Source organism: Lolium perenne, chromosome 1 (genome assembly GCF_019359855.2).
Source record: "Lolium perenne isolate Kyuss_39 chromosome 1, Kyuss_2.0, whole genome shotgun sequence".
NCBI classification, from domain to species: Eukaryota; Viridiplantae; Streptophyta; class Magnoliopsida; order Poales; family Poaceae; genus Lolium; species Lolium perenne.
In genome coordinates this window covers 33,837,161-33,944,777 of record NC_067244.2, presented here as the reverse complement: position 1 = coordinate 33,944,777, position 107,617 = coordinate 33,837,161, and the positions used below count along the sequence as shown (strand labels likewise).

Below are 107,617 nucleotides of genomic sequence, written 5' to 3'. Positions count from 1 at the left end.
ATAATAATTGTTGCCACATGCTTATGCATTAAAGATGAGTCCATTATCTGTTGTCCATGTTGTCCCGGTATGGATGTCTAAGTTGAGAATAATCAAAAGCGAGAAATCCAAAATGCGAGCTTTCTCCTTAGACCTTTGTACAGGCGGCATGGAGGTACCCCATTGTGACACTTGGTTAAAACATATGTATTGCAATGATCCGGTAGTCCAAGCTAATTAGGACAAGGTGCGGGCACTATTAGTATACTATGCATGAGGCTTGCAACTTGTAAGATATAATTTTCATAACTCATATGCTTTATTACTACCGTTGACAAAATTGTTTCATGTTTTCAAAATAAAAGCTCTAGCACAAATATAGCAATCGATGCTTTCCTCTTTGAAGGACCATTCTTTTTACCTTTTATGTTGAGTCAGTTCACCTATTTCTCTCCACCTCAAGAAGCAAACACTTGTGTGAACTGTGCATTGATTCCTACATACTTGCATATTGCACTTATTATATTACTCTATGTTGACAATTATCCATGAGATACACATGTTATAAGTTGAAAGCAACCGCTGAAACTTAATCTTCCTTTGTGTTGCTTCAATACCTTTACTTTGATTTATTGCTTTATGAGTTAACTCTTATGCAAGACTTATTGATGCTTGTCTTGAAGTACTATTCATGAAAAGTCTTTGCTTTTTGATTCACTTGTTTACTCATGTCATTACCATTGTTTTGATCGCTGCATTCATTACATATGTTTACAAATAGTATGATCAAGGTTATGATGGCATGTCACTTCAGAAATTATCTTTGTTATCGTTTTACCTGCTCGGGACGAGCAGAACTAAGCTTGGGGATGCTGATACGTCTCCGACGTATCGATAATTTCTTATGTTCCATGCCATATTATTGATGATACCTACATGTTTTATGCACACTTTATGTCATATTCGTGCATTTTCTGGAACTAACCTATTAACAAGATGCCGAAGAGCCAGTTGCTGTTTTCTACTGTTTTTGGTTTCAGTAATCCTAGTAACGAAATATTCTCGGAATTGGACGAAATCAATGCCCAGGGTCCTATTTTGCCACGAAGCTTCCGGAAGACCGAAGAGGAGTCGAAGTGGGGCCACGAGGCGCCGCCACCATAGGGCGGCGCGGCCCAGGCCCTAGCCGCGCCGACCTATGGTGTGGGGCCCTCGTGTGGCCCCCCACGTTGCCCTTCCGCCTACTTAAAGCCTCCGTCGCGAAACCCCCAGTACCGAGAGCCACGATACGGAAAACCTTACTGAGACGCCGCCGCCGCCAATCCCATCTCGGGGGATTCTGGAGATCTCCTCCGGCACCCTGCCGGAGAGGGGATTCATCTCCCGGAGGACTCTTGACTGCCATGGTCGTCTCCGGAGTGATGAGTGAGTAGTTCACCCCTGGACTATGGGTCCATAGCAGTAGCTAGATGGTTGTCTTCTCCTCATTGTGCTTCATTGTTGGATCTTGTGAGCTGCCTAACATGATCAAGATCATCTATCTGTAATACTATATGTTGTGTTTGTCGGGATCCGATGGATAGAGAATACCATGTTATGTTAATTATCAAGTTATTACCTATGTGTTGTTTATGATCTTGCATGCTCTCCGTTATTAGTAGAGGCTCTGGCCAAGTTTTTGCTCTTAACTCCAAGAGGGAGTATTTATGCTCGATAGTGGGTTCATGCCTCCATTGATACAGGACAATGTGAGAAAGTTCTAAGGTTGTGTTGTCTTGTTGCCACTAGGGATAAAACATTGATGCTATGTCTAAGGATGTAGTTGTTGATTACATTACGCACCATACTTAATGCAATTGTCTGTTGCTTTGCAACTTAATACTGGAAGGGGTTCGGATGATAACCTGAAGGTGGACTTTTTAGGCATAGATGCAGTTGGATGGCGGTCTATGTACTTTGTCGTAATGCCCAATTAAATCTCACTATACTTATCATGACATGTATGTGCATTGTTATGCTCTCTCTATTTGTCAATTGCCCGACTGTAATTTGTTCACCCAACATGCTTTTATCTTATGGGAGAGACACCTCTAGTGAACTGTGGACCCCGGTCCATTATTTTATACTGAAATACAAATCTGCTGCAATACTTATTTTTACTGTTTTCTTGCAAACAATCATCTTCCACACAATACGGTTAATCCTTTGTTACAGCAAGCCGGTGAGATTGACAACCTCACTGTTTCGTTGGGGCAAAGTACTTTGGTTGTGTTGTGCAGGTTCCACGTTGGCGCCGGAATCTCTGGTGTTGCGCTGCACTACATCCCGCCGCCATCAACCTTCAACGTGCTTCTTGGCTCCTCCTGGTTCGATAAACCTTGGTTTCTTTCTGAGGGAAAACTTGCTGCTGTGCGCATCATACCTTCCTCTTGGGGTTCCCAACGAACGTGTGAGTTACACGCCATCATTATGCAAGGCAATTCATGAGATCATTGTATTGGGGTACAGAGAGAGAGATTAACCACATAGCTACCGGTACAGCCCTTAGCCTCGATGGAGAACTACTCCCTCCTCATGGGAGACAGCAGCGTTGATGAAGATGGCGGTGGTGTCGATGGAGGAGCCTTCCTTGGAGTTATTTTTGACCCCTAGTTTCTGGCTATTTGCCTTTTTCTTTTGATCTCCTGCCCCCTTTGAAACGATGAGGACGCTGTTGGCAGGTCGGTCCCACATGTCATCCTCTATGAACAATAAAAGTTTCTGATGTCTACGGGTGCTTCTATTCTTGTAGACAGTGTTGGGCCTCCAAGAGCAGAGGTTTGTAGAACAGCAGCAAGTTTCCCTTAAGTGGATCACCCAAGGTTTATCGAACTCAGGGAGGAAGAGGTCAAAGATATCCCTCTCAAGCAACCCTGCAATCACGATACAAGAAGTCTCTTGTGTCCCCAACACACCTAATACACTTGTCAGATGTATAGGTGCACTAGTTCGGCGAAGAGATAGTGAAATACAAGTAGTATGGATGAATATGAGCAGTAGTAACGGCGCCAGAAAAGTGCTTGCTGGCGTGCAGTTGATGGTAGTAATATTGCAGGAAGTAAAGATGCAGTAAAACAGTAAACAAGCGATGATTGCAGTATTTGGAAACAAGGCCTAGGGATCATACTTTCACTAGTGGACACTCTCAACATTGATCACATAAATAAATAAGTTCTCTTCCTTTGTGCTACATATACTCTTGTTGGATGATGAACACCACTAATTGCGTAGGGCTACAAGAGCACCTCAATGCCGGAGTTAACAAGCTCCACAACATTCGATATTCATGTTTAAGTAACCTTAAAGCATAATAGATCTTTGCAATTTAAACCGAGTACTAACATAGCATACACACTGTCACCTTTACACTATGAACGGGGGATAAATCACATCAAAACTATCATAGTAATAATTAACTCCATAACCTACAAGAGATTATGATCATAACCTACGCCAAGAACTACACGATGCACACACTGTCACCATTACACCATGAAGGAGGAATAGACTACTTTAATAACATCACAAGAGTAGCAAATAGACTAATAGTGATACAAAGCTCATCATATGGATCTCAATCATGCAAAGCAATTCATGAGATCATTGTATTGGGGTACAGAGAGAGAGATTAACCACATAGCTACCGGTAGAGCCCTCAGCCCCGGTGGAGAACTACTCCCTCCTCATCATAGGAGACAGCAGCGGCGATGAAGATGGCGGTGGTGTCGATGGAGATGCCTTGGGGCACTTCCCCGTCCCGGCGGCGTGCCGGAACAGAGACTTCTGTCCCCCGAATCTTGGCTTCGCGACGGCGGCGGCTCTGGAACTTTTCTCGTATCGTGGCTTATCGGTCTCGAAGATTTAGGTCAGGGGGCTTCTTATAGGCGAAGAGGCGGAGTCGGAAGGGTTACGGGGGCGCCACACAATAGGGGGCGCCCCCCCTCTGGCCGCGCCGCCTTGTTGTGTGGAGGCCCTGGGCCTCCCCTCTGGTGCCTCTCCGGTGTTCTGGAAGCTTCGTGGAAATATAAGATGCTGGGCGTTGATTTCGTCCAATTCCGAGAATATTTCCTTACTAGGATTTCCGAAACCAAAAACAGCAGAAAACAGGAACCGGCACTTCGGCATCTCGTTAATAGGTTAGTTCCGGAAAATGCATAAAAACGATATAAAGTGTGAACAAAACATGTAGGTATTTTCATAAAACTAGCATGGAACATAAGAAATTATAGATACGTTTGAGACGTATCAAGCATCCCCAAGCTTAGTTCCTACTCGCCCTCGAGTAGGTAAACGATAACAAGGATAATTTCTGAAGTGACATGCTACCAACATAATCTTGATCCAATAATGATGTAAAGCATGTGAACTGAGATCAAGTCACTCAAAGCAAATGTCTATATTGATATAAGAGATGATAATGCAAGAGTTAAACAAGCTAGAACTTTTCATGAACTATTGCTTCAAAGACATGAAACCGTACAAAGTTCATTAAAGATGTGTTAAGTATTCAGCGTGGAATTTCTATCCTTCATTCCAAGCATCAAGTAAATTTTCACAACATAAGAAGGATTCAGTCAAGTAAACATAAACATGAACGTCATGAATCAACTGTTTCGAAGTCTACTCAACCGGTGAGCGCAAGCATTTGGTATTAGCACCAGGATGTTATGGCATAAAGAACGTTAATGGGGGTTTGGAAGGCCAAATGGAAGAAAGTTTTACAAAGCTATAAGTGATTATTAGACAAGAGGAAGTCTTATAATCGAAGCTATGCAAGGAGTAGTGATTGCCATGCAACGGATGCACATAGAGCTATATGTGTATGAAAGCTCTCCAATGGAACTAGTGGGGGTGCATCCAACTTGGTTGCTCACGAAGACCTAGAGCACTTTTGAGGAGGCTCATCATTGGAATATACAACCCAAGTTCTATAGTGTAAATTTCCCCACATAGTTATACTAGTAAAACATGAAAACTCTCTCATATGGAGTGTAGGTGCTAAACATGAGCACAAATGATGACTATGAATATGCAGGTGCTAAAACATGAGCACAAGTGTGAATAAAAGATAGTAATGTTGCCCCCTTTTTCTTTATTCCTTTTCTTTTCTTTTTCTTTTCTATTTTTTTCTCTTTCTTTTCTTTTTCTGTTTCTCTTTTTGATGGCCTCCACGGCTCTTTTCACTTTTAGGGGCAACATCCTAATATGACAACACACTTTTTGGTACAAATAACTCATAACGAATGAAACATGGTGTATAAAACTGTATGCCTCTGCCAGTGTAGCAGGATGTGCAATGATCTAGCGTAACATGGGTAAACCACACATCAGCTGTATAGAATCATGCAAAGCAATATGTAAATGATAAATGACAACATGGCATGTAATGTAAAATGGAAGTTGCATGGCAATATATCTCGGAACAGCTATGGAAATGCTGTGGTAGGTAGGTATGGTGGCTGTTTTGAGGAGATGTATGGGCTTATGTGTAGGAGAACAAGAGAAAGTCCTCCCACAGGTTTGGATGTACTGGCGAAGTATGCACAATTCTCAATGTGAGCAAAAGGCAATGCACAATACCGAAGAGGCTAGCAAATTTGGATGGTGGAAGTGCTAAAAACCGTAGCTTAACATTAGTCAAAAAGAACTCACAAGCTTATTGCAAACAACTAGCAGGTTCAACATTAAGAGCATGATTAAAATTTACTCCAACCTTCAGCACAACTTAGTTACTACGATGAACTCTTAGACATGGAAAACTATCAAGTCCAACTACACCTTCAACTATCTTTACTATTATATTGGAGTTGGGGATGGTGTGCCACTTTGACATCAAACATTCGAAAGATCCCAGCCGTCCATAACCCTCAAAGACACCCATCAAGCATGCGAATCATTCCTTCTCACGTTTCATGAAAAATAGAAAAACTTCCTGAGATCTGATCTAATTGCCACTATAACAGAAAGCAATCACGTCCCGTAGCAAACATTAACTTCCAGCATCAATCGCGTTCACAATCAAGTAAACAATCATGTTCAGCATCAAGTAAACGATAGGAAACAATCATGTCCAGCATCACGAATCACGGTAAATCTGTACTTTATCTATGAAAAGAGCTCTCACGTTCCGTTCATCATTCGTCACAAATCCTTCAACGATTCGGTAAATCTGTACTTTATCTATGAAAAGAGCATGCAGTCTCCCAATTCCCTGGCACTACTACACGGTAAGGATTTAGGGGCACTTTGCCCTGGGGCACTTTTCAAAGTGCCCCTAAATACCCCCTTTTAGAGGCATTTTTGCCAAAATGCCTCTAATGCCCTACCTATTGGGGCAGTTTTGAGAAGTGCCCCAATAGGTGATACCTATTGGGGCAGTTTTGAGAAGTGCCCCAATTGGTATACACCTATTGGGGCAGTTTGGACAAGTGCCCCAATAGGTATACACCTATTGGGGCAGTTTGGAGAAGTGCCCCAATTGGTATACACCTATTGAGGCAGTTTCAAAAAGTGCCCCAATTGCTATATACCTATTGGGGCAGTTTCAGAAATGCCCCAAATTCTGTAGATGGAAACAACACCAAATTCAAGTGCTTAGTTACAAATTCAAACAAAGTTAAAAACAACAAATTATGTGTAAACAACAGACATAAACATCTGGTAATAAAAATAGATAATTTAAACACTTAAATTCCTACAAACCATCACATAGAACTTGAAAGCTAAACTAGGTGATAATCCAAACTACTTGATAATTTAAAGCTAAACTAGGTGATAATCCAAACTACTTGATAATTTAGAACAAGTTTACTGTAGAACATTCCACTAGAACAAGTTTAACCTGAAATAATTTACTTGATAATCTGAACTAGCTAGTTGCCTCCATTAGTTGATGATCTCAACAAAGTTGAGACCTATGTACTCCTGCATTGTATATATCTTGATCAAAACAGTTGAATCAACTCTAATGTGAGCAATATTTTGAAACATTCAAGGATTCACAATCCATGCATCTAATTAATGTCCATGACCAACAGTGTTCATCGCCACATCATGAACAACATGGTTTGACACCATTAGATAAAATACACAACAAGGTTCATCTAACATGGTTCATCTAACTGGCTTCCATCTTACTTGTCTGACCAACAAGGCTCTTTGTTCCCGATTCGCTTGCTTGTTCCTCCAATATCAGCATCCTACCATCACATCTAGAATAAACAGACTAACCATAGAAGTAGTTATGTTCCTTATATCAGGGAAGTAGATATATTACCCATTGCGAAAATAAAATCCAATTGCAGCAATAATGTGAAGAAAATCGTCTAATATTCGCACTTACAAATTCAGTAGGTCAAAAGCTTTCTGGAGCCTATTACAGGAAAGATATTAGAGTACAAAATAAAATCATTTGTAGCAACTAAATATTAGTTGGTTCTACATAGGTAATAGGCCAAAACTGAATATGAAGGCTTAAAGAAGAATTACTTTTATCCTGTAACAATACCTCGTATCGAAATGTATATAGAGAGCAAAAGCTCAACAGAGATGTGTTATTAGACAATTAAGGCTCTGAGCACATGAATAAGAATTAGGGGGGTTAGCTTAACCATGCTCGTTGAAGAGATTAACCCATGCATGTTTAAAGTGGCTAAAAAGTAGGCCGTGCATTACAGAAAACTGGGTTCTATAGGAAAAAGTATATAGTAGTAGACTTTAAACAACGAAGCATCATTTATACCTTGCCTTCAATCTTGTAGCTCCTACAAATAAGGACTTTTCTTCTCAATCCTACCTTTCGGTTTGAGAAGATCCGTCTGTAAACAGAAACACACTAGATATGTTACTGTCTACACAACTCTAAACACACTATATGTTATATCATACAAAAATTAAAAACAAGCAAATAGCACTCCTGCGGAAACTTAGTATTATTTCACCAATTGAAACGGATTCAAGAGAACCCTAAGAAGAAGAAAAGGTGGTATGGTGTGATTAGATGAAAAAGGAAGAAGGAATCAGCCAAAGGAATAGCAGACTCATTCATCTAACCTGTGATGTGAATATGGTTGAGGGATGCAGGAGTTCTAGCCTGGGTGGAAAACAGACTGCCAATCCCAGCCCCAGCAGTTCTAGTAGTTTATCGTGATAGAAAACAAGAAGGGAGACAGGGGAACGGAGGTGTAGGACAGTAGGATAGCATACCTTGAAGGATTTGAGAACTGGAGATGGTGGCCGGCCTGGGAGGAAGGAGATGACAATCGAAATCAAATTAGAGATCATGTGACAGTACCATGGCAGTAAGAGTGTGGATGGCAACTAGAAATGGCAATTATTTGATCAAAATAATTCTGGATATAGAGAAATAATCTACTAGAAATGGCAACAAATCCAAAAAGCTATGTAGAATGTGGGACAGTGTTAAGCATTATTATAACTTAAATTTCACATTATAAAGTACTGATAAGTTGTATTCATTTTCTCTACTCTGAAACCTATAGAACAATCTCTCGAACTAGAATTACATGGTGAGATTAATTCACTAGGTTTAGTGAGATTATCCAGCTAGTTAGTCCACTAGGTATGTTTTGTATATAGCTGTAACATTTAAGCGCTCTCTGAATAAATTTCAGAGGGGAAAATGATAAATCCTCAGACAGAAAGATCCAGCTTCACCGCCTTGTTCAGGAACTGGACGGTTGCCACCACTGCAGCCTCAACCTCCATCTTGTTGCTCATCCTGCAGTTTCAAAACGCAGTTCCGTTCATCAGATGACATGCAAATCAAGAGTTAAAACAGCGTATTGTACTTATTACTAGAAAAGTTGGAAAATATATGTTGAATTATCCAATATAATGTGTTTTCGCAACCAGTGTTTGGCTACACTTCGATACCGAATATTGAAACATTCTAGGTTTTTTTATGACATGGTTCTGTTGTGACGAGCAACTATGTGCAGGTTCAGTTGTGCATCCCCATTACACTACTTCTGAAAAGCACTCTCATACTCCTTTATTTTCCTTAGAAAGTATTATCATAGTGAAAGGCAGAATGCACTTGCATAGATAGACATGCTTACATGAAAACACATTAATGCATGTATACTCCCACGCTTGTGATCTGCAACCATTGGCATCAGGAAGTTATTTGAATTTGGATCAGTTATTTGAATTTGCAATACTCCAGTAATTGTTTGACTGAAATCTTATTGTATTTTAAGTAAGCAGGCAGCAAGCAATAAAATAAACAGAACATTCAGAGGTATTTGAATGGTGAACTGGTAAAGAACTGTCAGTATTACTGTACCCAGCTGATGGGACTGCAATAACATCCATGTTGGAACAGATGTAATAAAAAATTCACTCGTAGCTACAAGATAGCACAACAATACACACAAACACCTAGCTTGTTCCTTAATACCTTTGATTCATTACTAGAACAAACATGATACAGAAGAAAGTGAATCAAAGGAAAGCATAGATTTAGTTAGGGATGAAGTAACAACAATACCCAGTAGTGGAAGGAAACCTGATGTATTTGAAATGAAGCAGAGGGTAATCAGCTAATTTAAAAAGCAAAGACTATCATAGTCACCTTCCATAAGAAAAAGAAAAAAGGAAATTTTAGACAACATTAGCTTTCCTGGAGAGCTATTAGCTTTCTACTGTAAGGAATAACTTGTTGTCGCCTAGCTAGAGGTGGTCGTTACATTCAGCAACTTTTAAGATTGGCCTATTGTAGTGAGTAAGAACTCTAAGAATTTGTCCACAGGCCAAAGCCCGCTGCTCTGAAAACTCTTTCTGCAGACGAAAATGACGTTCTTTGAGCAACCGCATTTGAACCAGTATCGAGCAAGAGAATTTAAAATAACCAGGAAAGTAAGGGCCTCAACTCAGCAGTTTGGGTGAATAAAGAGAAGAAAGAATTGAATGGAGAACCATGTCTATCATAACTCAATGACCCATCTATTGAATGGAGAACCATGTCAGTCATAACTCAATGACCCATCTATGATGCGTGAAAGAAGTGGATGTACAACTGCATGACCATGCTCGGGGTGATGGAGAACAAAGGTTGCCGGTAACGTAGAAAATGTGTGTCAATTTCTTTCTTCAGATTCTCTTAGTGTAACATATAGCTATTGGAAGTTCATGTATTACCTAATACTTCATCTACCATGTTTTTCTTTCAATGGATAGCATCTATGGATGAGCTGCACACGAGCAACAAAAAGGATCTAATAGTTAGCATATATATCCATGGAAGCGGTGAGGACTTTGTCCCATATATATCCATCCCTCTCGAAATAAAACGAAAATCCATGGATGGTTGAAATATATAGAAATTTTGGTCATACGCTGTACTAGGAAGGTTTTAGTCAAAATTAATGCAGCTTAGATTGTTTTCGTAGTTCTATAGAGAGGAAATAGCGGATCACACCATTTGTTGGTGCTTCTTTTGCAAAGAACCACAACAGTGGTTTGTTGTTGCAAAGAACACCACATTTTGTTTTAATTCTTTGCACAGAACACATAAAAGTAATTAAGCAGCTTGATGTTCAATCTGCGGGCAATTCCTCTCGGTCTAGCACATCGTTTGGATCGGCCCAACTGCCATTTTTTGTTTCGTTTTAGATTTTCCTTTTTATGTTTATTTTTTCTAATTTTCAAAATCTGAATATTTTTAAAAATTACATATTTTGAAAATCCAACCATTTTTTAAACACAAATTTTGTAATTGTCAACTATTTTATAAAAAACTATGAACTACATATGCATTTTATCAACACATACTACCTCCATCCCAAGGCTTATGCCACCCTTTCTCATTAGATGCATAGTGATAAAGTACCTCGGGCAGTCTTCGGGGTCGTCGCTGCCGACGATGAGGCACTGCCATCCAAGGTACTCCAATACCTTCGCGGTCTCCTCATCGTCCTCCTCCTCCTTCACCTCCGGCTTCGGGACCATGAGGGTCATGTCGCCGGAACCCGCGCGTCTCTGCTGTTGCCGCGCCGGTTCGCGGATTGTGATTCCGCTGTCGCTGCCGCGTCTCCGATTTGGGGGCGGTGTCGTGTACTCCTTCACCTCGCGCTTCGGCACGGTTTAAACTTCCGTGTCAATGCAAGTTTCCGCACCAAAAATAGCCATTGTTCGAGTGTCAACTTCCTGTCAGAGATAGGCAAGCCCAGATAGGTGGAGGGGTAAAACCGTCCGCAGCCAAAATCCTAGCGCGCCACATCGTTTTGCATCGGGCGTTACCTTTTTCCTGCCTAGGCATCCATAATTGACCCCGATGCTCCAAGGCAATGTACCCGGCCGGCTGACGAGATGATCCGTCTCTCTCTCGCGATGCTTTTTACCTCGTGATTTGACCAATGTCACAAGGGCTGGTCAGTGCTACCGGCTGCTGTTCAGACTTCGGAGTCTTGGGTGGCATAAGCCTTGGGATGGAGGTAGTATGTGTTGATAATGTGCATGGGTAGTTCATAGCGTTTTATAAAATAGTTGACTATTACAAAAAAAAATTGTTTAAAAATTGGCTGGCTTTTAAAAATATGCAATTTTTTTTTTATTTTGGAAATTAGAATAAATAAACAAAAAAAGGTAAATTGGAAACGAAACAAAAAAAATGGCAGTTGGGCCCATCCAAACTGACGATGCGGCAGACCGAGACGAATTACCGGCGTCCTGACTAATGGATTGGCCATCAAATTGCTTAATTACTTTTATGTGTTCTTTGCAAACAATTAAGGCAAAATGTGGTGTTCCTTGCAACAACAAACCATTGTTGTGGTTCTTTGCAAAAAAAGCACCAACAATTGGTGTGATATGCTATTTCCTCTTCTATAGAGGAAGAATTATTATTGTCACTCCATGACTGATTAGCTCATAAGAATAAAAGGCTTCAAGAGAAAAAAAAACCTCACGTGCATAACAGCTCGTGTATGTTTTACCCGGAAGACACAAATTGTGAAGCGTAGATGGCTGACATGCTTGTCATATATAGTAATTCGCGAGAGCAGAATCACAATTAAGTAATGCGATGGAGGGTTGAACCATGGGGGAACGTACGCTAAGAGGGATGTTGGTAATGTGGGGCTAACCAGCGATGGCACTGTCGGCGTTTCTAAACACAACAGGGCTGTTGGAAATAATAGAAACGTTGCACATCATGGCTCTTGGCAGGCTATACAGTTGTTGGCAAAAATTGCATCTGGTGTAGTGACGCAGTCACGCAACCCAACAAGTACCAAAGGCAGCTACATGTATAATGATGCACTCATCCACTGAAACATATATCTAGTCTTCAGCTTCCATACTACCAGCATCGAGAGAGGATGAGAAGCGGCATGGTGTTTTGGCAATGGAGCAAATTGTTTAGCTCCAATTCCGCACCACTAGGGGCACTAAATTATCAAGCAGTAACTTTGCAACACACGATTCCGTGACCGCAAACAGAGAAGGAAGTTTAGCTCACAGTGTTGTAGACATAGTAGACGAAGAAGTCAACGCTGGGTTGTATCCGCAGCACCGTCCCGCCGACATCAAGGTAGATGACACGCCAACATCAGCAGCACAGCATTGATGTGAGCTCTTACTCAGCTACCTATTTCGTTGAACACCTTCAGTGCATGCTGCAAATATCAATGCTAGCGCATCAAATTAGGATAGGGTTCATATGGGTCAGGGAAAGCCCTCCAAAACTCACCGAGTATAGTTTCACCGACGATCCAAGCAGCGAGATGCTGGAGTCCGCCACGGGAGATAGCACGTTGACGAGCGCGTTGGAGTGGCGGTGCAGAGCGACCGACGCTGACGACATGAGCAGCTCGCAGTTGATGGTGCTGAGAAGGACCTGGACGCGGGTCCAAGAGGTGGCCGAGGCAGCGTAGTCAAACCGGGGAGTCAAAGAGTAGATCGACGTGGAGCTACTTGCAGAGTTTGAAGTGCAAGGTTCAAGAAGACAATGCTACGGAAACAAGAATGATTACACTATCAGACAACACAGATGAGTCCGTCTCATAATTCTTATCCAACCCCATTATGTAATAGCACATAAGAAATTTTTGATATGAACGAAACATATTAGCTATAAACCCATGAACCTAGACTTGCATTTATGGAGGTAAATAAAAATCCTTCTAGTCCAATAGTTCCAGTCCCAGGCAACGTCCTAGGTTTGTCACCTAATTGTCGAAATTTGCGAAGCTAGGAAAATTGCAGAGATCTAGCCACCCAAAATTCATCAAAATTAACCTTCAAATTGCCAGCAGAGCAAACAAACGACCCAGACATAAGAGCGCTTGTAGCTTTGTACCATTCAAGAGTCTTAAATCGTCCAATTAACTAAGTGTTTAGGCAAAGTGTGAGTGGAACGAGTTTTTCCTATATGAGCATGGTGTAGACATCATAAAAAGCTATGCCATGTATTACACTCCTCTATTTTTTCTGTAGTGCTCGAATCATGAATAGTAAGCTGTTGTTTGTAGGCAATTAGGCTATCATCCCATTGATCAATTTAATTTTTAATTGAAACCACATGGTTCATGATGAAGTAAACTGCACACATCTGAATACAAGATGAAGTGAGCTGACCTGCAGATGGAGATCATAGTCCTTGTCGATGCCATCAAGAAGGGCCAATTTTGTACGACCGATGTGGTTTGGGCATTGAGTCGAACATGTGGAAGGTGTATACGCCTGCAGTTCAGTTTGTAATTTTCTCTTCATCTACGGCCACCTCCGCATCGGATCGTACATGTCATCTCCCATGGTGTCAGGACCTGGAGGTCACCGACGCCAATCTGAAGGATACAGAGAAGGATACATAGAAGAGAAGGAGCCCGGCGGCTCAGAGGATACACGAAGGGGAAAAACAGAGACAGGAATTATAGGTTTTTTATTAGCATGCCGCCCATCCACCCTCTCCTGCCCTCTTATAACACTAAGAGCAGGACCATGCTTAGTTTAGAGATAGTCATTACAAGTCTGAAAACACGCTTAAGGCGTTAAGTAAAACAGGAGATAAAAGCCACAGGAACTAACTGGTTACAGAGATAACTGACGGAAAACACAGGTCCTGACAATGCTCCCTCCTTCAGACAAGACCTCAGGGCTTGAAGGCAGGGAACGTCTTCATTACGAATTCAGCATCCTCCCAGGTTGCCTCGTCTGCAGTCATGCCGTCCCAGTGAATCAACCATTGAGGCACTGCTACATCATATGCACCATTGCTCCGAGGTACTTGACGACGCTGCAAAATAGCGACTGGGTGAAATTTGACCTTACCTTCTGGAGTTACCAGGGGTAGGCCTTGTGAAGGAACAGCTTTGTTGCCCACATGCTTCTTTAGGTGGCTGACATGGAAGACGTCGTGAAGTAATGTGCCAGGAGGGAGCTGTAGCCTGTAAGCTCTTTTGCCAACTGCTTGGATGATCTTAAAAGGGCCGTACCATTTAGAAGCCAACTTCAATGGATTTCCCTGACCTAAAGCTTTCTCTCGCTGTGGCATCATTTTCAAATAGACCATCTCGCCCAATTCAAAGGACCTTGGTGTCCTGTTTTGATCAGCATATTTCTTCATATTATTTTGTGCTTTAGTCAGGTTCTGCTGTAGCAATGTTACCATTTTCTGCTTATCAGCCAAGGTATCCTGGGCTTCCTGTGAGAGGGATGCTACTCCCACCAGCTCATTCAACACTGGAGGTGAATATTCATAGAGAGCTTCAAAGGGACTCATCTGAATAGCTGTATGGAAGTTGCTGTTATACCAGAATTCTGCCGCTGGAAGGTATTTGCACCACTTAGTTGGTTCTTGGAAAGCCATGCATCGTAGATATTGTTCCATGCATTGGTTGACCCGTTCTGTTTGCCCATCTGATTCTGGATGGTATGAAGTGGAGAAATGCAATGATATTTTCATTGCAGTGAATATTTCAGTCCACAGTTTGCTAAGAAATAAGCTGTCTCTGTCCGTTGTAATGACAGTGGGAGGTCCATGGAGCTTGATGATATTGTTGATAAACAGATCAGCCACTTTGTGCACAGTATATGGATGGGATAGCGGTAAAAAGTGAGCATATTTGGTGAGTCGATCCACTACCACCAATACAACATCCTTGCCATCCGATTTAGGTAAGCCCTCCACGAAATCCATGCTAATTTCCGACCATTTAGACTTTGGTATGGGAAGTGGATCAAGAAGTCCAGGATACTGAACCTTTTCAGTTTTGGATATTTGACAGATAGGGCAAGCTGCCACTTGTTCGGTCACATATTGCTTGAGCTTTGGCCAATAAAACATGTGTTTCAGCTTATGGTAAGTGACTCGGATCCCAGAATGGCCTCCAAAGGCAGATGAATGGAAGGAGTCAAACACTTTTTGTTTGAGGTCAGTAGTAGAACCGACATACAGTCGTCCCTTGTATCTGATTATTCCTGACTGAGCAGTGTAGTTTGAATGGCTGGTTGGATCTACTGTTAGATCTTATAGCAGTTTGGTACTGTGCTGATCGCCAACATAAGACTTGGTGATCTCTGTCATCCAGGTTGGAACAGCCACCGAAATTGTTGTGCAAATGAGCTGTTCAGAAGTACAGCTATGTTGTTGCTCAGATTCTTGATACTTTCTTGACAATGCATCTGCTGCCAAGTTCTCACTTCCTTTCTTGTATTGTATGGAGAAATCAAATTCAAGAAGTTTGAGCATTAGCTTGTGTTGAATGCCCTCAAGCAGTCTCTGACTGGCCAAGTACTTGAGACTAGATTGATCCGTTTTAATGATGAGCTTGTTGCCCAGGAAGTAGTGTCTCCATTTGCGTAAAGCTTCCAAGATGGCCATGGCTTCCTTTTCATACACTGATTTTGCACAGTTTTTGGGACCCAAAGCTTTACTGAAGAATGCCAGTGGCCTGGACTGTTGCATCAATACTGCTCCTAGTCCTGAATCACACGCATCAGTTTCCAGAGTGAAAGGTATATCAAAATTGGGCAGGGCTAGCAAGGGAGGATGAGACATGACTGATTTCAGTTGCTCAAAGGCAGTTTGCTGTTCTGTTCCCCACTGGTAGCTATTTTTCTTCAAGGCAGTGTGCAAGGGTTGGCAAATGAGAGCATATTTTGGAATGAAACGCCTGTAATACCCAGTTAGCCCCAAGAATCCTCTAAGTTGCTTCACTGATTGTGGGGTTTTCCAGTTGACAATGTCCATTATTTTTGATGGATCAGTTGCAACACCGTTGCCAGAAATAATATGCCCGAGGTATTCCACTTGAGGTTGCTCGAATTGACACTTGGACATTTTGGCTTTGAGTTGGTGCTGTCGAAAGACACTGAGAACAATCTCCAAGTGTTGCACATGTTCTTCTCTGCTTTTACTGTAAACAAGTATGTCGTCGAAGAAAACCAGAACAAACTTGCGCAAGTATGGAGAGAAGATAGTATTCATGAGTTGTTGGAAGGTCGCAGGTGCATTGCATAACCCAAAAGGCATTACCATGTACTCATAATGTCCCAAGTGAGTGGAGAAGGCCGTTTTGTGAATATCCGCTTCATTCATTCGTATTTGATGGTAGCCAGATCTGAGGTCGAATTTGGAGAAAATAACAGCACCTTGCAATTCATCCAAAAGATCCTCTATAACTGGTATGGGAAACTTGTTTTTAACTGTTTGCTCATTTAGCCCTCTGAAGTCAGTACATAACCTCCATGACTTGTCTTTCTTTTTGACCAAGATGATAGGAGATGAGTATGGGCTTGTACTGATTCTGATTTCTTTGTTCCTCAACATTTCCTGAATAATTTGCTCCACTGTATCTTTTTGACTGTGAGACATTCTGTACGGTCTGATGTTAGGTGGCTTTGCACCAGGTAGTAGTGGTATTTGATGATCGCCGGCACGTTGTGGAGGTAGCCCAGTTGGTGCTTCAAATATATCTTGAAATTGTTGTAAGAGCTTGTTCACTGGGTTGGACACCGGTGTGTTTTTGTTAGTTACATCTTGATCCTTCTCATCTGCTGCATACCATAACATATACCCTGTAGCACCATTTGCAATTAACTTGTTGCATTGATCAGAAGATATGATCAGTTTGTCTTGTGGAAATAGATGATCCTTGAAGGTCAACAATTTTCCTTGCACTCCTATGGTCAGTTGCCTGCCAATGAAATCAAAAGTCACTGGATTATGTTCCTTGAACCAATTGACTCCTAGGATGATGTCAGATCCCTGGAGTTCCAGTATTCTGAAGTTTGTGACAAACTGGTGTCCTTGAATACTGAACTTGCAGTTATAAGCCACTGAATCAGAAGTTAGAATGCCACCTCCAGCTACTTTCACTGTTCTTTCTTTAGTTGTTGTCAATGGTATCTTGTGTCGCTTTGCAAAGGCCACATCCATGAAGGTGCTAGTACTGCCAGTATCTGCCAATGCTATGGCTTGAGCTTTGTTGACATTGAGCAATAAGGATATAGTGGATTCACCGGTACATCCCTTGTATGCTGCTGCTGATATGCACATTGCGGCTTCCTCATGCTGAGCTGCTTGTTGCACCACTTCTGGTTGATGCACAGGTTGAAGCACAGGTGCTGGGATATTTTGCGGAGGGACTTGTTGGATCAGTGGTGGTGGAGGGTCTATCAACAATGGCAGTGGTTGTTCATCCTCCTCTTCATAACCTTGTAGCTCGATGGCATTAAGAGCACGCTGCATTTGTGGGCACCTGTGGCCCAGGAAGAATCTTTCATTGCAGTACCAACATTGTCGATGTTCTCTGTTCTGCAATGGTGGTCTGTTGCGGTTGTCTCGAGCTGGTGGTCTTTGATTTTGTTGTTGAGGGTATGCTCTAGGCGCCGGAGCTGCTGGTGCTGCCTTTTTCACATTTAACAGGTAAGCTTGTTCATACTTTCTCGCGTACCAGTAAGCAGAGAGCAAGGTATCCGGCTTCTGGCATTGCACCATATGCTTGATGCTGTCCTTCAACCCACTAACAAACCTGTCCACAAAGAAATCTAGCGGCAAGTAACTGCGCTCTCGCTTCATTTGTGTCATCCAAGACTCGTACAAATCAATATAGGAGTTGACAGTATTGACTTGCTTCAAGAGCTGGAGCTGATCCATTGGATCATTGAGTGTGTTGTCTGGGAATCTCTCAATTAGTACTCGGCTCAATTCCTGCCAGGACAAAGTCTGCAGTGAAATTCCCGAGCTACTTATCCATGTCTTAGCCTGCCCTCTAATATGTGCTAGTCCCCATTTTACTCTGTTTGCAGGGGGAATCTCCACCAGATTAAATACATCTTCACATTCCAGTAGCCAAGCCCGAGGTGCTTCTCCCGTGAAAACAGGCAATTCTACATGTGGTGTTCTAAGATGCACTTCACTATTGTTATGATGGTGGTACTGCTGAGAACCATTGGGTGTCGGTGGAGGAGGAAAGCGGTTTTGGGAAGGTGTGTGGTGTTGGTAGTGTGGCTGGCTATATGTTGGGTGTTGGGGCATGTTGGATGGGGGAAGTTGTTGGTTCTGGAGTGGCTGTGGTGGGTGTTGGGAATTTGGGGTTTGTGGCTGGTATAGGGTGGAGGCGGGGTTTGGTGGCGGTGTAGGGTTTTGGTTGATGCTTGTGGATGGTGGTTGCTGTTGGTAGTAGTGTGGCTGAGTGGTGGGATTGGTGCGCTGCACCAAGCTTGGTTGCGATGACGATGTCACTGTCGTAGACACAATTGGCTCACTTTCCGACACTACGGACTTCAGTCGAACATCTGATGTGCTAGGCGGAAGTGGTAATTGGGCTGGGGTTAGGCGGCCTAAATTCGGTGGAAAAGGTGGGGGATTTGGGGTGGATGTCGTGGTTTTGGGCGTCTGAACTTCGGGAATAGGCGAAAGCTGGGTGTTTGCTCGTGGTGGGGGAGTGACAAAGCTTGGAACTTGACCAGTGTCAGGGGTGTTCGTACCTTCCTGTGGCGCAAGCCGGTCGATGCTGGTCTGCATCCTTGCCATCATCACCGTCATGTTCTCCATCTGACTGGTGAGGAGGTTGATGGCCGCGGACGACTCTGCCTGATAGTTGCGGAGGCGGCGTCCGACTGAGCGCGCATCACGCTCTGACCGCTGCTGAGCCCGCAAGGCGGCGAGTTCGGCGTCCGTAGTTGAAGCCGAGCCAAGGATCGGCCCGTCGAGATTCCTTTCGCGAGACGAGGTACGGGACCTGGACGAGGCCCGTGATTTGATGCCGTCGGACATCGATGAACTGGGGAAGTGGCCGCCGTGGGTGGGAGGATAGGGAAGAACTTCGCTGGTGCGAGCTTGGGAGGGAGGGAGGGTAAAACGCCGCCGGTGCGGCTTGGGGTCCGAGGGCCGTCGGCTCTGGTACCAACTTGTCAGGACCTGGAGGTCACCGACGCCAATCTGAAGGATACAGAGAAGGATACATAGAAGAGAAGGAGCCCGGCGGCTCAGAGGATACACGAAGGGGAAAAACAGAGACAGGAATTATAGGTTTTTTATTAGCATGCCGCCCATCCACCCTCTCCTGCCCTCTTATAACACTAAGAGCAGGACCATGCTTAGTTTAGAGATAGTCATTACAAGTCTGAAAACACGCTTAAGGCGTTAAGTAAAACAGGAGATAAAAGCCACAGGAACTAACTGGTTACAGAGATAACTGACGGAAAACACAGGTCCCGACACATGGACATGGGGCTAAAGCTATCCCCTCCCCACCCCTGCAACTCACCAGCAGCACTGCTACTCCTCCCTTCTTCACACCCCCTCCCTCCGCCCTTCTCTCTGCCCGGCGCAAGCGTGGACCCGCTGGGTGGGGGCGAATCGGGGAGTAATGTTACCCCCTTGCCTCCTCTCCCTATGTGGCAGCAGCGGATGCATCTGGGGGAACGACCCCTCGTCGGCGAGGTGGAGCGACGAACGTGGGGGACGGAGCGGTCGTGGGGATGTGCTGGTTCGTGTCAGCTGGGGAGAGGGATGGGGGTTAATTTCTCCGAATTTGAGGGGTTACTAGTACAAATGCCCGTGCGTTGCTACGGGTCCTCAAATTATATTTTTCAATACACATATATAATTCAAATATCATATATGAAATTTTGAAAATAGATTTCTAGGTGGGTACATAGAGTAGCAAAGTATAGACAATAAAAAAGAGGACCGAATGTTGGTTGAACTGTATCATAGAAGAACTTAATACATAGTCACAACAATGCCCACAACAATGCCCGTACTTACAATTTTCAGGTTTTTGGTGTTGAGTTTATTTAATTATTTTTTTGTATTGCAGAATATCACTGTCAGAGTACAACGAAGGGATATACTGCGCATTGTTGCAAGCTGCATAAATAAGGGAGGCACTGTGTTGACTGTTGCCTGTTGTTCATTTGATATTTTGTGTAAACAAATTGTTATCTGAAAACTAAATTTAGTCACTTGCAAATTTATTCAGTGTGTTAGTCTCAGTTTAATGCAGTTTGAGCTTCAGAAAAATATGTTGTTTTTCTCTAAGGATGAGCATGGTGAAGCATTGAGGGTTTTTTGATTTGGCATACGTCAAATACCTCATTTGCTATGGAGGTTTGGTTTTCCTATGGAGGGATAACCATTTGACATTTTGTTTTACTGTTGAAGTGGGTTTGAAATTTCTGCATGGGGTAAGAGCATCTCCAACAAACGCTCAAAAATTCGGCGCGCTAAACCTCTCTTCCGTCACGCTGTAAACGGTTGGCGGGCGTTTGGCCGAACTTTGCCCCGCCGGACGCACCAAAAAGTAGCACGTGCGCGGGCGGTAAAATTGGCCCTCCGGCGGATGCGGCAAAATACAGCGCGCGACCACACGAACGGCTAGTTTGATTGTATATCATTCAAAACGAATCAAATAAATTATGAAAATTTAACTAAAAATTACGAAATATATTAAACTAAACTAATCTACTCCAAGTCCTCCCAGTCGTAGTCCGACGATCCGCTAGCCGGAGTCGTGTCGGAGACCGGAGTGGTCGTCCACTCGAAGGAGGAGGAGGAGGTGGGCATGTTCGTGGACGGTCCGGCGCCTCTCTTCTTCTCCTCCGCCCTCCTCGCCCTCCGCGCCGCCTTGTCCACCCTCTCGGCCTTCCTCGCCGCTGACTCAGCGCGGCACTTCTCGTGGTCGGCCTTCTTCTTCGCCGCCGCTTTCGCCTTCTCCTCTTTCTTCTGAGCGTAGAAAGCTTCCATGGCGGCGACGTCCTCCGGGAACACGCGCGCCCACTCGAGGCGGAGGCGCTCATCCTGCTCCGCGACGCGCAGGCGTTGCTCGAGCTCGCGAGCGCGCCTCCGCTGCTCGGTCGTGACGGCCGGCGATGGCGGCGCGAGCATCTCCGCCTGCTCGCACGTCCAAACGTCGTTGAAGTTCATTTGCCGGCGCGGGTGGCTGAGGCGCCAGGCGACGGCGTCGTAGGCCCGCGCTGCCTCGTGCGTGGTGTAGAACGTTCCGAGGCGGATACGCTCCTCGCCGGAGCGATCTCCGCGTCGAAGCGGACGCCGCGGTAGCCGGAGGCGGAGCGCCGGCGCGGAGGCATCTTGCCGGAGTCGGAGGCGGAGCGTCAGCGTGGGAGGCAGAGCGGTGGAGAGAGGGAGAGGGAGAGACGGAGGCGCGGACACGCGGAATGTTCAGTAGTATAACTCAGAAGATATGAAAGTAATCTTTTTTTTAGGGGAAGGAAAGTAATCTTCTAGAAAAAAAAAGAAACGAACCGAGCCCCAGGCCGAAAGCCGACCCAGCTCGGCACCTTCCGTCCACGAGCCCATATACCAAACTGACGTCGTCCCAGTCTCTCCCACTCCCGACCTATGCTAAAAAGAATTGTATACATATACAAATAAAAATACATAGATCTCATGTTAATCAACATGAGTTTCCCTTAAAATACCATTGGAAGTTCTACTGTAAGTATAAATGAAAACACCTGAGTTTTTTCATAAATACCACTGTATATAGCACTATAAAATCACTGTAAATACATGATTTTTCCCTTAAATACACTGTAAATACATGATTTTTTCCGCAAATCTCAGTAAATCCACTATAGATTATGAGTTTTTTTTTTGTAAAATACCACTATAAATACATCAGTTTTTTCGTAAATTGCATGTAAATCCAGTGTAAATACATTAAAGTTTAGGGGAGTAAGGACTAATTTCAGTCTTCATTTTGATTTGTTTTTGCAGGTACAGTACATGTTTTTGTTTTCTCATGCGAGAAGAAGTTCACGTTCATCTAACAATAAAAGTACTCCCTCCGGTTCATATTAATTGACTCTAATATAGATGTATCTAGAACAAATAAAGGGAATCACGGTAGTGTAGGGGTATAATATAATAGGAAATGCTTTGTAAATTCGCATGGAAGTGGTGAACGGAAACAATCTCAGTGGTCTAATTTTTTCGACTGTTGGCAAAAAAAACAACAACCACTCTCTCCCACTCCCAGTCTCTCCCTCTCCCACTCAATTCCCCATTCCCCACCGCGTTTCCACCAACCACCAGGGGCGGCGAGGGCAAGCTCCGACGTGGCCGGCGTGGGTGACCACGGCCAGGTGCCAGACGAGCTCCGCGACGGGGCATCGCGGGCAAGCTCCTCGAGGGGCTGCGAGGGCGAGCTCGGCCATGGCACGGAGCAGGCGAGCCAGCTAGGGGCGGCGCGGGAGAGATCCTCCAGGGACGGCACGGGTGAGGTACGCCATAGCCGGCGCGGGCGACCACGGCGAGATGCCGGCGCCGACGAGCTCCGCGATGGGGCGGCGCGGGCGAGCTCCTCGAGGGGCGGCGAAGGCGAGCTCGGCCATGGCGCGGCTGGGCAACCTCTAGCCAGGGGCGGCCGCGGGCGTGCGCAGGTACGGACATTTCGCGTCTCCAACCCGTGTCCTCTGTACCTCTGGCAGCCTAGAAACCAGCGGTAATCTATTTGGAATTGCCCCTTCAGCACCTCCTGCTGGCAAGCTGTCGGTGTTCAGCTAGACATCAGCAATCACATGATCAGCATGGCCTAAATCGCCTTCAGCAAAAACCTTTCTTCCTGGGACATTTGGAAAAAAAAAAGGAACGCCAAGGTTTCTCATTTTCCCTTTCATTTGGAATGATAGAGGGTCTTGTGTATCCTTGACAGATTTGGTTTGACTCCCTTGGTTAGACATCTTCCCCGTTGTGCATCCCTCCTCTCTTGTAAATATCTGTTTGTATTTTAATAAAATTTACCTGCCAGTGCCTTTCATACAGTTTACAGTTTATAGTTTAGAAAGCAAAATTAAATATGTTGATGTACTACTTTGTAACAGAACAATGCTGGGCTGCATAATACTTTATGACAAGATAATAATTTTTTTTAAACAAACGGTTGTATTCAAGGGCAAGATGGAGTAATGGATCTTGGTGAATTATTGTTGGTATATTTCTTGTTTCTCTGATGTGTTCATAAAATATTTCAGGGAACTTGGTTTGGAAACATCGAGTATAGTAGACAACGTGTTAGAAGAACTGTTTGAGTTATCTCTTAGAATGTTTGATACAAGATTACCACCTAGAGTAACCGTTCTCTCGCCCTTTGCTGAAGATTCTTCACCGACTAAAGTTGGAGTAGAGGTATGCGACTGCATTATCTGTATTTGTCCAAAGTCCAAACATGAAAGACCAATGTCATCTGCTATTGTTCCTCTATTTATTACTTGAAAACTCTTAGGCATTCAAACGATCTGTGCCTTGGTACAGTTTAACTTTGAGAATTGCCTCCTAAAATATCCTCTTTAAGATATTATTGCAAGAAGTCTGAGTTTTGATATTAAAGATATGGTCTGATCCAAGTAGTGATCTACATCTGAAATTATGCTTTCATCAATGTCATGCTCTTTAACTTATGATGTATTTTGCAAATTAGCGTGGTGGATGCACCCGATTCTTAGAACAACCTTTGTGTGCAGGGTCATTATAATGAAAAAGTAACATAGTATAGTATATGCTTCACTGGTATAATGTTTTGCATGCCTTAGTTTCCCCTTGATATTACTTTTTCTTGTATCACGTTATTTTGATAGATTCTTGTAACAGTGCCATACCTATATGTAAGCTCTATAATTTTTTTTACATTCCTTTGAATTTCTCTATGCAGGCAATTACTGCTACCAGTACAAAGAAGGGTGATCTGATACTCGGTGAGATCCAATCATAGATCAAGAACAAGGGAATCACTGTAGATGTGAAGGCCAACTCAGCCTCAAATGTACATCCCTCTCTCAGTCTCTCTCTATATATACTTGTATCTGATATGTTGTATTGTGCAAACAATTCCTCCAATATCCATACTTATGGTGAGATAACTGTGACCAGTTTGCTGTCTGGCTGACTAACATTGTAATCATTTTGCCGTGACTTCAAAGTCTTGGTACTGACTCTGCTGATCTATTTGGCAGGTCATTACTACAATTACCGCTGATGAGTATGCGGCGCCAGGGCTGAAGACCATCTTCAGCTTTGTTGTTCCTGATCAGAAATCTGGAAAGGTAGTGTTCTGACCCTCGATGTATTCGTATCGTACTGGAAATTTATTGCTTAGTTTGATTTTTTACCCTTTCTTTGCAGGTCGAGCTCCAGTACTTGCATGATTACGCTGGTATTAATGCAAGCATTTGTTTGACTGCTAATCCTGTTGTCAACCTCTCTGCTGCATTTGGAAATAGCGCTCTAGCTGTTGGTGCTGATGTCTCACTTGATACTGCCACCAAGAATCTGACCAAATACAATGCTGGGCTTAGCTACACCAATAAAGATCTTATTGCATCCCTGAACTTGTGAGTTTTCAAAATCTAGCTATGTAATTGTTATTTCTAAGTTTTACTTTACAATTCTTTGCTTATTCGATGTATGTGACATCTTCATACGTAGGTATTAGTCAAGTAACTAAAATACCCTTAAAATCAGTCAAGAATATGTTTATCTTGTTTGTAGTCCATTATGTTGCTAAACTCATACTTTGTTTTGAAGTGTGTAGGGTGTAGTATTTGTCTGGCAGCCAACTCATACTACTTTGTTTTAAAATGTTGGGCATATTTTGGCTCTCCATATTTGGACTTTGACCATGAAGCTTTTGTACAATATTTGTTAATCGTTCAAAATTCCCAATCATAACCGAGTGCTTTTGGTTCAATTATTGGCCAAAGCATTGATTTGAGCAGTGAAACTACGCCTTATGTTTTGAACGAAGTGAGTATGCACGGGCATTAGTACTCCCTCTATGCCAAAATACATAGCGTATTTTGTATTTTGAAAGTCAATGCAGGTCAACTTTCATCAAGTTTATATGAAAAAATATCAACATCTAGAACATCCAATGAATATCACTCTAGATTCATCAAGAAGTAGGTATAGATGTATTTTAATATGATATATGTTGGGTATTGTAGGTATAGATAGTTTTCTCAACAAACTTGGTCAAAGTTAGTTTTGTTTGACTTTCACGCAATTTAATGCGCTCTATATTATTGCAAGGAGGGAGTAGCTGTTAGGATACATTAACTTATTTTGCCATTCATTAGTAAAAAAGGACCTTCATGTTCCTGGTGCAGAGGCCCCAGTTGAAGAGGAACCAAAGTTCACCCCCTTCACAGGTCCTGGAAGGCGCCTGGATGGGAAGGCCCCTAAAGATCTGGAAGGTTCATCCTCTTCGCCTGCAACGCGGCAAGCCAATGCGACCAACAGTGTGCAGTCCTCAACAACCTCAGCCTCCACATCACAGAGCACCGCACCACGTAAAACCACGGGAAAACTGGTGTTTGGCCCCGGTGGAAGCCAGTCATGAAAAGCAAAAGAAAAGGTTGGTATTTTTCTAGGCGTTTGTCCAAAAGTCATCGGGATACACTACCTTCCAGGCTTCCAGCGTTAAACGCATGTGTCATCGTAACATTTTGTTCACCAATGCTAGGTACCTAAGAAGGATGCGAAGGAGAAGGAGGACCCGAAGAAACACGAGCGGAAGTTTTCAGCGTTTACAGGAGCAGCTCAGGCAGGTTAATAAGTTTACAAGAGTAGCTTTGGTTAATCTACTTTCCTATGTTTGCCCAGTTATGATACCTGACATTTGTAATTGATTTTAGGCATGCCTTACTGGCTGATTTAGAGGCTCGGAGCGGTCACTCCATCTGAATTGGTGAGGATTATCTTCCATGTAAATCTATGTTACTTTATACTGCCTGTGTCATGAGTGTCAAGCAGGAGTTACCTTGTAGTTCTGAATATTTGTTTTACTGTAGGACATATTGACTGAAGGAATATAGCTTTCTAGGGACTGTCATATACAATGAGATTATCAAGCATTGCAATCCTTATGTCAGGTACACAATCACTCTTGGTCCCATCATTCTTCTTCTTTTATCTTATTTTGCTTCATTTTAAGAATATATATACTGTCAACAGTGAAACACACATCAACCAAACAGCTTCTGTTATTTTAAGAATATATTTACTGTCAACAGTGAAACACAGATCAACCAAACAGCTTCTGTTATTTTAAGAATATATTCTAGGCCGAGTGGGGTGTTTAATATCTATGAAGAAAGCATATGCTTTTGAAACAAACAAACAAACAAACAAACACATTCCCCGGTTATTGTTAGCTCATAGCTTAACATCAGTATAATGCTCAAGGTGCAAATAAGTGTTCAGGTGTACTTGTCCGTTTGCGCCCCATTCTTTCTGGAGCTTTTTTCTTCTGAAACAATCAAGTCTTAGTTTTGTTGATATAAATCGCTTGTATGCTAGAACACCTTTTTGCCATATAGAGTTTAGATACTATGATGATTTACTCTAATAAAGGTGCCCCTCCATATGAATAAATCTTCGCGTTGAAATAATTAGGAATTCCATGCCGCGCGGATACATTGTCCTGTCATGTGCAAATATGTTATTTTCTGTTTGTCTTATTGTCTTATAGTTCTATGTTGGTATCTTTTATATTGCTGGGAAAATACCTTGAGGTGGTGGCAAAGGGGAAGACATCAGACGCTTTGTCAAAGTTGACAGAACTTGCACCTGAAACAGCTGTACTTTTCACTTTCGACAAGGATGGAAGTATCATCTCAGAAATGGAGATCAGCACCCAGTTACTTCAGAGGCCAAAGCTATGTTAATGAAAGTATGATAGCTGGGGAAGAAAAGCTATTCTTTTTGTTCCCCTGGTTCAGTTTTATAGACTGAAAAAATTGTTTATCTGTAGATGAGCAGAAGTAGTAGTACCGCCGATACATCAGCTTCTCCGGACAGGAGTCGACCACATCTGTTGGGAGCTACCTTGGGAGGGGCAGCAGTTTTCAGGTACGGGATGCTCTTATAGTGTTGGTTCAGGACACTCTTATTCGTGGGCTTGGATAGCTGTATAGTATACTGGTGCCAGGGACGAGCATATACTCCTGTTTGATGAACTTGTGAGCATCAAATTTATTTATTTGATTTGGTAAAATAGTTTGTTTAACACTGTTCCTTACTGATCTTATTAGTTTTCCAGCAGTAAAAATTAGGTTCGTTTTGGGAAATCATACCCTGCTTGATACCTGCAAATATTCCAGTGTGTTCTTGCTGTCAGGGTAGCTCTATTGGAAAAACCTTTTCCACCTCACATTGTTTCATTTTATTTCAAGGTTGTGGTGGTTGCATTTGTACATGGTTTGGCTGGTTCATACCTGGGCAACTTCACCTCTACCATCAGCAGATGAGCAGCAGCAGTAGTACTGCCGATACATCAGCTTCTCCGGACAGGAGTCGACCACATCTGCTGGGAGCTACCTGAAGGAGATATACCCTAGAGGCAATAATAAAGTGGTTATTATTTATATCTTTATGTTTATGATAAATGTTTATATATCATGCTAGAATTGTATTAACCGAAACATTAGTACATGTGTGATATGTAGACAAACAAGAAGTCCCTAGTATGCCTCTTAAACTAACTTGTTGATTAATGGATGATTAGTTTCATAATCATGAACATTGGATGTTATTAATAACAAGGTTATGTCATTGTGTGAATGATATAATGGACACACCCAATTAAGCGTAGCATAAGATCTCGTCATTAAGTTATTTGCTATAAGCTTTCGATACATAGTTACCTAGTCCTTATGACCATGAGATCATGTAAATCACTTATACCGGAAAGGTACTTTGATTACACCAAACACCACTGCGTAAATGGGTGGCTATAAAGGTGGGATTAAGTATCCGGAAAGTATGAGTTGAGGCATATGGATCAACAGTGGGATTTGTCCATCCCGATGACGGATAGATATACTCTGGGCCCTCTCGGTGGAATGTCGTCTAATGTCTTGCAAGCATATGAAAGAGTTCATAAGAGACCACATACCACGATTTAGTAAAGAGTACTTGTCAGGAGACGAGGTTGAACAAGGTATAGAGTGATACCGAAGATCAAACCTCGGACAAGTAAAATATCGTGAGACAAAGGGAATTGGTAATGTATGTGAATGGTTCATTCGATCACTAAAGTCATCGTTGAATATGTGGGAGCCATTATGGATCTCCAGATCCCGCTATTGGTTATTGGTCGGAGTAAGTACTCAACCATGTCCGCATAGTTCTCGAACCGTAGGGTGACACACTTAAAGTTGGATGTTGAAATGGTAGTTCTTGAATATGGAATGGAGTTGGAATATTTGTTCGGAGTCCGGATGAGATCCCGGACATCACGAGGAGTTAGGAATGGTCCTAGAATAAGATTCATATATAGGATGTCATTTTATGTGAAATAAAATGTCGCGGAAGGTTCTATGGAAGGTTCTAGAAGGTTCTAGAAAAGTCCGAAGAAACCACCAAGGAAGGTGGAGTCCACAAGGGACTCCACCTCCATGGCCGGCCGACCCTAGTGGGGGTGGAGTCCCAAGTGGACTCCACCATAGGGGGCCGACCACCCCACATGGGAGGTGGGAATCCCACCTTTGGGTGGGAGTCCTAGTTGGGCTAGGTTTGCCCCCTCCTATGGAAGGTTTTGGTTTCGGGTCTTATTCGAAGACTTGGACACCAATACTTGGGATCCACCTATATAATGAGGGGCCAAGGGAGGGGCCGGCCACCCCAAGACCATAAGGCGGCCGCCCCATAGAGTGGCCGGCCACCCTCCCAAACCCTAGCCAAGCTCCTCTCCTCCATATTGCCCGCATAGCTTAGCGAAGCTCCGTGGACTTCTACACCGCCACCGACACCACGCCCTCGTGTTGTCGGATTCAAGAAGGAGCTACTACTTCCGCTGCCCGCCGGAACGGGGAGGTGGACGTCGTCTTCATCAACAACCGAACGTGTGACCGAGTACGGAGGTGCCGCCGTTCGTGGCGCCGGAAGCGATCGTGATCAAGATCTTCTACGCGCTTTTGCAAGCGGCAAGTGAACGTCTACCGCGGCAACAAGAGCCTCATCTTGTAGGCTTTGGAATCTCTTCAAGGGTGAGACTCGATACCCCCTCGTTGCTACCGTCTTCTAGATTGCATCTTGGCTTGGATTGCGTGTTCGCGGTAGGAAAATTTTTGTTTTCTATGCAACGTTATCCTACGGTGGTATCGAGCCGTATCTATGCATAGATGGTTGCACGAGTAGAACACAATGGTTTGTGGGCGTTGATGCTCTTGTTATCTTTAGTTTGAGTACTTTGCATCTTTGTGGCATAGTGGGATGAAGCGGCTCGGACTAACTTTACATGACCGCGTTCATGAGACTTGTTCCTCGTTTGACATGCAACTTGTATTGCATAAGAGGCTTTGCGGGTGTCTGTCTCTCCTACTATAGTGAAGATTCAATTTACTCTTCTATTGAAAACATTAGTATCAACGTTGTGGTTCATGTTCGTAGGTAGATTAGATCTCTCTCGAAAACCCTAAACCACGTAAAATATGCAAACCAAATTAGAGACGTCTAACTTGTTTTTGCGGGGTTTGGTGATGTGATATGGCCATGATATGATGATGAATATGTATGAGATGATCATTATTGTGTTGTGGCAACCGGGGAGCCTTATGGTTGTCTTTAATTTTCATGTTGAGTAGTATTTCAAAGTAGTTGTTATAGTTGCTACATGAGGTGAACAACCATGAAGACGGCGCCATGAACCTTGACGCTACACCGACGATGATGGAGATCATGCCCGAAGATGATGGAGATCATATCCGTGCTTTGGAGATGAAGATCAAAGGCGCAAAGACAAAAGGGCCATATCATATCACATATGAACTGCATGTGATGTTAATCCTTTTATGCATCTTATTTTGCTTAGATCGCGACGGTAGCATTATAAGATGATCCCTCACATTAATATCAAGATAATAAAGTGTTCTTCCCTCGTATGCACCGTTGCATTGTTCGACGTTTTGAAGCATCTCGTGATGATCGGGTGTGATAAACTTGACATACAACGGGTGTAAGCCATGTTGCACACGCGGAATACTTGGGTTTGCTTGACGAGCCTAGCATGTACGTGACATGGCCTCGGGACAACGGAAACCGAAAGGTTGAACACGAGTCATATGGATGATATGATCAACATGTTGATGTTCACCATTGAAGCTACATCATCTCACGTGATGATCGGTTTTGGTGTAGTGGATTTGGATCGTGTACCACTTAACAACTATGAGGGATGTTGTATTAAGTGGGAGTTCATTAGTAATTAGATTAAAACATGAACTAATTATCATAAACATAGTCTGAGTAGTATTTTGAATTAATTTTGTAGTATTGGCATCCGTTTACTACTATGCGCTAGTCTTGTTATTGAGATAGAAATCTTGTTAAAATCGACAAGAAACTTTACGGATTGGTACCGTATTGTTAAAGAATCAAGAATTGATTAAGTCCTATTGCAAACTTTTAGTAAACCTCACATTGTTGATTCAAAGAGCTATGGTTTCAATTAGTACCTAAAGTTATCTTGTCTCCATGAAACTTGAAAGTTCAAATATGTTTGAAAAATAAGGAGCTGAAAATTTAGTTTTCAAATAATCAAGGTATGAGATATATGTGATATCTAAGACCTTATTGCAAGATGATAGAATATAATTTGGTGAGACTACATAAACTCATAAGTTTTATGGGAATGTATGAAGGTTGAAGACGCAAGACGTCACAATCCTCCGACTATTGGGGCACTAATGATATTCGCATATCCATGAAGTTATCATCCTTAGTATGCACCGCTTGCTAAGACTCGTCGTTTGAAGCATCACGTGATGATCGGGTGTTATAGATTCTATGTGTGCTTACAATGGGTGCAAGCCTGATTTGCACATGCGAATACTAAGGTTAAACTTTATGAGCCTAGCATGTCTGAGACATGGTCTCAAAAAGTTGTCATGAATTGATGGATAAAATTATGAGTGAAATTGTTCATCATAGTTACTAATATGTGAAATCTAGAACACTTGTCATATGATGATCAACTTCAAAGTAAGAACCTCAAGGTTATTGGTATTTGACCAACAAACCTAGAAGTTATTGATGTTGAAATGTTTTTACGAATAATGAGGAAAGCTAAAAGAGAAAGCGCAAAAGATATTTTGGCAACGAGAAAAGAAAAGACTAGAAAGTCTAGCTCGGTGTATATAAATGATATACATGTTATGGTTGTATTCCTAGTTAAGTCACACAATGAAATTCTTTGGTATTAATACCATATTGGTTGGTATGAAGTGTCATACAAAACAACGCAATTCAAGAATACAATGGCCTAAGTGATCGACAAGGAATATGATAAGAATGTTCGCACTGGAACAAAAATAAAGTGTTATTATATTCGTCGTTGGCATTCTATCTAGCCCTTAGAATTTATAATAAAGAGCTTAATAAATTGTTATTTTGCTCTGGTCAAATGAAAACAATGAGTTGTTCAAATTATGACATTACTCCATGTATGATGGATAAGTTATTATAAATCTTAAATGGTGAAACACACATACATAACAACGACGCTAAAAATGCCATAAGTCAAATGATTTGAATTCCACTTATTTGTGGAACCGCAATTTAGGTCATGTTAGAAAGGATCGCATGAAGGAACTCCATGCAAATGGATTTTTGGAGTCATTCGATTTGTTGAATCGTTTGGCACTTGCAAAATCTTTTCTAAAAGGTAATGACTGAAATACCGTTCATAGGCCGAAGAGTTGAGCAGGCAACTAACTTAGTGAAAACATACATAATGATATATGTGGTTCATGGGCATAGTTGTGTGCGGAAGATTCTTCTACTTCATGAAAACTTTCAAACAATGAATTGAGTATATATGTGGATATATTCAATAAGGAAAAGTTTGAAACATTTGAATAGGATTCAAATAAATTTCAGCATGAAGTGGAAATCATCGTAATAGAAATCAAATATCTATGATTGGATCATGGTGGAAATATTTGAATTACGAGTTTTAGCGAACATCTAAGAGAGTTATGAAATTGTTCTACAACTTACGTTTCTTGGAGTATCATAGTGATGATGAAGTATCCAAGAGATATATCCAAACTTTGTTGGATCAATGATGAGATAAAATATTGATGCCATTATATTTTTGTGGATTATGCTTTAGTGACTACCGCTTTTACACTGAATAGAGCATCATCATGATCCGTTGAAATGACACCATACAAGTTATGGCATGGGTATAAACCCTAATAGTCAACCAAAATCGGATGAATGTCTTTGTTGGTTATCCCGAGAGATTTGATTGGGAATTCTTCCCACGAGACAAAGAAAAAAGTGTTTGTCAATGTTTCTTATTTCCGAGAAATTGTTTCTAGTGAAGTATTTGAGTGGGAGGACAATATATTTTGATAAGGTTTATGAACTTTGAGCATAATGATCGAGTAGCGCAAAGCATCGGAATTGGTTTCGAAAGCGGCCACAACGATCATGGCTCCCATGACTACAAAGTGTTTTAGCCATGGAGATCGAAGTACATATTGAACCTTGTAGGTATGGTTTACTTTGTGATCAAATAAATGATTTGTGGACAAAGGATTGATTTTGAACAATGATAAACCAACTACAAAACAAAGAAGTTATGATGGGCCACGACTCAGTTAAAATGGCCATACGCCATGAAATCCAAGATAGATGAATACTTTTTGAAAGAAAATAGATCTATAAAATTGATGGACTTGGATGAAATATCCTTGAAGAAGCTTAACTTGTCGAAAAGTTGTTTACGACAAAGTTCAAAAGAGTTGACTACGACAAGATTAGATCTTCCGTAGCAATGCTTAAAGTCTATATGGATTATTCTAGTAATCACTACATATTTCCTTTATGAGATATGTTAGTAGGATGGCAAAATACATTACTTATCGAAGTGTGTATTAAAGGTGTATACAAGATACAACCAAGAGTTTTCTTGATCCGTGGAATACTAGATAGGTATACAAACTTCAATTTGATGAAGTAAGTATAGCGGAGTTTGAATCTTCACTAGATGAAATAGTCAAAGAGTTTTTGATTTCATCGAAACAATGAAGAGGCTTGCATTTGCAAGAAATTAAGTGGGAGCGCTAAGACACATTTATAATACTTTATGTAGGTGACATATAGTTGGTTATAAATGATGTAATTATATACTTGATTAAAAGGTTTCATTGAGAATTAACTTCAATGAAAGGATATGGACTGAAACAAATTTAGTGTCAAGATCTATGAAGATAGATTGAAACACATAAATAAGTTTAAGTCAAAGTGCATATGATGGATATTGAAGTAGTTCAATATAGAAATATTAAGAAAATGTTCTTGTCATGTGAAGGTTTAACAAGACTTGAGTGTATCGACACTCAATGATTAAAAACACATGAGTGATTATAGATCACGAATAATATGTACACAATCGAGATATCATGTGCTATAAAGTGTTATGAGCATATACCGAGAATGATTCATATGATGATCATTGGACGACAGTAAGAATATCCTTGAGTACTTTAGAAGAACTAAGGATATATATATATATTTTTGTATGAAGAAATGACAAACAAATCGATGTAAGGTGTTACACCGATATTGGTTTTATCACATATAAAATATAAATTAAATCTCAAATTAGACGAAGTGTTGTTTAAAAGGTAGCACAATGAGCTAGAAGTTGTCTATGCTAGATTTAGAAGGGTTCTAAATATGGTGACGGATTCTACAAAAGAAGGCAGAGTATGTCATTGTTTTGACAATGACAAAGGATGTTAAGTCAAGAGGTTCTTTGAGAACTTGGTGTAGTTAAACAGTCGAGAACTTTGAAGCTATATTGTGTGTGACAATATTAGTGACATATTTCAGACAATGGAATTAAGGTTCCACCAGAAGATCAAACATATTTAATGCCAGCTCATTTGGAAATGAGTGATGCGTTGAGACGCAAATGAATTACAAAATACATACGTTTCTGAGCGTGTCAGATCCGATGACTAAAAACCTCTCCCGTGAGCAATATATGATAAAGCACCAGAAGGCCAAGGTGTTATATCTTTACAAATGTAAACTAGATTATTGACTCTAGTGCAAGTGGGAGACTGAAGGAGATATACCCTAGAGGCAATAATAAAGTGGTTATTATTTATATCTTTATGTTTATGATAAATGTTTATATATCATGCTAGAATTGTATTAACCGAAACATTAGTACATGTGTGATATGTAGACAAACAAGAAGTCCCTAGTATGCCTCTTAAACTAGCTTGTTGATTAATGGATGATTAGTTTCATAATCATGAACATTGGATGTTATTAATAACAAGGTTATGTCATTGTGTGAATGATATAATGGACACACCCAATTAAGCGTAGCATAAGATCTCGTCATTAAGTTATTTGCTATAAGCTTTCGATACATAGTTACCTAGTCCTTATGACCATGAGATCATGTAAATCACTTATACCGGAAAGGTACTTTGATTACACCAAACACCACTGCGTAAATGGGTGGCTATAAAGGTGGGATTAAGTATCCGGAAAGTATGAGTTGAGGCATATGGATCAACAGTGGGATTTGTCCATCCCGATGACGGATAGATATACTCTGGGCCCTCTCGGTGGAATGTCGTCTAATGTCTTGCAAGCATATGAAAGAGTTCATAAGAGACCACATACCACGGTACGAGTAAAGAGTACTTGTCAGGAGACGAGGTTGAACAAGGTATAGAGTGATACCGAAGATCAAACCTCGGACAAGTAAAATATCGTGAGACAAAGGGAATTGGTAATGTATGTGAATGGTTCATTCGATCACTAAAGTCATCGTTGAATATGTGGGAGCCATTATGGATCTCCAGATCCCGCTATTGGTTATTGGTCGGAGTAAGTACTCAACCATGTCCGCATAGTTCTCGAACCGTAGGGTGACACACTTAAAGTTGGATGTTGAAATGGTAGTTCTTGAATATGGAATGGAGTTGGAATATTTGTTCGGAGTCCCGGATGAGATCCCGGACATCACGAGGAGTTCCGGAATGGTCCGGAGAATAAGATTCATATATAGGATGTCATTTTATGTGAAATAAAATGTCGCGGAAGGTTCTATGGAAGGTTCTAGAAGGTTCTAGAAAAGTCCGGAAGAAACCACCAAGGAAGGTGGAGTCCACAAGGGACTCCACCTCCATGGCCGGCCAGCCCTAGTGGGGGTGGAGTCCCAAGTGGACTCCACCATAGGGGGCCGGCCACCCCCCACATGGGAGGTGGGAATCCCACCTTTGGGTGGGAGTCCTAGTTGGGCTAGGTTTGCCCCCTCCTATGGAAGGTTTTGGTTTCGGGTCTTATTCGAAGACTTGGACACCAATACTTGGGATCCACCTATATAATGAGGGGCCAAGGGAGGGGGCCGGCCACCCCAAGACCATAAGCTGGCCGCCCCCCATAGAGTGGCCGGCCACCCCTCCCAAACCCTAGCCAAGCTCCTCTCCTCCATATTGCCCGCATAGCTTAGCGAAGCTCCGCTGGACTTCTACACCGCCACCGACACCACGCCCTCGTGCTGTCGGATTCAAGAGGAGCTACTACTTCCGCTGCCCGCTGGAACGGGGAGGTGGACGTCGTCTTCATCAACAACCGAACGTGTGACCGAGTACGGAGGTGCTGCCCGTTCGTGGCGCCGGAAGCGATCGTGATCAAGATCTTCTACGCGCTTTTGCAAGCGGCAAGTGAACGTCTACCGCAGCAACAAGAGCCTCATCTTGTAGGCTTTGGAATCTCTTCAAGGGTGAGACTCGATACCCCCTCGTTGCTACCGTCTTCTAGATTGCATCTTGGCTTGGATTGCGTGTTCGCGGTAGGAAAATTTTTGTTTTCTATGCAACGTTATCCTACACTACCTTGGGAGGGGCAGCATTTTTCAGGTACGGGATGCTCTTATAGTGTTGGTTCAGGACACTCTTATTCGTGGGCTTGGATAGTTGTATAGTATACTGGTGCCAGGGACGAGCATATACTCCTGTTTGATGAACTTGTGAGCATCAAATTTATTTATTTGATTTTGGTAAAATAGTTTGTTTAACACTGTTCCTTACTGATCTTATTAGTTTTCCAGCAGTAAAAAATAGGTTCGTTCTGGGAAATCATACCCTGCTTGATACCTGCAAATATTCCAGTGTGTTCTTGCTGTCAGGGTAGCTCTATTGGAAAAACCTTTTCCACCTCACATTGTTTCATTTTATTTCAAGGTTGTGGTGGCTGCATTTGTTACATGGTTTGGCTGGTTCATACCTGGGCAACTTCACCTCTACCATCAGCAGATGAGCAGCAGCAGTAGTACTGCCGATACATCAGCTTCTCCGGACAGGAGTCGACCACATCTGCTGGGAGCTACCTTGGGAGGGGCAGCATTTTTCAGGTACGGGATGCTCTTATAGTGTTGGTTCAGGACACTCTTATTCGTGGGCTTGGATAGTTGTATAGTATACTGGTGCCAGGGACGAGCATATACTCCTGTTTGATGAACTTGTGAGCATCAAATTTATTTATTTGATTTTGGTAAAATAGTTTGTTTAACACTGTTCCTTACTGATCTTATTAGTTTTCCAGCAGTAAAAAATAGGTTCGTTCTGGGAAATCATACCCTGCTTGATACCTGCAAATATTCCAGTGTGTTCTTGCTGTCAGGGTAGCTCTATTGGAAAAACCTTTTCCACCTCACATTGTTTCATTTTATTTCAAGGTTGTGGTGGCTGCATTTGTTACATGGTTTGGCTGGTTCATACCTGGGCAACTTCACCTCTACCCTCAGCAATGGATTCCGGAGGCAATGGATAGTTTTGAGCTTGCTCTGCAGTTTGGAATATCTGTTCTAGTCGTTGCATGCCCATGCGCTCTGGGCTTAGCCACTCCAACTGCTGTTATGGCAATGCACTTCAGAAAGCTCACAAGGTAATCTTCTGAGCCTTTGTATGCTAGTCTCTGTGTGTGCACATATGCATGCCCATGTAATACAGAGTTAGAGATACCACTTCTTAAGTTATGTGATTTAAGTGCCAGTGCCGAGGTTTGTTTGTTAGTCACTCATGTCTTCCCACATTTGTGTTGCAAGGCATTTGATGCAAGACAGTCCAGGTAAACAAGCTTATGATGTTGAGTAAAAATAAAAATAACCAGCATCATAAGATTGTTGTTCATTATGCACTCAGTCCAGTATTACTGTGACATAATGGATTGTTGTTCATGGGATTTTTGATTCATTATGCACACATATCATAATTGTTGGAATACTTACATTTTCGTCGGCGAGGATAACATGGTAGATTAGATCACCTCCTCTGTTGTTTCTTATTCGACCAGAAATAAGTTTCGCAGTTGCCTCCCAGGATCTGTTGTAGATATGCAATTGTTCCACATTGCAGAATGTAACATGACTGCAGTATAAACGGAGAAACATGAGTAAAGCGTGAAGCTAAGAACATGAGTAAAACGTGTTGCTAAGAACATGAGTAAAACGTGATGCTGGAACTTACCTTGGTGCCATTACCCTCTTGGAGGCGTGGCGACTGAGAAGGTATTGACTCAGCATGGTGGTAGATTGAAGATGGATCGGCTGTACTGAGATGAAGATGGATGAACTCGACTGAGATGAAGATGACCTTAGCCTGGAGTTTTGTAGACGTTTTGGAAAAGAACTGAGCTATGGTAAGATGGTAATTCTAGATTTTAATGTAATTAATATCGTTCAGGTTTCATTCCTTTTTGTAATTCTAGATTTTAATGTAATTAATATCGTTCAGGTTTCATTCCTTTTTGATGGTCTGGGGTCGTGAGTCTGGGGCCGTGTGATGGCATGGAACGCGGCGGCGACATCGGGCAGGCTCGCGGTCGTCGTGAGTTTGGGGCCGTGTGATGGCATGGAACGCGGCGGCGACATCGGGCAGGCTCGCGGTGTGTCGGCAGAGATGCGGCGGCGGCAAGAAGGCCTAGCCCTCGGCGTGACGAAGAGACCAAGTCGTGGCTCGGCAGCGGGATTTCTGGAGATGCAGTTTTAACCTCTACCGTGATTTGTGGAGATGCAGTTTGGAACGACGTGAGCTAGCGATACAGGTGCATGTTTATCTCTAGCGATACAGGTTCGTTGGGCCTGGCCCATGTGGGGACGACGGAGACGACGAAAGGAACGGGGAACGACCAAACGTATTGGCAGAATACGGAAACAGTTTAGACTTTTTAAGTAGTAGAGATAGTGCGAGTACCGACGTATACTGTATACGTACATGCGTATACCGATGGAGTAGTAGAGATTGAAGGGCCTAAAAGCAAAACAGATCGAACCGACCCGTACGTTCTCTCCTCTCCCCAGCGTATACGGTCGCATCTACCTCCGATCCCCGATGCGCCACCGCCGCTCGTCGTCCCTCGGATCCCCGATGTGCCACCGCCGCTCGTCGTCGTGCCGGCCAACGCCGACCACATCCGCCACAACCACGCACTGAGTAAGCTGCGCCTTGGCCCCCTACACCGGATCCTCACCCGCGCCCCGCCGTTCCGCCCCTGATGCAAATGCTGCGGCTAACCCTAGCTGTGGGCTCGGTCGCCGCCGCGGTTCCCGTGCCGCCGCGCCTCCTGGTGGTTCCCTACGTCGTGTCGAAGCCACGCCGCGCCCACGGATCGGAGGAAGCCTCTCCCAAAGGTATGAATCATCGTTCCCACCCTCTTCCGATTTTGGGACTGCGTGAGGGGAATTGGAGGGCGCTCATTGTGGTGGTTGCTTGATTGCAGCTGGGAGCAGCGATTTTGGGCCTGCGGGAGGGGAATCAGAGGGAGCTCGCCATGGTGGTTGGTCGTTTGGAGCAGGGGACTTAGTGTTGGCACAGGCCCAATCCGGGGATTTGCTACATCTTTTGCATAAGAGAGTTGGTAATTGGTCACACATGCAATTAAATTTTGCTATCTTCTGGTCTAGAATAATTTGCATCCTTACCAAGTAGTAAGAACAGTGTAACTATGGTTTCCGTTTGGCAGTTTAGGGAGTTACCATGCTTCCAAATGTGAATGCTCATGCGGTGTAGATAATAGCTGTGAGTTAAATGCGTTTCTCAACATCTATCAGAAGCTCTATGAATCCCCCGACCCATATCCAGCTCTTTCTTCTATGGCAGTATGTTATTCAAACTTATTTTGTAACGCGGTTACTTTAATCCGGAATTGTTGGATGTATTCATAGTGTAAACCGTCTCTTGGCTGTCTTGACTTTTCTAATAGTGCAAATTGTCACCAATATTTGGTATCTCGTTAACTCTTATCTGTCCTATGTAATCACTTGCCATCTTATTGCTAGTCGTTCTTGGCACCTGCAGATATAATTGTAGACGTGTAGTTCATATTATCATTTGTTCTTATAATAACAGGTATTTGTGGACAAATTACTTTTACGATTCAATCGTCACTCTGAGTACAAGGATAACTTTTGCAATAGTAGGTGCCAGCTTGCACTAAATTAAACTATAGGAGGAAGCTCTCAAACTACAAACATAGACGCAAGTTAGTTTGCTCTGACTTAACATTAGCGCAGATCAGATTTAGCAGCTGTGGAAAAATATGTTACTGTATGCAGTATCCTCTAACAAATCCTGGTGTGTTCGATTTTGTTTGTTGTTTTGCTTAAATGTATCTCTTAACTAGTATCTGGTTTGAATATGCTGGATGGGGTCAGCCATTACCTAGTAGTTTTAGTTTTCACCAAAGTTTGTTGCTAATGTTCTCAATGCATTCAGGATCAAGACCTAAACTATCTGAATTGGAGATAGAAAAACATAAGATGACACTTGTGCTTGAACAATATCGGGTGGAAACTAAAGAACCAACATGTGACGATTAAGCGGCTTGAGGAGCAAAACTGCCAACTGGAACAATAGGTTTGTTCCAAGGTCACTCGATTTCCTGCTCTATTTTTTAATCGTTTTTGTTGCTTGCTCAAATGGTGTCACTGTGTCACAATTAAAAATGCCAGCGGTTGAAACGAGAGTTCTTTGTAATGTGATCTCGAGCACACTACATGGAGTTATAGACTAGTTATATCTTATATTTGCTATCTGCATACTTGGTCGAGTATCATTGTGATTGTTCACTATCATCACTTCATCATATTAATCCTCCTTTTTGAAATCTGACTATTCACTATCACCACACTTTTAGTTACCATGCTTCTGCATGGCAGATCCACGATGCTACTGCAGTGCCCTAGAGATTACTATCACTATCATTCATTCCTGCCATGTAATACCAAGCAAATAGCCGTAACTGAAATTGCTGGATTGAATAAATTGAGTACTATAATGGCAGGAATGGTTGGATGAGGTTCATTAGATGCTCTACGTAGTCAAATAGCTAGGTAGTGGATTACTTCGTTTCTGCAGTTGGTGCTAGGTGAAAAGTGGATTTTATCAAGTTGTTTGTCTGCAATTTGTTGTAGAGCTAATAGTTTCTAGTGTGACATGAGATACCTATGCATACATCTGTATGTCAGGTTGTAGAGCTGTTAGAGCTTAGGGGACCTGCCTCTGAATCTATCTTAATATTTTCATGGAAGTGAGGAAATGTTCAACGTTAAGTGTGAATGCTGTAAGATCAGTCTGTCACCCTCCCCTTCCTGTTATTTTCGCATTTCGTTTCGTGCACAATTGTTCTAGGAGATCAGTCGATTACGTAGTTGTATCCTCAATATATGATCTTTGCACAATCAAGATATATAAATGCACTCCTCCGCTGGATCCATGCCTCAGCGCCACCCTACAGCACTCATTTCAAGAGCATAGCTGGACATATTTAGCTTTTGGCCACTGCTGCATTATTCACTTGTGCGTTGAATAATGAGGAAAGAGAATGGAGAGTTGGAGACGAATGGTGTGGCCAAACAAAATTTATAACAATAGGTATTTCTTGCCTGTCACCATAATCTTTTTATTTTGAATGTTTACTTTAAAGTTTCAGGTTGAGTTAATTCTTATCATCACTGTGGTTATTTCTAACTTATTTCAGGTTGAGTTATTTGGCTCATTTGTAGTGAATTTCGTATTGTTCCTTGTGCACTTGTATCCGTTATATATTCCTTTCAACTTCAGGTTTAACATGGTTCATGCCTCATTTACAATGGGTCCATGCTTGCTTAGTTGATTTCTCATTGTCAGTGGACTTCAGAAAAAACTAGATTTTGCAGTTGCATGAGGCAAGCCATTTTCTTTGTCGTGTGGGTATCAGCCTACGGGTAGCTGTGCCTGGCGCTGTTGTCACCGTATCATCTACTTACGTGTTGCTTCAGTAATGAAGTAACTAGTGTGTTTATTATTCTGGGTTTGAAGATAAATCTCTATTTAGAGATAGACGATGGGCTTCTATGTATAGCACCTGCCCATGGTTGAACCCTGAGCCTAACTGTTGCAAGTATACTATACCGAACTATTTACCAGTGTTTTTTTGAAACATTGATCAATGTCTTTGTTGGTTTCTTGTTATGCCGCTAACAATGCTAAATATAACCAACAATGAATTAATACTCGGTGAACTTGTTACTTGTGGGATTGATGATTTTTGTACATGGAGAAATATTTTGTGGGGTCTCACCACCCCCAACTAGATTCGATACCTGTGTTTAGTTAATACTTGAAAATGTGACAAGCAATTTAAAATGGCGATCATAATCCTACACCATCTTGAATTTAGAGTGATTGACAAGCAATTTGTCATCCTTAGTGATTACTAATATATTTTGACAAGATTTTAGCCATGATGGCTGATATTTTTGCATAATAATATTAAGATTTAGACTTGGAATGCTAATTCTAGGACAGGATAAGCAACACGATCATGTTTTCCAAGAATTGGTTGTATTTCACCCTTTCATGGTTCAAATGCCACTCTGATCATATATATTGTAAATATTCATCTTTGATTAAGCTTTACAATTTAGAGTTTTCATTTATTCTGAATAGACAATATTTGATGCAAATTACATTGGTCACGTGCAAGTCTCATTTGATTAAGACTTGCAGTGTTACATGACTGGTAAATATTTGTGTATCTCAAAATGAACTTTTTTGTTGTTACTTATGATATAACTGTAAGCTGCTAATATTTCTGTTATCCTGTTATCTGTCAATAATTTATGGTATGTTCCAGACTGTTTATTCTTTCTAGCATATCTTAAGATATTTATCATGGTTTACTTGTGCTTCTAGGGCCTTGAGATATGTTACGACAAAGCTAATCCGGTATTTGCTTTGGTCCCGGAAGATGTGAGATTTCATGAAGAACTATTTGAGAAGGTGTCTTTGCTACAGCAGCTTGTACGTCCTGAAAACTTGGATATAAAACCAGAATATCAGAATTAAGCGTCATGGTTGGTATGAAACTAACTTCCCTCTTTATCTCAGAATTTTGTATTTCTATAGAGATTACTTTTTTTAGTTATTTTAGGGATTTCTCACCAACTGTTGTAACTCATGAAGGTGGAATTTAAGTTGACTTTGCTTGGATAAATGTGGCTAGGCCAAGTATTTCTTTGGTATTAGGAATGATTCTAGTACTCATCATGCCATGCTGCTGTTTTTTTAGCGCGGCATCAAATCTTAGTATGATGCACCAAGCAAATGGACACTCTCCTTTTTGTTTGATTTATGATTGTATTTTTTCCTTTTCAGTATTAAAAAATGGCTCATCCACCGAAACATATGGCAGACATAAATAAAAAAGATAATAACATTCATTGTGTCTCCTGTAGCTCCTGATGGTGATAGTGTGATTGACGGGTGCACTTGCTATCTTGTATGAACGTAAAGTGAATCTTGCTAGTTCTGACTTTCTGTGTTCGTTTCTGCAGCCAGTTGAAATTGTCACACCCTGATCACATGCTAGTTTAATCAACCAGACCAGCGGAATATAACTTTGACATGGCTCTCCAAACTAAAGGGCACTTATTGTTAGATGGTGCATCTCATCTATGCTCTTGCACTTGATTCACAGTAAGTGTCGTCATTGTAATCCTTATTTCTCTTGAGCCTATATCAGGGATAGGGTCTTCTTATCCCACAAAGTTTTGTATTTCTTAGTTGGGAAATTGATTGGGATGTTTGGTAGCTGCCTTTTATATAATCATCAACATTTTCATCAATTGTTGTAACAAAAATAAACCAAATATTTGCAATTTATCTCTTCTCCTCGGCCCTGTGGTGTACCTGTTAACCTCCCTCTATTGCACTGTCATGTGTTAGGCCCAAGCCCCAGACTGGTAGCTCTATCCATGCGGCGGAATTGGTGTTTCGTGCTGAGAATTTTTCGTTTCGTTTCGGGGGAATGCTTCTCTCACTCACTCTCTGTGTGTGGGCGGGTGTCTGCAGATGCTCGGAGATGAGATTGGGAAGGGGGCGTACGGGCGCGTCTACAAGGGGCTCGACCTGGAGAACGGCGACTTCGTGGCCATCAAGCAGGTCTCGCTCGAGAACATCCCGCAGGAGGGTCTCAACATCATGGTGAGGATTCCCTTCTTGCTTCTTCTGCCTTCTCAGCTGATGTGTAGCGCCCCGCCCGAGTCACAGTTACATGAAATGCGGTTTCTAGTAGATCTTAGTTAAATTTAGTGAATACAAGGCTGTCTAGTAGCACAAATGCTGCAAGGTGGGTTGCCTGCTACTTAACTGCTTCCGTTAAGCACACTGGGTTCCTAGAAGCTGCATGTCTCACATTCTTCTTATTGGTGTGAACATTGTAAAATATTTGCATCAACTGTTTTGGATCTGCATATCAAATATTTGCAATTTATTTGTTGAAACTGTGATTATGAGGTCAATGAACTGAATTATGCTAGTGTGGCAGATGGGTTGAGCGATTTACACTACTATTTCCTTTTCTATGGCGTTAATTTTGACACAGAACCAGCAATTGTATGGTGCGAAAGTAAGACTTCATCCACTAGATCTGCTTTAGGAGACCAGGACAAAAAAAAGCTTACTCCATCCGATCCATGATTAGTTTATTACAACTTTGTACTAAATTGGTGACCCATATGATGGATCGAGGGAGTAATAAATTGGACATTTTTTAGTACTTAACTAGTCTGGTCAGCACGCTAGACTTGTACTTGTCAATTTTTCTTCAAGTATTGGTAAAATCATGGTAGTTTGTTATTTGTTAGTGATCTGGTGTGAACAATTGTCTATAGGTTAGGTTGCAGGACTAGTTAATTTGATTTAGTTTTGAACGCAGCTTTCGCCAGAGATGTTCTGGATTGTTTTTATTGCTTTAACTTATATATTTCAAACTTTTGCCTGCTGTTGACATTTTTCATAGTTAAATTCTTCTTTTTAACATATTTAGATATATGAATAATTTATTTATTTATTACTCATGTCAGTTCAAAGCTATTGATTCACTAAAAGGCATTGCCAATTGCACCCTTTAACTGTTTTTTTTTGTTTGAGAGTAGGTTATCACGTGTACCACACTATTTAACTGTTCTTTTCTTTCTAACAAGCATGTATGGTACTCTTGCTACATATTGAGTATGTTTGTTCCATGCTCACTCCAACTGTTCTTCCTCATGCAATTTCTCATACTTTGTAATATTGGATATTAACAAGTATAGCAATGTGAGTATGTGACAATCAAATCTACAAATGTTTAATTTTAAATCTCAACAAAACTATTTGTCCACATAACTGCTACCAACAGTCCAACATTGCTTTTATTATCTTTCAAAAGTAACTTGGATTGATAGACTACTAAGCATAAAATGTCCACGATTTGTTCTTACAATAAGGCATGTTGACGAGGATGATCCAGTCCCAATTGGCTCACCAGGAGATACACAATCGGTCGTGGCTTCTGACATTGAACATGTAAGCTCAGGGTTCTTTTCCTAATACACAAATAAGTGCATCAGGAAGTGCACTTGAGAAGAAGTTGAAAGCAGTTGCATCTACTGCTAAGAAGAGGAAGGGTGGAAGTCAGAAAGTTACTGCTTAGATACTGTCATCAAATTACTGCATAGTTACATCAAAACTGCTTAGATACTGTCTTATGCATCTGTGGAGGACAATGCCTCCAAAACTGCAAAGTTATGCATCTGTGCATGTTAGTACTGTAATGTGACCACTGTGATTTGTTATTAGTACTGTAATATGACTTATACCTTAACTTTGACCAAATATGTGCATGTTAGTACTGTAATGTTATTAGTACTGTAATATGACCACTGTCATGCTTGTAGTTTTATGAGCATTTTGTTTACTAGCTTGTAAAGACATTTAGAGGCACATCTCAAACTGCCTCTAAAGACATTTAGAGGCAAATTTCAATGTGCCCCTGAAAACCTTTAGAGGCAAAACACTAAGTGCCCCTGAAAACCTTTAGAGGCACTTTTCAAAGTGCCTATAAAAACCTTTAGAGGCACTTTTTAAACTGCCTCTAAAAACATTTAGAGGCACTTTTCAAACTGCCCCTAAAAACCTTTAGAGGCACTTTTCAAACTGCCACTAAAAACATTTAGAGGCACTTTCCAAACTGCCCCTAAAAACTTTTAGAGGCACTTTTCAAACTGCCCCAAAAAACATTTAGAGGCACTTTCCAAACTGCCCCTAAAAACATTTAGAGGCACTTTCCAAACTGCCCCTAAAAATCTTTAGAGGCACTTTCCAAACTGCCCCTAAAAACCTTTAGAGGCACTTTTCAAACTGCCCCTAAATGTATTTGGGACATTTCATTCAAAGTGCCCCAAATATATTTAGGGACACAAGCATCCGGGGCACTTTTCATAGTGCCCCTAAAAGTAATTAGGGGCACTTTGGCTACCTATTGGGGCACTTTGAAGTGCCCCTAAATATGGACCGTACAGTAGTGTGGATCGGTTCTCGGGCCACCACTCCTGCCATCGCCTACGCCCACGAGCTTGAACCCCGCCGCCGTTTGCCCTTGCCTACACACGGGAGCTTGATCCCCTGCCGTCGCCGCCGTTGTCTCCCACCCAGCGTGACGTTCACCGCGTGCCACTGTGTATCCCCCGCAATCCACAACACTCCGCCGCCACACTCCACGATGATGACAAGGACGGATACAAGGCGGCAGAATCATATCCAGTGTCGAGGCCATCACGCCTCTACCGGCCGGCGAGGAGGAGAAATTGTAGCAGGTGGTGGACAACGCGGAGATACGCGACGAGGTGAACAACATGTAGAAGTCATGTGTGCTGGAGCCTGGAGGGCGCGTTTTCGAAGGCAGACATGGTGGTCAGCACGTTCTCGGAGGCAGACGTGTACCGGAAGGTGCACGCCAACATCCCTGTCTAGGTACACCGACTACTCCTCATGGCTCGATTCGTTCGGCTACGACCGCACCGCTCAACGCTACCATCAGATCACTGTGCTGCCAAGATCAGGCGGTGATTGCAGGCACCTGGCCGTGAGACGCGAATTCAGAGCAAAGCGGGTGGATGAAAAAGACCAGCTGCCGCCAGGAACAACATGCCGCCTCTGTCGTGCGAGCAACCACCTCTCTATTTTTCCCTCTTACTCGAAGCCCTCTATTTTTCTCCTTCATCTCCCGTCTCGTAGTGCTAGGAAGGATCAAGGATACAAAATAACTCTCTACTTGATCCATGTTTCTACAGTGACAGTTTTTTAGCTTAGAGTTGGCATAATGAGTAGAAAGAAAGGTAATGCGAGTAGAAAGAAAAGGCACAGATGGTGCTTGGAGCATTTGTTTCGCTTGCCAGCTTTTTTTTTAATCATATTGCATTCATGATATAACAGGAACATTACAAGTCCAGCACCTTTTGCAAATTGGGGTAATATAGCTTTTCACATTGCTGAAGATAAAAGCATCTTGAGTTTGTGCTACTTTTTGACTGCTCCGAGGAAGAGATGGGAAGGCATAGGACGTGATCAGGTTTAATGCTCTTGTTTATTTGCTGGATTTTGTTTCAAACAAACTTTTAATTGCTTCTAACATTGTTTTGTTTTCTCAATCTACTTTAGGGAATAACTGACGATAACATTGAGGGCTATCAGGAAAAGATTCAGTCTATGTAGAATCGTGTTTGCTTGTATTCAGTACTACGAATTAAAGGGCAAGGTTCCGAAGTTATATCCATTTTTATATAAACGGATATAACATGCTTATGCACAACATTTTATATTTCACAGCCTCACATGAGCTCGGCTGATCGATAAGAACATGAGCGTTCAGCTTTTAGCAAGGGTGATATTGAAATGTGTCTGATTCTAATTTGGACGATGATGATGAATTCACTGAGTCAAAATCATTTGACATACCGTATCCTTCTAAGAAAGGGAATAAAACCTGGACATGGATCTAATTAAGAGGCTCTTTCTATTTTTCCAAGCTAATTAAACAGCGATAGAACAAGTGTGTCACGTGTGTGGATAGGCTCATGAAGATTCCAGCAATAAAAATCTCTATAACTGGTCGACTTATGAAGGTTTGCATCTTTCCATGCTTTTAAAATTATTTTGCTATTTTATGTTCCATTCAACAAATATATCCTAATTTCTCCGTTTTCATTATATAGACAGTCGATAAATAGAGGTTCTGACATTATATGCATTTTCATGATACTTATCCATCTTTAAAACCAAGAAATTATGTAGAGGGAGATAATGATTGAATTAATTGAATCCAGTCTCGTTCGATGAACCGCATAGCCATAGTCCGGTATTAAGTGTGCTTTTGTATGACATAATTTACTAGATGATGATTTTTCTTACTCTACAGTGCTACGAGCTATCCAAGTTGGATCTTAACTAATTATGTTCTTGCTGGGTTCAGTCATTCTATCTGTCCTTCAATTGGTTGACTACTTATTTTATCATCTCATGTGTTACACCGTGTTCTCCTTATTTCTTGGCCGCGGTAAGCAGTATTGTTTGCTAATGTGGCACCAAAAGAGAATAAGCCATGAGATGTTTTTTGAAGTGTCCCCTTGTGGCACCAATTAGATTTCATCCTTTAACGTGTTTTTTTTAGAAACCTTTTAACGTGTTTTTTACAGGTCGTTAGAGGCCTCTGTTTGGCTTGTTAGATAATACCCTCAATATGGTATCTTTGTTGTCTGTTATGACCCATCTTTTTCTACATTGATTGTTCTTGCACAAATCTGGTTGAGCTAAGAGAGTTGATGCAAGGAAGTTGCTAGGAGTGTTTTTTTTGGGGTAGATTCCTCAAAAGGCGTAATGCTATTTCCGTTTTTAGCTATTTTGATATCTTTTGTTTGTTGGTTACTCATCTATTCTTCCATCTGTAGCATCACTAAAAAATTGTACGACTCAATCAAGATGAAAAATTGTAGTAGAGATTTGGTTGGTCGTAACCTTTTTTCTAATAAAATGTTGTTTTTACTGGTATAATCATTGAATCAATTGCCAGTTTAATGGTCCATTAAAATGATGACTACATGTTGCTGCATAATTAGATATATATGTATATATATTAGATAGAAGATTTCATAAAAAAAACCAAGTTTCATGTCAAACATACATGATCATATTTATTTTGAGGGATCTTGCATAGCACTGATGAGCCTAATGAATAAGCATTAGGGTGAACAGGATACCAGAGGCCAGCACACGCCAGATGCAAAGGGCGATGAGGACACCAGAGGCGAGCAACACGCCAAATGCAGAAGACGATTAGGACACCAAAGGCGAGGAACGCACCAGCTAGAGAGGGCATAGCGAATGGTCTCTTGACGATTGATATCACATTTCATCTTCATTTAGAAAAGATGAAATACTAGGCTAGATTTAAAATTTACGGCTAGGAATACTGGACAATCACAATTTATCAATATCACGGTCCATGGGTGGGTGGGAAGGGGAAGGAGATTATGTTAGTAGAAAGTACACATGTAATGAAAATTTTGATCGATGTTGTTTTTATATTATTGTCGTATGCGTGGCAATACAATTCGGGTGAGATGACTACACTAATGGAGAAGAAGAAAAGCGGTGAATCGTAGCAACGCACGGGCATTCAACTAGTTTAAGTAGAGTTTGTAGTACGGTACAAGCTTAAAGACAACAATCCACTACTAATTTTAACTTATTCAAACAGCAAGCTTTACCACCTAAATACCTCAAAACGTTTGCAAAGAATCAGGTTATCAAAGCTCAATGATCTACAAGATTATGCAAGTGTTTCATTATACCTCTACCATATGCAACATTTCCTTGACCAACCGAATAACAATGAACGAAGCAGTTTTCAATCTTCGCCATGAACATTAAAAGCTAAGAACACATGTGTTCATACGAACCAGCGGAGCGTGTCTCTCTCCCACACAAGGATGAACTTATTCAAACATAAACTAAAACAAAAACGAACAGACGCTCCAAGTAAAGCACATAAGATGTGACGGAATAAAAATATAGTTTCACTAGAAGTGACCTGATAAGTTGTCGATGAAGAAGGGGATGCCTTGGGCATCCCCAAGCTTAGATGCTTGAGTCTTCTTGAAATATGCAGGGATGAACCACGGGGGCATCCCCAAGCTTAGACTTTTCACTCTTCTTGATCATAGTATATCATCCTCCTCTCTTGACCCTTGAAAACTTCCTCCACACTAAACTCAAAACAAACTCATTAGAGGGTTAGTGCATAATCAAAAATTCACATGTTCAGAGGTAACACAATCATTCTTAACACTTCTGGACATTGCCCAAAGCTACTGGAAGTTAATGGAACAAAGAAATCCATTCAACATAGCAAAAGAGGCAATGCGAAATAAAAGGCAGAATCTGTCAAAACAGAACAGTCCGTAAAGACGAATTTTCCAGAGGCACTTAACTTGCTCAGATGAAAAAGCTCAAATTAAATGAAAGTTGCGTACATATCTGAGGATCACGCACGTAAATTGGCAGATTTTTCTGAGTTACCTACAAAGAACCCTGCCCAAATTCGTGACAGACAGAAATCTGTTTCTGCGCAGAAATCCAAATCTAGTATCAACCTTGCTATCAAAGATTTTACTTGGCACAACAATGCAATAAAATAAAGATAAGGAGAGGTTGCTACAGTAGTAACAACTTCCAAGACTCAAATATAAAACAAAAGTGCTGTAGTAAAATAAAGACATGGGTTATCTCCCAAGAAGTGCTTTCTTTATAGCCATTAAGATGGGCTCAGTAATTTCAATGATGCACTCGCAAGAAATAAGAGTTGAAGCAAAAGAGAGCATCAAGAAGCAAATTCAAAACACATTTAAGCCTAACCCACTTCCTATGAAAAGGAATCTTGTAAATAAACAAGTTATTGAAGCATAATGCAACAAGCATAGAAGGGCAACACAAGCGCAACTTCAAGATTCTCAACATAAAGAGGGGAAACTTAATATTATTAAGATGCATATAACCATGTTTCCCTCTCTCATAATAACTTTCAGTGGCATCATGAACAAACTCAACAATATAAGTATCAAATGAAACATTCTTGTCATGAGCTATATGCATAAAATTATTACTCTCCACATAAGCATAATCAATTTTATTAGTTGTAGTGGGAGCAAATTCAACAAAGTAGCTATCATTATTATTCTCATCATCAAATATAGGAGGCATATTGTAATCATAACTAAACTTATCCTCCATAGTAGGCGGCACCAAAAGACCACTATCATTATAATCATCATAAATAGGAGGCATATCATAATCAACATAAACTTTCTCCTCAATACCCGGAGGACTAAAGAGATCATTTTCATCAAAACCGACCTCCCCAAGCTTAAATTCTTCCATAGCATTAGCAACAATGGTGTTCAAAGCATTCATACTAATAACATTCCCATTAGCATGCATAAGTTCCATGGGTTTTTTAATTTTCTCTTCAAACACATCATGTCCTAATTCAAGATAAAGTTCATAAAGATCTCTCATTTTGTTGTTGTCTTCCATTAAGCCTTACTAGTGTAAAACAAGAGACAAAAAGATGCAATTGCAGGATCTAAAGGAAATAGCTTCGAGCACTTACAACGGCAACAGAAAATAACTTAGTTACCTGGGACCGGAGTGTGAGTGCCTTTTACCTTTCCTCCCCGGCAACGGCGCCAGAAAAGTGTTTGCTGTCCACAACTGGCGCGTGGTTGACGTGGGAGGTTTGATGGCAGTTGACGGGCTTGATGGAGTGTCTTGATTCGTCCCCGGCAATGGCGCCAGAAAAGTGCTTGATGTCTACGGGTGCTTCTATTCTTGTAGACAGTGTTGGGCCTCCAAGAGCAGAGGTTTGTAGAACAGCAGCAAGTTTCCCTTAAGTGGATCACCCAAGGTTTATCGAACTCAGGGAGGAAGAGGTCAAAGATATCCCTCTCAAGCAACCCTGCAATCACGATACAAGAAGTCTCTTGTGTCCCCAACACACCTAATACACTTGTCAGATGTATAGGTGCACTAGTTCGGCGAAGAGATAGTGAAATACAAGTAGTATGGATGTATATGAGTGGTAATAGCAATCTGAAATAAAGATGGCAGCGAGTAAACATGCAACCGAACAGTAAATAAGCGGTGTTTGCAGTACTGGAAACAAGGCCTAGGGATCCTACTTTCACTAGTGGACACTCTCAACATTGATAAGTTCTCTTCCTTTGTGCTACATATACTCTTGTTTGATAACAAACACCATTCGTTGTGTAGGGCTACAAGAGCACCTCAATGCCGGAGTTAACAAGCGCCACAACATTCGGTATTCATGTTTAAGTAACCTTTAGAGCATAATAGATCTTTGCAATTTAAACCAAGTACTAACATAGCATACACACTGTCACCATTACACTATGAAAGGAGGAATATATCACATCAATACTATCATAGTAATAATTAACTCCATAACCTACAAGAGATTATGATCATAACCTACGCCAAGAACTACACGATGCACACACTGTCACCATTACACCATGAAGGAGGAATAGACTACTTTAATAACAACACAAGAGTAGCACATAGACTAATAGTGATACAAAGCTCATCATATGGATCTCAATCATGCAAAGCAATTCATGAGATCATTGTATTGGGGTACAGAGAGAGAGATTAACCACATAGCTACCGGTAGAGCCCTCAGCCCCGGTGGAGAACTACTCCCTCCTCATCATAGGAGACAGCAGCGACGATGAAAGATGGCGGTGGTGTCGATGGAGATGCCTTCCGGGGGCACTTCCCCGTCCTGGCGGCGTGCCAGAACAGAGACTTCTGTCCCCCGAATCTTGGCTTCGCGACGGCGGCGGCTCAGGAACTTTTCTCGTATCGTGGCTTATCGGTCTCGAAGATTTAGGTCAGGGGGCTTCTTATAGGCGAAGAGGCGGAGTCGGAAGGGTTACGGGGGCGCCACACAATAGGGGGGCGCCCCCCCCCCCTCTGGCCGCGTCGCCTTGTTGTGTGGAGGCCCTGGGCCTCCCCTCTGGTGCCTCTCCGGTGTTCTGGAAGCTTCGTGGAAATATAAGATGTTGGGCGTTGATTTCGTCCAATTCCGAGAATATTTCCTTACTAGGATTTCTGAAACCAAAAACAGCAGAAAACAGGAACTGGCACTTCGGCATCTCGTTAATAGGTTAGTTCCGGAAAATGCATAAAAACGATATAAAGTGTGAACAAAACATGTAGGTATTGTCATAAAACTAGCATGGAACATAAGAAATTATAGATACGTTTGAGACGTATCAACCGCCCCCCTCCAAGCCCCCGTTGATGCTTCCAACGTAGCCGCCGACGCATCAGCCGCCGGTGCATCGGCCGCGCCCCCATCCAGGCCCCCGTCGCTTGGGACCCGTACGAACCAGTGTCGTACGTCGCGCTGGAGAACCCCTACGACACCAGCATCATCGACGACGAGCCGGTGGTAACCCTTTGTTCCCTTGTTCTTATCCCATTTCAACCCTTTTGTGTTAGATTTAGCGTTATTAGGGTTCATCTGTTCCTAGTTCAACCCTTTTGTGTTAGATCTTGCGTTATTAGGGTTCTTCTGTTCCTAGTTCAGTCCTTTTGTGTTAGATCTTGTGTTATTAGGGTTCGTCTGTTCCTAGTTCTAGATCTTGCGTTATTAGTGTTTGTGATTTGCTTTTGTTTAAGATTCGGTTAACTTATGTGAGTAATCAATCCCACCCGGTTAATTTTTGCCGATGATGATGAATATTTGGGCACAAATTGATTCAGGGTTTGGTCAGTGAACAATTGGTGTGTACAAATTTGTTGTGCATGATCTTTGGTTCACTGACTCAAATTCTGGATATAAGTGTGTCCAATGTAACTGAGGCTACCTCCTTTTTTTGTGCCCATATTATCATGCATGATCTTTTGTTCACTCAATGTTCCGTTATCGTTGCAATTGACTCCGTGTTTTTTGCACGATCTTTCGTTCTACGTGACAGGTGTAGAGCAGCGACGTCGACAACGACGATGATTCCTTCCACACCAAGACTCGCCACGTCCTCAGGAGGCTGCAGTCCGGCCATTACGATGGCCACTTTTCTCGAGGCGTTTACAGATGCGCCTTCTGCAACTGGAACCTCCGCGCCACCGACTTCAACTGCCTGGTGAACCATGATGAATCCATTGGCAGATGTGGTGCTAGAGTTGGAACGGCCTTGAATGTGCATGCGTTCATGGCCCAACACAAAGCACTTGGGATTCACCTGCGCAACCTCCAAGCGAGTCACAGGCGCTACCTGGAGGCGTTGAACGTGCCTACTGCACTCTCTGTATGTGACTGCTCTTTCTGTAGAGCAGCTTAAATTCATGTAAAATGTAGCTTATGTTGGATCTATCGGTAGTACTGTTGGATATGTCATGAATATATCTATGCTATGTTGGTTGCTGTATGTAGCTTATCTTATATTTTCTCTGGATTTGTGCCCTAGATTTCCTACCTGATTGGGTAAAAACGAAGGCATAAAGAAATTAATGGCGTTAAAAAAAGAAGGAGAAGCTGCTCTAGATTTGCTACCAATTTGGGAAATCAAGAATGAATGAGATCGAGCGAGAGAGAGGAAAAAGGTGCATTCAAAACTGCTAATCTGGGCGAAAGAGACATAAACCACTCGTGCCCACATCCCGGACCCACATGGCTCCACACGCTACGGTCCCACACGCTACGGCCACCGCTCCGCTCGTATGACCAAACACGGTCTCATCCTGTCCCACGCGGTCCCTTTCTACCAGCCCCACATGACGCGGCCCCACTCGTCAGCACGGAATGCTCAACTTAACGGGATTCCTCCCGTCCGAGCTCCTTGTGAGGGTTTCAGACAAGGGCTTGGGGAAAACTGAGGAAAAACTAAGGAGCTGGGGAAAACTGAGTACAACTAAGGACCCGAGGGCACGGAAATAGAAATCCCTATGTTTTAATTTCCAAATGAATCTCATAGTAATCATCTTGTCATGTATGGTCTTTATTATGTTAATTGCCCAGCAATAATTTGTTCACCCAGCATGTTATTTATATTTATGGAGAGACACCTCTAGTGAACTATGGACCCCTGTGCTTTCTTTTACACTGATAAAATCACCCTGTTCTGTTTACTTACTGCAAGCACTATTCTCTTTAATTCCGCTGCAAACAAACATCTCTTTCCACACTATACGGTTAGTCCTTTGTTTTCAGCAAAACCGGTGAGATTGACAACCTCACTGGAAGTTGGGGCAAAGTATTTTGGTTGTGTTGTGTGCAGGTTCCACATTGTTGCTGACGCCGGTAGTGGGCCCTGCCAAAAGTCAGCTAGCAACACCTTCGGAAGTCATTCCTTTCTCCTACTGGTCGATTAAACCTTGGTTTCTTACAGAGGGAAAACTTGCTACTGTGCTCATCATACCTTCCTCTTGAGGTTCCCCAACGGTGTGCAATTGCGCAACATCAAGGACCTCCACGTAAGAAGAGCGGTGAAGAGATCGATACATTACTGAAAGGTTGGAAGGAGTGCCCTGTGCCGGGAAAGATTCGTCAAAAGCCCGGAGAGAAGAAGAAAAAGGCAACAACGCCGCTCATGGGTGTATGGAAAAGGAGGTCCGTGTTTTGGGACTCGCCATACTGGAAAGTTCTCGATACACCTCACTGCCTTGATGTCATGCATATCACAAAGAACGTGTGCGAGAGCTTGCTTGGCACTCTTCTCATTATGCTGGACTGGACCTGACGAGGGTGCTCCTCGGCAATGCCACCTTTTGGGGCTTAGGGTTGATGGAATCCTGCAGGCTGACACGAGACATCGGATACCAAACAGACAGGGAGAGAGATTTACCCAGGTTTGGAGCCCTCGATGAGGTAAAACCCTTACTTATTGCTTGTTTGATCTTGATTATCGAGTAAATTGGGTTACAATGGGGTAGACGAAGGCTATGACTAAGATCTCGTCGAGAAGCTAAGATTTCTAATGACCTAGCTCTAGACTTGCGGTGAATATGGCTACGGTGATTGTGTGTTCCTCGGCAGACCCTCTCCTGGCCCTTATATTGCAGGCCAGGTCCCAAGAGTTCTGTCCGGGTTCGACTAGTTTACAAAGAGTTCTATGTATAAACTTTCCTTGTCCTTTGTCTTCTTGCCTTGTTCATCAAGAATCTTTCTTCTGAATCGGCATATCGGCCCACCTTGGTCGGTGGATGATCTTCATGGGCCCCTGGTTGGGCCGTAGGAGGTAACATAATATTGGTTACCCGAAGGGTAATGCCCACATCAGTAGCCCCCGAGTGACTGGACGAAGTAAAGCTTTGGGCAGGGACTAAAGTTGTCTTCTGTCGTATGTCCGTAATTGCCGGAAGGTCCTGATCTCTTATCAACATTCTGAAACCAAGAGCTCATTTTTATCGGGTGCGCATCCAGCGCTCCTGATGGGAGTAGCCCCCGAGTCTAGGCACGGATGCTTGCAACCGTGTGTAGACCCAAGTTGTACTACTCGAATGTTTTTGGCTGTCGATGTTTTGCGCAAACTGTTTGTAATCATCCGATATCTTTTTTATATCGGGTCCTCCATAACTTCGAGTAAAGTCATGCCAATTGATAGTACGTAAGGGACTGGAGTAACGTGCCCAGTTTTACTCCATAAATCGATGCTGGTTAACTGCCGATGGCAAAACAACGTTACTCTACTCAGAATCAAGTCCCCGGGCATGATCCTGGATCTCTGAAAATCTTCAAGTCCACGTCTTCAATAACTTTCTAACGGGTGCGCGTCCAGCGCTCCCGATGGGAGTAGCCCCCGAGTCTAGGGACGGATGCTTGCAACCGTGCGTAGACTTAAGTCAAGCAGCTCAATGTTATAGATTTCTTCGAATGCTTCATGAGGAGACGATACTTTTGATGACGTCATCAGTGACGTGGCCACTGCGGCGGCTCGATTGACACGATGTGACTTGATGGGCCCACCCTACTTCTGCGCAGTCAGTTGACTAGTCCATACGCGTTGACCATGGTGCCTCCTCGATTTCCGCACGTAGTGGGAGTAATGGGCCGCCGGTTTCTCTCTCTTCTTGACACGTGTATGACTGGATCTTTGTCCATCTCCCCACGATGCAGAAATAATGGCCACGATCCTTAGTCAATTCTTGTTATAAATAGAGGAACTCTTACGTTTTCACTTTTTACGCCTCCCATACTGCTCATCTTCTTCCTTTGTCTCCTTCTCACCATTGCCTCTACCTCCACGAGCTTCCCAACAACCATGGGCAGGAAGAAGGGTACAACTAGCTCCGGTGCTACCCACTAGTAACATATGGGTCTTCAATGACGGGATGATACTGACGGTTTGGAAATCCGTCAACGATTGTCCTTTTCTATGACGATAGGGCGTTTTCGCGTCACAGATGGCGATTTGGGCCGCTCGGCCCAAAAAATAGTGACGGGCGAAGTCTAAACGTCAGCGATCGTGCATAAATGAGCGTCGCGAGTGGTTGGCGGCCCGAATTGCTGAGTCAGCAGTGGGCGGGCGTCACAACAAGTGGGCTTCGGGCCGGTGGACACACCTGACCCACACTCTGCACGCTCCTGTTCACGTACTTTTGTGTCTGCCCGCACAACAGTCCAAGGCCTGCAGCACCGGGACCCATATTTTTAAGGGGAGACAACCACTGTCTGCACACATGTACCTGGCCTGCACAACTCGGGCCCGCATGTCAGGTGCCGACACGATCCACCTACGTGGGGCCGCCCGTTCTGACAGCTTCCCAGCATGCGAAGTGGACCAGAACTGTCAGTACCACCAACATGGGTTCCACATGTCAGTTGACATGCCATTTTTTTTTCCGCACGTGCCAGCACAAGTGTCTACCTGCCGTCAATTCTGGACGCATGGCCTCGCAGGTCAGAGCCTGCTGGGACCCTTATCTGAGAGTTTTGGTGGGTCCGGCTTGCCAGAGATGTGTGGGGGCGCATGTCAGAGCCTGCTGGGACCCCTCTCTGAGATTTTTGGTGGGTCCGGCATGCCAGAGATCGGTGGGGGCCGCATGTCAGAGCCTGCTGGGACCATTCTCTGAGAGTTTTGGTGGGTCCGGCATGACAGAGATCTGTGGGGGCCGCATGTCAGAGCCTGTTGGGACCCTTCTCTGACATGTTTGGTGGGTCCGGCATGAAAGAGATTTGTGGGGGGCGCATGTCAGAGCCTGCTGGGACCCTTCTCTGAGAGTTTTGGTGGGTCCGGCATGCCAAAGATCTATGGTGGCCGCATGTCAGAGCCTGGTGGGACCCTTCTCTGAGAGCGTTGGTGGGTCCGGCATGCCAGAGAACTGTGGGGGGGCGCATGTCAGAGGCTTGTGGGACCCATAGATGACACTTTTAGTGGGTCCAGCATGCCAGAGATCTGTGGGGTTCGCATGTCAGAGCCTTGTGGGACCCACGTTTGCCAGTTTTAGTGGGTCCAGCATGCCAGAGATCTGTGGGGTCCGCATGTCAGAGCATGGTGGGTCCCAGCAAGCCCGAGCTTGGTGGGCCAAACATGCCAGAGTATGGACCCAATATGTCAGAACTTGTGGGGCCCGTATGTCAGAGCTTGGTGGGTTCCTGGTCCCAACCCCGTCGGGCCCACATGTAGCCGTGGGACCTACTGGATTCACTATGTGTCCCACCTGTCAGCTACGCGTCGTGGTGTCCTTGGGCCAGATTGGCTGACTAAAGGCCCAAGGCCAATTTATTCAGGTCGAAACAAGACATGCAGAGGAAATTAATCGGCCTATGGTGGCCCGTCTAACGTGCGACTGTCATTTATTCGTGAAATTATTGTGGGCTTATGCTGCCCTGTCTAGCATGCACACAGCGCTGGTCCTCTAGTTGGCTATCCTCAGCGGCCTGGGAGCCACACCCACTACGCGGTAACAATCATGCGCCCAAAGAGGAAATTACCTTGCTGGCTTACTGTTTGGCCGACGAGTGACCTACAATGTACATTGATGGCCGCCTGCCACTGTGTGGATCTCGGGGTAACATATTTACAAATTGAATTTGGAAATCTGTTGGGGAGAACAATTACGTTGCCCTTCCCAAAGACTCTCAAGCAGGTCTGCAGGAGACGAACTAGGATTGCTTATCAATACTAACGTCCGGGTTCAAGTACATTCCGTGTAGAAACAAAATATAAAACAATATAACAAAAACAACAAAAAATAGGAAATGAAACAGAAACAGAAACCAAAACAACTACATCGTCTAACTGGGCCGACCCATACCAGGCCCGGGTTATTCTACATCCCTATCGTGCATTCAGGATTTACGCGCAGCTAGGCAACAACTGTTGTGGATCAAATCCTAGTACTCCTAAGGCCTTCAGCTTGTTTTCTGTTCCGTGCCATAATAACATCGAGCAAGTTGTGGAAGGTCTAGACTCCAGAAAACTTGATCGCTCTAACAGCCGATATCAATGCGTAAGATGAAAAGGAACCAAATCTCTGAATAAATACAGTAAGTACAAATATAACTAAATGCCAACTTTCATGGATTTCAGTTGTGATCTATTCATCCTGGCATTCATGTCAAATATGAGTACATCATTCTAGTGTTTGTCTGGGCGGGAAAAGGAGTTCATATATTGGCGTAGCCAACACAACGGGATGTTGGAAATTCATCATTTGAGTCAAAACCACCTCCTACTATGCCTGTGTGAAATACATGATAAACTTCCGAGGATAGCATCAACCAATAGATGTAGCGGAAAAACAAACACAAGCACACTGCTTAAGTGACAAAAGGATTTACGTGGAAAACCACCTTAACTTGAGGGCAAAACAACAGGTGTGGATGCAAGCTTCACTATGAGCAACCTGGGTACAGAGTTTCGCAACCTGCTTTGCTGTAACGACCCGGAAAAACCCCAATATTAGATTTTTCACCGCTGCTTGTTTTTTTTTTCGTGTCGTTCCAAGTTCATCATGCATCATGCATCATCACATCCATGTTTTGCCAAATAAAATTATTTTATAAACCCCCTTGTCTTTTCTTTTAAATAAAACCATAATCCCTCTCTTTCTCATATTACTTATTTTATAATTAATATTTTCCAACAAAGAAGTTTTTGAATATAATGTGTTTTGTTTTGGTTACAACAAAATAAATATTTTGCAACTATTTTTAAATCTCATTCTCACCTTTGTTTCAAATTCAAAACAGAAAAGGTTTTGAATTCAAATGTTTCAATAAAAAGAAAACAGAAAAACCGTATCCACCTCTAATCCTACCCGGGCCTCCCTCCTCTCTCTCTCTTTTCTGGCCTGGTTCATCTCACCCTGGCGGCCCACCATCTTCCTCCCCTTCTGGCCCATCTCTTTCTCTTCCCCCGCAGGCCCGACCCAACCCACCGACACGAATCGGTACGCTCCTCCTCCCTTCTGTCGGCTTCCTCGTCACGCAGAGAGCATGAGCCCTCTCACGTCACCATCGCCATGGCCTAGACCACGCCGCGCCCCACCTCTACCTGCTCCCTCCCTTCCCCCTTTTAATCCCCCTGGAAACCCTAGCCTCCCCCTCATCCTCCCTCCGCGCCGCCACCTTCTTTTCCCTCCCTTTTTCTTCTTACCTGTGAAGCACCGAGCGCCACCGCCACTTCCTCGTCGTCGCCTGCTCGTCTCCGGCCACCCCGAGCCCATCCAAGACCACCGTTCGACGCGCCTTGATCTCCTCTACCTCCTCGTGCAAGGAATCGCCCCAGGAGGCCACAAATCGAGCGCACGTTCGCGGTTCCCCATCTCTGTCCGCCGCAGATCTTCATCGATTCCGGCGCCGATCATCACCCTCCATCGACAACGAACCCTCCTCTAGCTTCCTGGTATCGTTGCGCACCTCCTAGACATCATCCTTCTTCCCCTTGCTTCCGGGAACCCCTTTGTCACCGTTGTGCCGGCCGCCTCTCCGCAGATTTTCCCTGCCGGCGAGATCTCCGGCGACCCCCATCAACGGCGCCGCCTCCTCCTGACCCGCGCCGGCGAGGCCCACCCGGCGCACACCCGCACGCATCCGGGGAGGCCCTGCAACGCCGCTCCCTTCGTCACCACCGCGGTGACCACCGCGTCTGGAATGTGCACGGTGTCGAGCACCTTGCGTGCATCCGCGCATGGTTCGCAAGCGTGGCTGCCACGTCAACGCCACGGGTCCCTCTCGTCAGCCGCTGAGGCTACCTTCCACTCGGTGAGAACCGTTTCTCAGATCCAGATCTTGAAAACTTGCATACAGGCCCCTATAGCTCTGTTTTTTCTCAACCCGCGGCGCTTCTTCCTTGTCAGCAGCACCCGCCTAGTCAGCGACCCCGGGCCCCGCCGTCAGTTGCTCAGGCTAGCCTCTGCTTGGGTGAGAAAAGTCTTTCTCTTTTCTCTGTTTTGCAGAATCTCCGGAAAATGCATAAAACTTTGATAATTCATATCTTTTAATCTGTAATTCAAATAAAAATGTTTTATATATGAAAATCGATCAGAAAAATATGAAGAATCTGAATATGCCATCCATGCTTGCTGTTGCACCATGCATCATAAAATTTCGTGGTAGTTGCATTAACACCTAATATGTAACATATGGAATATGTGGGATATTATATAAATGTTGTCCCTGTTCCATTTAACTTTGATGTAGCTCACCCCTGCCATGTTTGCTATGATAATCCACCCTTAAATTTGCCGGTAGAAATGCAACTCCAACCTAATTGATTGTCCGGGGTTCCGACTCTGATTAATATGGATAAGTTGCATTGCACCATATCTGCCATGTCATGCATATCATCTTGATCATGCTGGTTCTTTATCCGTAGTAGTAAGATTGCATACGTTGTGTGTTCTAGCATTTGCTTCTTCCCGGATAGGATCGCGAAGTGGTGTGCGAGATACGACGAGTTCTCCGACAAGTTTTTCTGCAACTTTTCACAGGCGAGCCCACCTCCTTCACCTATTTTACATTTTGCTCTCCCTCTCACTGCTATCCTTATGTTGCGCTTATCTATCGAGTCACTTGTCCTATTCCACTTGTTTACCATAATAATCCTATATATATCATTCCTTACCCATAACCGTTGCTTGATGTTTGAGCCTTGCGAGTCGTAGGCGTGTTTAGTCTCTGTTGTTTATCTCGATCTGTTATCGGGATATGTTGGGTTGTTGGGAGGTTTCACATGCTATATCAGTTGTTGGAGATACACATGCTTTACTTAATTGTTAACAACTAAAATTGTAAGCAGAGGCATCTGTGAGCCCCTTTGCGAAAGCATTGGAACTTTGACTTGCTAATGTCCCCTAGGACCCGAGTTCTTGTTATCTGTTCCGAGACTGAGCGCTCTAACCACACGTGGGTATGCTTACCGGGTCTCCCCTCGACCACTACCAGAATCTACAGCTTTGTCGAGTGGCCACAATTAGTTTGAATGTTTGTTTGTTTCTCCCTGGCGTGCAAGCATGTTTTCTTTGTGGTCAGATGATATGATATTACTTTTGGGGAAGCCGTGAGTGCCTTGTAACCCCGTTGTCTCTTGCACGCTCGTATGTGCGGTCCGCATTGTTAAGAGGTCATCCTCTAGTGGGCTCTGATCCTCTTAGCCGTTCTCGCAACAGCTAGGTCCGGCTCAGAGTTTCGATCGGGCTCTGAAACGGGTTAAACTTAGTTAGGTGGCTTCCTGGACATTGTTGTAGTGAAGGAGAGTGCGAGTCGTGATATCCACCTGTCGCAAGTGGGTTGAGCGTGCGTGTGGGCACATTTGGGCACCCCTGCAGGGTTACAATCTTATCGGTAAGCCGTGTCCGCGGTTATGGACGACTTGGAATTGTATGGCTTGATCATAGAACAACTTACACATTATACTTATTGTTAATAATCTGATAATAACTTGTGTAGTAATATAGCATTACTACAACAGATACCTAATAAAACTTGTCCACCGATGAGTGCCTTTTACATTGCTTCTTCGCTTTGTTGAAGGGGATATGTGTATTTGGCTGGGTTATGTTTGTGTAGTATTTATCTGTTATCTTGTGCGCTCTCTTATCTTCTCTGAGTAGACGGATGTTGTAGCGTGTCTCTATTGGTTATAGTTTTGCTGCCGCTAAACCTACCATATAGCCCCCGGTGATATATTCGCCTGGCGAGCATAGACATTTCTAGTCTCGCTAAGTACGTGCCGGAGTTCGTTCCTTGGTACTTACCCTCGCCTTTTCTCTTTCTCTTTTGTTCCCTCCCTTTTGTCGGCAACCGATGGCCCGACTTCGACAGGTACAAGATGACGACGTTAGCAAGGTTACCCTTCCGGCTTGGCCTCGGCAGGGTTATGGACGCCACTGTTTATCTTCAGGACTCTTAGTCCAATTTGTATCTTGTCCGTACTCGGACGTATTTGATCTTATGTATGATTTGGATCTCTGTGTTGTATATTTATATCTTGACTCGCTGGAGTCGTTGTTGTAATATATGTTTCTTGTGGGCTCTATTGTAATCATGTTGTAATGTTACCACTAGTGTTAATTCCTCTGGCATCACGTGTGTGATTCGTCGCGCACGTCGTGTCGGAGGGCGTCTCTGGATCGATATCGTGCGGATTTCGGCGGGATCGCTGGAATCCTCATGGTACCGGTTCCGGGGCGTAACAAGTTGGTATCAGAGCCTCAGGTTGACGGTACCCCACGAGTCCAGCCTGTAGGATAACCTTGCCAACGGACGTTGTGTCTAGTGTCAAAACTATTTTCTAAAATTCGTTGGATAGATCTGATTAGCTCTGATTTTTCTCCTTACCTATATTCTTTCTCCTCTTATCTATGCGAGTTTTGAGTCCCCTTTTTCTTATCTGAGTTTCTCTGAGTCTTAGGTTTCTACGCGGGTTTGAAGATCTTTGCCCCTCACCTGTTAGGTCCGATCTTCGGAGGATCCCGACGGAAGTGCATCATCAACAGCGGAAGAACGACTTCTTGTTAGTGGTGTCGAGGAGATCGACACGTCGCCTGAAGATCCGATAGTTCACCTCTCTTCCCCGTACCATGGCGTGGAACCTCGGGGCGAGGTTCCTTGTTTGTGGTGTCGTTTGTAATGACCCGGAAAAACCCCAATATTAGATTTTTCACCGCTGCTTGTTTTTTTCTCCGTGTCGTTCCAAGTTCATCATGCATCATGCATCATCACATCCATGTTTTGCCAAATAAAATTATTTTATAACCCCCCCTTGTCTTTTCTTTTAAATAAAACCATAATCCCTCTCTTTCTCATATTACTTATTTTATAATTAATATTTTCCAACAAAGAAGTTTTTGAATATAATGTGTTTTGTTTTGGTTACAACAAAATAAATATTTTGAAACTATTTTTAAATCTCATTCTCACCTTTGTTTCAAATTCAAAACAGAAAAGGTTTTGAATTCAAATGTTTTAATAAAAAGAAAACAGAAAACCCTATCCACCTCTAATCCTACCCGGGCCTCCCTCCTCTCTCTCTCTCTCTCTTTTCTGGCCTGGTTCATCTCACCCCGGCGGCCCACTGATGGCCCACAAGTATAGGGGATCGCAACAGTCTTCGAGGGAAGTAAAAGCCAATTTATTGATTCGACACAAGGGGAGCCAAAGAATATTTGTAAGCCTTAACAGCGGAGTTGTCAATTCAGCTGCACCTGGAAATAGACTTGCTCGCAAGAGTTTATCAGTAGCAATAGTTTTATAGAAGTAACAGTAGTGAAATATAAGCAGCAGTGTAACAAAGACAACAGTAGTGATTATAGTAAACAGCAGGATTAAAATACTGTAGGCACAGGGATGGATGAACGGGCGCTGCATGGATAAGAGAACTCATGTAACAATCAAGGCAGGGCATTTGCAGATAGTAATTAAACAGTATCCAAGTACTAAACAACCATAGGCATGTGTTCCGTATATAGTCGTACGTGCTCGCAATGAGAAACTTGCACAACATCTTCTGTCCTACCAGCCGGTGGCAGCCGGGCCTCTAGGGAAACTACTGGTAATTAAGGTACTCCTTTTAATAGAGCACCGGAGCAAAGCATTAACACTCCGTGAACACATGTGATCCTCATATCACTGCCTTCCCCTCCGGTTGTCCCAATTTCTGTCACTTTGGGGCCTCGGGTTCCGGACAACAATATGTGTATACAACTTGCAGGTAAGATCAAAAAAACAATGAATATCATCATGAATAAATAACATGTTCAGATCTGAAATCATGGCACTCGGGTCCTAGTGACAAGCATTAAGCATAACAAGTTGCAACAATATCATAAAAGTACCAACAACGGATACTAGGCACTATGCCCTAATAATCTTATGACTATTACATGATCAATCTCATCCAATCCCTACCATCCCCTTCAGCCTACAACGGGGGAATTACTCACACATGGATGGGGGAAGCATGGATGGTCGATGGAGAGGCGTCGGTAGTGATGATGGCGATTATCTCCTCCAATTCCCCGTCCCGGCGGAGTGCCAGAATGGAGTTTCTAGTCCCGAGATGGAGTTTCGCGATGGCGGCGGTGTTCTGGATGTCTTCTCGCAATTTCGTCTAACCCCCCGTGCGTTTTTAGGTCGAAACCCTTAAGTAGTCGAAAGGGGGGCGTCGGAGGCTGGCCGAGGCGCCGCCACCATAGGCCGGCGCGGCCCAGGGGCCCACCGCGCCGCCTTGTGAGGTGGGCGCCTCGTGGCCCCCCTCCTTCTGGTCTTCTGGCTCTGTCCATCTTCTGTGAAAATAGGCCCATTGGAATTAATCCCAGGGATTTTCCTGAAAGTTGAGTTTCTGCACAAAAACAAGACACCGGGGAAATTCTGCTGAAAATAGCGTTAGTCCGTGTTAGTTGTATCCAAAATACACAAATTAGAGGCAAAACAATAGCAAAAGTGTTCGAGAAAGTAGATACGTTTTGGACGTATCAACTCCCCCCAAGCTTAGCTTATTGCTTGTCCTCAAGCAATTCTGTTAACAACTGAGTGCGATAAAAGAACTTTCACGAACACATTTGTTCATATGATGTAAATATTCTCATGATATGGACAAGTACTTAGGAAATTCATAATAAGATACATGCAAATAAAGTCATCTAATAGCTATGTCAATCATGGAGAAGGTACCAACAAATTAATAATAAGAATCATGAATCATGTCTATCAGCAAGATTGCAATGTTCATAAAAGGATATGATAAAGTGGTATCTCGCTTGCCTGTATTTGTACAGCAAAACATAAATGCCCAGGCACCTCTGAATTTCATGGAAAGACTAGAAGTAAAGATTATCAAAGATAAAAGCATCAAGGTTATACCACAGCTGATCATATTTTGGGACAAGCATATCATACTAAGAATGACAGTTATGCTCTCAAGAAGGTGCTCAAAGAAAGGATGGTGACTCAACATAAAAGTAAAAGATTGACCCTTCGCAGAGGGAAGCAGGGATTAACATGTGCTAGAGCATTTCATTTTTCTAAAGACAGAAGTAAAATTGTTTTGAGAGGTGTTTGTTGTTGTCAACGAATGATAGTGGGCACTGTAACTACCTCGCCAACCAGACTTTCAAGAGCGGCTCCCATGAAGGACGTTATCTCTACCAGCAAGGTAGATCATCCCTCTTCCCTTTTGTTTACACATGTATTTTAGTTTCATTATGGATGACACTCCCCCAACATTTGCTTACACAAGCCATGGCTAACCGAATCCTCGGGTGCCTTCCAACATTCTCATACCATGGAGGAGTGTCTATTTGCAAATTAAGTTGCTTACTGATAAATCAGGGCAAAACATGTGAAGAGAATTATTGATGAAAGTTAATTAATTGGGGCTGGGAAACCCGTTGCCAGCTCTTTTTGCAAAATTATTGGATAAGCGGATGTGCCACTAGTCCATTGGTGAAAGTCTGTCAGGACTAAATGACAAGGTTGAAAGATAAAACACCACATACTTCCTCATGAGCTATAAAACATCGACACAAATTGAGAAGTATTTTGAAGGTTTAAAGGTAGCACATGAGAATTTACTTGGAATGGTTTGAAATGACACGCATAGGTATTTATGGTGGACACTTTGGAATAACTTGGTTTTCAGGGGTTTGGAAGCACGAGCAGCGTTCCCGCTCAGTACAAGTGAAGGCTAGCAATAGACTGGGAAGCGACAATCAAGAGAGCAATAACTGTCACAATCATGCTTGCGACAAAATAAATTAACAGAGGCATAAAAGTGATACAAGAACTCTGAGGCAAAGTAAATCATCGAGGCTTAATTGACTTTTGTTCAGTCATATGCATGCGTGAGCATGTGTCAAGTCGATTCAAGTGAATTATTCAGAGGAGCATACCACAATGTCATACCTATCTATGAATAAAACAACGCAAGCAAATATTTATGACATGCTACTCATATTAATAAATTGGAGCTAAACATGAGAGATCATGAACTACTAGAATTTCTTAAATGACATATACCTCACATGAACCAACTAAGCATGCTCACATGGATGAGTATATGTACAAAAATGAAAACAAATAGAGTTCATACCAGCCTCTCACCACAGTCGAGTTGTCGTAGATCGTCATTATTGCCTTTCACTTGTGTAGCTTGAATAATATGGAATGAAAACCAAGCTCCAGCCACCGGAGACTGCTGAACTCCATAATGAACTTTACAAAATCAAAGAAGAACAACAAATATTTTTGATGTTTTCGAATTGGAAACAAGAACAAAAGGAAACAAGCAAACAAAGTAAAATCTTTTTGGATTTTCTCATAGCAAACCAACGATAGCAAATAAAGTAAAATAGGAACAAGAAACCAAAATAAACAAATGGTAAAGAGAAACAAAAGAAATATTTTTGGTCTTTTTGTGTTTTAGGAAAGAAACAAAGCAAAAATAAGAAAATGAAAACTAAAAGAGTCACATAAACACAAAGTAGCAGAAATTCGTCAAACTTGACAGCAGTACAGTAATCTATTTTTACGAAAATCTTCCGCTGCTCAACTCGAAAAGTGCTCAACTAATGAAAGTTAGATAATAACCTGGGGAACATGCACAAAAATTGTCTTCGCAAAATAACGTTCTGGCTGTTTTTGGGAATTGTTTTGGTATCAGTCCAGAATCTGTTTTCAAACAGCACTTCCCCAAATATCATCTCCCTCTTATTAGAAACCACCTTAAGAAGCTAAAAAGTACGTACAAGTATCCGGCAATTGTAATATGCAATGAATGAGTGATGCCGGTATACCTCCCCCCAAGCTTAGGCTTTTGGCCTAAGTGTAGATCAACCCCAGCGAGGGTCAGGGTTCCACGCCGGTGGATCGTACATGGTGTGGTCATAATAAGGTTCCTGTGCAGAAGAAAAGGGTGAAGGCTCCACATGACCAAAATGTTGATGTGAAGAGCTCGCTGCATCGGATGACAAGTCGAGGTGTTCCTCGGCCTCCTCCGTGCCGTCCCCTGCATGATGGCCATCCCCCTCTATGTAAGCATTTAGTTCATCTTCCGTGACCGACCAATTTTTTCCTGGAATCAAGGTTAAACAAAGCAGGTGCAGGCAATCCTACTAGCCTTTCAGTTTTTTTAGTTGTTCTCCAATTTTTCTTGTAAAATGTTATCTTATAAGACAGGTTACTCAAATTAGACCAATCAGAAACAAAGTCATGTTTTATCATGGAAACAATATCAAGTTTCTCTATGGAGAGATGAACATCAAGAGGGTGAGGTTCTACATCATGCATAGCTAGCAAACGAGAGGCGATGAGACCTCCACAAATTCCTCCTTTATCACGGTTAGTAGCAAGTCTAAAGGCTATCAAAGCACCCAAATTATAAGTCCTATCACATTGCAATGCAGCAGCTAGGAAAGCCAAATCCTGGATAGATAACTTATTTGCATTCTTTCTAGCAAGAACACACTTGGTGATGAAGTAAGCAAAGTAGCGAATAGCTGGGAGTTGAATACTACGAATTTTACCACTCTCATCCGATAAACTTCTCCCTTGACAGATCATCTCGTAAAGTTTCAAGAGTTCCGATGGCATCCCCCTAATCTTCTCACGCGATCCCCACTGTGGCACTTTAATAGCTGCACAAAAATCATCAAAGGGCAAGTTGACAGTTTTATTGTAGATTTTATATTGAACTATGGGGTTAGGTTGGGCCCAACGGAATTCAAAATCCTGCACCACTGACATGGTTAGTTTTGCATATTGGTAAGGTTCACCAATAACAAAACTCTCCAACCCTGCATTGGAAATCAGATTTTGAACATCTTGCAAGATTCATGCACTCCTCATAAAATCAGTGCATGGGTAGTAGGAGGGGTATACTCCCTCTTCGCGGTGAACTCTCATAACTTCTTGCACCTCCAATTCTTGTTGGTTCAGTTGGTGCCTATCCCACTCCATTTTCTGAAATTTTTCAACAATCATTATAAAAGTTGATTTGGAGACATATAAATGAGGGAAACTACTATAGGAACTTGGTAGAGTACTAAACATGCATCAAAACTAATTTTTACAACTTAGAACAAGAATGCAAGCTCACTTAACATGTTACCTACAGCAGCAAAATACTCAAGATATACTCAACCAAACAAAATTCTATTTGGATAATCGGAGGAGTCACATACCGGAGAGCAAATGTGCCAAATTTCAGACAGAAATCTGGGCTGAGCAAAGAGATCGAAGAATCCTGAGCTCTTGAGCAAAAACGCGAGTGAGAGAAAGTTGGTACGAGTTTTTTTGGGAGAGAGAGTAGAATGGGAGGAAGAGATGACTTAGTGGGGCAAGGAGGGGCCCACACCACAGGGTGGCGTGCCCCCCTCCTTGGCCGCGCCAGCTCATGGGGGCCAGCCCTGGGGTGCCCCACTGGTCAGCCCCAGGCACTCTTAGGTTGCTCTTCGAAAAATAAGACCAACGGTATAATTTTTGTAAACTTTTGAGAACTTCGAAAAACACACATTTCTGGGTGTTAAAATTACTAATTCAGGACAGAAAAAGATTTTCAAACTTCTAAACAACTTATGCATCTTGCAAAACAAGTGGTACTACAGCAAGTAAAACAAGTGGAGAAAGAAAGAAATGTTGTTTAGCTCTTCTATGCATATAAAATATACTTGTTAACAAGGTTGATCAAGTCTTGCTACCAAATAGATTTTACATGACATAAGAAGAAATAAACCTCAAATCAATCATGTTACCTTATATTGTATTGATATGGATTCAATCACAATAGTTTGATATCCTTCTTTAGGCTCATATATAGGACAATCAATAACTCCCACTTTGATAGTTCTTGAATTGGAAATTGTATTAACTCCACATACTTTATCAATCCTCTTGGGAAAATAAACAGTATGTTCCTTGTCATCAACATTGAAAGTGACTTTTCCTTTATTGCAATCAATAACAACCCCTGTAGAAAAGGTCTTCCAAGAATAATAGACATATTATCATCTTCAGGCATTTCCATCACAACAAAATCAGTTAATATTAAGCAATTTTGAGTAACTTGAACAGGAACATCCTCACATACACCAACAGGAACAGCAGTAGATTTATCAGCCCTTGCAAAGATATATCAGTCGGTATCAACTTATCTAAATCAAGTCTCTTGTAAAGGAAAAAAGGCATCACACTAACTCCTGCTCCCAAATCACATAGAGCAGTTCTAACATAATTATTCTTGATGGAACAAGGGATAGTCGGTATACCTGGGTCTCCCAGCTTCTTTGGAACCTTGCCATTGAAAGAGTAATTAGCGAGCATAGTGGAAATCTCCTCATTAGGAATTTTCCTTTTGTTAGAGACAATATCTTTCATATATTTTGAATAAGGAGGCAATTTAATAGCATCAGTCAAAGGGATTTGCAAAAACAAAGGTTTCATCCAATCACAAAATTTATTATAGTGTTGTTCTTCCTTCGATTTTAGTTTCTTAGCAGGAAAGGCATTTGCTTTTGAACCCAAGGTTCTCTTTCATTACCATGTTTCTTAGCAATAAAATCTTCTTTAGTGTAATTTTTATTTTTAGCATGCTTTTCAGGTTCATCTTCAATCCCATCTTTATCAGAAACATCATTCTTATCATTATCTTTATCATGTTCATTGCCACTTTCAGTTTCAGCATCAGAAATAGAAATACTATTAGGATCATTAACAGGCTCAGAGGATTCTACAACAGTTTTATGTTTCTTCTTCTTTTTCTTAGAAGGAGCACTAGTTTCAGTTCGTTGAGAATCTTGTTCAACTCTTTTGGGATGCCCCTCAGGATATAGAGGATCCTGAGTAGAAACACCACCTCTAGTTGTTACTTCATAAGCATGTTTTTCTTTAGAACTATTTTTTAACAAGTCATTTTGCACTTTAGTGAGTTGATCAATTTGAGTTTGAACCAATGTTTAACAAGCATCTTAACATCACTGGAGGTTCTCTCCACAATATCATGCAATTCACTAATAGCTTGAGAATTTTCCATTAAATGATTCTCTACTCTCATATTAAAATTATCTTGCTTAACAAAATAATTATCAAACTCATCTAAACATTGATCAGGAGGTTTTGAGTACGAAATATCTTCCCTACTAAAGCGTTGAAGAGAATGTACCTCAATCATTGATGAAGGGGGAGTTATCTTACATAAATCTTCTATGGGAGGTAAATTCTTCACATCTTCAGATTTAATACCTTTCTCCTTAAGAGATTTCTTGGCTTCCCTCATATCTTCATCATTTAATTTAATCATACCCCTCTTCTTCAATATTGGCGTTGGAGTTGCTTCAGGTGTAGTCCAATCATCATGATTCCGGCCTATTCTAGCCAGTAATTCTTGACTTAAATGCGAGTTCTTTTCCTGAAAACACAACCAGCACAACTATCCAGGTATGCCCTAGACTCAATGGTTAGTCCACTATAAAATATATCAAGTAGGTCATGCTTTTCCAAATCATGTCCAGGCCGAGCTCTGATAAGAGAGCAAAACCTTGCCCAAGCTTCAGGTAATTTCTCTCCATCTTCCTGGTCAAAACTATAAATTCTCTGCAAAGCAATATGTTTAGCACTAGCAGGAAAATATTTTCGAAAGAAAACATCAAGCAAACAACTTGGACTATTAATAGAATCAGGAGGCAAACTATTATACCAAGTTTTAGCATCATCCTTTAATGAGAAGGGAAATTTTTTAGCAACAAAATAAGTACGCATCTTAACATCATCAGAAAACAAGCTACTTAAAGTAGAAAGCTCATTCATGTGCTCTACAACACTTCTTTTTCAGTACCACAGAAAGGTGTTTTCTCAACAATAGATATATGAGATAAATCAAGAGAAAAATCATAATCCTTATCCTTAATGTTTATAGGAGATGTGGCAAATTTAGGATCAGGAGACAGTTTATATCTAACAGCACGTTGTGCAAGAAGCTTTTTAATGTTACTTGCATCAGTAGTAGCATTACATTTATCAATAAAATCATCATCAAGTTCCACATAATCTTCATCAAGGTCATCAGACTCAGGTGAATTAACAGGTGTAACAGTATTTTCATTAGGAGTTTCAGTATTTTTAATTTGTCTAGACCTAGCAATTGTAGCATCTAGAAAAGTACCTAATGAACCATTATCATCAAGCACAGTAGACGCATCATCAAAATTATCAGAGGAATTTTCTGTTTCAGCAGAAGTACCAACATGTGAAGCTTGTGGTGGCGAAACAAGTTGACTTATCACAGATGGTGAATCAAGAGCAACAGAGGTACTCAGAGTTGTACCTTTTCTTGTAGTGGATGGTAATATGGCGACTTTAGTATCGCGAGGTTTACCCATGATGGAGGATTTGCAGCGAACAATATCAATCCAGGTGAACTTGCAAATAAAGCTATGCTCCCCGACAACGGCGCCAGAAAATAGTCTTGATGACCCACACGTATAGGGGATCGCAACAGTCTTCGAGGGAAGTAAAACCCAATTTATTGATTCGACACAAGGGGAGTCAAAGAATATTTGTAAGCCTTAACAGCGGAGTTGTCAATTCAGCTGCACCTGGAAATAGACTTGCTCGCAAGAGTTTATCAGTAGCAACAGTTTTATAGAAGTAACAGTAGTGAAATATAAGCAGTAGTGTAACAAAGACAGCAGTAGTGATTATAGTAAACAACAGGATTAAAATACTGTAGGCACAGGGATGGATGAACGGGCGCTGCATGGATAAGAGAACTCATGTAACAATCAAGGCAGGGCATTTGCAGATAGTAATTAAACAGTATCCAAGTACTAAACAACCATAGGCATGTGTTCCGTATATAGTCGTACGTGCTCGCAATGAGAAACTTGCACAACATCTTCTGTCCTACCAGCCGGTGGCAGCCGGGCCTCTAGGGAAACTACTGGTAATTAAGGTACTCCTTTTAATACAGCACCGGAGCAAAGCATTAACACTCCGTGAACACATGTGATCCTCATATCACTGCCTTCCCCTCCGGTTGTCCCAATTTCTGTCACTTTGGGGCCTCGGGTTCCGGACAGCAATATGTGTATACAACTTGCAGGTAAGATCATAAAACAATGAATATCATCATGAATAAATAACATGTTCAGATCTGAAATCATGGCACTCGGGCCCTAGTGACAAGCATTAAGCATAACAAGTTGCAACAATATCATAAAAGTACCAACAACGGATACTAGGCACTATGCCCTAACAATCTTATGACTATTACATGATCAATCTCATCCAATCCCTACCATCCCCTTCAGCCTACAACGGGGGAATTACTCACACATGGATGGGGGAAGCATGGATGGTCAATGGAGAGGCGTCGGTGGTGATGATGGCGATGATCTCCTCCAATTCCCCGTCTCGGCGGAGTGCCAGAACGGAGTTTCTGGTCCCGAGACGGAGTTTCGCGATGGCGGCGGTGTTCTGGATGTCTTCTCGCAATTTCGTCTAACCCCCCGTGCGTTTTTAGGTCGAAACCCTTAAGTAGTCGAAAGGGGGCCGGGCGTCGGAGGCTGGCCGAGGCGCCGCCACCATAGGCCGGTGCGGCCCAGGGGCCCACTGCGCCGCCTTGTGAGGTGGGCGCCTCGTGGCCCCCCTCCTTCTGGTCTTCTGGCTCCGTCCATCTTCTGTGAAAATAGGCCCATTGGAATTAATCCCGGGGATTTTCCTGAAAGTTGAGTTTCTGCACAAAAACAAGACACCAGGGCAATTCTGCTGAAAACAGCGTTAGTCCGTGTTAGTTGTATCAAAAATACACAAATTAGAGGCAAAACAATAGCAAAAGTGTTCGGGAAAGTAGATACGTTTTGGACGTATCACCCACCATCTTCCTCCCCTTCTGGCCCATCTCTTTCTCTTCCCCCGCAGGCCCGACCCAACCCACCGAGACGAATCGGTACGCTCCTCCTCCCTTCTGTCGGCTTCCTCGTCACGCAAAGAGCATGAGCCCTCTCACGTCACCATCGCTATGGCCTGGACCATGTTGTGCCCCACCTCTACCTGCTCCCTCCCTTCCCCCTTTTAATCCCCTGGAAACCCTAGCCTCCCCCTCATCCTCCCTCCGCGCCGCCACCTTCTTTTCCCTCCCTTTTTCTTCTTACATGTGAAGCACCGAGCGCCATCGCCACTTCCTCGTCGTCTCCTACTCGTCTCCGGCCACCCCGAGCCCATCCAAGACCACCGTTCGACGCGCCTTGATCTCCTCTACCACCTCGTGCAAGGAATCGCCCGAGGATGCCACAAATCGAGCGCACGTTCGCGGTTCCCCATCTCTGTCCGCCGCAGCTCTTCGTCGATTCCGGCGCCGATCATCACCCTCCGTCGACAACAAACCCTCCTCTAGCTTCCTGGTATCGTTGCGCACCTCCTAGACATCATCCTTCTTCCCCTTGCTTCCGGGAACCCCTTTGTCACCGTTGTGCCGGCCACCTCTCCGCAGATGTTCCCCGCTGGCGAGCTCTCCGGCCACCCCCATCAACGGCGCCGCCTCCTCCTGACCCGCGCCGGCGAGGCCCACCCGGCGCACACCCGCACGCATCCGGGGAGGCCCTGCAACGCCGCTCCCTTCGTCACCACCGCGGTGACCACCGCGTCTGGAACGTGCACGGTGTCGAGCACCTTGCGTGCATCCGCGCATGGTTCGCCAGCGTGGCTGCCATGTCAACGCCACGGGTCCCTCTCGTCAGCCGCTGAGGCTACCTTCCACCCGGTGAGAACCGTTTCTCAGATCCAGATCTTGAAAACTTGCATCCAGGCCCCTATAGCTCTGTTTTTTCTCAACCCGCGGCCCTTCTGCCTTGTCAGCAGCTCCCGCCTAGTCAGCGACCCCGGGCCCCACCGTCAGTTGCTCAGGCTAGCCTCTGCTTGGGTGAGAAAAGTCTTTCTCTTTTCTCTGTTTTGTAGAATCTCCAGAAAATGCATAAAACTTTGATAATTCATATCTTTTAATCAGTAATTCAAATAAAAATGTTTTATATATGAAAATTGATCAGAAAAATATGAAGAATCTGAATATGCCATCCATGCTTGCTATTGCACCATGCATCATAAAATTTCGTGGTAGTTGCATTAACACCTAATATGTAACATATGGAATATGTGGGATATTATATAAATGTTGTCCCGGTTCCATTTAACTTTGATGTAGCTCACCCCTGCCATGTTTGCTATGCTAATCCACCCTTAAATTTGCCGGTAGAAATGCAACTCCAACCTAATTGATTGTCCGGGGTTCCGACTCCGATTAATATGGATAAGTTGCATTGCACCATATATGCCATGTCATGCATATCATCTTGATCATGCTGGTTCTTTATCCGTAGTAGTAAGATTGCATACGTTGTGTGTTCCATCATTTGCTTCTTCCCGGATAGGATCACGAAGTGGTGTGCGAGATACGACGAGTTCTCCGACAAGTTTTTCTGCAGCTTTTCACAGGCGAGCCCACCTCCTTCACCTATTTTACATTTTGCTCTCCCTCTCGCTGCTATCCTTATGTTGCGCTTCTCTATCGAGTCACGTGTCCTATTCCACTTGTTTATCATAATAATCCTATATATATCATTCCTTACCCATAACCATTGCTTGATGTTTGAGCCTTGCGAGTCGTAGGCATGTTTAGTCTCTGTTGTTTATCTCGATCTGTTATCGGGATATGTTGGGTTGTTGGGAGGTTATCACATGCTATATCAGTTCTCTATCGAGTCGTAGCCGTGAGTGCCTTGTAACCCCGTTGTCTCTAGCACGCTCGTAGGTGCGGTCCGCATTGTTAAGAGGTCATCCTCTAGTGGGCTCTGATCCTCTTAGCCGTTCTCGCAACAGCTAGGTCCACCTCAGAGTTTCGATCGGGCTCTGAAACGGGTTAAACTTAGTTAGGTGGCTTCCTGGAGATTGTTGTAGTGAAGGAGAGTGCGAGTCGTGATATCCACCTGTCGCAAGTGGGTTGAGCGTGCGTGTGGGCACATTTGGGCACCCCTGCAGGGTTACAATCTTATCGGTAAGCCGTGTCGGCGGTTATGGACGACTTGGAATTGTATTGCTTGATCATAAAACAACTTACACATTATACTTATTGTTAATAATCTGATAATAACTTGTGTAGTAATATAGCATTACTACAACCGATACCTAATAAAACTTGTCCACCGTTGAGTGCCTTTTACATTGCTTCTTCGCTTTGTTGAAGGGGATATGTGTATTTGGCTGGGTTATGTTTGTGTAGTATTTATCTGTTATCTTGTGCGCTCTCTTATCTTCTCTGAGTAGACGAATGTTGTAGCGTGTCTTTATTGGTTATAGTTTTGCTGCCGCTAAACCTACCATATAGCCCTCGGTGATATATTCGCCTGGCAAGCATAGCCATTTCTAGTCTAGCTAAGTACGTGCCGGAGTTTGTTCCTTGGTACTTACCCTCGCCTTTTTTCTTTCTCTTTTGTTCCCTCCCTTTTGTCGGCAACCGATGGCCCGACTTCGACAGGTACAAGATGAGGACGTTAGCAAGGTTACCCTTCCGGCTTGGCCTGAGCAGGGTTATGGACGCCACTGGTTATCTTCAGGACTCTTAGTCCAATTTGTATCTTGTCCGTACTCGGACGTATTTGATCTTATGTATGATTTGGATCTCTGTGTTTTATATTTATATCTTGACTCGCTGGAGTCGTTGTTGTAATATACTACCTCCGTTTCAAGGAATAAGGCGCACGCGTATTCCAAGACGAACTTTGACCATAAAAATTGAGTAACAAAATCTTGATTATATTATATGTAATTAGTATCGTTGGATTCGTATTGAAAAGTACTTTTTAATGATATTAACTTCATACAAATAATCTTTATATATTTTGAAGTAATTCTTGGTCAAACAAAAAGCTCGTAAAACGAGGGCGCCTTATTCCTTGAAACGGAGGTAGTATGTTTCTTGTGGGCTCTATTGTAATCCTGTTGTAGTGTTACCACTCGTGTTAATTCCGCTGGCATCACGTGTGTGATTCGTCGTGCACGTCGTGTCGGAGGGTGTCTCTGGATCGATATCGTGTGGATTTCGGCGGGATCGCTGGAATCCTCATGGTACCGGTTCCGGGGGGTCACATTTGCCAAGCCACTAGTCCCCCTGTATGGGTAACAAAATATCCCGAAGTGGACTTTCTGCCATCAATATCTCCTGCCAAATCTGAATCTGAAATCAGCTCTGACTCTTTACCACCAAAACAAATCGTCATATTTGTAGTGCCCCGGAGATATATCAAGATGTTGGACAGAATATAGCAGTTGCTGGCTTGTGATCGAGCTTGTGACAAGATGGGGATGATAGATATCTATCACCCATCTTGAGGGCGAGTGTTGGACAGTATATGGCCTGCATTACTGTCCAACACAAGATCCACTTCACAAATAAGTAATGTCTTTCATACGGTGTCACCGAAGTCTAGTCCTGAAACGCACTCATACAGCAAAAGCAGCAGCTGCAATTCATGCTGGAGTTCACTTGAAGAAGGAGCCACCATGGAGGGTAATGAAATCATTCCTCCCACGGCTGGAATTTTTCCAACACCTAGGAAATTGCTGCGGTGTCAGAAACACCTTCTACAATCTATCAACTGCAGAACAATAAAAAACATTCATCAATATTATAACATTTATATAAATACTGTAGAACTCATAGTAAATTCGCAAAGGAAGAAAAAACAATACATTCTGCAATATTTGCCAGTACCACTACAAGAAAAGTTCTGATAGACAATGTCCCAAAATCGTCCGCTAAAGGCCATTTTTCGTCGCCTATGGGCCTAACCCGACGATATGGGTTCTGTTGTCGAAATTGCGTCAGGCAAAGTCCTACGACGATTTTTTCGGTCCGTCGCGCTTGGGCGCCCTTCCGCCACGGAAAATCAGACCGTTGCAGAAGTGTTTCCGGGAGCCCGTTGACTGCTAACGTCATGCAAACTGACACGTGCGTACGCAGTTAGCAGCGATTAACGGCGTTAACCGGCTGAAACCCCGTGGTAGATGGTAGGCCCACACGAGGCCTGCCACGTCTTAAGCGGGCCGGCCCATTAAGTTTGCGGGCCGGGCCAGCTGACTTAGTTTGACCGGTCAACTATATAGCTGGGCTGGTCCATTAGTTACGTGGGCCGGGCCTAACCTCTAAGGTTGACTGGTCAAAACTTTAATGGGCTGACCCACTAAGCATGTGGGCCGGGCCGAATGCACTCGTTTGACCGGTCAACAGGCAAAAGGGCCGGCCCACAAGACATGTGGGACCCACTTTCCTGTTATCGGGCCGACCCATTTAACAAGTGGGGTCCACCTTAAAGCAAGCGGGCCGGCCCAAGAATTTAGTGGGCCGGCCCAATTAGCATGTGGGTCCCACTTTCCTGCTATCGGGCCGGCCCATTTAGTACGTGGGGTCCACAATAGATCAAATGGGCTGGCCCAACAAGCCAGTGGGCCGGGCCAAAAACATAGGTGGGTCCCACTTTCCTGTTAAAGGGCCAGCCCATTTAGTATGTGGGGTCCACCATATAGCAAGTGGGCCGGCCCAACAAGATAGTGGGCCAGGCCAAAAACACAGGTGGGTCCCACTTTCCTGTTAAAGGGCCGGCCCATTTAGTATGTGGGGTCCACCATATAGCAAGTGGGCTGGCCCAACAAGAAAGTGGGCCGGGCCTAAAACACAGGTGGGTCCCACATTCCTGTTAAAGGTCCGGCCCATTTAGCATGTGGGGTCCACCATATAGCAAGTGGGCCGGCCCAATAAGATAGTGGGCCGGGCCAAAAAACACAGGTGGGTCCCACATTCCTGTTAAAGGGCTGGCTCAGTTAGTAAGTGGGGTCCACCATAACGTAATTGGGCCGGCCCAACAAGATAGTGGGCCGGGCCAAAAACACAGGTGGGTCCCACTTTCCTGTTAACGGGCCGGCCCAGTTAGTAAGTGGGGTCCACCACAGAAGCAATTGGGCTGGCCCAACAAGCTAGTGGGCCGGCCCAATAAGCTTGTGGGGCCCACTTTTATGTTACGGGGCCGGCCAAGTAGTGGGTGGGGTCCACCTTAAAGCAAGTGGGCCGGCCCAATTAGAGGGTGGGGTCCACAATAAATCAAGTGGGCAGGCCCAATAAGTAAGTGGGCTAGCCCATTTAGTTGCTGTTTATATGCCGGCATAATAGGCGCTTTAGGATTTTGCGGGCCGGCACATTTGTGATTTCGCTTAATTGGGCCATTTAAGGGATGTGAATTTGTGATTTAGATACTAAGAATATTTACGTAGCACATGATTTCTGTCGGATAGCCTCACTTACCACAAGCACCATAGAAAAAATGCGCGAAAGAACTATAAAAACTAACTAAATATTACACCAGCTGCAAGGCTTTGAAAAAATATTACAGAACCCAGAGAAATTGAATGGTAATTAAACCTAGCAATACAATGAAGCGATTCGGCAATCTTTTAAGTTGTCCATGCACCACCTATATCTGAAACAAAGACATTACAAGTTAAGACAACAACAATGGAAAGGCAAAGACACTACAATATTGTTTGCCAAAGAATTTGGAACTCATCATTTCGTCGTTATAAGAAGATCATTGTAATGCGCACAATAAGCAAACAAAGAGTGCATGCCGCATACCAACAGCCAATATAACAGAGCACGTTAAAATGAAACAGCAGACTTACTACCGTCGAGTCCCATGCAAACCAACATATATGTTCAGGGAGTACAAAATTGGCATGAACAACATAGTAGCAGGCTATAAATTTTGTAACAACGACTGAGCAAGATGAAGTTATGATGGCTACATCTACAGAGCAGGGAATGTAAACCAAAAATAGAAGTTACGATGGCAAAAGCTAAAGAGGAGGGAATGTGAACCAACATGTGCCAAGTGCAATTACTTCAAATTGGCCGTGAACTAAATAATACTCCTGAACTTATAGTGAAGGGGATGCAAATCAAGATGTTTCGGGATATAAACTTGTAATGAGCAACACATAGAGGATAGTTAATGCTGGAGCTTAGGATGGACCAGATATAGAATATAGTGGGATCACATGTGAACTTGTATAAGAGGGAATGCAAACCAATATGTTCAGCATTCCATATGTGAGCGTCATGCCAAGTCAGAGAAACAAGTCAATAATGCAGCTTTTGAAGAACAAGATGGCACACAAAATTATTATCTAGTAGTATGACAAGTTTATTTGTACTACAGGCTAGATAGCAGAGTGATAGCATGCCAAACTAAGTCCTTACTTTTTTAGCTTACAATGAACTAGATACAAAACAATGGCATCACCTGTAGTACAGGGAATGCAAGCCAACATGTTCATGTAGTAAAAAATTGGCACAAACAACATAGTAGCAGGCCATAATTTTTGTAACAACGACTGAGCAAGATAAAGTTATGATGGCTAGATCTACAGAGCAGGGAATGTAAACCAAATATAGAAGTTACGATGCCAAAAGCGATAGAGCAGGGAATGCGAACCAACATGTGCAATTACTTAAAATTGGCCATGAACTAAATAATAGCAGGATGTTACTATAATAGCTAGGAATAAAACAGATAGGAGTTATAATGGCATCACTCATAAACTTGTAGATAAGGGAAACAAATCAATTTGTTTTGGGATATAAAGTTGTAATGAGCAACACATAGAGGATAGTTAATGCTACGGCTTAGGATGGACCAGAAACAGAATATAGTGGGATCACCTGTGAACTTGTAGAAGAGGGAATGCACACCAATATGTTCACCATTCTATATGTGAGCGCCATGCCAATTAAGAGAAACAAGTTAATATTGCAGCTTTCGAAGAATCAGATGGCAAACAAAATTATGACGGAAGTAGCTGCTGTGACGAGTTCAAATAAATTTGTACTGCAGGATGGCAGAGCGATAGCATGCAGGAACTAATAGCAGGCAGTTACTTTGTTAGCTTACGATGAAGTAGATAGAAATAACAATGGCATCACCTGTAGTACAGGGAATGCAAACCAACATGTTCAGGGAGAACAATATTGGCATGAACAAAATAGTAGCAGCCTATAATTTTTTTAACAACGACTGAGCAAGATAGAAGTTATGATGGCTACATCTACAGAGCAGGGAATGCATACCAAAATGTTCAATCGCTTAAAGCTAGCAATGAACTAGAAAATAGAAAGGTGTTACGGTCATAGCTAGGAATGAACTAAAAGAGCTTCAGACAAACAAGCATCTGAACCCAGAACATGGCGCTAAAACAAGATTGGCATGAACTAAAAGAGCTTCAGACAAACAAGCATCTGAACCCAGAACATGGCGCTAAAACAAGGGACTTACATTAGGAGAAGAACTTTGTGGGAGTCACAGCAGATCTTCCTGGGGTTGATAGATCCGGTGATGAAGTAAGCTACATGTGCTACTTGGGGTTGGAGAGACGGCCATTACACTTCATGGTTACTCATCTCATCTGCAAAAACGTAATGGCGCGTCGTTAGCACAAACAGGTTCCCCCAAGATTAAACAAGAACTTGCAGGCAAGCAATAGAAAAGCGACAGTAGAAGAGTTTAGATCATGCACGGCGCCGGTGAAGCAGATCCGGTTCATGCACAGCGGTGTCGGTGAGCAAGATCCGATGCGGTGGACGATGGATCCGGCGAAGCTGCTCCGGTGGGGTGGACGATACCGCAGCTGAAGCGACTGCGGTAGACTGCTGGATGAGCATATGGTTTCGAGGTTCGGCGGGGATGATCTGGTCCGGTTGATGACAGCGTCGATGAAGCGGCTCCGGCATGCAACCGGATGACGAGGATCGCGAGGCCTCGGGTAGGCCAGGGAAGTCCGGCGGGGATGTTCCGGTGCGGTGGTCGTGGAGGTGGGAGTGAGGGACTTGGGAAGTTCCGGTGGGTGGTCTGAGGGAAATAAATTTTTTTTGCGAGGGTTTCCGGGCTAGGGAGGTGGTGATCGAAAAAATGACGGGCAGACCCCCCCACCAACCGACTTTGCTGTCATCTCCATAGGGGTAGAATGGGAATTTGGAAGCGTGTGAAATTTTTGTATTTTGTGGGCGGGAAGTTTGCCGCTATGAGATTTTGAATTTGGCTAAGGTCCAACTATAATGATAAAAAATTGTCAGACCGTACTAGTACCTCTGTTCAAGGCCGAGTGCAAAATCAAATCATCATCACCTTGAATATCGGTCACTACCATGATCATGATCTATCTCTGAAATTAGTGTATCCGCTAGATCTTGCAAAGTATAATGATAAAAAGAATTGTGAGACCGTACTACTACTTCTCTTCTAGGCCGAGTGCAACATCAAATCATCATAACGTTGCCAATTTGTTTCCATGATCATGATCTACCTCTGAAAATGGGCGCATCTGCTAAAACTTGCAAAGTATAATGATACAAAATTGTGAAACCGTACTAGTACTTATGTTCAAGGTCGAGTGCAACATCAAATCATCATTACATTGAATATTTTGTTACCACGATCATGATCTATCTCTGAATTTGGCGCATCCGCTAAATCTCGCAAAGTATAATGATAAAAAAATTGTGAGACTGTGCTAGTACTTATGTTCAAGGCCGAGTGCAGGATCAAATCATCATCACGTTGAAATTTGTTACAATGATCATGCTATATCTCTAAAATTGGCGCATCCGCTAAATCTTGCACGTGGCGCATCTCGGTGCGGAGCAACAGGTCGGTGATATCAAGGTTGAGGCGTCGGTAGCGTCATCGGGCTCTCTTCTCTTGATCGACCAAGGAATTCTCTATAATAATTCACAAATCCAAATCTGCTAATTGTTCTCTAATAGCACCTGCTCCTGTTGCAATTTCCCGATTTCGAAATGTTGCAAAGCCTGGGGTAGAAAAAAAAGGGAGAAATGATGTGGTTACAGGATGCAATTTGATCTTCTACATAGCGCGGCGCACCGCCTGCCGAGAAGAAGTCACATGTGAGACCGAGGTGGAGACGTCGCCGGCATCCTCGAGGCGCGGCCACCCTTCTACGAGCCAGCGTCGACTCAAGGTATGAATCCATGCGTTGTCGCGCCCTTCTGCCGATGAAGTGGGGTGCCTTAGATTTATTGTTCTTCTCTTACAATTATTTCGAGCTGAACATGTGTGCTCTTTCTCTGAATATATTTCTTGAAAAGCTAACCAAGTTACTTAAATTCACTTTGTTCTTAATGTTGCTTGCTAATTTTGTTATTTTTGCTGACGGTGGTGCGCGCAATGAGATTTATTTGTGGGTGTGTTGAGCTATTAGGCCTAAGTCGAAATCCTCAGCTAAACGGGGCCTCAGCTTAACACATAAAAAAGGTGTTCAATCTCGCTCACAATGTCCTCTTCTTTCCTCTTCCTTTATTGGAACTTGTTTTGCAGACAAGGAAAGTGGCACGTGTAATGTGAGTAAAACCCTCTTAGCCAAAATCAGCTACGAGCAAGATTTTCTGTATTGTAGATGCGCCAATTGACTCTCATCCCCAATGTAGTCTTTTTTTATGTCAGTATAGACTTCTTTACTGGATGTATACTATCGTACATGGCATGCATTTGCCTAATGAGCAACATTGTATTGCTATTCTAGCCAACCTGATCGATCTGTCAAGCTTCATGCACGAGATGCCATGTTTAATTTACTCCCTCGCTCTGAACTTTAAACAAGACCAGGAGCATGAGGGCCACATTAACCCACGATCCTGAAAAACTGTTGGTCTATCCCGAGAAACGAGGAGGTTTAACAAAACGAGGAGTCCAGCGCGTGCGGAAGGTGCTTTAATCGTGCGAGCATGCAGGGGCAAAATGAGGAAACTAGCGATTACTTTCTCTCCTGCCAGTCTTATACCTTAATAAATGGGAAAACTGAGCATGTTGTAGCTAATACTTTTATTAATTAAGTAGCTATATTAGTCAATAAGATTGCCTTATGTTTTTCCTCAGTTTTCCCCAAGCCCTTATTTGTAACCCGCAGAAGGAGCTCAGACGGGAGGATTCCCGTTTAGTTGACCGTTCCGTGCTGACGTGTGGGGCTAGTAGAAAGGGACCGCGTGGGATAGGACGAGACCGCGTTTGGTTGTACGTGAGCAGGAGCTGGGTTCTGTCTCTCTCGGCGCGAATTGGCATTTTTAAGAGCACCTTTTCCCCCTCTGTCTCTTTGTCTTTTTTAACCAAATTAGTATCAAATCTAGAGAAGCTTGCCTTTCTGTCTTTCTTCAATTATTATTTGTGCCTTTTGGCCCTCGTTGTTTGCCCAATATGGCAGCAAATCTAGTACTCCCTCTGCTCCATATGTATGTACTCTAGTTAAATCTAGAAGCAAATCTCCAGGGTAATGTACGACAAATTCACAGTCATAGTAAATCGAGAAAACAAAGTAGGGATAACAAAATATAGTAGAATAGGGATAGATAATAGGGATCCCTCCCTAGATAATAAGCTGCATACACAGCAGCCAACATAGTAACAGGTTCGAGGTTCTTTACAACACCATCATACTAACAACATAACAACAAGGGATCCCTAGCTAACAACAAAATAGAAGCTGCTTTGCAGCAGCAGCACACGTCCAGGACTCCGCCTACCCCATCTGCCTCTGCCTCCACTTGTTGCTCCCCTTGGGATCCTTGGGCTTGAGCGGAGGCATGCGCCCGGCGGAGATCTTGATGTCTACGGGAGCTTCTATTCTTGTAGACAATGTTGGGCCTCCAAGAGCAGAGGTTTGTAGAACAGCAGCAAGTTTCCCTTAAGTGGATCACCCAAGGTTTATCGAACTCAGGGAGGAAGAGGTCAAAGATATCCCTCTCATGCAACCCTGCAACCACAAAACAAGAAGTCTCTTGTGTCCCCAACACACCCAATAGGTGCACTAGTTCGGCGAAGAGATAGTGAAATACAAGTGGTATGAATGAATATGAGCAGTAGTAACGGCGCCAGAAAAGTGCTTGTTGGCGTGCAGATGATGGTAGTAATATTGCAGGAAGTATAGATGCAGTAAAACAGTAAACAAGCAGCGATAGCAGTATTTAGGAACAAGGCCTAGGGATCATACTTTCACTAGTGGACACTCTCAACATTGATCACATAACAAAATAAATAGATAGATGCTAGACTCTACACCCTCTTGTTGGATGATGAACACCACTAACTGTGTAGGATTACACGAACCCTCAATGCCGGAGTTAACAAGCTCCACAATATTCAATGTTCATATTTAAATAACCTTAGAGTGCATGACAGATCAACATAACCAAACCAAGTACTAACATAGCATGCACACTGTCACCTTCACACTACGAAAGGAGGAATAGATCACATCAATACTATCATAGCAATAGTTAACTTCATAATCTACAAGAGATCACAATCATAGCCTACGCCAAGTACTACACGATGCACACACTGTCACCATTACACCGTGCAGGAGGAATAAACTACTTTAATAACATCACTAGAGTAGCACACAGATATATTGTGATACAAAACACATTGCAATCATAAAGAGATATAAATAAGCACTTCACTATGCCATTCATAACAGTGAATAAGTATTCTGTGAAATATAGCCTAAGAGACCCACACGGTGCACACACTGTCACCTTTACACACGTAGGACAAGGAGTCTCCGGAGATCACATAAGTAAAACCCACTTGACTAGCATATTGACATCTAGATTACAAGCATCATCATATGAATCTCAATCATGTAAGGCAGCTCATGAGATTATTGTATTGAAGCACATAGGAGAGAGATGAACCACATAGCTACCGGTACAGCCCCGAGCCTCGATGGAGAACTACTCCCTCCTCATGGGAGACAGCAGCATTGATGGAGATGGCGGTGGTGTCGATGGAGAAGCCTTCCGGGGGCACTTCCCCGTCCCGGCGGCGTGCCGGAACAGAGACTCCTGTCCCCCAGATCTTGGCTTCGCGATGGCGGCGGCTCTGGAAGGTTTCTCGTACCGTGGCTTTTCCGTATCGAGGTTTTAGGTCAGGGACCTTTAAATAGGCGAAGAGGCGGAGTCGGAAGGTCTACGAGGCGGTGACACACTAGGGCGGCGCGCCTGGCTCCTTGGCCGCGCCGGCCCCATGTGTGGGCCCACCAGGGCTCCCCTCTGGTGGCTCTCGGGTGTTCTGGAAGCTTCGTGGAAAAATAGGATGCTGGGCCTTGATTTCGTCCGATTCCGAGAATATTTCCTTACTAGGATTTCTGGAACCAAAAACAGCAGAAAACAGGAACTGGCCCTTCGGCATCTCGTCAATAGGTTAGTTCCGGAAAACGCATAATAATGACATAAAGTATGCATAAAACATGTAGATATCATCAATAATGTGGCATGGAACATAAGAAATTATCGATACATCGGAGACGTATCAGCATCCCCAAGCTTAGTTCATGCTCGTCCCGAGCAGGTAAACGATAACACAGATAATTTCTGGAGTGACATGCCATCATAAACTTGATCATACTATTGTAAGCATATGTAATGAATGCAGCGATCAAAACAATGGTAATGACATGAGTAAACAAATGAATCATAAAGCAAAGACTTTTCATGAATAGTACTTCAAGACAAGCATCAATAAGTCTTGCATAAGAGTTAACTCATAAAGCAATAAGTCAAAGTAAAGGTATTGAAGCAACACAAAGGAAGATTAAGTTTCAGCGGTTGCTTTCAACTTATAACATGTATATCTCATGGATAATGTCAATGTAAAGTAATATAACAAGTGCAATATGCAAGTATGTAGGAATCAATGCACAGTTCACACAAGTGTTTGCTTCTTGAGGTGGAGAGAAATAGGTGAACTGACTCAACATAAAAGTAAAAGAATGGTCCTTCAAAGAGGAAAGCATCGATTGCTATATTTGTGCTAGAGCTTTGGTTTTGAAAACATGAAACAATTTTGTCAACGGTAGTAATAAAGCACATGTATTCTGTAAATTATATCTCACAAGTTGCAAGCCTCATGCATAGTATACTAATAGTGCCCGCACCTTGTCCTAATTAGCTTGGACTACCGGATCATCGCAATACACATGTTTTAACCAAGTGTCACAAAGGGGTACCTCCATGTCACTTTGTACAAAGGTCTAAGGAGAAAGCTCGAATTTTGGATTTCTCGCTTTTGATTATTCTCAACTTAGACATCCATACCGGGACAACATGGACAACAGATAATGGACTCCTCTTTAATGCATAAGCATGTGGCAACAATTAGTGTTCTCATATGAGATTGAGGATATATGTCCAAAACTGAAACTTCCACCATGATTCATGGCTTTAGTTAGCGGCCCAATGTTCTTCTCTAACAATATGCATGCTCTAACCATTAAAGTGGTAGATCTCTCTTACTTCAGACAAGACGGACATGCATAGCAACTCACATGATATTCAACAAAGAGTAGTTGATGGCGTCCCCAGAACCATGGTTATCGCACAACAAGCAACTTAATAAGAGATAAAGTGCATAAGTACATATTCAATACCACAATAGTTTTTAAGCTATTTGTCCCATGAGCTATATATTGTAAAGGCGAATGATGGAAATTTTAAAGGTAGCACTCAAGCAATTTACTTTGGAATGGCGGAGAAATACCATGTAGTAGGTAGATATGGTGGACACAAATGGCATAGTGGTTGGCTCAAGGATTTTGGATGCATGAGAAGTATTCCCTCTCGATACAAGGTTTAGGCTAGCAAGGTTATTTGAAACAAACACAAGGATGAACCGGTGCAGCAAAACTCACATAAAAGACATATTGTAAACATTATAAGACTCTACACCGTCTTCCTTGTTGTTCAAAACTCAATACTAGAAATTATCTAGACTTTAGAGAGACCAAATATGCAAACCAAATTTTAGCAAGCTCTATGTATTTCTTTATTAATGGGTGCAAAGTATATGATGCAAGAGCTTAAACATGAGCACAACAATTGCCAAGTATCAAATTATTCAAGACATTTTAGAATTACTACATGTAGCATTTCCCGATTCCAACCATATAACAATTAACGAAGCAGTTTCAACCTTCGCCATGAACATTAAAAGCTAAGAACACATGTGTTCATATGAACCAGTGGAGCGTGTCTCTCTCCCACACAAGCATTTATTCAAACAAAAACAAAAAAACAAAAAACAAACAGACGCTCCAAGTAAAGTACATATGATGTGACCGAATAAAAATATAGTTTCAAGAGAAGGAACCTGATAATTTGTCGATGAAGAAGGGGATGCCTTGGGCATCCCCAAGATTAGATGCTTGAGTCTTCTTGAAATATGCAGGGATGAACCATGGGGGCATCCCCAAGCTTAGACTCTTTACTCTTCTTGATCATAGTATATCATCCTCCTCTCTTGACCCTTGAAAACTTCCTCCACACCAAACTCGAAACAAACTCATTAGAGGGTTAGTGAATAATCAAAAATTCACATGTTCAGAGGTGACACAATCATTCTTAACACTTCTGGACATTGCACAAAGCTACTATAGGTTAATGGAACAAAGAAATCCATCCAACACAGCAAAAGAGGCAATGCGAAATAAAAGGCAGAATCTGTCAAAATAGAACAGTCCGTAAAGACGAATTTTAAAATGGCACCAGACTTGCTCAGATGAAAATTCTCAAATTGAATGAAAGTTGCGTACATATCTGAGGATCACTCACGTAAATTGGCATAATTTTCTGAGTTACCTACAGAGAATTAGGCCCAGATTCGTGACAGCAAGAAATCTGTTTCTGCGCAGTAATCCAAATCTAGTATGAACCTTACTATCAAAGACTTTACTTGGCACAACAATGCAACAAAACTAAGATAAGAAGAGGTTGCTACAGTAGAAACAACTTCCAAGACACAAATATAAAATAGAGGTACTGTAGCAAAATAAACACATGGGTTATCTCCCAAGAAGTTCTTTCTTTATAGCCATTAAGATGGGCTCAGCAGTTTTAATGATGCACTCGCAAGAAATAGTATTTGAAGAAAAATAGAGCATCAAGAGGCAAATTCAAAACAAATTTAAGTCTAACATGCTTCCTATGCATAGGAATCTTGTAAATAAACAAATTCATGAAGCATGATGCAACAGGCATAGAAAGATAAAACAAGTGTAACTTCAAAAATTTCAGCATATAGAGAGGTGTTTTAGTAACATGAAAAATTCTACACCCATATTTTCCTCTCTCATAATAATATCCAGTGGCATCATGAACAATCTCAACAATATAAGTATCACATAAAGCATTCTTATCATGAGTCTCATGCATAAAATTATTACTCTCCACATAGGCATAATCAATTTTATTAGTTGTAGTGGGAGCAAATTCAACAAAGTAGCTATCATTATTATTCTCATCATCAAATATAGGAGGCATATTGTAATCATAATCAAATTTATCCTTCATAACAGGCGGTACTAAAAGACCAATATCATTATAATCATCATAAATAGGAGGCAAAGTATCATCAAAGTAAATTTTCTCCTCAATGCTTGGGGGACTAAAAATATCATGCTCATCAAAGCCAGCTTCCCCAAGCTTAGAATTTTCCATATCATTAGCAACAATGGTGTTCAAAGCGTTCATACTAATATGTTCCATAGGGTTTTTAATTTTCGCATCAAACCATCCATGTCTTAAATCAGGAAATAGAATAAGAAGCTCATTGTTGTCCATTATGCCAAACTAGTGTAAACAAGAAACAAAAAGATGAAATTGCAGGATCTAAAGGAAATAGCTTCGAGCACACACACAACGGCGCCAGAAAAGTACTTTACCTGGGACCGGAGTATGAGTGCCTTTTACCTTTCCTCCCCGGCAACGGCGCCAGAAAATAGCTTGATGTCTACGGGAGCTTCTATTCTTGTAGACAGTGTTGGGCCTCCAAGAGCAGAGGTTTGTAGAACAGCAGCAAGTTTCCCTTAAGTGGATCACCCAAGGTTTATCGAACTCAGGGAGGAAGAGGTCAAAGATATCCCTCTCATGCAACCCTGCAACCACAAAGCAAGAAGTCTCTTGTGTCCCCAACACACCCAATAGGTGCACTAGTTCGGCGAAGAGATAGTGAAATACAAGTGGTATGAATGAATATGAGCAGTAGTAACGGCGCCAGAAAAGTGCTTGCTGGCGTGCAGATGATGGTAGTAATATTGCAGGAAGTATAGATGCAGTAAAACAGTAAACAAGCAGCGATAGCAGTATTTAGGAACAAGGCCTAGGGATCATACTTTCACTAGTGGACACTCTCAACATTGATCACATAACAAAATAAATAGATAGATGCTAGACTCTACACCCTCTTGTTGGATGATGAACACCACTAACTGTGTAGGATTACACGAACCCTCAATGCCGGAGTTAACAAGCTCCACAATATTCAATGTTCATATTTAAATAACCTTAGAGTGCATGACAGATCAACATAACCAAACCAAGTACTAACATAGCATGCACACTGTCACCTTCACACTACGAAATGAGGAATAGATCACATCAATACTATCATAGCAATAGTTAACTTCATAATCTACAAGAGATCACAATCATAGCCTACGCCAAGTACTACACGATGCACACACTGTCACCATTACACCGTGCAGGAGGAATAAACTACTTTAATAACATCACTAGAGTATCAAACAGATATATTGTGATACAAGACACATTGAAATAATAAAGATATATACATAAGCAATTCACTATGACATTCATAATGTGAATAAGTGATTCATGAAATATAGCCTAAGAGACTCACACGGTGCACACACTGTCACCTTTACACACGTGGGACAAGGAGTCTCCGGAGATCACATAAGTAAAACCCACTTGACTAGCATAATGACATCTAGATTACAAGCATCATCATATGAATCTCAATCATGTAAGGCAGCTCATGAGATTATTGTATTGAAGCACATAGGAGAGAGATGAACCACATAGCTACCGGTACAGCCCCGAGCCTCGATGGAGAACTACTCCCTCCTCATGGGAGACAGCAGCGTTGATGGAGATGGCGGTGGTGTCGATGGAGAAGCCTTCCGGGGTCACTTCCCCGTCCCGGCGGCGTGCCGGAACAGAGACTCCTGTCCCCCAGATCTTGGCTTCGTGATGGCGGCGGCTCTGGAAGGTTTCTCGTACCGTGGCTTTTCCGTATCGAGGTTTTAGGTCAGGGACCTTTAAATAGGCGAAGAGGCGGAGTCGGAAGGTCTACGAGGCGGTGACACACTAGGGCGGCGCGCCTGGCTCCTTGGCCGCGCCGGCCCCATATGTGGGCCCACCAGGGCTCCCCTCTGGTGGCTCTCGGGTGTTCTGGAAGCTTCGTGGAAAAATAGGATGCTGGGCCTTGATTTCGTCCGATTCCGAGAATATTTCCTTACTAGGCTTTCTGGAACCAAAAACAGCAGAAAACAGGAACTGGCCCTTCGGCATCTCGTCAATAGGTTAGTTCCGGAAAACGCATAATAATGACATAAAGTATGCATAAAACATGTAGATATCATCAATAATGTGGCATGGAACATAAGAAATTATCGATACGTCGGAGACGTATCAGATCTCCACCCGCTGGAAGCTGCGGAGGTGCATGCCAAGCGCCATGTGCTTGGCGCGGAACGAGTGGGGGTTCACCGTCGCGCTGACCTTGGGGAAGGTGTTGCCGATGTTCTCGGCATGCGTGAGGAGGCAGTTGAAGTCAGTGCCGCCGAGCCTCCGAGTGTAGAAGGGGCACCTGTAGACACCCTTGGCGAAGTAGGAGAGGTACTGGCCGACCTGCAGCCTCCGCAGCACCTGGCGAGTCTTGATGTCATGGTGCTCGTCGTCGCTGCCGACGTCGCTGCCAGATAGCTGATCCATACCAAACGGGAACTATGAGTGAATGAGTTGAAACGATGACTAACGTGCATGATAACAAAGTAAGGAAAAACAGAGCCAGCCTCTGTTAGAGTGGACATGATTATCTGTCTACAGGGATGGAGCGAGTGAACCAAAGCTCATGCACAACAGATTTGTACACAGCAATGGTTCACTGAAACCTCCCTGTAAAAATTTGTGCCCAACGATTCATCATAGGCATAGAAACAGATTCCAGATCTGAATTTGAACAGATTCCAGATTATTTGGAAAATTAAACGGTTGATACCTTTTGATTCGTGCATAAAGTAACTGATTGAGATCCCATGATTACTTGCATAAATTAACTGATTGAGATCTCATTATTACTTGCATAAATTAACCGAACGGCCGAACTCCAAATCTTAAACGAAATCAAGAAGGATCGAAGCAAAATGGAATAAAATCGGCGCAAATATTAACCCAATACTCATCCATCTACATATCGGCACTAATAGTTACTAGGGAACCAGCAAAAATAGGGTTCAAAGAGGAATGGGGAATAAAAAAAGGGAGCAAACCATAGTTACCTCGTTCCATGGGTCGTCCATGCAGGTGTCGTAGGGGTTCGGAGGCGAGATGTACGGCACCTCCTCATAGGGGTCCCATCCCGGCGGGATCCGACCGCCACCAGCGGCGGCGACGGCCGTTGAGGGGACGTCGTCGAAGAGGGAGGCGTCGCGCTTGGAGCCGACGGCGTCATGGACGATGGGATTCGCATTCTCCTTGCCCATCTCGCCGGCAGAGAGGGAGAGGGTTTTTTGCTTTGGAGAAGATGATGGGACGTGAGAGGAGGCGTTGCATGAGCTAGTGAGAGTGACAGAGATAGTGCGAGGAGGCGTCTATAAAGGCGAGGGGTGGTTAATGCAACCCGCGTCCTACGCGTCCACCATTGAATGTCTGCACGTCTTGGGCTTCTGCAACGCGACACGCGTCCACGATTGCACGTCTTTGACTTCTGCACCGCGACCCGCGTCTACGCGTCAACAATTGCACGTCTTCCTCTTCTGCACCGCAACACGCGTACTCGAGTCTAACCCTGGAAATTTAGCATTTTTTGTGTGCTCAATTTTCCCCTTGAGTACTAATACTAGCTAGTGCAATATACTCAGTTTTACCTCCAGTGGATGGTCAACAGAGAGTCAGCAAATGGGATTAACTAGTTAAATGAGTCAACAAATGGGATTATCAGGCTTAATTATTCGTTTTCACGTGTTAAACTTGTCTAAATCTTGGTCAAACCTAGGATTTGACCAAGATTCAAATGGGCAGAAAATTCAAAAAAAAAAGAAAAATGAAAAACCAAAGCACATAGTCTTCTTATGTCATATAGTAAGCATTACAGTTGATAAACAAGGTCTAGACATATTCAAACCATACAAATCATGTATCTACCCTCTAACCCCTAAACTATGTCTTATGAAGTCAAGCATGAAGAGAAGTGGTTTTGGGTTTCAAACATGGAAATTTCAAAAACCTCCAAAAAACTTCATTTTAGAGTGACTAAGAAGGATACATGCTTCCCTTTTCATTTTCATGTTTTAAACTTGTTTAAATCTTGGTCAATCCTAGGATTTGACCAAGATTCAAATGGGCATCAAAATTTAAAAAAATCAGAAAAATGAAAAACCAAAGCACATAGTTTTCTTATGTCATATAGTAAGCATTCAAGTTGATAAACAAGGTCTATACATATTCAAACCAGGCAAATCATGTATCTATACCCCTAACCCCTAAAACTGTGTCTTATGAAGTCAAGCATGAAGAGAACTGGTTTTGGGTTTCAAACATGAAAATTCAAAAACCTCCCAAAAGCTTCATTTTAGAGTGACTAAGAAGGATACATGCTTACCTTTGCATTTTCATATTTTAAACTTGTTTAAATCATTGTCAAACCTAGGATTTGACCAAGATACAAATGGGCACAAAATTAAAAAAATCAGAAAAATGAAAAACAAAAGCACATAGTCTTCTTATGTCATATCGTAAGCATTCAGGTTGATAAACAAGGTCTAGATATATCCAAACCAGACAAATCATGTATCTACCCCCTGTCGATCTTATGAAGTCTAGCATGAAGAGAAGTCGTTTTGGGTTTCAAACATGGAAATTTCAAGAACATCCCAAAAGCTTCATTTTAGAGTGACTAAGAAGGATCAAGGCTCACCTTTTCATTTTCATGTTTTAAACTTGTTTAAATCCTGGTCAAATCTAGGATTTGACCAAGATTCAAATGGGCATAAAATATAAAAAATATAAAAATGAAAAAACCAAAGCACATAGTCTTCTTATGTCATATAGTAAACATTAACGTTGATAAACAAGGTCTAGACATATTCAAACTAGACAAATCATGTATCTACCCCTAACCCCTAAACTCTATCTTATGAAGTCAAGCATGAAGAGAAGTGCATGGTTTTGGGTTTCAAACATGGAAATTTCAAATAACTCCCAAAAACTACATTTTAGAGTGACTACGAAGGATACATTCTTCCCTTTTCATTTTCATGTTTTATACTTGTTTAAATCTTGGTCAAACCAAGGATTTTACAAGATTCAAATGTGCATCAAAATTCCAAAAAAATAGGAAAAATGAAAAACCAAAGCACATAGTTTTCTTATGTCATATAGTAAGCATTAAAGTTGATAAACAAGGCCTAGACATATTCAAACAAGAAAAATCATGTATCTACCCCTACCCCTAAACTCTGTCTTATGTAGTTAAGCATGAAGAGAAGTGGTTTTGGGTTTCAAACATGGAAATTTCAAAAACCTCCCAAAAGCTTTATTTTAGAGTGACTAAGAAGGATCCATGATTACCTTTTCATTTTCATATTTAAACTTGTTTAAATCATTGTCAAACCTATGATTTGACCAAGATTCAAATGGGCATAAAATTAAAAAAAAATCAGAAAAATGAAAAACAAAAGCACATAGTCTTCCTATGTCATATGTATAGTAAGCATTCAAAAGTTGATAAACAAGGTCTAGACATATTCAAATAATAGAATCATGTATCTACCCCTAACCCTAAACTCTGTCTTATGAAGTCAAGCATGAAGACAAGTGGTTTTTGGTTTCAAACACGGAAATTTCAAAAGCCTCCCAAAAGCTTCATTTTAGAGTGACTAAGAAGGATCCAGGCTTACCTTTTCATTTTCATGTTTTAAACTTGTTTAAATCTTGGTCAAACCTAGGATTTGACCAATATTCAAATGGGCATAAAATAAAAAATAAAAAACCAAAGCACATAGTCTTCTTATGTCATATAGTAACCATTCAAGTTCATAAACAAGGTCTAGACATATTCAAACCAGACAAATCATGTACCCCTAACCCTAAACTCTATCTCATATATGAAGTCAAGCATGAAGAGAAGTGTGGTTTTGGGTTTCAAACATGTAAATTTCAAAAACCTCCCAAAAGCTTCATTTTAATTAGACTTACTGATTAATTAAGAAAGATCCAGGCTTAATTACCTTTTCATTGTCATGTTTTAAACTTGTTTAAATCTTGGTCAAACCTGGGATTTGACCAAGATTCAAATGGGCATAAAAATTCAGAAAAAAATCGAAAGAATGAAAAACCAAAGCACATAGCCTTCATATGTCATATGGTAAGCATTCAAATTGATAAACAAGGTCTAGACATATTCAAACCAGAAAAATCATGTATCAACCCCTAAGCCCTAACCCTAAACTCTGTCTTATGAAGCCAAGCATGAAGAGAAGTGGTTTTGGGTTTCAAACATGGAAATTTCAAAAACCTCCCAAAAGCTTCATTTTAGAGCGACTAAGAAGGATCGATGCTTACCTTTTCATTTTCATGTTTTTAACATATTTGAATCTTTGTCAAATCCTAGGTTTGACCAAGATTAAAACAAGTTTAAAACATGAAAATGAAACGGGAAGTCTGTATCCTTCTTAGTCACTCTGAAATGAAGCTTTTGGGATGTTCTTGAAATTTCCATGGTTGACTTCATAAGACGGAGTTTAGGGTTAGGGTAGACATATACATGATTTGTCTGGTTTGATTATGTCTAGACCTTGTTTATCAACTTTAATGCTTACTATATGGCATAAGAAAACTATTTGCTTTTGTTTTTCATTTTTCTGTTTTTTTAATTTTGATGCCCATTTGAATCTTGTCAAATCCTAGGTTTGACCAAGATAATTTAAACAAGTTTAAAACATGAAATGAAAAGGGAAGCATGTATCCTTCTTAGTCACTCTAAAATGAAGTTTTTGGGAGGTTTTTGAAATTTCCATGTTTGAAACCCAAAACCACTTCTCTTCATGCTTGACTTCATAAGACAGAGTTTACGGGTTAGGGGGTAGATACATGATTTGTATGGTTTGATATGTCTAGACCTTGTTTATCAACTTTAATGCCTACTATATGACATAAGAAGACTATGTGATTTCGTTTTTCATTTTTCTGTTTTTATTTTTATTTTTCTGCCCATTTGAATCTTGGTCAAATCCTAGGTTCGACCAAGATTTAGACAAGTTTAACACGTGAAAATGAATAAGTAAGCCTGGATCCTTCTTAGTCACTCCAAAATGTACCAATTGAAAGATGTGTTATCTTTGCTGCATGAAAAAATAATGTCATGTAAATGAGTTAACTTGGATTTCCTACCCTTGAATAATCAATCGAATTTTTACACCAATAGGTCTGTCAGTTACGTGTGGTGCCCACGCGTGAGGTCCCACACTTCAGTGAGCACAAGTCACGTGCAATAGGTACGCAAACTCCCAGCCATCTTCTTTGTCAAGAGAAGACACATCAGGATGCGTATCGGTTGTCCCTGTATACGTCTCCAACGTATCTATAATTTCTGATATTCCATGCTAGTTTTATGACAATACCTATATGTTTTGTTCGTAATTTATAATGATTTTATGTGTTTTCCGGAACTAACCTATTAACAAGATGTCGAAGTGCCAGTTCCTGTTTTTTGCTGTTTTTGGTTTCAGAAATCTTACACAGGAAATATTCTCGGAATTGGACGAAATTAATGCCTACGATCTTATATTTCATAGAAGCTTCCAGAGAGCCAGAGAGGGACCAGAGGGGAGCCCTGGGGGCCCCACCCCACAAGGCGGCGCGGCCAAGAGGGGGGGGGGGGGGCGCCAGCCTATGGGGGCCACCCCTGGCTCCTCCGAGGTTGCCCTTCCGCCTATAAAGTCTCCCTGATGTGAGAACCCAAAAAGATAAGCCACGATACGAGAAAAGTTCCAGAGCCGCCGCCATCGCGAAGACAAGTTTCGGGGGACAGAAGTCTCTGTTCCGGCACGCCGCCGGGACGGGGAAGTGCCCCCGGAATCCATCTCCATCGACATCACCGCCATCTTCATCACCGCTGCTGTCTCCCATGATGAGGAGGGAGTAGTTCTCCCCCGAGGCTGAGGGCTCTACCGGTAGCTATGTGGTTCATCTCTCTCTCCCATGATGTGATCTATATGAATGTGTAGATGTTACTCTTGTCTATTATGCTCTAGAGGTTACTTAAATATGAACTCCATATGTTGTGGAGCTTGTTAACTCCGGCTTGAGGGAGCTCTTGTAGCCCTACACAATGAATGGTGTTTGTCATCCAACAAGAGAGTGTTTGAGAGTAGTACTTATTTGTTCATCTATGTGATCGTGAGCTTTGCAATCTAGATGTCTTATGCAATTCAAGTGGATTTTACTTATGTGATCTCCGGAGACTCCTTGTCCCACGTGTGTAAAGGTGACAGTGTGTGCACCGTGTGGGTCTCTTAGGCTATATTTCACAGAATACTTGTTCACTGGGTTATGATTTGAGTTGGATGTCTCTATGAAATTGTGGTGTGTTAGTACCTCCTATGAATGCTCAAAGTGACAGCGTGGGGTGTTCATTAGTACTCGGGAATACATCTTTAAGGTTTGCTTTGCAGCCCTACACGGTGAATTAGTGTTCGTTATCCCGCCAGAGAGTAATTCGGAATAGCATAATGAAGTGCTTATATTTATATTCAATTATGATTGCAATGTTGAGAGTGTCCACTAGTGAAAGTAGGATCCCTAGGCCTTGTTTCCAATACTGCAAACACCGCTTACTTACTGTTCTACTGCATGTTTACTTGCTGCCATATTTATTTCAGATTGTTATTACCACTCATATTCATCTATACCACCTGCGTTTCACTATCTCTTCGCCGAACTAGTGCACCTATACATCTGACAAGTGTATTGGGTGTGTTGGGGACACAAGAGACTTCTTGTATCTTAATTGCAGGGTTGCTTGAGAGGAATATCTTTGACCTCTACCTCCCTGAGTTCGATAAACCTTGGGTGATTCACTTAAGGGAAACTTGTTGTTGTTCTACAAACTTCTGCTCTTGGAGGCCCAACACTGTCTACAGGAATAGAAGCGTGCGTAGACATCAAGCTATTTTCTGGCGCCGTTGCCGGGGAGGTAAGGTAAAAGGTATTCACATCCTCCGACTACTAAGCTATTTCCTAGCACTGTTGCCGGTGTGTGAGTGCTCGAAGCTATCTCCTTTAGATTCTGCAATTATATCTTTTTGTTTCTTGTTTTTATTTCACTAGTTAGGCTTAATGGAAAACAACAAAAAAATTAGAGATCTTTATGAACTTTATCTTGAATTAGGACATGATGTGTTTGAAGAGAGAATTAAAAAACCCATGGAACTTTGTTTGCAAAATAGTTGTAGCAATGTTATGAGCATGAACTCTTTAGACACTATTATTGCTAATTCTATGGAAGAATTTATGCTTGGGGAGGTCGGTTTTGATGAAGATGATCTCTTTAGTCCCCCAAGCATGGAGGAGAAAATTTACTTTGATGATACTTTGCCTCCCATTTATGATGATTACAATGATGAATATGATATTTTCAGTCCACCTACTATTGAGGAGAAAATTAATTATGATTACAATATGCCTCCTATATATGATGATTATGGTGATGAGAATAATAATGATAGCTATTTTATTGAATTTGCTCCCACTACAATTAATAGTAATGACTATGCTTATGTGGAGAGTAATAATTTTATGCCTGTGGCTCATGATAAGAATGTTTCATGTGATAGTTATATTTTTTAGTTTGTTCATGATGCTACTGAAAGTTATTATGAGAGAGGGAAACATGGTTATATGCATCTTAATAATATTAAGTTTCCCCTCTTTATGTTGAGAATCTTGAAGTTACGCTTGTGTTGCCTTTTTATGCTTGTTGCTATGTGCTTTCAGTACTTGTTCCCTTACAAGATTCCTTTTCATAGGAAGTGGGTTAGGCTTAAATGTGTTTTGAATTTGCTTCTTGATGCTCTCTTTTGCTTCAACTCTTATTTTTCATGTGAGCATCATTAAAATTACTGAGCCCATCTTAATGGCTATAAAGAAAGCACTTCTTGGGAGATAACCCATGTTTTTATTTTGCTAGTGTTTTGTTGTGTCTTGGAAGTTGTTACTACTGTAGCAACCTCTCCTTATCTTTATTTTATTGCATTATTGTGCCAAGTAAAGTCTCTAATAGAAGGTTGATGCTAGATTTGGATTTCTGCGCAGAAACAGATTTGCTGTCTGTCACGAATTTGCATAGATCTCTCCGTAGAAGAATCAAAAAAAATCTGCCAATTTACGTGCGTGATCCTCAGATAAGTACGCAACTTTCATTAGTTTTGAGCTTTTTCATCTGAGCCTGTTAAGTGCCTCTGAAAAATTCGTCTTTACGGACTGTTCTGTTTTGACAGATTCTGCCTTTTATTTCGCATTGCCTCTTTTGCTATGTTGAATGGATTTCTTTGTTCCATTAACTTTCAGTAGCTTTTTGCAATGTCCAGAAGTGTTAAGAATGATTATGTCACCTCTGAACATGTGAATTTTTGATTATGCACTAACCCTCTAATGAGTTTGTTTTGAGTTTGGTGTGGAGGAAGTTTTCAAGGATCAAGAGAGGAGGATGATATACTATGATCAAGAAGAGTGAAAAGTCTAAGATTGGGGATGCCCCCGTGGTTCATCCCTGCATATTTTAAGAAGACTCACGCATCTAAGCTTGGGGATGCCCAAGGCATCCCCTTCTTCATCGACAACTTATCAGGTCACCTCTAGTGAAACTATATTTTTATTCAGTCACATCTTATGTGCTTTACTTGGAGCGTCTTTTTGCTTTTATTTTTTGTTTTTGTTTGAATAAACTCGGATCCTAGCATTCTTTGTGTGGGAGAAAGACACGCTCCGCTGTTTCATATGAACACTGGTGTTCTTAGCTTTACTTTTAATGTTCATGGCGAAGGTTGAAACTGCTTCGTTCATTGTTATATGGTTGGAAACAGAAAATGCTTCATGTGGTAATTGGTATATTGTCTTGAATAATTTGATACTTGGCAATTGTTGTGCTCAAATAGATCATGTTTAAGCTCTTGCATCATGTACTTTGCACCTACTAATGAAGAACTACATAGAGCTTGTTGAAATTTGGTTTGCATGATTGGTCTCTCTAAGGTCTAGATATTTTCTGGTGAAGTGTTTGAACAACAAGGAAGACAGTGTAGAGTCTTATAATTCTTGCAATATGTTCTTATGTAAGTTTTGTTGTACCGGTTCATACTTGTGTTTGCTTCAAACAACCTTGCTAGCCAAAGCCTTGTACTGGGAGGAAATACTTCTCGTGCATCCAAAATCTTGAGCCAAAACCTATGCAAATTGTGTCCACCATACCTACCTACTATGTGGTATTTTTCTGCCATTCCAAGTAAATACTTCATGTGCTACCTTTAAACAATTCAAAAGTTATTATCTCTTATTTGTGTCAATGTTTTATAGCTCATGAGGAAGTATGTGGTGTTTTATCTTTCGATCTTGTCATTTACTTCTGACAGACTTTCACCAATGGACTAGTGGCTCATCCGCTTATCCAATAATTTTGCAAAAAGAGCTGGCAATGGGGTTCCCAGCCCCAATTAATTAACTTGTATTAATGATTCTCTTCACATGCTTTGCCCTGATCAATCAGTAAGCAATTTAATTTTGCAACAAAAACAAAAAAGAAAAAAATAGACACTCCTCCATGGTATGAGAATGTTGGAAGGCACCTGAGGATTCGGTTAGCCATGGCTTGAGAAAGCAAAGTTTGGGAGGAGTGTCATCTATAAATAATGAAATACATGTGTAAACAAAAGAGAAGAGGGATGATCTACCTTGCTGGTAGAAATAACGGCCTTCATGGGAGCCGCTCTTGAAAGTCTGGTTGATAAGGTGGTTAGAGTACCCGCTACCATTCGTTGACAACAACAAACACCTCTCAAAACTTTACTTTTATGCTCTCTATATGATTTCAAAACTTGAAAAGCTCTAGCACATGATTTAATCCCTGCTTCACTCTGCGAAGGGCCTTTCTTTTACTTTATGTTGAGTCAGTTTACCTACTTCTTTCTATCTTAGAAGCAAACACTTGTGTCAACTGTGTTCATTGATTCTTACATGTTTACTTATTGCACTTGTTATATTGCTTTATGTTGACAACTATCCATGAGATATACATGTTACAAGTTGAAAGCAATTGCTGAAACTTAATCATCCTTTGTGTTGCTTCAATGCCTTTTACTTTGAATCTATTGCTTTATGAGTTAACTCCTATGCAAGTCTTATTGATGCTTGTCTTGAAAGTACTATTCATGAAAAGTCTTTGCTATATGATTCAGTTGTTTAGTCATTATCTTTACCATTGCTTTGAATCACTTCATTCATCTCATATGCTTTACAATAGTGTTGATCAAGATTATGTTGGTAGCATGTCACTTCAGAAATTATCCTTGTTATCGTTTACCTACTCGAGGGCGAGTAGGAACTAAGCTTGGGGATGCTTGATACGTCTCCAACGTATCTATAATTTCTGATGTTCCATGCTAGTTTTATGACAATACCTACATGTTTTGTTCATACTTTATAATGATTTTATGCGTTTTCCGGAACTAACCTATTAACAAGATGCCGAAGTGCCAGTTCCTGTTTTCTGCTGTTTTTGGTTTCAGAAATCTTACACAGGAAATATTCTTGGAATTGGACGAAATTAATGCCCACGATCTTATATTTCACGGAAGCTTCCAGAGAGCCAGAGAGGGACCAGAGGGGAGCCTGGGGGCCCCACCCCACAAGGCGGCGCGGCCAAGAGGGGGGCGCGCCAGCCTATGGGGGGCCACCCCCTGGCTCCTCCGAGGTTGCCCTTCCGCCTATAAAGTCTCCCAGATGTGAAAACCCTAAAAGATAAGCCACGATACGGGAAAAGTTCCAGAGCCGCCGCCATCGCGAAGACAAGTTTCGAGGGACAGAAGTCTCTGTTCCGGCACGCCGCCGGGACGGGGAAGTGCCCCCGGAATCCATCTCCATCGACATCACCGCCATCTTCATCACCGCTGCTGTCTCCCATGATGAGGAGGGAGTAGTTCTCCCCCGAGGCCGAGGGCTCTACCGGTAGCTATGTGGTTCATCTCTCTCTCCCATGATGTGATCTATATGAATGTGTAGATGTTACTCTTGTCTATTATGCTCTAGAGGTTACTTAAATATGAACTCAGTATGTTGTGGAGCTTGTTAACTCCGGCTTGAGGGAGCTCTTGTAGCCCTACACAATGAATGGTGCTTGTCATCCAACAAGAGAGTGTTTGAGAGTAGTACTTATTTGTTCATCTATGTGATCGTGAGCTTTGCAATCTAGATGTCTTATGCTATTCAAGTGGATTTTACTTATGTGATCTCCGGAGACTCCTTGTCCCACGTGTGTAAAGGTGACAGTGTGTGCACCGTGTGGGTCTCTTAGGCTATATTTCACAGAATACTTGTTCACCGGGTTATGATTTGAGTTGGATGTCTCTATGAAATTGTGGTGTGTTAGTACCTCCTATGAATGCTCAAAGTGACAGCGTGGGGTGTTCATTAGTACTCGGGAATACATCTTTAAGGTTTGGTTTGCAGCTCTACACGGTGAATTAGTGTTCGTTATCTCGCCAGAGAGTAATTCGGAATAGCATAATGAAGTGCTTATATTTATATTCAATTATGATTGCAATGTTGAGAGTGTCCACTAGTGAAAGTAGGATCCCTAGGCCTTGTTTCCAATACTGCAAACACCGCTTACTTACTATTCTACTGCATGTTTACTTGCTGCCATATTTATTTCAGATTGTTATTGATGGCGTGTAATACAGACGTTCGTTGGGAACCCCAAGAGGAAGGTATGATGCGCACAGCAGCAAGTTTTCCCTCAGTAAGAAACCAAGGTTTATCGAACCAGTAGGAGCCAAGAAGCACGTCGAAGGTTGATGGCGGCGGGATGTAGTGCGGCGCAACACCAGGGATTCCGGCGCCAACGTGGAACCTGCACAACACAACCAAAGTACTTTGCCCCAACGAAACAGTGAGGTTGTCAATCTCACCGGCTTGCTGTAACAAAGGATTAGATGTATAGTGTGGATGATGATTGTTTGTATTCAATGTAAAATAATAGGACCGGGGTCCACAGTTCACTAGAGGTGTCTCTCCCATAAGATAAATAGCATGTTGGGTGAACAAATTACAGTCGGGCAATTGACAAATAGAGAGGGCATGACCATGCACATACATGATATGATGAGTATAGTGAGATTTAGTTGGGCATTACGACAAAGTACATAGACTGCTATCCAGCATGCATCTATGCCTAAAAAGTCCACCTTCAGGTTATCATCCGAACCCCTTCCAGTATTAAGTTGCAAACAACAGACAATTGCATTAAGTATGGTGCGTAATGTAATCAATAACTACATCCTCGGACATAGCATCAATGTTTTATCCCTAGTGGCAACAGCACATCCACAACCTTAGAACTTTCTCACTGTCCTGCATTTAATGGAGGCATGAACCCACTATCGAGCATAAATACTCCCTCTTGGAGTTAAGAGTAAAAACTTGGCCAGAGCCTCTACTAATAACGGAGAGCATGCAAGATCATAAACAACACATAGGTAATAGATTGATAATCAACATAACATAGTATTCTCTATCCATCGGATCCCGACAAACACAACATATAGCATTACAGATAGATGATCTTGATCATGTTAGGCAGCTCACAAGATCCGACAATGAAGCACATAAGGAGAAGACGACCATCTAGCTACTGCTATGGACCCATAGTCCAGGGGTGAACTACTCACTCATCACTCCGGAGGCGATCATGGCGGTGAAGAGTCCTCCGGGAGATGATTCCCCTCTCCGGCAGGGTGCCGGAGGCGATCTCCTGAATCCCCCGAGATGGGATTGGCGGCGGCGGCGTCTCAGTAAGGTTTTCCGTATCGTGGCTCTCGGTACTGGGGGTTTCGCGACGAAGACTATATGTAGGCGGAAGGGCAGGTCAGGGGGCCACACGAGGGCCCCACACAACAGGCCGGCGCGGCCAAGGCTTGGGCCGCGCCGCCCTAGTGTGGCGCCACCTCGTGGCCCCACTTCGTAAGTCCTCTGGTCTTCTGGAAGCTTCGTGGAAAAATAGGCCCCTGGGCGTTGATTTCGTCCAATTCCGAGAATATTTCCTTACTAGGATTTCTGAAACCAAAAACAGCAGAAAACAGCAACTGGCTCTTCGGCATCTCGTTAATAGGTTAGTGCCGGAAAATGCATAAATATGACATAAAGTATGCATAAAACATGTAGATATCATCAATAATGTGGCATGGAACATAAGAAATGATCGATACGTCGGAGACGTATCAGTTATTACCACTCATATTCATATATACCACTTGCGTTTCACTATCTCTTCGCCGAACTAGTGCACCTATACATCTGACAAGTGTATTGGGTGTGTTGGGGACACAAGAGACTTCTTGTATCTTAATTGCAGGGTTGCTTGAGAGGAATATCTTTGACCTCTACCTCCCTGAGTTCGATAAACCTTGGGTGATTCACTTAAGGGAAACTTGCTGCTGTTCTACAAACCTCTGCTCTTGGAGGCCCAACACTGTCTACAGGAATAGAAGCGTGCGTAGACATCATCCCTCTCACAAAAAAAAATCCTATGAACAGAGGTTCGAGTGACGCCAAACATCCAAATCCAGATGCAACCCAACTTGCTACTATCTCCTTCCCTAATTATGATACATATATTTTTTCAGCCAAGTCAAAATTCAAAAGATTGAGGAACTCTACATAAAAAATATCAACATCTACAATTTTAGAAGCACATACTACGAAAGTATTATTTAGAGGGGGTACTGAATAATACATTTTTAGCGAGTACAAATAATGTCAGTTGGAACTAGACTTGTAAGGCACATGGCCACAAATCTTTCGTTAGAAGAGTCGAATCTGCAAATCAGTAGTTACAAAAGCGACCCAGCTTAGGGATGGATAATAAGACTTAGGCAATATAAACGTTGATACTTACTTTGTGATACTAAAATATATGTATCTAGACATATTTCAGTTGTAGATACATCCATTTTAACATCAAGTAATATGGATCTGAGGACTAGCTAAAGAACAATGAGTCAGTGCTTCTCTCCCCCAGCCTACCTGGCGGAGCGGCCCTCCATCAGGTCAGGTGGTGATTCCGCTTCTCTCCCTGGAATTCCTTATCCCCCAGCCTACTCGGCGACGTGCGCTCCTCAGCAACCTGCGCGAGGGCGCCTCGGCGACCTACGCAAAGGTGGCTGGACTCGGAGCACATCGACTTCCTTCTGCGGTGCCTGGATTGGATCGACCATTGATGTCTACGGGAGCTTCTATTCTTGTAGACAGTGTTGGGCCTCCAAGAGCAGAGGTTTGTAGAACAGCAGCAAGTTTCCCTTAAGTGGATCACCCAAGGTTTATCGAACTCAGGGAGGAAGAGGTCAAAGATATCCCTCTCATGCAACCCTGCAACCACAAAGCAAGAAGTCTCTTGTGTCCCCAACACACCTAATAGGTGCACTAGTTCGGCGAAGAGATAGTGAAATACAAGTGGTATAAATAAGTATGAGCAGTGGCAACGGCACCAGAAAAGTGCTTTGCCCAGGACAGTAAACAAGCAGTAGTAACGCAGCAGTAGTAACACAGTAAAACAGTAAACAAGCAGCGATAGCAGTATTTAGGAACAAGGCCTAGGGATTAGACTTTCACTAGTGGACACTCTCAACTTTGATCACATAACAGAATAGATAAATGCATACTCTACACCCTCTTGTTGGATGATGAACACCACTAACTGCGTAGGATTACACGAACCCTCAATGCCGGAGTTAACAAGCTCCACAGTATTCAATGTTCATATTTAAATAACCTTAGAGTGCATGAAAGATCAACACAACTAAACCAAGTACTAACATAGCATGCACACTGTCACCTTCACACTATGTAGGAGGAATAGATCACATCAATACCATCATAGCAATAGTTAACTTCATAATCTACAAGAGATCATAATCATAGCCTACGCCAAGTACTAACACGGATGCACACACTGTCACCATTACACCGTGCAGGAGGAATAAAACTACTTTAATAACATTACTAGAGTAGCACACAGATAAATTGTGATACAAAACACATTGCAATCATAAAGAGATATAAATAAGCACTTCACTATGCCATTCATAACAGTGAATAAGTATTCTGTGAAATATAGCCTAAGAGACCCACACGGTGCACACACTGTCACCTTTACACACGTGGGACAAGGAGTCTCCGGAGATCACATAAGTAAAACCCACTTGACTAGCATAACGACATCTAGATTACAAGCATCATCATATGAATCTCAATCATGTAAGGCAACTCATGAGATTATTGTATTGAAGTACATAGGAGAGAGATGAACCACATAGCTACCGGTACAGCCCCGAGCCTCGATGGAGAACTACTCCCTCCTCATGGGAGACAGCAGCGTTGATGAAGATGGCGGTGGTGTCGATGGAGAAGCCTTCCGGGGGCACTTCCCCGTCCCGGCGGCGTGCCGGAACAGAGACTCCTGTCCCCCAGATCTTGGCTTCGCGATGGCGGCGGCTCTGGAAGGTTTCTCGTACCGTGGCTTTTTCGTCTCGAGGTTTTAGGTCCAGGGGCTTTATATAGGCGAAGAGGCGGCGTCAGAAGGTCGAAGGGGCGACCACACTATAGGGGGCGCGGGCCCCCCCCTTGGCCGCGCCGGCCTAGGGTTTGGTGGGCCTGTGCCCCCTCTCTGGCGGTTCTCGTGTGTTCTGGATGCTTCCGGGCAAAATAAGAACCTGGGCGTTGATTTCGTCCAATTCCGAGAATATTTCGTTACTAGGTTTTCTGAAACCAAAAACAGCAGAAAACAACAACTGGCACTTCGG

At 42.6% G+C, this 107,617-nt stretch overlaps 3 protein-coding genes across 9 annotated transcripts; 2 read left to right on the top strand and 1 right to left on the bottom strand.

Annotated features, from left to right (window-relative positions):
- Window positions 1–6,997: 6,997 nt before the first annotated feature.
- On the bottom strand, window positions 6,998–13,790 carry LOC127346062 (uncharacterized). The gene is made up of 6 exons (XM_071826828.1): window positions 13,618–13,790; window positions 12,731–12,991; window positions 12,500–12,656; window positions 9,099–9,139; window positions 8,071–8,758; window positions 6,998–7,835 (listed from the first exon to the last, which is right to left on the bottom strand). Exons 1-3 carry the CDS (start codon window positions 13,750–13,752, stop codon window positions 12,621–12,623), a joined length of 432 nt encoding a protein of 143 aa, XP_071682929.1. The 5' UTR covers window positions 13,753–13,790; the 3' UTR covers window positions 6,998–7,835; window positions 8,071–8,758; window positions 9,099–9,139; window positions 12,500–12,620.
- Window positions 13,791–21,692: 7,902 nt separating this feature from the next.
- Window positions 21,693–37,941, top strand: LOC127329684 (uncharacterized). The gene is made up of 11 exons (XM_071821342.1): window positions 21,693–21,698; window positions 22,229–22,233; window positions 22,410–22,893; window positions 25,615–25,862; window positions 25,971–26,051; window positions 26,143–26,195; window positions 26,299–26,379; window positions 26,979–27,179; window positions 27,261–27,358; window positions 36,727–36,896; window positions 37,221–37,941. Exons 1-6 carry the CDS (start codon window positions 21,693–21,695, stop codon window positions 26,189–26,191), a joined length of 873 nt encoding a protein of 290 aa, XP_071677443.1. The 3' UTR covers window positions 26,192–26,195; window positions 26,299–26,379; window positions 26,979–27,179; window positions 27,261–27,358; window positions 36,727–36,896; window positions 37,221–37,941.
- A 788-nt stretch (window positions 37,942–38,729) lies between these two features.
- LOC127346036 (uncharacterized) lies at window positions 38,730–47,732 on the top strand. 7 transcript variants are annotated; one of them, XM_071826825.1, is made up of 8 exons: window positions 38,730–39,173; window positions 39,263–39,400; window positions 40,258–41,415; window positions 42,718–42,882; window positions 43,359–43,500; window positions 43,876–44,007; window positions 47,281–47,416; window positions 47,506–47,732. In XM_071826825.1, the coding sequence occupies exons 5-8, from the start codon at window positions 43,463–43,465 to the stop codon at window positions 47,557–47,559; spliced, it is 360 nt and encodes a 119-aa protein (XP_071682926.1). In that variant the 5' UTR covers window positions 38,730–39,173; window positions 39,263–39,400; window positions 40,258–41,415; window positions 42,718–42,882; window positions 43,359–43,462; the 3' UTR covers window positions 47,560–47,732. The 7 variants fall into 7 exon arrangements, 1 of the variants encoding a protein (XP_071682926.1); XR_007879236.2 differs by lacking the exons at window positions 47,281–47,416; window positions 47,506–47,732 and adding an exon at window positions 45,294–45,748 and having other exon boundaries at window positions 38,740–39,173; window positions 40,258–40,398; window positions 41,010–41,415; XR_007879239.1 differs by lacking the exons at window positions 47,281–47,416; window positions 47,506–47,732 and adding an exon at window positions 45,294–45,748 and having other exon boundaries at window positions 38,743–39,173; window positions 40,258–40,398; window positions 41,228–41,415.
- The last annotated feature ends 59,885 nt before the right edge of the window (window positions 47,733–107,617 follow it).

Coding starts and splice junctions, on each gene's coding strand:
- LOC127346062 (XM_071826828.1), bottom strand. CDS start 13,752: ATGAAGAGAAAATTACAAACTGAACTGCAGGCGTATACACCTTCCACA. Junction 12,992..13,617: donor ACTATGATCTCCATCTGCAG/GTCAGCTCACTT, acceptor TTGTTTCCGTAG/CATTGTCTTCTTGAACCTTG. Junction 12,657..12,730: donor CGTCGGTGAAACTATACTCG/GTGAGTTTTGGA, acceptor TGATATTTGCAG/CATGCACTGAAGGTGTTCAA.
- LOC127346036 (XM_071826825.1), top strand. CDS start 43,463: ATGGTGCATCTCATCTATGCTCTTGCACTTGATTCACA. Junction 43,501..43,875: donor GCTCTTGCACTTGATTCACA/GTAAGTGTCGTC, acceptor GGGTGTCTGCAG/ATGCTCGGAGATGAGATTGG. Junction 47,417..47,505: donor AAGGCATAGGACGTGATCAG/GTTTAATGCTCT, acceptor AATCTACTTTAG/GGAATAACTGACGATAACAT.
- LOC127329684 (XM_071821342.1), top strand. Junction 22,894..25,614: donor GCGGCCGCGGGCGTGCGCAG/GTACGGACATTT, acceptor TTCCTGGTGCAG/AGGCCCCAGTTGAAGAGGAA. Junction 26,052..26,142: donor CGTTTACAGGAGCAGCTCAG/GCAGGTTAATAA, acceptor AATTGATTTTAG/GCATGCCTTACTGGCTGATT.